At 48.9% G+C, this 124,937-nt stretch overlaps 7 non-coding genes across 7 annotated transcripts; 5 read left to right on the top strand and 2 right to left on the bottom strand.

Moving 5' to 3' along the window:
• Window positions 1-5,263: 5,263 nt before the first annotated feature.
• LOC144116581 (U1 spliceosomal RNA) lies at window positions 5,264-5,424 on the bottom strand. The gene has a single exon (XR_013311909.1). It is a non-coding gene; the product is annotated as a U1 spliceosomal RNA (small nuclear RNA).
• A 17,269-nt stretch (window positions 5,425-22,693) lies between these two features.
• TRNAL-UAA (transfer RNA leucine (anticodon UAA)) lies at window positions 22,694-22,776 on the top strand. Its single transcript has one exon. It is a non-coding gene; the product is annotated as a tRNA-Leu (tRNA).
• Window positions 22,777-28,170: 5,394 nt separating this feature from the next.
• TRNAL-UAA (transfer RNA leucine (anticodon UAA)) lies at window positions 28,171-28,254 on the top strand. Its single transcript has one exon. It is a non-coding gene; the product is annotated as a tRNA-Leu (tRNA).
• A 7,916-nt stretch (window positions 28,255-36,170) lies between these two features.
• On the top strand, window positions 36,171-36,254 carry TRNAL-UAG (transfer RNA leucine (anticodon UAG)). The gene has a single exon. It is a non-coding gene; the product is annotated as a tRNA-Leu (tRNA).
• Window positions 36,255-37,364: 1,110 nt separating this feature from the next.
• On the top strand, window positions 37,365-37,448 carry TRNAL-UAA (transfer RNA leucine (anticodon UAA)). The gene has a single exon. It is a non-coding gene; the product is annotated as a tRNA-Leu (tRNA).
• Window positions 37,449-66,308: 28,860 nt separating this feature from the next.
• On the bottom strand, window positions 66,309-66,469 carry LOC144116568 (U1 spliceosomal RNA). The gene has a single exon (XR_013311899.1). It is a non-coding gene; the product is annotated as a U1 spliceosomal RNA (small nuclear RNA).
• Window positions 66,470-86,516: 20,047 nt separating this feature from the next.
• TRNAL-UAA (transfer RNA leucine (anticodon UAA)) lies at window positions 86,517-86,600 on the top strand. The gene has a single exon. It is a non-coding gene; the product is annotated as a tRNA-Leu (tRNA).
• The last annotated feature ends 38,337 nt before the right edge of the window (window positions 86,601-124,937 follow it).

The raw sequence follows: 124,937 nt of genomic DNA, 5'->3' as shown, positions 1-124,937 counted from the left end.
GCGAAGCGTCTGCCACTACGTGTCAAGCACAAATTTCGGACTCCGAAGTCTTGAAAAGTGGACGAAAATGGTGCACAACACCTTCACGAACCGTTTGCAGCACTTTCAGTTCCTTAACCGTCGAAAAACCGCACAAATCAGTAGAAAACTATGGATCCGTGTGCTCCGGCAGCCACCTGGCAGTCCTCTTCGATTCGCCTAACGAATCAAATAAGCATGTTGAATACTATTAAGAACGAATCTAATTCGTTCTCAAGTTTTCGAACTATTTTCAAATGATTGGTGAGTCTAAAGATAGTTTTTTTTTCGAAGGTTGATTTTTAAAAATGATGGTCGATTTGCGTAGTTTGGCCAAAAGCGAATTAGGTATGTGGGACAGTTCCTGCGCCACATCCTTTCCTGAAAAACCAAATATCCACATTTCAGTTATGTGCGCTAGCAGTTCGGTTTTCTCTCTGCTTCCGGTGTTCAGATCCAGTGTTCACGGATGCCAGTTGTTCGGATATAGATAATGGGTTGATGTTCAAGTATGCGGAATTGGTGATTCACTACATTCAGAGATCCCCTGGCGGTCTTCCTACCACTCCTGGCGCAGTGGTGCAGCGGCCAAGCGATCGGATCGAATCGGAAAAACATTTATTGAGCTCTAGAAAAGAGATCTTCGCGGCTTCAGACGGCGTCTTCCGTCTTCATGCACAGGGTTGGTGCCCTAGTCCAAGGCTGCACTGAGTGTGGCCACCTCGCTAGCTCGGTCTACTAGGCACCTTTGGACTTTCAAGCATACGCTGGAAAGCATACTCTCCCACTACTCTGCACTCGGGTTTTTCATTCTATGGATAGTTGGAGGCTCAATCTTTTGACAGGCCCATGATATATGGTATAAATCTGGTTTGTGACCGCACCATGGGCACCTAGCCTCATACTGCGTAGGGAGCATTTTATTAAGAAGGTTTAGATTCGGGAAAGTACCCGTCTGCAGCTGTCGCCATGCAATAGCATCCTCTCTGCTTAGATCTTTATGTGGGGGTGGATACTTCAGTCTGACCCCTTTATAATAATTTAGGATATATGAGTAGCCCATGGGTACTGACTCGGGCCCCTAAAGGCTGGGTGTGTTGGACGCCCGGTTGGTATGCCCTCGAGCTATCCTATCGGCCTCTAGGATCCCTGTTATGCCAGTGTGCCCTGGTACCCCGATTATGGTATGTTGAACTTTGTTTCCCGGGTCGCTTGAGCAGAGTATGTGGCGTGCTCTGCGCCCAATCCTGCCGTTTGTATAATTACGTACGCTGCTTGAGAGTCCGTTATTATTGTTAGGGACCTGCCAGATCACTAGCCCTACAGTGCTGCCAGAGATACAGCTGTGCGCCACTGCCCTTCTATGACAGGTGCTGCCATCGGTGGTAATTAGTTTGGCTCCTTAATTGGGCTGGGTTGCGATCCAGGTTGCTCTTCACGAAAAGCCTCTCACGATTAATTGGGCTGACGCCTGACATGGTGAGCAGTTGAGCAGCGCTGCAATTTCCCCTGACTTTGGCAGGTGAACGCACACCGAGGCCGCGTTTCTGCCACAACGTTGTCAACGCCAACGCATTCAGTACACGACTCTCTGTCACTACTGCCACGTAGCTCAAAGCGCGATTGAGCTACGTGACCCAGAGAGCCAGTTATGCTCCTTTCCTTTCCAGACTACCTAAGAGGATTCACGTAAGAACTGGTTTTGGAGGAAAGGAGATGGCGCAGTAAATGTCTCACATCTCGGCGGACACCTGAACTGCGCCGTAAGGAAAGAGATGAAGGAGGGAGTGAAAGAAGAAAGGAAGAAATAGGTGCCGTAGTGGAGGGCTCCGGAATAATTTCCACCACCTGGGGATCTCGAACATGCACTGACATCGCACAACATTACGGGCGCCTTTTGCCTTTCGCCTCCACTGAAACGCGGCCGCCGCGGCTGGGTTCCACTTTTGATTTTGCGGGGTAGGAGGCTAATAGTGCTTTCGCACCAATAAAAATCATAATAGCCGTACCTGCTCCTTTCCCTCCCTTATCCTTCACGGCGTGGTTTAGATGTCCACCCGGCGACCTACCGCACGCCTTCGTAATATAACGCAACCTATGTGGACTTAACATGAGTTTGATGCCAAATCCGGAGGATAACTCCAACAACGAGAACGAATCATTACAAGTTCCTGTATAAGCGTCTTAAGATTAGTACAGGAACTCGTCGTTCATGAAATTTTTTTTCGGATGCGGATCTTGAAATAGGTGAGGGCTGTGGTCGCGAAACTATAGGCTGTAAGCCTGTCTAAGCGCTCTTGTGTCTGCATCTCGTCATTGTGCTTGTCTGCTTTAAGCTGCGCTCTCACTCTCTCTTTATATATATATATATATATATATATATATATATATATATATATATATATATATATATATATATATATATATATATATATATATATATATATATATATATATATATATATATAATCATGGATAACCAACCAGCCCGCACCCTTACCCTACTCTATTAACCTATTCGTTCATTAATCATCGATTACGTTCCCCCATTGGCCACACTCAATATCCCCCGATACACAGCGTTGACTGCCTGTTCTGCGATTAATGATGGATCTGAGGATTTTGCAAAGCGCCGCGCTTATGTTCCCTGAAACTCATGTCAAGCGACTGTACAAAATAAATTGGCACCAAGCGCCCACTGGCGAGTCATAGCCAGAAAACAAAACCATCATTAGCCGTTAGCCTGCACGAAGTCCGAGTGTGCAATAAAAAAATTAAACACGATCAAATTCACTTAGCAGCACTCCATGCACTGCATTCGGCGTCGCTCAATTGGTGGACAGGGGAATGTTATGGAGAAAGAACCCAACTCATGGTGCATTCACACAGTGCAGTCTATATGATAGCAAAGCAAGAATTACATTCATGCTCAGTGCAGTCCTGTAACACAAAAATTTCGGGTGCACTTATGCAACTGTTGACAATTTGCATCGAACTTAGTACAACTGGTCACTAGTTGAACGTGGCACATATTGCTCAGTACAGCACACTAAAATCAGCTGTAGGTGAGCTGTTTCACCCAAGGAACTTAAATGCTGCAAAGGAAAAAGTCGGATGCAATTTTCTTAAAATAAAAACAGCAAGAAAAATTTCGCACCGCATAACTGAATAGACACACGGGTGAGTGATAACTTGCGAGCAATCTACTTTCAGCACTGCAGTGACGGCAAAATCAAGTGCTTTGCAGGAACGCGTGCCCAGGCAAACTGTTCCTTTTAGTCATCGCCGTGGACTAGCTTAACGAAGGAATGGCTATTCCCTTTAGAAGATCCCAGAGAAGCCGGGGTGTATCATTTCAACTAAGTACAATTTCTCTACAAAGGGATATAACAAATCGCAAGCGAATCTCTTTGGCCATTTGGCGCTGAGTGTACCATTTATAATCACGCTCAATACTTCAGTACCCATTCGACGCGAGGCACGCATGGCGTGTTTTGCCGGACGAATCGACGGCTTTGGCGCGACAGAATTCTGACACCGGCGCACCTATCTTCACCGAAACTTGGGTGCGCGACCCGCTGAACATTGGAACAATGGAGACGTTTATGGATTTTTATGGCGCAAGGGCAACCACAGCCAAAGAGCGCCATGCCACAAGGTATTTCTGGATTACTGAAGGTGGGGACAAAGACCAATTTCCCAAGCATTTCACCCCAAATAAGCCCAGCGCCAGACCAGGGCAATGCTTGCACCCATTGTCTCACCTGTGAGTACCCGGCGGCACTGCGGATCGTACCCCGGACCTCCCGCATGCGAGGCGAATGCTGAAACCACTAGGCCGCCGCTGCGGTCGTAACAATGGAGACATTTAGAATAGGTGGACGCTATCGGTTAGGGCAATAAAGGGACACCAGTGCGCATGCGCAAGACAATAACGCCAAAAATGGAGGAGATATTTGATATCCGACATGAGGGTATATGCGGAATTGGTTACACTCCACTTTAAATCCATAGATCCCTCAGAGTCCTTACATCACTGCTGCCGCCGTGTAGCGGCCGTTAATTGCGATGCGCCACTGCTCTGCCGCCCCGCCGCGGTGGCTCAGTGGTTAGGGCGCTCGACTACTGATCCGGAGTTCCCGGGTTCGAACCCAACCGCGGTGGCTGCGTTTTTATGGAGGAAAAACGCTAAGGCGCCCGTGTGCTGTGCGATGTCAGTGCACGTTGAAGATCCCCAGGTGGTCGAAATTATTCCGGAGCCCTCCACTACGGCACCTCTCTCTTCCTTTCTTCTTTCACTCCCTCCTTTACCCTTTCCTTACGGCGCGGCTCAGGTGTCCAACGATATATGAGACAGATATTGCGCCATTTCCTTTCCCCCCCAAAACCAATTATTATTATTATTATCACTGCTCTGCCATGGCAGGCGCTGCCACCGGTGGGGCTTGTGCGACCGTGAAGACATAACCTCTCGTGACCAATCATTAACTGCACACCTGGTTGACTACCAAACCCCGGCCCATTTTTCGCTCAAAGCGGCGGCGCCGCCGACATGATGTCAGGTAAATGGGGCCCTGGAGGAAGGGCTCCACCCTCTGGAAGCCTCCCGATTCCTACCATTGCTCACGAGTTTGTTTTTTTTCTTTCTCACCCTCGGTGGTTGCTTCGGCGCCCCAGTTCTACCTCCTCGCTACACACTCCCCGCTGCGAGCAAGCTGCAAACATCGGCAACGAAGACGCAATCACTAACGCCGTCGCCCGCGGTTTGAAAGGAACCAGACAAAAGCTGAGATCATATGTACTCGAAGCATGCGAGTCATTCTCGAATCGTTTCGTCTTGCTAGCCGTCGGTCTGGCGTTCTCATTCTTTACAAGACAATGCTGTCATGCAATAAAGTGTTATGGGTAGCGTGCTTGTGTGTCTTGCGGGGAAGGTACTCGCGACGAAATCACCGTTGCACGGCTCCATTCCCAGTAGCCCTTATGCTTATCGGCTTCACCGTCTAAAATACGGTGCTAAATATTGCGAGTTCGTCCTTCCATGTCACCTGCGACGTTCCTCCAAGGCTCCTCTAGGCACTGAATGCCAGGCGCCGAAAAAAAAGACAGTGCCAGCCGCTATGCGCAATGCCTCCTGACGGCGCCTTAATATGACCGAAAGTAAACTAAATAACTGCAAAAAATGAAAAGTTCAATAAATGTCAACATGGTATTCTTGAAATCTAATTTTTGCATTGTAATTGGGCAGGGGCCGGCGCGTACGCCAGCCCCCACTACCAAAAATTATGTGCTCCAGCCTCCCCACTTTGGGGAAGTGGCGCGCGTCAGCCCACCGCAGTGCAATGATAGGCCTCAGCACGGAGCCCGGCCTTCTTGATAACCGGAGGCTCAACACCAGGTAAGTATGGCAATGCAACCGCAGTCAAGACAGGCAGTGCAAACGATCCCGTCATGCTGCGCAGGTGCCTACGGTTTACTGTGAAATGTTAAAGCTGTAACAAAATTTTTAGACTCTTTTATTTGCACGTAGTTCACAAATTAACACCCCTAAGCGTGCACCTATAAATTTTGCCGGAAAGAACACGCGGTTGTAGGCTCATAACTGACTTTTTTTGCGTATTGAATAGATGATTTATAAAATGCGCAGCGCCATCTCTTGGTGCTCCAAGAACAAGGCCCGCCGTCTTGGTTCGGTAGAGAATAGTTTGTACATATTACTTCTCCCTCTATCCTGTCTTCTGGTCCTATCACCTCTTTCATTTCATTTTTCTATTCTACCTGCTATCCTTTATTTCCGCTGCCCCAGCTCAGGTGCTTCAGTATCGATGGCAAATGCCGGGGCTAGCAAAAATATTTTCCTTCCTTTTTACTATTATTTTAATAAAAAAAACCACTACCACCACCAGAGAAAACTACAGTGCCTAGAATATAAAGGCTAGTGTGCCGAGCGCCAGCGGTCCGCAATGGGAGATGGTGGCGCCATGTGCAATGAAAGCCCACTGATGGCGACAGAGGGCGCTGCTGGTCGGGAGGGTGCTACCGCAGCAGACGACGCGGTTTTCTCGGTTCGGAAGGCAGCAACCTTTCTTGTGCGTGCGTGATTAACTTGCTTGTGCACGTATTTTTTGTTTACCTAGGTGTAGTGTTTGTTGTCCTGTGTGGCTGATTGCACATGCAAGTCATCGCGTCCGCTCCTGCCAGTAGTTCTGTGTGAATTCGTCGGTTTTGTGCGCGCGTTCTGTGCGCGTGTGTACCATTCTGCGCATTTTAGTCGTGTAGAAATATCATCGACTGAGCTCCCGATTGCTCTTTTCACGTGCCCATCACTAAACGAGCTAGATATCACGGCACAAAAAGATGTCAAAACCAAAGCAACCACGAAAATAGACTTGCTTTCGAGTGCCGCTGTGTAAAGGCGGTTACCGCTCGAACAAGGAGCGCGTTTCCATATGTTCACTGCACCACCTTACGGTACACGGCTTGCAGAATGGGAACGAAACTTCAAAAGAGAAAAGAGGAGGCATAGGTCGGCGAAATCACTCATGAGTCGACCCACTCGGGCTCACTCACGTTCATATCAGATCATGATCTGAGCCGTGGAGTGATTCCGGACTCGCATTCAGATCATGTTCTGAGCCGTGGGTGAGCCCGGACTCATGTCCATTTCATGATCTGAGTTGTGAGTTCGGGCTCGCGGTTAGATCATGATGTCAATCATGATGTCAATCATGATGTCAGTCGTGAGTCCGGGCTCACATTCAGATCATGATGCGAATCGCGAATACGTGCCCACATTGAGATCATGATCTGCGCCGCTGTGAGAGTGGGTCCTGTTCAGTCCGCTCCTGAGTGGGCCTGTCAAATTAAACAAGTCCATGGTGTAAGGTTGAGCAATCTTATGATCTCAAGTAAATCCATGATGCCGATTGGGCAGGGGTTTGTAACGTTCATAAATGCGTTTCCTGCGCACTGCTCGCAACATTGAATAGCTTTTGGTCGAGATGATGATGTAGAGCAATTTTATTGTTTCGTGATGCTGCACTCGAGAACATTGCTAAAATGCCAAAAGTTGATTAGTCGCTGCGCTTGGTCTCGGTGGATATTAGCTATATAGCTTGATGTATCGCGGTTGTCCTAGCAGTTTGTTTGCCGTTATTTTTTAATTGGTTGCAGAACACATTCAGCGGCTTGAGATTTTTACGACCCGCGAGCGGCAGCTAAAGGCCTCTGAGCCTGGCGAGGCTGTATATATATTTGTGTATATAGGCTACCTGCAGTTAAGAGCTCATCGCATCACCGTGTCTTTGGCATTTTAGGCACGTAACTGGGGCTGTTGGGAGTAAAAACTATTCATCTGTCCTTTGTGCGAGTTTAAAGGAGTCCTGAGTCATGGGAAGCCTAGGTTAGCTATGAGTTGAAATGTGGAAGTGTGGCCAAAATTGTGATGCGCAGGGGAGTCACCAGCGAGCTTCCCCACGATAAACCGCGTCTGAAACCCGACACGATATTCAGGCACCATCTAAAACGCATTGTGCTTAAAATATCAGCAAACAGCAAAACTAGAAATCTGAGCGAGCAAGAGCCTCCATCAAAGCGTCACTACTAGGTGTGCTGTGTCGGAAGCCTACGAGTTGTGCTACCATTGAGAGTGCCAAATCGGTGGGCGTGGAAGGACCTGGTACCGAAAACGGAGCTATACTAGTTGAAAAATGCACCACGCGCTGTGGTTCTAAAGGAGCAAGCGCTGGTGAATTGTGAACGTCTGCCGACCACCAGCGAGGGTGCACCGGTCCTACTCTACGTCTCTATTCCAGTTACATGGTTGGAAGTGCCATCTGTGTCAGTGGATTAATTAGCTTACGCCTATTGAGAAGCTGAATAAACAAGTTAATTTGATGGGCAAACAGCGGCAGCCGCGTTATACCTGAGGGGAAGAGAGGAGTTAGAACATACACAATCACAATTAACTTGCAAAGAGGCCGAATCCTTGATCAAGGAGATCTTCACAAATCTTAGTGGTGGATGCGGCGTATATAAAGCCGGCCTCAGGGAAGCACACTTCCAACAAAGGCAAGTTTTTTGCTGAGAAGTGTTTATTATCTACGAGGTCTGAAGGAGAGCCCTGAGCTTTCTGTAAGTACCAAAGAATTGTGGCTCAAAAGCAAGCACGCACAACACCTAAATAAAAGCCCATAAACTTAACTGACGCGTTTCACCTGCTTTGTTAGAGAAAATGTTACCGAAAGAGTACTTTTCTAATCGCGTCTAGGAAACAAATTCCCTGTTGCCTTCGTAAGCACCGGATGTTCGAAGCTCGAAGATCTGCTGAACTTCATAGAAGCTTTCTCGCAAGCGACAAGCAATAAATCTGAAGCTTCTAGTCGGAGACTCAAAAGAGACACTGGAACCTGCAATCAGCTGCCTCCATGGAAGCTGTGGTCGCTTACGGCTTAACAAAAGCTAATACACAGCGCTCCTTTGCCTGATGTCACGAGAGCGAGGCGCGCGGCCCGCACCCTCCTAGGCTGACTCGATGCCCGCTCGCCTCCGCTTTCAGGGTGAGGACACTGCCCGCGACGGCAAAATGTTGGGTCACACTCTCCCGTTCGGCTGCATAGAGCGCAATGCGGCGGCGGGCCGTTCAGAAGACAAAACTGCCACTGCCGCTTAAAAATCCGCAAACCTGGTGTTCTAACAAGAAAGGGTGGTACCAGAGATGTTTCAAACAGTGAATCGGAGTTAGTTAAGCTAAAATATGTCATGTTTCGCAGCTCATCTGCTGAGAAATTCCGCGCCTTGCGAACATTCGTTACATTCTCACAGCGGTTGTAAGATTTCCAGCGCTGTCTGTACACCCGGATACTCTACATCTCGATTGCTTTTCATACAGAATTGCTTGTTTAGAGCTGGAGTTTCATAATCGCCAAACACTGCCACTCGGGCAGTTCTAATGAGATTATCGAGCTTTCCTGTCAACGACAGTTTCGAGGATGTTTGGGCATTAACTTGCTCCTGTGTTGCTACTGCGACAAAGCAGTGGCAGTATATAAGAGACAAATATATGAAAGCATAACAACTGTCAGAAGACTTTGACGTACACTGATCAATTCGTGTTGGGGGTGTTGTTGAAACAGACCAGAGAAGTGTGTAGGAGTCTCACTGTTTAATGGTAGCACAAAATTGGGTCACATTATTTTATAATTTGTCTTGCTTTCAAGAAATGTGTGAAACAGTCACCTTTGTTGAATCTGCTAGCGCATGGTTTTCTTTCTTCGTCTACAATTAACTTGTGCGTGTGTATGATTCACTTAGCACAAGAGCGTGATAGCTATAACCACTGCTTATTCGCCGTGAAATTTATATGTCAGTTTTGGGAAGGTTCAAGGCAATGCCAGCTCGTAATGACCAGCCTGTCCACTTCAAGAAAACCAAATTAAAATATATATTTTGTGTGTCGCTACTCCAAGCCTCCGCACTTTTCGCCATCTGAATACGGCGGACATCAAATGCACTGACCATAGGACTCGGTGTTACTGAGTGAAACACAGCTCGTAAATATCAGAATAGCAAAGAAAAATCCATTCATTTACAATATACATGATATTGAATGTACACATTCCGCTCTGCGTTCTAAAACCGAAGGCAACTTGTATTCACTGAACGCCTGCGCCTGCTACTGTTTTGCTTCCATAGGATCGCTCAGGAAGTTCAGGTGTGTTAAGCCATCGTGCGAAAATACGAAGCCTAAGGGACACAAAACGGTCAACAAGTTTCTGGAAAATTTTTGAGTGCTGTGTGCACGAAACTTGTGGGAGGGCCGCGCTACTGATAACCATTTGTCTTTGTGTCTTTATTGGCTTTTTGGCACCACTAATATCTCTTGTTTCGGAAAAAAATTTAAATGTCCTTTCGCACTGCTCAACAATTTTAGAACTTCTTGGCTTGTGTAAATTAAATTTTTCCAACCTTGTACAAACTCTTTCAGCTGAACGAGTTTGTGCTGTGCTCCAGGCTCTTCGTGGCCAGCATGCGCATGCAGAACAAGCAATGTTCCACAGTAGACAAAACTGGCCTAACTAAGAATCCTGCTAAATAAGAAAGTATGTCGCCCTCGATAGAAGACACTGGGTGCAGATCGACATCAATGACTTCCTCATTTTCGTCAGATTCGCTCTGCCTCACATGCTGTATTTCTGGAGAGAGAAAATCAACTATATAATCACTGTCGTCAATTTCGTAGCCAGATGTTTTTGAAACATTTAGAGACTGGCTCACTGACACAATTTTAAGGGCATTTTCAGATCATATGAGCTGGGCACAGGCGCCAGCATTCGGATTAAAGAAAATAATTTCTCCAAGCAGTCTTGGACAAGCTTGCCAGTCAGGACAAATTTGTACCCGCAGTCTTTCAGGAGGTAAAGGTTTAGCTTCAGCACAACATCTGACGACATGACTACGCCTGACTGGCTGGGCTTCCAGATTTTTCGCACGCCAATGCTGAGTTCCGGGACAACTTCTGACGCAAGGTTAAAAACTGAAACTGCTCGCTCATACTTTTCTTTGTCAATCATGCATAAAGCGACCAACGGATGGCGAGCTGTCATTATCGTGTACCACTTGAATAAAAGTTCAAAAAACTAAGCAGTGGTTTCAGCTTCCGATGGTAACTCTCCTTTATCTACAAGGTACCTAATTCCTGCAGGGGCTTCTCTGAATAGCTGCACATCAATTCGGACCTTCATTTTTGGGAAGTGACCATCTGAAAAATGAAACCATGAGCTTTTCGTCGTGCTGATGCTCAATCAAATTCTCAACATGCCCTATCAAAATTTCAGTGCTCTGCAAATTAAATCTTGACACAATCTTTTCACTAAGATGCATGACATCCTTCCTCACAAGATGTCCTCTAATATTCTTAAGTACATGAGCAGGGTCGCATATAAAGTAAAGCTCTCTTGCATCACAAGGGTGGGAACAGTGCACACAGTCACCCAGTTACGTGAGCTCGACAGACTTAAAGACCTCTACATGGCTCGTTTGGAGGCACCCATGTCACAGGTCACACAGAGTACGCGGAGAGAGATCTCCGAGCAGAGTCGTATGAGATGAAACAAAATCTCTCAACGTATCGCAAGAAACATAATCACCTGTAAAATGATAAGCCATCACTTGCTTGCAACGGCTGTTCATGCCCCCAACTGTGAACACAAGAGCATGATTAGCTGGTTGATCAGACTCCGGCAGAGTCGTCGTTCCAAGAAAAACATCAGAACTTATATCTAGCTCTAGCCCTTTTCTGATCTTCATTTCGTCCAGGAACAATATGCGGTGTTTTTCAATATCGGCCTGTAAAGCGACAAGCAAACTTCAGCTGCAAAGCCTTCTTTACTGTCACTGGGCTCCATGAACAGCCCTTTCTGTTGTGCTTCTGCAGGGCGACTTTTTGATATTCTTTCAGGAAGCTGAGATTTGAGGTCAAAGTAGACATCTCTTCCTGAATGCGTTTTGTGGTTCTAATTTTTCTTTCCAGCTTTTTTTTTAGTCAGGGAACATCGTTCCTTCAAAATCGAGCTCTTATTCTGAAGGTCCTGTACTTGTTTCACGAGCTCAGTTGCGGACATAGAAAGCACGTCTGCTGTTCGTGCTCCACTCTCCCCTGCATCTTGACGCTCTTCGCTCACATCACTGTCAGCGCTCTCAGAACAATATTCTTCTGCGACTGAGTAGCTCTGGTCACTATCACTGACAATGGTAGCTGGGGACGTTCGTTGACGAGGCGGCTTTCTGTATTCAGGTCGAGCTGAAAATGTTAGAAAAACAGAAACAAATTACATTGAGGACATGAAGCACTGAAGTTGTCTTGAATTTCGTGTATGCTTTTAAATGGCTCCCTTCATCAGATTTCGAACGACATGCATAAGCTAGCAAACACAGACCCGAGATCAGGACCCGACATGCTTAATTCCCCCATCTGAATTGGAGGAACTTATGGGGCAGATCAGTGAGAAAATGTCACTGTTATTTCTTCCGACATTTTTATGTCAACATTTCGTAATAGAATCCTCTCGCAGTAGATAAAGACAATGCTTGAAGAGTATTTAAATAGTATCAACATAAGTAGAGGTTAGTGACCCGACGTTTCTGAGTTGAAATGTTTACATTCGAGAGAGTATATATTTCCTTACTCCTGAATTCAAAAATCGCAGCACAGCAGGCGCCATCCATCCTGCCGATTGGCTTCATATTTGTCTTGGTCAAAATGAAGCTGAAATAAAGAAATGCATGGTAGTACGAGGAAGTGGAGCCTTTCATCAGTCAGATGTAAGGCTCGTGGCGTCATCAGCTCGACAAAAAGCAGTGATACCCAGCAGCAGTTGTGATAAATATAAATCAACTTAGGGTATCGTGCCAAAACGCATGCAATAGTAAATTCATAAACAGTACGATATATATATATATATATATATATATATATATATATATATATATATATATATATATATATATATATATATATATATATATATATATATATATATATATATATATATATTAAGGAAGCCAACAGTCACCGAAACCAAGGTGCATAGGGGAATGTCTTCTTTTTTTTAATTTCTAATGCCAATCAATTGTTTTAAAGAAAATTACTTATATATACTGCTGGTTTATAAGTAATTTTCTTTAAAACAATTGATTGGCATTAGAAATTAAAAAAAAATAGAAAACCTTCCACTATGCACCTTGGTTTCGGTGACTGTTGGCTTCCTTAATATGTTTGTCAAACGAGCCCCTCATTTCATTTGCCTTGTCTGCTAATGGCTTAACGGGGGTGTCGGTTCTGGCAGTCTTGATGCCATAAGTAGCATAAGAGGGCTCTCGAACATTTTCCGCCCTCGCCGTTAGAAGACGTTCTACGTCACACTTGCGGTATTACAGGACGTGCTACGTCCACCGCTATGGACGAGGGTGGCGCTGGTGAACACTCTCAAAGTTCGCTTACACGCAAAACATAAATACCCACGAAAGCAGCAGATTGGACAGCCGTCGCCGTAGCTCTGTTGGTAAGAGCACCGGACGCGATATTCGGAGGTCGTGGGTTCGGATCCCACCGGCGGCATGGTTGTTTTTTCTGCTGGTTTATAAGTAATTTCCTTTAAAGCAATTGATTGGCATTAGAAATTAATAAAAAAATAGCAAACATTCCCCTATGCACCTTGGTTTCGGTGACTGTTGGCTTCCTTAATATGTTTGTCAAACGAGCCCCTCATTTCATTTGCCTTGTGTGCTGGTAGCTTAACGGGGGTCTCGGTTCTGGCAGTCTTGATGCCATAGGTAGCATAAGAGGGCTCTCGCACAGTTTCCGCCCTCGCCGTTAGATGACGTTCTACGTCGCACTTGCGGTGTTGCAGGACGTGCTACGTCCACCGCTATGGACGAGGGTGGCGCTGGTGAACACTCTCAAGGTTCGCTTACACGCAAAACATAAATACACACGAAAGCAGCAGATTGCACAGCCGTCGCCGTAGCTCAATTGGTAAGAGCACCGGACGCGATATTCGGAGGTCGTGGGTTCGGATCCCACCGGCGGCATGGTTGTTTTTCTGCTGCTTTATAAGTAATTTTCTTTAAAAAACTAATTGATTGGCACTAGATATTAAAAAAAATAGAAACATTGCCCTATGCACCTTGATTTCGGTGGCTGTTGGCTTCCTTAACATATATATAAATATATATATATATATATATATATATATATATATATATATATATATATATATATATATATATATATATATATATATATATATATATATATATATATGTGTGTGTGTGTGTGTGTGTGTGTGTGTGTGTGTGTGTGTGTGTGTGTGTGTGTGTGTGTGTGTGTGTGTGTGTGTGTGTGTGTGTGTGTGTGTGTGTGTGTGTGTGTGTGTGTGTGTGTGTGTGTGTGTGTGTGTGTGTGTGTGTGTGTGTGTGTGTGTGTGTGTGTGTGTGTGTGTGTGTGTGTGTGTGTGTGTATTTATATGAGGACTCCATCTCCTGTTCTTTTGCTTCGTTCGCCAAGGAATGACGACCTACAAGTCGCATTTGACGACTGCTAATTTCAGTGATTATGAAGGTGGAACTTTTCAGTTGTGCATTATGCTTCCGGCCCAGCAATCATTGTTCTGAAATGGAAGCGTTTCGCATGCCTTACGTCGCATACTTTGGAGTTGTCTGTTGGCTTCCAGCCGTCTTGTTTGACCTGCGTTTCCCACTTTTTTCTGCGCGCACTGTCTCGAGGAAAACGAAATAGCCGCTGTCCTTTTCTAGTGCTGGCAGAACTCCCGGGAACACAACAGCCCGTCATAGCTTGATATGCGACTGCTTCATCACACACACAACACGAGCTCACTTCAAGCAGCCGGATCGGTAGTGCCACGAACAGAGCAAGACCCCATCCGCTGACTCTTAAATAGACGTCTCCCGATGTAAATAACGTGGCGCAAAAGGGGCGCGACATGACGCGCAAAATTTTTCACTACCGCCTTGGCTTAGCATGTTTCCAGCATTCCCCGCCGCCTTTATCTTCCCGATTAGAGACGCCTCGGTTCAAAATGCACCCTCTACCCAACTTTTTCGGAACCCCCTCCCAACCTCTTGCCTCATCTGCTTGTTGGCGCCAGTTCACCCCGAATATCCGGGCGCCGTACCTACCTTAAGCGCCTCAGTAAGCAAGAGAGCATGCGTGATGAATTACACTGTCGTCAAGAAGAGGCGCCTTATTTTTGGTATTGCTTTTCAGTAAATCCCTACTGGGGAAAATATTCTACTTTGGTTGCCGTCACGTATAGCCACGAGATAAGTAAAATTCGTCACGCGTGCTTCTGGGCAGGCATGTTCTGGAGCTTACTTTTTTTTCTCTTTCTTGATGAGAGCAGCGGGGATGGGAGCTTGCCTGCCGCACGTCTTTCTGCTCAACATGAGTCAGATCCTCTCCTCGTGTCCCTTCACCTCTTTCATTTCATTTCTACATTCTGTCTGCTATCCTTTATTTCCGCTGCCCCAGCTCAGGTGTTTCAGTATCTATGGCAGATGAATAATAATAATAATTGGTTTTTGGTGGAAAGGAAATGGCGCAGTATTTGTCTCATATATCGTTGGACACCTGAACCGCGCCGTAAGGGAAGGGATAAAGGAGGGAGTGAAAGAAGAGAGGAACAAATAGGTCCGTAGTGGAGGGCTCCGGAATAATTTCGACCACCTGGGGATCTTTAACGTGCACTGACATCGCACAGCACACGGGCGCCTTAGCGTTTTTCCTCCATAAAAACGCAGCCGCCGCGGTCGGGTTCGAACCCGGGAACTCCGGATCAGTAGTCGAGCGCCCTAACCACTGAGCCACCGCGGCGGGGCATGGCAGATGCTGGGATTAGCAGAAATCTTTTCCTTCCTTTTTATTATTTTAATAAAACCACTTACTACAACTAACCCGGACCAGTACCCAATGAGAGGTCTACTGCCTTGGCCAGCGACTATGGAGTAAGGCGGAAAGCCAGCGTCTTTTGGCAACTAGAGCAGACAATTCCCCTGAAGCGAGAAAGGCGGCTTGTGTTGCTCCGACTCCCCTTAGTTGAGTTTGGCGTGAGTAGTGGAATTGAAATGAAGCCGTAATCTAGAGTTGAATTTTTCAAGTTTCTTTATGAGTCGGTCGCTTTTATTGTTTTTACTTCATGCTTTGAGCAGAAGGAAAAACTGACGTTTTTGTACAGTTAGCAACGGAAATTTGTTTTTGCTATGTTGCCTTATTCAATTACAAATTTCACTGAACGGTTTATTTTTAATTCTTTCCAAGAAAAACCAATAAAAACGACAGATGTCTTCCTGAATAATCAGCAAGGTGTCGCCTTGTACTATCAATAAACATCTTTTCAACACTACTCAGAGGGAAATTCTGACCATGTGCATAATTTTTTTGCGGATCAAGCCTTTAGCAAACGATAAAATATGAACGTATTGTTTCTGGCATGTCCTCAGTTGTCCGCCCCAGAAGAGTGTGGCGACGGATCGTATGGAAAAGATATTTCCTAATACTGATTGGAATCCTTTACATATGGCGGAGTAATAAGACAAAGTCATCCGAGTTAATGTTGCACAAGCGGGTGTTAACTACGCAAAATATAGTTATGTTCGGCAGATCATCCTCCGCGCTGCTGGCATACCTGAGAAACTTGGGATCTAGTAAACAGTTTTTATGTTAGAACAGCAAATGTAGCATAATCCAACAGCATTCGGCGACCCTGATACTGTAAATTATGACTACGAAGGAGGCGCCAATAACCGCAGGCTCTTTTTCAGTGTAGCCAGTGAGTGGGGAACGCAGCGGCCAGTCATAACTTTTCGATCGGCGTGCATTCGCAGGGACTGCATCATGTAAAAAACATTCAAAACAGGCAGAACATTGCTGCCACGAGCGAAACAACCATGTAGCGTCAATTTCCAGTTTATTCGCATCATTGCAGTCGCCACGCAATCGCACAAAAACGACGCCCCATGCATAGCGCGCAGTATACGCGACCGGCGCGTGTGACCCAGCATGCCGCTGCGATGGGGAAACGGCGGCGCGGGGTGCTACAAAGCTGCTACAAAGGGTGTCCTCTCCCTGAAAGCGGAGAAGAGGCGAGCGGGCATCGAGGCACCCTACACAACGCCCTCTAGAGAATTTTACGGTGTTGCCTTACACCCTCCCGACTCTCAGCGCTCCACGCGGCGGCCGTCGGCATTCATCGCACGCGGTGCCATCAGGGAAGCCCCTGTTGGCTCACTAGCCAGTATATTCTAGGCACTATAAGAAAACGAAACCACTGCCCAGCGCTGGGTTGTCACGGCTGCGCTCCGTTTGAAATGTAAAATGCCGATGCATTGTTGCGCTACGTTGTGCGCTCTGCAAGAACAGAACGATGCGTGCGGGAACCAGGCACGTTTCAGCATCTTGCTTTTTAATTTTTTTAACTCTGTGCCAACGTTTTAATAACACCAAAAGTCACGCGAGGTATCATGTGTCAGCACGCTCACCAGTGCACACCTTTCGCTTTCTGTGCGCATTTTTCACAAAGCTTTACAGGTGATTTCCGGTCAAGGTTGGTTACAGATCAGAGTCTTCAGATCAGTTTCATTCTTTATTTCTTATTTATTTTTGTTTTTCTTTTCTCTTATCTTTTCCCATTTAGTTTGATTAACAAGTGGAGTGGACACTTGTACTCGTTTCGTGCGGACAGGTCTTGCATACACCTATCAGCCAAGAAAGGCTTCCGCCTCAAAAAAGCGGCTGTCACCTAGTTCCAGTAAGCTGGATATACCGACGTATGCTTTCATAGTGAGAGCTGAGATGACGTCAATCAATATTGTAGTCTTGGTGCTCCTGATGTTAACACCTGGCGTTGCTGCGAGGTTGGCCGTGTACTGCCTTGCTGGAGTTATGGGCTTGGCGCCGTTTTGGTCACCCGCGGATTTGAAGACCATTGCTAGCCGTCTGCGGCAACCTGGCCAACATCTCGACAAGATCAACGGTCACATTCCGTGGTGCCCTTTCGTGGTATAGTGGTCAGTTGCTAGACTGCGACCACTTCGTCGCGTCTTCTCGGCGGCAGACGGGGGCTGCTATGATCAGGCTTATTTGAAAGCAGGAGTTGCATCGGATCCAGTCAACAAGCTTTTCACAGCAAGAAAGGGATGCGAACAGAATATCTGCTTCTTCCCGGATTGTGGATCATCGAACAAAGACGGGAGAAGACTCAGCTACTTTCCAGGAATCATCGTAGTGGGAAGGAAGCCGTGGCCCCAGCTGTCGAGAGACACGACCTTCAGTAAGCTGATGACGATAGCATTAGAACGAAGGATTTTCCCGAGGCTGATAGACAATGAATACGTAGCTTAGTTTCTCCGCTATCCGGCTGGACCATATGCCGGGAGTTTCCGGGAACAGCGAACTCGTCCCTCTCAGCAGCCTTAGCTATTGTGAACGGGACTAGTGCTCGTGCTTTCTGCGAGGACAGGTGTACCGGTCGGTGCTGGTGGAAGGCTTCGGGGCCGTGCACCTGGTTGTTGGACATCTTTTCCTCAGCTAGGGTTCCAGTGATGCCCTGACCAGGTTCGCTGGCGGGGCGTGATTGGTCAAGCCAGGGAACCACCCTCATAGGGCTGTGCTTAATGAGTGGCATTGTATTTACTCACAGCTCTTTTTCTCGTTCGACAATTTACAGTAATCTCAACATGTGGATACTTGTACTGTTGGCGACAGAAGTGCCAAGGAGTGCTGTCGCCAGGTGAAATGGATCGCATGCGCCACTCCAGGACTCTGCGATCGCGACTGACACTGCTGTCAGTGACGCGTCCATATCGTGCTCCTATGGGTGTTCGTCTTGAAACTTCGGCTCTGGTTTTCTGGAGCCTGATTCGATAAGGGGCTATCACAATGAGTCGACAAGTGGCGCGCCTCCCGGCTTGAGTCGCCATTCTGATAAGGCGTCGCCAGCCTACACTGCTGAGGGCTGCCGGAGCGTTCTTTAACTCCGTTGTTCCGGTGGCATCCTGTGACAGCCACCCCGTCTAGCACGAACGGACACGCCATGCGCAGTCTCGATGCGAAGTGCCGACTCGCCAGGTGACGCAGCGATTCATTTTATCGTGCACTCTCGAGTCTTAGACGTTTTTGCCAACCAGACAGCATATACTCAACCTTTCTCCTCTGCCCTGAATGCTACGCCGTCTGCTAGCCTCCCGCCGCAGCTCGCTCGCCGTTGACTCACTCAGTGAAATAAATACTCGGCGCGCGACAGCGTTTCCTGTTGCATCAACTCATCGCGATGTAGTTTTCGAGGCTCACGGGATGAACCCTGTTACCTGCGACCAATTCTGTACAATTTCGACTATACGGTATTCGTTTTTTTGCCAGTGCAGAAAAACTGTGTTGTACCACACGATATCTTTCTGTTGCTAGGATTATTTAGTCTCTGGAAAAGCCGCATGCCCGTCTGCCGCGCCGAACCACCACTGTCGTAGAAATATTTGTTTCGAGAAGAATGCGCTTTGGTACGGGGAGTATATGCTGCCCCGGAAGAGCCGCCTATAGCTGGCTCCCCTATCAGGATTCATGTGTGTGCCTTCTACACTCTTTGATGTTTTGGAAGGTGGGATCGTGCAGGGGTATGGTGGCCTAGTATTTTGTGGCGTAAGCATGCTTATATTTTTTTCCGACGCTATTTCAATGCAATAAAGAAAAGAATGTCAGAATGGCCGAGCGGTCTAAGGCGCCAGATTTAAGCTCTGGTCCTCAGAAGAGGGCGTGGGTTTGAAGAATCAAATCAAATCAAATCATATTTTTATTCTCCAGCAAGTATCTGAATGGTCACCTGGGCTAAAAGCTGTACGAACTGAAGGCCCAGGAAACCATACATGGCAGCAGCAGACAGAACGAAATAACAATTAATGAACAATACAGTAGTGGTCGTCAATAAATAAATAGAAAAGAAATTATACAGCGTATGCATGAGAGCAACACAGCAGAAATAAGATAACAATGTTTATCAATAATGAATGAAAGCAAAAAAACGAGTACAGTGATGACAGACATTTTCTCATACGACATAAGAATACATACAGATTACATTTTCACAAAGTATATTCGGAGTTGTTTTGGACTAAATTCAGCATTATCTTTATATTTATTAAGAAAAAATGGCAGATTGTGAGCCAAGGATTGCAGCTTGTAATCAGTTCGAAACTGTGGTAAGGACCAAGTGTCAGTACAACGATTATTAACTGTTGGTGTACGATATTCAAGGGAAGCAAGTTGTGTCAAGAAATTACTCATACCTGTGGAATAAAAGTATGTTAGTTGTAACAAAGGAAATTTATATATATTATCTGCACGGATAATATTGAATGATGCTATTGTGGAATTAACACTTGATGTTGGTTGGGTGTTTGCGATAAGACGAACAATTTTCCTCTGCAAAACGAGAAGCTTTTTAATATTTCTTTTAGTTGTTGTTGCCCACACCAGTGTACAGTAGTTAATATGAGAAAGAAATAGAGCGTAATATATTTGTAGTTTAGCGCTTGTGGGAAAAAAATGTGCGGCAAGGTGAGATTACGCCAGAAACTGCAGACAGTTTTCTAGAGATATAAACAATATGAGCGTCCCATTTAAGATGGGCAGAAAAATACACACCGAGAACCTTATGCTCGCTGACTATTTCTATATGCTGGTCTTGAAAAACGAATGAATTCACCGGAGGAACTGTTTTATTCTGAGCCCGAAAAATAACCACTTTGGATTTAGTTGGGTTTACTTTGATTTTATTTACTCTAGTCCATGCCGATAGTTTAGTGAGGATATAATTGCATTTTAACTCAAGTGCGCTAATATTAGTCCCAGAAAGAAGTAAAGGGCTATCATCAGCATAGATTACGAATTTTACTGTGGTGTCGATATTTACGATATCATTGATAAAAGTATTAAATACAAGACTTCTGATAGCGTTGCTTTTTTAGTGCTTGCTTCTTTTGGACCTACAGTGAACATTGTATGTACGCAGCAATAACAAACATTTTTACTAAACAGCACTGCCCTGTTTCTTTTTTTTTCTTCTGTAGTCGAATACAAGTGAAAAATTACGGCTGACGTAAGCCTGAGCCCTCGCGCAGTACCACAGCACCCCGAAGATGCGAAATTCCCCGCCACACATACTATGTGCTTCTTATCATCCCAGCCAGGAGGGCGAGAGCGCGTGCTTACGTCACACAATTTACACTCGCAGTGACTGATTGATTGAAAACATCTTTATTTATCGAATATTCGTGGAATATGTGGGTGGGGCGCCTATAGTCTGGTAGTGCAGTGGTTATTGCTGCTGGGCTGGCCCTGCCCACCAGCCAATGCCGACGGTCAGGATCATTGCTTAGCAGAATAGCCTCCCTTCTCCTCTGCGGGGTTTGGAATGGGGTCAACTATGGGATTAAATTTGCATGCCCACACCATGTGGTAGAGGTTAGCTACCTATCCACAGTGTGGGCACTGCGGAGAGTATAGTGTAGGGTACCACTGGTGTCACTTAGCTGGCGTTGACTGTGGGCTGGTTTGTAGTCTCCTAAGGGTGTTCTCTTTTAACTTATCGAGGGATCTATGTGCTGTTGGGTACTCCTTCCTGGCTGTTCTGTATGGCGCGAGATTGTCAGCATACACTGCTAAAGCTATTAGATCGCAGCACCCTTCATGGTCATCAGTGGAAGGCATCCGGTATAGAACAGCTCGGACATGCCTGTGAGCGGCTTCGTTTCCTGCTGGTAGTTCCAGGTGAACGGGAAACCAGATGACTGAGGCTTCGCTGGGTGGATGCTTAATCAGCAATGACAACCCTGACCTGTGAATTATTCCGTTATTGAAGTTTCGACAGGCGTTCTGGGAATCAGTGAACACAACGGCGTTGGGGTTAGATGCTACAGCTAATGCAATAGCTGCTTCCTCTCCGTGCGTGGGGTTGCATGTCTTCGTCGAGGCGCAATTCATCATCGATCCTGAAGGCGTGAGACCACGATAGTGATCACTCAATTCTTTGGTCCTGCGGCGTCCACATAAAGGGTATTAGGTTGCTCGTCCCATTTCTTCTGCGGGACTTCCCCTCTTGCTTTTCTCATTTCGATTTTATATGCGGGCTGCGTGTTCCGCGGAATGGGGCACACGTTGATGCGTCTCCTCACATCCAGTGGTACCTCTTCGTTTTGGTCTATCGAATGGGGCAGATTAATATGGATCTTTTCGAGCAGATCTCTGACTGGTTTTGTGAGTGCTAGCTTACTGAGTTGTGAGAGCCATTGTGCTTCCCACATCTCTTTGAGGGTATTGTGTACTCCTAGAGCCATGAGCTCTGCCGTTGGCGTGAGGTTTGGTAGCCCCAGGGCCGTCTTGTAGGCTTTCCTGATCAATCCTCCAACTTTTCAATTTCCGATTTGGGGAGGTTAAGGAATGCCGTCCCGTAGATTATCCGTGAGATCACGAAAGCTTCCACAAAGCGGATGGAGTCGCTTTCCTTTATGAAATGCTGCTGATTTCTGATACGATGTATCATCCGGAGGGTTTGCTCGGTGGAAGTTGCAAGCTTGTTATAGTGGTGGCGTTCTGTCGCCCCTGCGAGATATACTGCCCTAGGACCTTGATCTCCGTGGGTTTCTGTACTAGGTGCTTGTCTATATACACCGTGATATTCTGCGCTAGGGGTGTCCTCGGGTTCATCAGGATGAGCAACTCGGACTTTTCCGGCGCACACTGGAGACCTCTCTCCCTGGCGTAGCGGTCCACCATGTCCGCTGCTGCTTGAAGACGCTCCTCGATCTCGGTGTCACTCCCCGAGTAACCAGACAGTGATATCATCCGCATACAATGTGTGTTTGATGTCCGAGATTTCGGAGATAAGGCCTGGCTGATCTTTCATAGCCAAATTGAACGAGAGGTGACAGTACATTCGCAGCCGGGGAGTAGTGGCTAGCCACCACAGCGCCCGGGACCGCAGCGCCGCCGCTCGGCTGAGAGCCCGCTGCCGTCCCGGATGCTTGGCTACTTTTGGCAAAGACGCTACATGTATGAACACACATTTGCACAGAGTCAATGTATGTTCGTAAAAGCAGCCGCACCGTGGTCAGAATGGCCGAGCGGTCTAAGGCGCCAGATTTAAGCTCTGGTCCTCGAAGAGGGCGTGGGTTCGAACCCCATTTCTAACAACGTTTCTTCTTTAAGCTTTTTTTGCTTATCTTCGACTTACAGTGAGCGTTGTAGGTACGGAGCGTTAACACACATCTTTATTAAGCAGCACTGCACTGTTTCTTTTGAAGCGAAAAGCTTCACTACTCCAGCTTTTCGAGCCGTCGGCGGGCCCGCAAGTTTACCCTTGAATGCGGCTAGAGGGCAGTGTGGCCGCAAGTTTGACCTTGAGTGTAGCTAGAGGTCAAACCATGAGCATAACTTGGGATAGTCAGATGATGTTGATGATAACAACTTTAATATTCCACCAGATAAGGAGGCCCCCTACTCCCCTACCCCAGCACGCAGGCGTAGAGGACGGGGGCGGTGACCTCCGCGATCACAAGCAGGCAAAGAGGTCTTGACTCTTCGCGGCTTCTGTCGCCAGGCGGATGGCTTGTTGCTGTTGAGCAGAGACCTCGCTCCGCAGCAGGGCTTCCCAGGCTTCTCTACAATTTATGTTTGCTTTAGCCCCTGGGGAGCTAGCGCATTCCCAGATTATGTGGTCGAGGGTCCCTCTCTCCCCACAGTGCTTGCACTTATCGTTTTTTCTATCACCAGTCTGAATATGATAAGCCCAGACCGGGTTTACGAAGTTCCCAGCTTGAAGGCGCCGCCATGCGACTGGTTCCCTATTGTTTAGATTTTTGTCCGGTGGTGGCACCAGTCTCCTCCACAACCTATAATTTTTAACAATCTCCGTGTAATTTTGCAGACGCTCGTCCATATTCCGGCAGTCGGGCGGCTCCACAGCCACCCGGAAGTAGAGAGCTCCGGCTAACTCGTGGGCCGCCTCGTTGCCAGGAACGGAGGCGCGTGCGGGGGCCCAAATTAGACTGATTTTTCTGTTGAGGCGTCTACCGGCCATAATCCTTGCCGCTTCCGGCGTGATCCTACCCTTTCCAAAATTCCAGATGGCTGTTTTGCTATCGCTCATTATGAAATTGGCTTCCGTTCCAACGCAAGCGAGCACTATCGCAACTTCTTCCGCCGTTTCCGTGTTTCGGCTTCTAATGGTGGCAGCCGATACGGGGCAACCTCGGCCGTCGACCACCGAGGCGACCGCCGCACCCGACTTGCCACTTGCCGCGTCCACGTACGCAACCGACTTGCTGTCCATCGAATCGAAGCGTCTGATTAGTGCTTCTGCTCTCTTCTCCCTCCTCTCCGTGTTGAATATGGGGTGCATATTACGAGGCAGGGGGGAAATGATTAGATTTGCTCGGCCGTCCTGCGGGATGCTCGATTTGCCTCGTAGTCCCCTATCTGCTTGCAGGCCTAACATTTCGAGGATAGCTCTGCCCGTGGTCGTTCGGCTTAATCTTTCGAGCTGCGAAATTCTGACAGCCTCCGCTATTTCGTCCCAGGTATTGTGCACTCCCATAGAGAGAAACTTCTCTGTGGAGGTGCTAATTGGTAAGCCCAGGGCCCTCTTTATGCACCGCCGAATGAGTGAGTCTAATTTCCTCCTCTCCTCTGACCTGATGTTTAAGTAAGGCGTAGCATAGCTCACGCGGCTTATTACGTATGCTTGGGTTAGTTTAAGCAAGCTTCTTTCCTTCAGACCTCCTCCTTTCAGCGGGACCCTTCTAAAAATTCCTAGGATTCTGATTTTATCTACCTCGGGAACTGGTTTCCCCTCTACTTTAAAATTCCCAGCTGCGCTTGCATCGGAGCGATGTTGGGTTATAGACGAGTAATTCCGATTTTTGCGGAGAGCATGAGAGGCCCCTACTGGCAGCATAGTCCACGACAGTGTCCGCCGCCGCCTGCAGGCGTTCCTCGATGCTCGCATCGCTCCCCTGGTTAATCCAGAGGTTTAATGTCATCCGCACACATACTGAAATTTAGCCCCTCTATGCTCCTCAGGGTTTCGATGATGTTCCGCATCACCACGTTGAAGAGGAACGGGGAGAGAACCGAGCCCTGCGGCGTGCCCCTGCTCCCTAAGTTTTAGTGGGGGAGACTCAATGTCTTGGAACCTCACGCAGGCAGTTCTGTCTGACAGAAAGTCTTTTATGTAGTCGTATGTTCGCGCGCCTACTCCGATATCCTGGAGACCGCGGAGGATCGCTTCGTGTGTAACATTATCAAAAGCCTTTGTCAAATCCAAGCCAAGAATTACTTTGGCGTCTCTAGAACGCGAGTCGATTATGTCATGTTGGAGTCGGAGCATCACGTCCTGCGTGCACAAGCCCGGTCGCAAGCCGACCATCTCGTGCGGCCACAGGCCGTTTTGCTCTATAAAGCGCGTCAGTCGTGTCTGGACTACGCGCTTCAACAATTTCCCCATGCATGAGGTTAGGGAAATTGGTCTTAGATTTTCTAGTTTAGGGGATTTGCCTGGCTTTGGGATTAGAATTACGTTTGCCTCCTTCCACTGCGGAGGCAGGAGGCCAATGGCCCAAATTTCTTGCATATACTCCGTCAGAGCGCTGATGGAGTCAGCGTCCACGTTTCTTAAAATTTTGTTAGTTATCCTGTCAGGGCCCGGGGCCGATTTCGTTTTTAGTCCCAATATTTCAGCCCTGACCTCCGCCTCCGTGATGGGTGCGTCGAGCTCCTCGTCGGGAGTTCCGTCGTTTGCTGGGAGGGGGGTACTATGGGTATCGCCAATGTACATGTTGATGAGTTTGTCCATAAATTCTGCGACTGTACCGTCAAACGCGTGCCTGGCTTTTGATAATCTAAGTCCCGATTGGGTTTTCGAGTTCGTCGGGTCTAATAGGTGTCTCAGCAGACCCCACGTTTTGGAAAGGCTCCTGCCCCCCTCCATCTCGTCGCATCTGCTGTACCAATGCTCTTCGCCTAATTTGATCGCATAATTTTCAAATTCTTTGTTGTGTCTAGCGATCCTCCGTCTAAGATTTCGGTTCCATTTTTGCTTCTTCAGTCTGCGCTCCATACCATGCTTTGCCTCCCACATGTGAAGCAGTCTGCTATCGACTATCTCCGGGGCGTCGTCCCCTTCAAGCGTCTTTGTTGCCTCTCCAACGTGACGCCTGAGGGCCTCCGTCCATTTCTCTATGTTTGTTATCCTCCCTGTAGCAGCTTTCTCTCGCTTCTCCCTGAATAATTCCCATTCCGTAACCCTCGATTGACGCACACGACGCGTCGTCACTCCTTTTTTAAGGATCTAGGCCAGAATGAAATGATCGCTGCCCAAATTTTGTTCCGAATTTTGCCAGCTCAGATCTGTCACATTCTTGGAGAAGGTCAGATCAGGAGAGGTGTCTGTGCAGACGCTGTTACCCACCCTGGATGGACTACTAGGGTCCGTGTGTACGGTGAGTCCCAGCTCGTGCGCGTCCTCCCATAGCTTCCTGCCTTTAGGGTCTTGTTTAGCGTAACCCCATTCTGGGTGCGCTGCATTAAAGTCACCGACTATTAGCAGGGGGTTAGTTCCGGCTGCCTTAATCGCTTTGCGAAAGAGGGCCCTGAACCTCACCTTTCTCTGCTTCGAGGTACTGTACAAATTTAATAGGAACCTCTTTTCGTCCCGTAAGAATTTCCAATAGCATTGCCTCAATTTCTCTCGAGTTGATTTCGTGCTCGATTGCCGCAATGTTCCTCTTAATCAACGTTGTGACGCGAGATTTCTCACCTCTGTCACTTGGAAAAGCTTGGTATCCCGATAGTTTTGCTGCTTTGCCCGTATCCTGCAAGGCTATAGCTAATGGTTTCTCATCTAATAGCGTCAAGTATTGTGGCACTAACGCCCGCTTGCGCTGGAAGCCGCGACAGTTCCACTGCCAGATTACAGACTCACTTGGTGCGCCTCTGGTCATTTTGGAGCTGGTTGATATTTTCCTCAGCTTTTTGTTGAAATTCTCCTATGGCAACTATTTCTACCCTTTGTCTTTGTACATTGCCCGTGAGGACTTGGATCTGGCTCTGAGTCTGATTTATTGCGCCCATAATTTGGGCCATGAAAGAATCAAATTTAGGTTCGATTTTGGCTTCTAATCTTTTCCCTAGTGCCACCAACGAATCAGCGTCTTCTCCTTTGCGTTTCATTGGGGGCGGTCTAGCCAATTCAACAATCATCTCCTCCGGTGGTCTTCTCCAGCCTCGGGAAGCAGTCGTTTCTGGCGCGAAAGTCCTCGTTTCCGCCCCTGACCTTGGAACGGCTCCGGGGATTCCCCTCGGCGGTCGCTCCGGCTTGCTGCTCCTGAAGTTCCTGCTGCTGTTGCATGTTTATCTTGCGTTCCCATAGCCTCTTCTTCACCTCGTAAGGAACACGGCAGTTGGCACTTGGGCTCACATAAAAGGTCTTGTGGCGGTTGTTCCATGCCACAGCCACGGAATTTCACATTCTCTGGGTCCGGGCAGACGTCTGCGCGGTGTCCGAGCCGGCCGCAAGCGTTGCAAACTTCGTATTTTTTGCGGTATTTTTTGCGTTGCGCCACGGGCGCGAGTCTCACCCACCGCAGCACCTCTTTGTCTTCGAACAGTATTAAAACTGTGCTCGATTAGGTTAGACACAAGACGTCAGCTACAGCAGCGACACCAGCGGCTGTTACACCAATTATCTCAACTTTGACCTATGACCTTCGACCTTGACCTTCGGTTAAGCGCGGGAAAGCGTCTGCCGGCGTCGCATGCGCAGGTCATGAAAGTGGGTTCTGCGTAAAACACCGGTGCACTTTAATTAGTTAAGCGCAATGCTAGGTGTGATCGATGCGACTCCTGGCGTAGAGAGCGGCAGATGTGCGCTACGTCAACGCGTTGCGCAGGGGAGGGAAGGAGGCATCACAAGATTGCTGCCTAGTTTCTCTGTGACGTCACAAACCTTGACGGAGCAGAGTGATAAAACGTATGCTCGAATCGCATGCGCACTGCGCAGGGCATCGAAGCGGGCTCTGCGTAAAACGCCGCTGCACTTTGATCCGTTCAGGCTAACGCTGTGTGTGTTCGATGCGAGGCCTGCCCTGGAGACCGCCAGCCGCTGGACGAAAACCGTAGACAGGGAGCCGAAGCTTTTCGTTTTCGACTAGGGTTAACCAGAGCTAAACGAACGCCAATTTTTTTTCTTTCCTCGGTAGTCGAATACAACTAAAAAATTACGGCTGACGTAAGCCCGAGCCCTCGCGCAGTAGTACCACAGCAACCCGAAGGTACGAAATTCCTCGCCACACATGCTATGTGCTTCTTATCATCCGAGGAAGGAGGGCGAGAGCGCGGAGTTACGCTACCCAGTTTACACTCGCAGCCGGAGAGCCGTGGTCAGCGCCCGCGACCGCAGCGCAGCCTTTCGGCTGAGCCCCCGCTCCCGCTGCCGTCGCGGCTGCTCGTTACTTTTGGCAAAGACGCTACATGTATGCACATACACTTGCTCAGAGTGAATATATGTTCGTAAAAGCAGCCGCACCGTGGTCTGAATGGCCGAGCGGTCTAAGGCGCCAGATTTAAGCTCTGGTCCTCGCAAGAGGGCGTGGGTTCGAACCCCACCTCTGACAACGTACACGGGCATCTAGAATCTTTTTAGCTTTTGCTTATTTGACCTACAGTGAACGTTGTACGTACAGAGCATTGACACACATTTTTTATTAAGCAGCACTGCCCTGTTTTTTTTTTGTGCACATGATTAGGAGCGTGCGTGACAGGCTCATAATCGCGCGCCACTATCCACAAACATCCATCTGTCTACAACAAGGATCGCAGAGAGAAACGGGCTGAAGCCCTGGGCAGGCGTTTCACAAACTATCCGATAGAAGACGAGACCAACGTGGACGCAGCTAATTGCGGGAAGAGTAGAATGGTGATAGCGGTAGCTAGCTCCCAAACACGTCTCCGAGCCGGGGCCTTGATCACGTCGGGCATTCCAGAAATTGCGGAAGAAGCCGCCATCACGCACGCAATACCGGGCTCGGGGGCGTCAACGATAGTCAGTGACCTCAAAGTTGCAGTGATGAACTTTGCAAAAGGGAGGGTCTCCCCCCTGACGCATGAAATCCTGCGGACCGCAACGGACGACGGAAAATTCACGTAGTCTGGCCTGCACGCGCATCCCTGGCTGGAAATGAAGCAGCTCACGAACTGGCTTTCCGAGCCAGTGCGCATACCGAGGGTTTTACAGACAGGGATCGTCGTGTGTGTTCCAAAGAGATCACACTTTACAGGCTCTACAGAGCGAAGTACCCCTCTCCCCCCTGCTGATAAATATTGACAAGAGTCTGGCCACATCTTTGCGCCGTTTGCAGACTCATCCATTCTAGAACCCAGTTATCTGTAGTCTTTATTATCCGGAACAATATTCGGATGAGTGCAAGCTATGTCACGATAAAGCGGATCTCAATCATATTCTTTGGAAATGCGCTCTTGCCCCCTGGAGGGAAAAAGAGATAAAATAAAGTCGATTGACGAATTGGAGGCTCTTCTACTCAGCTCCGATTCGGAGATTCTAAGGTCGTCCAACTGGCTGAAGACCCCGGCAGAAGCCACAACCTTCTGGCCATCGCTTAGGTGGGGGACCTACAGCTACACAAACTGTTGGAAATAAAAGTTTTAGAATCCAGTTCTTTGTAGTCGGACACAACTAAAAAAATTAGAAGATTCCACTTAAGCTTGCTGAAGACGAAAATGCGAAAGCCTTTCCCTGCCGTCTGTTTCTCTCTCCATTTTTCTTTTTCATTTCGCCGCCGCGGTGGCTTGGTGGTTATGGCGCTCGGTGGCTGGCCCGAAAGACGCGGGTTCGATCCCGCCCGCGGCGGTCAAAGTTCGATGGAGGCGAAATTCTAGAGGCCCGTGTACTCTGCTATGTCAATGCACATTAGAGCACCCCGGGTGGTCGAAATTTCCGGAGCCCTTCACTACGGAGTCTCTTATAGCCTGCGTCGCTTTGGGACGTTAAACCATTTTCATTTTTTATTATTTTATTGTTCTCATCTTTATTTTCACACTTAATTTTTGTTTTTGTAATTTTATTTCTATTTCTTTTTATTTTACTTTTACTTTAGTTTATTTGGCATACAACTTATGAGTGACAGTTCGCGCGGACAACTTCCCTCCACAAACTTCCGTCTACAACCCTCCACGCCGCTAATCGGCCAAGAAAGGCTTACGACTTAAAAATGGAGCGGCAAATGCCCCTTAAATGAGGCCTTCCACACCAGAGAACAGCACGGGATCAGGACGGAAAATTATCAGATCCGTCGGGGCTATAAGCATGGCCCGGGCTTGAAGAGTCGGGCCCGGAAGACGGGCAGTTGTGTTTTCCAAGATCGTTGTGTGTGTGTTCCAAAAATCACGCCTGTAGGCTTTGAGCAACGCCACTGAGGAAAAGCATATTGATTTATCGCTCTTCATGTCTTTTATCACATACTTTGCACAAAACAGGCGTTATTGCTTTTCGCCTCCACTGAAAACAACTAAAAAGGTATTTTTTGAGCGTTCCTTTCTTCCGCCTTGTCTTCTTTTTATTTTATTTTTTTTGTACTTCAGCGCACCTTTTCCAGTGTTGTCTTTTTCTTTTTCTAGCGGTGCTGTTATTTATGCTCAAATTTTGCTGTTATGTGCATTGTTGCGACCCTTTCTGTGAATGCCTATTTATGATTATTATTTTGTGATTTCTATTTTATTTTAGTGCAATATCTTTAACCTTATAACAATGCTTTGTACTTACTCCCCCCCCCCCCCCATGTAATACCCTCAAATGAGGGCCTTTGGTGGTATTTTGAATAAATAAATAAATAAATAAAAGCGGCCATGGATTCGTCCGCGAAGCAGTGTTCATTAAAGAAAATTAAAGAAAAAGAAATGGTTTTGCAGTGCCTGCAAGAGCGTTTTAATATTTAAACATCGCGCGCCGTAAAATACCACTGTTTGATTAAAAAATTATAAGTAACTCGTAGTTTTTACGCCTGTGTGCGGCCCTATTCATTTACATCTCGGAACACCTGAGATCCTTACACACGACATCACTGTTCAAAAAGCCATGCGGGCGGACGCGCCTCCTCTTCCCTTCTGTTTATATTTAGCACACCAATTTCGTCAAGTGTTTTAGCGATTTTAGCGCATTTTCTGCCACTTCATAATTTGTGTATAATATGAATAGTTTACCTCTTGCGGCAAACGGCCCGAGCCTACTCTGAGCTTGGTGGACCCGGCCAAGTTCAATAAAGTGATAACATAGCGGCGCTCACTTCAAATTGCGGGCCTGGGCCGGGCTCGGGCCTCAAGATTAAGCCTCTCTAGTGCTATACTCCAGCCAATGGCGTTGACCGATTTTCATGAAGTCGCTGCAAATCCTATGGCGTGACCACGGATTAACCACGATGTCATGAAATTCAGTCGATGCCATTGGCTCGAGGGCCTCCTTTGAAGGGCATTTGCCTCATCGTTCGAGTGTTGTATCCTACTATATAATTTGTTTTTTCGCGCGTTGCTAATACCGGCATATGTCAGAACACATTCCCAACTGAAGCAAATACATTAATTCGCAAGCACAAAGAGGAATCTTAACATTTCTTTTAATGGCGACAGCTGCCAGTGATGCCGCCGTAGGATTCCACCTAGCATAGCGTCTGGTGAAATGACGTCACGGCTCACATACATTATTCCCGTAGCAGTGGCTATGGCGTTGGGCTACTGATGCCAAGGTCGCGGGCTCGATCCCGGCCTTGCCGGCCGTTTTTCGATGCGGTCGAAAGATGAACACATCTGTGTGCTGCGCGATGTAAGCGCACGTTAAAGAACCACAGGTGGCCTAAATTAATCCGGGTCCCTCCACTGTATGCTGTTCCACTGTACGATGTTTGTCGCTTTAAGACGTTAAACCACAAATGCTCCTTCACGTCCCCACTCTCTCAATGGCGCCGGAAGGCGATCGCTTCCGTATCATTAGGAATCTCTCTCGTGGCGTCAGCACAAGCGACCATAGACATTTTAGCTGAGGTGAAGGGAACGACAAAAATGGAAGGCACTTAAGACTGCTTACATGCGTTGAATGCGAAAGCATTGTCTCATATCGTGAGCCCTGTTGCGAGGTTCATTAAATACTCCTTCCTGCCTAATGACACACCTACTCATTAACATACTGTCGTAAGGAGAGGCATACACTACGTTAACCTTTATGCGCCAAGGAACGTGGTGTTGTGGGCCAACCAGGTCAGGTGGGGCAAGAAATTATATTTTTTTATCTTTCCTGTAGACGTCACTATCTTATGGTCTATACTGCTGACTTCATGTGAGAGCATGGTGACGTCACTGGAGAATTGTGTGCCATGGACGCCGGCTTTCGTGCTGATGGGTGTTTCAAATTTATCTGTCCAGGTTGTGAAAAATTCTCCTGCTCAAACCACTGGTCTTTATCTGCTCAAGCACAACCCACAGGGTAGTTTATGATAGTGTGCGTATTTGGGTAAATAATTCACCATCATAATTGGCCTAGACTGCAAGGAATCGGTGAAAAACTGCAGTCGTCTGCGCGCAGAATTTTCATCGAGGCGAGCGGGATGGCCGATTTAAAAGGCTGCCCCATCTGGCGAACAGCGAGGCAACCAATTGCCGTGCTCGGATCTGACGTAGGTGCCGTATTATCCCAGATGGCGCAGCCTGTGAATGATAATAATAATAATAATTTTTATTATTATTATTATTATTATTATTATTATTATTATTATTATTATTATTATTATTATTATTATTATTATTATTATTATTATTATTATTATTATTATTATTATTATTATTATTATTATTATTATTATTATTATTATTATTATTATTGAAATCTTTTTCCTGCTCAGCAATCAATGTGGCATGGCTTACATTCAATAACTTTTGTCTGCATTCTGCCTCACGAGACATTTCAGGCTCCGCTGCTTTCCTGACCCCTCATTACCTGGTGTGCTTTCTGCATTATCCCCTATAGGGCTGTCTTGTTTGGATCTGTGTGACGAATCCTCCATCAAACCTGTTTCCTCCACCACTGGGCACTCATACACTGCCTTGGCCGCGAGCTCCCTTGCCTTGGAACCAGTTAAGGCTTGCACTATCCCTTCACTAAACCCGATTCCCCTGTGTCGCAGCAAATCCTCAGATTTGTTAGAAAACAAATATGGATATTAAGGCGGGAGATGTGCCGAGACGGCAGCTTCAGTGTTCAGTACACCAAAAGGGTCTTCGGTACGAATCTTGGCCACAGGGAGACAAGCACTGGAGGTTTCCACGGCTTGCCTTATCCAAGCACATTCTCCCGTGAACTGGCCTTCCTTTACGTACGACGGATGCACCACGTCCATTGTGGCTGCCGAGTTGCGAAGCACTCTACACGGTTTGCCCTTTACCACGAGGTCTCGAATGTACGGTTCTAGCAATTTCAGATTTTCCTCGTTACTAGTTAGAGACATCAACACAAGTTTGGGGTTTTTGCATCCCACAAAGATATGCCCTGTTTGCTGGCAGTTGTAGCAAACTATTGGTTTCTTGGCCTCGAAAGATTTTTTTCTTTTGCCTTTCTGCCCTCTGTTCGGTTGACTCCTCCGTTTCCTTGCTGTTCTCGTCACTACTTTTCACCGAATCTGATCTTTCTTTAATTTATACTGATTCGACTTTGACCATCGCTCTGAGTTGTCGGGTCTGTATTTAGTCCCCTCCTTCTTGGGAGCTTCGTTGCCTTCGAACGCACGGCGGGTTACGTACTCCTCAGCGAGATTGGCCGCTTTCGTGATAGTGTCTACGCCTGGCCTATCCTGAACCCAATACTTGATGTTTACTGGCAGCCGGCGGTAGAACTGTTCTAAGGCAACGCACTGCATTGTCTTTTCGGCGTCGCCGAGTGCACCCTCTTCTCTGAGCCATTCCTTCAGGTTAACCTCCAAGGTGTATGCAAAATCTGAGTATGATTCGCTTTTGGTCTATCGACTTCTCTGAATTTTCGCCTAAATGCTTCTGCTGATAATCTGTACTTTTTAAGCAGATTTGCTTTGACTTTACTGAAGTCCTCTGCTTTTTCTTTCCACATGCGGGAGATGATATCAGCTACCTCACTTGGCAGTAACGTAAGCAAGCGTTGCGGCCACGTGTTTCTCGCGAATTGTGCCTTCTCACACGTGCGCTCAAACTGTACCAGAAAAAGACCTATGTTCCCTCCTACTGCGTAGGGTGCCATCAAGTCTGTCATTCTGCACTCGCTTTCACGGGCCTATGTGCTAGGTCTTTCAGTATTTTGAGCTTTCAGAAGCTCAATCTCTGGGCGCTTCATTTCGAGGTCGCGCTCTTCTTTGACCTCTAGGTGCATACGCTCTTCTTTTTCCTCTAGGCGCTTACGCTCCTCCTCTTTTTCTGCGATGCTCTCTCGGCATTCCTCCAGTTCATCGTCGTCTGCCCCGATCGCTTCGATCGCCTCTATGATCTCCGGCTTTCTCTTTGATTCGGCAATTTGGAGGCCAGACTCTTTGTCCAAGCTCAACAATTCCGGCTTCTTTAGTGCCTTCAAGTTCATGGCTGCCCTTAGTGCTGCTCACTATTCACTCTATAACAACCTTGAAGTACTAAAAACTTCCGTCAACGGTTAAACTAAAATCACTGCACTGCACTTTCTTCAAGATACGTAAAGCCAAGTGATATCTTAGTGAAGAAAAGCTGTGCACTCACCATATGCAGTCATGAATCCAGACACCTTCCTTCCGAACGTTGTCACCAGGACGAAGAGGCTACGGTCTCGTAGTTGTCGTCCAAGTTGGGGTCTCCAGGGTTGCGTATCCCCATCGCTGCCAACCAGTTGTTGCGACGCTTGCCTATCGAAGCTCGACCGACGTTACTATTGGGTAGCGTGGCTTCGTCGGCGGGCTGCAGGCATCCGGTAGACCATGGCGACCGAGCAAGGACGAGACGATTTCTAGTGCGAAACTTGCAGTGTATTCCAAGGTTGGTGAAAGATGAAGAAAAGAGAATGAATGAATATATCAAAAGTATATTTAAGAGCCCCTTAAATAGCCTCTCTACAATCGTCGGCGGGATCTTGCTTCCGTCGACGTCACGTGACCGGAACAGAGTCTGATTGGCGGAAAGAAGTCACGCCTCATTGCGACGAGGCATGGTGAGAGAAGGTCGGGTGAAATTTCTTTCTGCACGTGGTGTCAGACGCCAACCCTAGCAGGAGAAGTCACGCCTCATTCCGACGAAGCATGGTGAGAGAAGGTCGGGTGAAATTCCTTTCTGCACGTGGTGCCAAACGCCAACCCTGTCAGAAGTCACGCCTCATTTCGACGAAACATGGTGAGACACGGTCGGGTGATATTCCTTTCTGCACGTGCTGCCAGACGCCAACCCTGTCAGGAGAAGTCACGCCTCATTTCGAAGAAGCATGGTGAGAGACGGTCGGGTGAAATTCCTTTCTGCACCTGGTGCCAGACGCCAACCGTAACACTGCATGTTCCGCGGAGTGGGGAACACGTTGATGCGTCTCCTCACATCGAGTGGTACCTCTTCGTTTTGGTCTATCTTATAGGGCAGATTAATATGGATCTTTCAGAGCAGATCTCGGACTGGTTTTGTGAGTGCGAATCTACTGAGTTGTGAGAGCCATTGTGCTTCCCACATCTCTTTGAGGGTATTGTGTACTCCTAGAGCCATGAGCTTTGCCGTTGGCGTGGGGTTTGGTAACCCCAGTGCCGTCTTGTAGGCTTTCCTGATCAATGTCTCCAACTTTTTAATTTCCGATTTCGGGAGGTTAAGGAATGCCGTCCCGTAAATTATCCGCGAGATCACGAAAGCTTCCACAAAGCGCGGATGGTGTCCCTTTCCTTCATGCCATGGTGCTGATTTCTGATACGATGTATCATCCGGAGGGTTTGCTCGGTGCATGTTGTTAGCTTCTTCATAGTGGTGGCGTTCTGTCGCCCCTGCGGGATATACTGCCCTAGGATCTTGATCTCAGTGGGTTTCTGTACTGGGTGCTGGGTGGTTGTCTATATATCCCGTGATGTTCTCCGCTAGGGGTGTCCTCGGGTTCCTCAGGATGAGCAACTCCGACTATTCCGGCGCACACTGGAGGCCTCTATCCCTGGCGTACCTGTCCACCGTGTCCGCTGCTGCTTGAATTCAGACGCCCCTCGATCTCGGCGTCACTCCCCGAGTCACCAGACAGTGATATCATCCGCATACAATGTGTGTTTGATGCCCGGGATTTCGGAGAGCAGGCCTGGCAGATCTTTCAAAGCCAAATTGGACGAGAGGTGACAGTACATTCGCAGCCGGGGGGGGGGGGGGGTAGTGGCCAGCCACCACAGCGCCCGGGACCGCAGCAACGCCGCTCGGCTGAGAGCCCGCTCCCGTCCCGGCTGCTTGGCTACTTTTAGCAAAGACGCTACATACACGCACACACATTTGTACAGATGGAATATACGTTTGTAAAAGCTGCCGTACAGTAGTCAGAATGGCCGAGAGGTCTAAGGCGCCAGATTTAGGCTCTGGTCCTCACAAGAGGGCGTGGGTTCAAACCCCACTTATGACAACTTTTATTTTTTAGCTTATTTCTTGCTTACGGAGTGTTAACACACATCTTTATTAAGCAGCACTGCACTGTTTCTTTTGAAGCGAAAAGCTTCACTGCTCCAGCTTTTCGAGCCGTTGTTGGGCCCGCAAGTTTGCCGTTGAATGCGGCTAGAGGGCAGTGTGGCCGCAAGTTTGACCTTGAGTGTAGCTAGAGGTCAAACCATGAGCATAACTTGTGGTAGTCAGGTTAGACACAGGACGTCAGCTACAGCAGCGATACCAGCGGCTGTTACACCAACTATCTGGTCTTTGACCTATGACCTTTGACCTTGACCTTCGGTTAAGCGCGGGAAAGTGTCTGCCGGCGTCGCATGCGCAGGTCATGAAATTGGGTTCTGCGTAAAACGCCGGTGCACTTTAATGAGTTAAGCGCAATGCTAGGTGTGATCGATGCGACCCCTGGCGTAGAGAGCGGCAGATGTACGCTACGTCATCGCGTTGCGGAGGCATCACAAGATTGCTGCCTAGTTTCTCTGTGACGTCACACACCTTGACCGAGCAGAGTGATAAAACGTATGCTCGAATCGCATGCGCACTGCAGAGGGCATCGAAGCGGGTTCTGCGTAAAACGCCGGTGTACTTAGGTCCGTTCAGGCTAACGCTATGTGTGTTCGATGCGACACCTGCCCTGGAGACCGCCAGTCGCTGGACGAAAACCGTAGACAAGGAGCTGAATCTTTTCGCTTTCGACTAGAGTTAACCAGAACTAAACCAACACCAATTTTTATTCTTTCCTCTGTAGTCGCATACAACTAAAAATTACGGCTGATGTAAGCCCGGGCCCTCGTGCAGTACCACGTGCACCCCAAAGGTGCGAAATTCTTTGCCACACATACTGTGTGCTTCTTATCACCCGAGGATGGAGGGCTAGAGCGCGGACTTACGCCGCCCGGTTTATACTAGCAGCCGGAGAGCAGTGGCCAGCGCCCGCGACCGCAGCGCCGCCTTTCGGCTGAGCCCCCGCTCCCGCTGCCGTCGCGGCTGCTCGTTACTTTAGGCAAACATGCTACATGTATGCACATACACTTGCACAAAGTGAATATATGTTCGTAAAAGCAGCCGCGCCGTGGTCAGAATGGCCGGGCGGTCTAAGGCGCCAGATTTAAGCTCTGGTCGTCGGAAGACGGCGTGGGTTAGAGCCCCACTTCTGACAACGTTCCTTTTATAGCTTTTGCTTATTTTTGACCTACAGTGAACGTTGTACGTACAGAGCATTAACACACATGTTTTATTAAGCAGCACTGCCCTGTTTTTTTTTTGCACATGATTAAGAGCGCGCGTGCAAGGCTCATGATCCCGCCACTATCCACAAACATCCATCTGTCTACAACAATACAACAAGGATCGCAGAGAGAAACGGGCTGAAGCCCTGGGCAGGCGTTTCACAAACTATCCGATAGAAGACGAGACCAACGTAGACGCAGCTAATTGCGGGAAGAGTAGAATGGTGATAGCACCCAAACACGTCTCCGGGCCGGCGCCTTGATCACGTCGGGCATTCCAGAAATTGCGGAAGAAGCCGCCATCACGCACGCAATACCGGGCTCGGGGGCGTCAACGATAGTCAGTGACCTCAAAGTTGCAGTGATGAACTTTGCAAAAGGGAGGGTCTCCCCCCTGACGCATGAAATCCTGCGGACCGCAACGGACGACGGAAAATTCACGTAGTCTGGCCTGCACGCGCATCCCTGGCTGGAAATGAAGCAGCTCACGAACTGGCTTTCCGAGCCAGTGCGCATACCGAGGGTTTTACAGACAGGGATCGTCGTGTGTGTTCCAAAGAGATCACACTTTACAGGCTCTACAGAGCGAAGTACCCCTCTCCCCCTGCTGATAAATATTGACAAGAGTCTGGCCACATCTTTGCGCCGTTTGCAGACTCATCCATTCTAGAACCCAGTTATCTGTAGTCTTTATTATCCGGAACAATATTCGGATGAGTGCAAGCTATGTCACGATAAAGCGGATCTCAATCATATTCTTTGGAAATGCGCTCTTGCCCCCTGGAGGGAAAAAGAGATAAAATAAAGTCGATTGACGAATTGGAGGCTCTTCTACTCAGCTCCGATTCGGAGATTCTAAGGTCGTCCAACTGGCTGAAGACCCCGGCAGAAGCCACAACCTTCTGGCCATCGCTTAGGTGGGGGACCTACAGCTACACAAACTGTTGGAAATAAAAGTTTTAGAATCCAGTTCTTTGTAGTCGGACACAACTAAAAAAATTAGAAGATTCCACTTAAGCTTGCTGAAGACGAAAATGCGAAAGCCTTTCCCTGCCGTCTGTTTCTCTCTCCATTTTTCTTTTTCATTTCGCCGCCGCGGTGGCTTGGTGGTTATGGCGCTCGGTGGCTGGCCCGAAAGACGCGGGTTCGATCCCGCCCGCAGCGGTCAAAGTTCGATGGAGGCGAAATTCTAGAGGCCCGTGTACTCTGCTATGTCAATGCACATTAGAGCACCCCTGGTGGTCGAAATTTCCGGAGCCCTTCACTACGGAGTCTCTTATAGCCTGCGTCGCTTTGGGACGTTAAACCATTTTCATTTTTTATTATTTTATTGTTCTCATCTTTATTTTCACACTTAATTTTTGTTTTGTAATTTTATTTCTATTTCTTTTTATTTTACTTTTACTTTAGTTTATTTGGCATACAACTTATGAGTGACAGTTCGCGCGGACAACATCCCTCCACAAACTTCCGTCTACAACCCTCCACGCCGCTAATCAGCCAAGAAAGGCTTACGACTTAAAAATGGAGCGGCAAATGCCCCTTCAATGAGGCCCTCCACCCCAGAGAACAGCACGGGATCGAGCGGGCGACACCATGTGTACATGTCCATATATGCAGACGACATAGCTCTGTGGTGCCGGGGACCTCCGGGCGAGGCGTTCCGCGTGCGGGGGTGCCTTCAGGGAGCCCTGACCGCAATCGATGCCAGCTTGCGCGGCCTTGGTCTGTCGCTGAGCGCGGACAAATCGGTGGCCATGGCCTGCGTTTCGCGCTCGCGCGCGCTCCTTGCGCCACTGTCACTGGACGGGACTCCGATTCCTTGGCGTAAATCGGTGCGGTACCTTGGCCTGGACATCGACTGGCGCCTTTCCATCCGCCCCGCGGCGACCAAGGCCTGTCTGCAGATGAAGAGGATCACCGCCGCCGTGCACAAGCTCACCGCTCGAGGCCAGGGCATCTCCCAGCAAGCCGCGCTGCGTCTATACAATGCCGGAGCTTTGGGGGCGGTGCTCTATGCGCTGCCGCTCGTCACTGTGCGCAAGCCGTTCTGGAAGAAGCTCGAGCTTCAGCACCGCAAGTCCCTGCGCGTGTGCCTAGGCCTGCCCAAAAACTCGCAGTGCGCCGCAACGTTGGCCGAGGCAGGAGCGTGGCCCCTTGAGCTCCAAGCAGCGCGCAGGGCACTGAATCACATCGGCCGGCTTCACCGCGCACCGGACGGCGGCTCGCTGCTGCAGCGTATGCGCTCGCACCCGCGCTCACGAATGGGCACGGCGCTGCTCGAGTATGAGCAATTGACCCAAGGCCCACCCCCCTACGGCTCCTGCGCGCCTTGGCCTGCTGCCTCGGAGGTACAGCGAGAGATCGTCGGCATCGCGGGAAAGCGGAGCACACCCCTCTGCGCTGTGCAGCAGCTGGCCAGAGCCGTCATACACGAGGAGCTCCAGGACCATCTCCTCGTGTACACCGACGGCTCAGTGGCCCGCGACAGCTGCTCCCTTGCTGCGGCGGCCACCATCCCCGCCCTGCGACTGCACAGCCAGCAACACGCAACATTCCTGGGCTCCTCCACCACGGCGGAGTTGATGGGGATCCGGCTCGGGCTGGACCTGCTGCTCACCCTCGGCCCTCCGCCGCCCAGGAGTGCTCTGCTGTGCGACTCCCGCGCCGCCCTCAGCCGCCTGCAATCTAACGGCCGCGGTACCCCACTAGTGCGGGAAATTCGCTCGCGCATCGAGCGCCTCCGCACAGTGGGTGCCCGGTCACTGCGGCATCGCCGGCAACGAAGAAGCTGACGACCTCGCGACCGCTGCACACCAACTACCTGCCAGCGATCTGCCCCTTGCGCTGGAGGACGTGCGTGCGGCCATTCACGACCATCTCCGAAAGCAGCACCCCGACCCACGCATCGCGGGAGGTGAGCGCATCGACAGTGTCACCGGCTGGCGCGCACTTACACGGTCGCAACGTGCAATGATCCTCCGCGCGCGCATTGGCTGCGTGTGGCCCGGGGAACGACGGTTGCGTCACGGAATCGCGACGAGTGATGTGTGTGACGGATGCGGTGCAGTGGAAACACTAGAACATCTGCTCCTTCGCTGCTCCACGTTCGCCGATGCTCGTCGCGATATGCTCGCGGCCTATAGGGCGCAGGGCATACTACCAGACTCCATCAAGACGCTATTGTGGCCGCAGGGCAGTGCGCGCACTCGTGAGCGAACTTTGGTGAGCCTCTGTGCATTCCTCGAACACACGGGCTTGACGTCCCGTCTGTTCTCCGTCAGGTAGTTACACGCAGTGACCGAACGCTCCGCGAGTTCTACCTTGAACGATTAATAACTGGACGCCCCACTCCAGTTGTAACCTACACAGTGCTGTGCGCGTGTGTGATTTAATTCCTCTTAAATGAACTAATCACGCGCACAACCTGGACACATTACTTATTGTGTAAATAGTTTGTACATATTACTTTTCCCCCTGTCCTCTATTCCTGTCCCCTCACCTCTTTCATTTCATTTCTCCATTCTGCCTGCTGTCCTTTATTTCCGCTGCCCCAGCTCAGGTTCTTCAGTATCGATGGCAGATGCCGGGGCTAGCAAAAATCTTTTCCTTCCTTTTTACAATTATTTTTAATAAAACCACTACCACCACCACCACCAGGACGGAAAATTCTCTGATCCGTCGGGGCTATAAGCATGGCCCGGGCTTGAAGAGTCGGGCCCGGAAGATGGGCAGTTGTGTTTTCCAAGATCGTTGTGTGTGTGTTCCAAAAATCACGCCTGTAGGCTTTGAGCAACGCCACTGAGGAAAAGCATATTGATTTATCGCTCTTCATGTCTTTTATCACTTACTATGCCCTAAACAGGCGCTATTGCTTTTCGCCTCCACTGAAAAGCGGTCATAGATTTGTCCGCGAAGCCGTGTTCATTAAAGAAAATTAAAGAGAAAGAAATGGTTTTGCAGTGCCTGCAAGAGCGTTTTATTATTTATACATCGCGCGCCGTAAAATACCACTGTTTGATTAAAAAATTATAAGTAACTCGTAGTTTTTACGCCTGTGTGCGGCCCTATTCATTTACATCTCGGAACACCTGAGATCCTTACACACGACATCACTGTTCAAAAAGCCATGCGGGCGGACGCGCCTCCTCTTCCCTTCTGTTTATATTTAGCACACCAATTTCTTCAAGTGTTTTAGCGATTTGAGCGCATTTTCTGCCACTTCATAATTTGTGTATAATATGAATAGTTTACCTCTTGCGGCAAACGGCCCGAGCCTACTCTGAGCTTGGTGGACCCGGCCAAGTTCAATAAAGTGATAACATAGCGGCGCTCACTTCAAATTACGGGCCTGGGCCGGGCTCGGGCCTCAAGATTAGGCCTCTCTAGTGCTATACTCCAGCCAATGGCGTTGACCGATTTTCATGAAGTCGCTGCAAATCCTATGGCGTGACCACGGATTAACCACGATGTCATGAAATTCAGTCGATGCCATTGGCTGGAGGGCCTCCTTTGAAGGGCATTTGCTTCATCGTTCGAGAGTTGTATCCTACAATATATTTATTTTTTCGCGCGTTGTTAATACCGGCATATGTCAAAACACACTCCCAACTGACGCCAATACATTAAATCGCAAGCACGGCGAGGAATCTTAACATTTCTTTTAATGGCGACAGCTGCCAGTGATGCCGCCGTAGGATTCCACCTAGCATAGCTTCTGGTGAAATGACGTCACGGCTCACATACATTATGCCCGTAGCAGTGGCTATGGCGTTGGGCTACTGATGCCAAGGTCGCGGGTTCGATCCCGGCCTTGCAGGCCGTTTTTCGATGCGGTCGAAAGATGAACACATCTGTGTGCTGCGCGATGTAAGCGCACGTTAAAGAACCACAGGTGGCCTAAATTAATCCGGGTCCCTCCACTGTACGCTATTCCACTGTACGATGTTTGTCGCTTTGGGACGTTAAACCACAAATGCTCCTTCACGTTCCCACTCTCTCAATGGCGCCGGAAGGCGATCGCTTTCGTACCATTAGGAATCTCTCTCGTGGCGTCAGCACAAGCGACCATAGACATTTTAGCTGAGGTGAAGGGAACGACAAAAATGGAAGGCACTTAAGACTGCTTACATGCTTTGAATGCGAAAGCATTGTCTCATATCGTGAGCCCTGTTGCGAGGTTAATTAAAGACCCCTTCCTGCCTAATGACACCCCTACTCATTAACATACTGTCGTAAGAAGAGGCATACAATACGTTAACCTTTATGCGCCAAGTAACGTGGTGTTGTGGGCCAACCAGGTCAGGTGCGGCAAGGAATTATATTTTTTTCTTATCTTTGCTGTAGACGTCATTATCTTATGGTCTATACTGCTGACTTCATGTGAGAGCATGGTGACGTCACTGGAGAATTTTGTGCCATGGACGCGCGAACGACGCCGGCTTTCGTGCTGATGGTTGTTTCGCATTTATCTGTCCAGGTTGTGAAAAATTCTCCTGCTCAAACCACTGGTCTATTTCTGCTCAAGCACAAACCACAGGGTAGTTTATGATAGTGTGCGTTTTAGGGTAAATAATTCACCATCAGAATTGGCCTAGACTGCAAGGAATCGCTGAAAAACTGCAGTCCTCTGCGCGCAGAATTTTCATCGAGGCGAGCGGGATGGCCGATTTGAAAGGCTGCCCCATCTGGCGAACTGCGAGGCAACCAATTGCCGTGCTCAGATATGATGTAGGTGTCGTATTATCCCAGATGGCGCAGCCTGTGAATAATAATAATAATAATAATAATAATAATAATAATAAGTTTTGGGGGAAAGGCAACGGCGCAGTATCTGTCTCATATATCGTCGAACACCTGAACCACACCGTAAAGGAAAGGATAAAGGAGGGAGTGAAAGAAGAAAGGAAGACAGAGGTGCCGTAGTGGAGGACTCGGGAATAATTTCGACCATCTGGGGATCTTTAACGTGCACTGACATGGCACAGCACACGGGCGCCTTAGCGTTTTGTCTCCATAAAAATGCAGCCGCCGCGGTCGGGTTCGAACACGGGAAATAGAAATAAAAATTGGTTTGGGGAAGGGAAATGGCGCAGTATCTGTCTCATATATCGGCGGACACCTGAATCCCGCCGTAAGAGAAGGGATAAAGGAGGGGCTGATAGAAGGAAGCAAGAAAGAGGTGCCCTGGTTGAGGGCTCCGGATAATTTCAACCACCTGGGGATCATTACCGTGCGCTGACATCGTACACAGAACACGGGCGCCTTTGCGTTTCGCCGGCATCGAATCCCATTAACATTTTTCTAGCTAATTTCAATTTAGATAATGTAATGGCAAGCTTGAACACATTGATTAGTTACTAAGTCTGCACCAATAAAACAAGGACAAGTGTCAAAGAAACGATTACAACGTCACGTATCCGCTGGCGTATAGTGTTCGTTTCATTGCTTCTTCTTCGTCTTTACTCGCCAGCTCCTATATTTCCCTGAGGGAGCTAGTCCTGTTAATTGCTCAAAGATTCTTATGGTACCTCTTTAAGGCTCGCCTTACATGCTTAGCGTCATGTTTACTTGTGAATTTCAATGTATCCGGTAACCTAGGCATCTGTACAAATGTAAATAATTTTTTTTTCTAATCGATTTAATATATACTGTCTTATGTGAGCGCCTTTAATGTCGTTTCGAAGAAAGCAAGATGGTTAACAAATAAACAATATTTGTGCTACAGTGTGTGTGTGTGTGTGTGTGTGTCAATATTGCTATCTATGGAAACCGTCAGTCGCTCGACCAAAAACATAGCCAGGGAGATGCCGCGGTGGCTCAGTGGTTTGCGTGCTCGGCTACTGGTCCGGAGTATACAGGTTTCTAACCCTATCGCGGCAGCCGCGTTTCGCCTCCTTCGAAACGCTAAGACGCCCGTGTGCTATGCGATGTCAGTGCACATTAAAGATCCCCAGGTGGTCGAAACCATTCCGGAGCCCTTAACTACGGCACCTCTTGCGCTCTTCTTTCCATCACTCCTACCTTCGTCCCTTCCCTTAGGGCGCGGATCGAGTGTCCACTGAGATAAGTGAGACAATTACTGTGCCATTTACTTTCCTCAAAAACCAATGTTCAATTTTGATAATAGTAATTCTTTTTTGGCGAGAAAGGAAATGGCGCAGTGGTCAGTCTCGTATATCGTTGGGCAGCTGAGCCGCGCCGTAAGGGAAGGGATAAAGGAGGGAGTGAAAGAAGAAAAGAAAGTGGTGCCGTAGTGGAGGGCTCCGGAATAATGTCGACCACGTGGGGATCTTTAACGTGCAATGACATTGCACAGCACGCGGGCGCCCTAGCGTTTTTCCTCCATAAAAACGCAGCCGCCTTGGTCGGGTTCGAGCCCGGGAACTCCGGATCAGTAGTCGAGCGCCCTAACAACTAAGCCACCGCAGCTTTTCGGTTCCAACGAGGGTTAACCAGTACCAGGCCTGCGTGACAGCATCGGGGATTTGGGAGCTCCGTCTGGTGGTAGCGAAAACATTTATTAATGATAGAGAGAGGCGTTGGGGGTCGTGACTTGAAGGGTCAAGTCCTTACAACCACTAGGTGGGATGCCTAGTCAGGCACCCCATTGGCGGTTGCCGCAGCCCGGGCGCGCTACGTTAAGGCCCTTTGGGCCTCGAGGGTGCAGCAGCCGGACAGCGTCGACTCCCAGTCCTCTCGGGTGGGGTTTGAGATAGGGGGTAAGGATGGGTTCTGCCGGCAGGCCCACACCATGTGGTAGGTGTCAGACACCTCCCCACAGTGTGAGCACCGCCCGTCAAATTGAGGATCGAAATGCTTTAGAGTTGCCGGTCGGTGCTCGTTTTCCTTCATTGATTCTAAATCACTAGCAATTTTTTTTTAGGAAAGAAAATGGCGCAGTAATTTTGTCACATATGTTGGTGGAGACCCGAACCGCGTCGTAAGGAAAGGGATAAAGAAACGAGTGAAAGAAGAAAGGAAGAAAGAGGTGCCATAGTGGAGGTCTTTGGAATAAAAATTGAAAATGGTCTTTCTTTAGGAAAGGAAATGGCGCAGTAACTTCCTCATAAATCCCGGTGCAGACCTGAATCACGTCGCAAGGGAAGGGATAAAGGTGCGAGTGAAAGAAGAAAGGAAGAAAGAGATGCCGTAGTAGCGGTCTCCGGAAAAATTCGAGGTCACTGCGGTAACCCGTATTGGAGTAAGGAGAAAACATTGACACCCCCTCGGCACTCGTCGCCTCTATTTGCTCCTCTTTGCCTCTGTGGTCCCTACTCGTCTCAGAACTTGTCCAATTCGTCTAATTCCCAGCACGCTTCGTTCCAAACTTTGTTACGCGCGTTGGCTCCATCCACATTTCTGGTCACGTGGCACTACACTTCCGGCGTTTCATATTTGGCGCCACTTTTGCCCTGGTTACGGCCACTTTTTGCACATTTTTGGCTCTTATTAATTAACGATGCATCCTATTGTCACCAAATTGTTTGTGCCGCATCCTCACATCATCCTCCTTCCATTAGACTCACATTTTACACGTCTTCTTTTAACAGTTCCAAACAATGGCTTCGGACATGTTTTGATGACACGAAACTGCCGACATAGCCTAGTACAGCTTTCGCTTTAAAATTTCGACCGCATGGTGATCTTTAACATGCACTGACATCGCACAGCATGCGGACGCCTTTTGCGTTTCGCCCCCACCGAAACGCGGCCGCCGCAGTTGGGTTCAAACCCGGGTACTCTGGCTCAGTAGCCAAGCGCTCTAACCACTGAGACACCGTGGCGTGTATGAATTTTTTTAATGCTCTGGAGAAGATAGGAAGAATTGACTCTGCCCCATAATTTTTTAAGTCACTGCATTCTCCCTTCTTATACGGGACTGTCACTATAGCTGTTTGGATTTTTATTCAGGAAAGAGCACTACATAAGCAAACGTTAAATATATTTGCAATAATAGGTGCAATAGTTCCCGCAACATATTTCACAGGTCTTACATGCATGCTATCAATGTCACAGCTGTAGCTGTTATTAAGGTTGTGGATGAGAGATACTACTGCTGTTGAAACCGGTTTAAATATATTGTATCATCGTTGAGGTTTTAATGCATTCATTAGGATCATTTAAGGGGTTTTTAGGGCGTAGGGTCCCAAAAAGCACGACTTTGCAATCCCTACTTGATACTTTCAAAGAAGTGCGGAATTCTTGCGTCATGCCGGGAGACTGGAAGCATTCTACTGTGGTTCCAATACCGAAGTCGGGTCAGCCTCCAGTATCTCTCTCGGCCGTTAGTCCAATTTCCCTCACGCCTACTAACTGCAATCTATATGAAAACATTCTCGCCGCACGTTTGTCGTGGTGGCGAGAATCCCATGACTGTTCCCCAGATTCCCAAATTGGTTTCCGCCCACAAATTGGAACGGAGGACGGGCTTGCTACTTTGGCTGCTGACGTGCTTTACCACTCTCAGCAGAGTCACCTTGTACGAACCGTAATAGCTACAGACATAACAAAGGCATATGATAGCATCCTTCAGTCTGCCATTCTTGCCCCTCTTCAAAATCTTGGTCTCCCTCACCGGTTTTTTCTTTCCATTCACGCCTTTTTAGCAAATCGAACCTTCAGTGTACGTGTCCACGGAAAGACCTTTGTTAACTTCCCTTCCAATTGAGGAGTACCCCAAGGCACCGTTCTCGGCCCCACATTATTTAATGTGGCTTTTATTCCTCTTCTTCGAGCCCAAGAGAACGTCCCTTCTATCCGTGTGTTTGCGTACGCCGATGATATAACCTTGTGATGCTATCATCCAGACGCTTCTATCCATCAATCGGTCCTTCAGCACGCGCTGGATGTATTGACACCTCGCCTCCCACCTCTGGGTCAAACACTCTCTCCTACTAAATAATGTTTCATTCGCACTGGAAATAAGGCCGGCTTAAGTAAAGCTCCCCTTTTAAATTTTACGATAGATAATTCTCCCATTCTTCAGGTAGAAACTGTTCGTAATCTCGGCCTTCTCCTTCATACATCTGTGACAGGCACCCCGTGGGTGAAAGCCAGCCGTAAATTGGCTCACGCTACTCTAGGTCTGATTCGTCGCATAGCTATGCGCTCTGGTGGCGCACGTGCTCATACGGCCCGCCAGCTTGTGCACTCTATCCTTTAGCCACGGATAGTATATCAGACACAATTGCAACGTCTCATCCGCTGACAGTGGGACTCCCTTGAAGCTATCAATCCTGAGGATAGGCGCGCCATAACATACCTGCCTCGTTTAACACCCATACCTGTGCTACAGGAGTTCGCCCAGCTTAATACACTAAGTGAACTCACCGACCAACTGGTGGCAAATAGAGCTCGAAAACAGTCTCTCCATCTTCAGCGTTTGAATACACCTCCTCCTTGGCCATATTGCCAGCCCACAGAAAACGACCCCACTGTTTCCCCGTCGGTATCAGCCGCGTACCTGCCTGAAAGGTGCATATTGTACACGGATGCATCATATACTACAGAGAGGGGATTTACTGCTCTGTATAGTCCATCTCATCCGCATCTCAACTCTCGCGCTACGTATACCGCGGATACGTGCACTCCCCTGGCGTTGGAACTTCAAGCCATTTATAATGTCATTGCTTCCCTTCCGCTCGTTCCAAGATTCAATACAGTTCATATTTACACCGACTCCCTCGCCGCCCTTAAACACCTTAAGGCTGTTCGGCGCACATTCCAGATTTCAAAATCAATTCATGTGCTCTGCGCAAAGTACCCATTTCCTGTGCGCATACACTGCATTCGCGGCCATGCTCAGGATCCACATAACATTCGAGCGGATGCTATGACTCGTCTTCACACATATATTCTGATGCTATGACTGCGTTTTCACACCCGCCGCCTTCCCCCCTTCCCCCAGATCCGTTCCTGTCCCATGTTTTCGATTCCGATGTTCTGCGCCAGCGAACACGCGCTCTAATTCCTCCGTGTTCGCACCCTCTTCCCCGTAGTTTTACTCGGCAGGAGGAGGTATCCGAGTGCCGGATTCGGGCAGGGCCGGCTCTGACACCATCTGTCCGTCATCGGCGGCGTGAAAAAAACTGCCAGGCACTGACAGGTGCCCTGACTGTGGCGCTGCACTGGGCATTTGTGATGTGCGGCACTAGTTGTGGACGTTCCCAGCGACGGCTGCTATTAGAAAACGGCCCCTCGGGGAGGTTGTCATGCGGTGGAACAGCTAAATTGACTATGTGAAGTGGACTATGCACAATCAATGCATCGGCAACGTCGGCGACTAGCTCAGCGCAACGGGTCGACACTCCTGCCTTTAACTTTCTATCTGCCGCATTACTTCCCCCTTTTTTCAACTCATGTCTCATGGCACACTTTTCGAATTAAAAACAAAGCATCTGCCATCTCTTCCTGATGTTCCTCACGGAGCACCATGCGGCCTCTCATGTGTCAGTATTGGATTTTATTTTGCCCTCAGCAAATCGTACCGCCTGTTTTTAACTTCAGTCAAGGCAGAGCAGTATACCAGGCGAGCGAGTCGTCGCTTCCTTTTTAATATCGGTATTTTTTAACTTAAGTACTGAGATCCTCTATTGAACTCGCGTTTAAAACACTTTGTACAGCTTGTCTTTCATTTTTATTTCTTGGCATGACTCAGGTGTTTTCCAAGGTTTAGGCTACGAACCGGCGAAAAAAACAAGTGCCCGTATTTCTTTTTGCCGATACAACGGCCAACTGGAACTATTTCTGCCTTCCAACACCGAGCTCCATACCAGCACTGTTCACTTTAGGAACATCATCGAAAAATAAAAAAGAAAAGCATCCGGTAATGCTGTGTGACAGAGTATCACTCACGAAATCAAGTAATAAACTGTAACACGAAATTTCCGCGGTACGAAAAAAAAAGATATCTAAATAAACCAACAGAGTGAAAACATTGTGACAACACGCTCTTCGGCTTCAAGGCCGTCCTTTTTCTGGCCAAAAGCTGAGGACAAGGAGGGAGGCCTGTCCCCCACGCCCTCGACTTTCTCTCCGCACCGAACTATGACGATGAACGACGACAAAGCACTGCACTTCGTGAAACATCAGGAGTCACCACCATGGCACTGCGCAATCAAGGCACGAGTGTTACATAACGAGTGTTTAAGCTGACACTTTCGAAAAATGCCCGAGATACGATGGTCGAAATACAGATAGCGCATATTCCCAGGCACAAACTGTCAGCAGCGACAGGCGCCAATAATTTTGAAAAGCATGTTTGTGAGCTAATTAACTAAAGTTTCCAAAACAACTTTTTATTTAGCCCAGTCTGGTGGTTACGGCCAATAGCGAGTGCATTGCTATGCGCCAGAAGACGTCATACATTCTTCCTCAAAAGCCCAGCATCGCGACAAAATTTGGCGCTTTTTTCTTTCGGCCCAAAACCTAAACAGAGCGCAAATGAGGTGCGCCAGAAGTTCAGAGTAAACTCTGTTCCTTGATGACGTGTTTCAATGCCCAAATCGCCCAATTCGAACCGTCAGCGTTCTTCTTGTAACGTAACGTGCACTTCCTTTTGGTCCGCTGCCCCGGGTATACAATAGAGTAGGCTGTTCCTAAGCGGGCACTGCAACACGACGCCAGTAGACATTACGTCTGCTCTGAATTTCCTGCGCTGTTTCGGTTTTCTGCGGGGAAAAAGCGCCAGGTTTCCTCCCGCTGCAGGGCTTTAGAGAAAGACACTTTCTTCGTCCCGAAAACTGACACGGCACTGTCCTGTCCGTGGACACGAACTCGTCATTGGCGCTAGCCACCAAACCGTGGTTAATAAAAGCTTAAGTAAATTTTAGTTAAATAATTACCTAATTGATTTCCAAACTGCTAATGTCCGCCATAGTTGACAGGTTTCTCCTGAAAAGATTTACTTTCTATTTCCCGCCACACTATTTTTAGGAATATATTAAAGTGGTCGCTGAAACACCCGGCAGATCTAGGCCAAGTAGTCGCGGTAAAGCCAGGCCATAACATAGTACCAAGCAAAAACAATGAGTTCAAGAGCGTTTGACAGCTAGGAACCGCACCGATATAACTTGAAAAGAAAGTGCATAACCCTTAAGAAGATGGCTAAATCTTGGGCGCCAACAAAAGTGCTCGAAATGAGGCTCATCGCATAGCGAGCGCATGCAGGAAAAGAAAATAATTGCGAATTACAATCGCAGATTCGGCGCCACTCCGGATCAACTTTTTCTTTTTTCGGAGCGAAGCTATTCCAATGGCAGATGGGGATCAGGGATCCCTTGTTTCAATGGCAAGATTTGGAGGATGCGCCGAGATGCGGGCTGCGGCGCACCGGAGAGCGCAACGTACGCAAGGTACTTTTATTCCGTTAGGGGTGCGCGAGCGTCCCTGGCTTTCTAAGGCCGGAACATAGGTGTCCCAAGTGCAGATTTGGGGCGTGTGCTCTCTGCCGAATTCAGGCGCTCTCGGGCGCCGGCGGACTACTGTGAACCTGTGATTAAATTCACCATAAGAAAAAAATGTGGTAGTAGCGTGGATTTAAGAGCAAAAGGTATACCCGCTCCAACTGGCTCCGCGGCTGTATGGCGATCGACTGCTCAGCCAAATGTCGCGGCTTCTGCCTCGCAATTTGAGAGAGATGGAGAAAGAGAGAGAAGCTCATTAATTGAAAAACAGCGAATTTAGCCAGCTTTTAAATACGCTGCCTTGCTACTCTGCGTGGGGAAGGGATTCGGGGAGACAAAGATGTAATGAGAGAGGTGTAGAAAATGGGATGACGAATTTCACTCCATAGGGACTGCGCAGTGAGAGTACTGAACGGAGGGATATCATTGTACTGTATCAATGCTTTAGTTTTGAGCTCGGACAGAAAACCGTGGACGTTGTGTATGGCAGGCTAAGGGACCTAACACACAGTCGAGCGTTAAGAGGCACTTGAGAGAGTTCATAATGTACACGTCCCTCGGCATACGCTGGGTATTCTTACAAAATATGCTCCACTGTTTCTCCTCAGCCGCAGTTGTCGCAATACGGACTGCTCGCTTGACCTAAACAGAACTATATACACACCAGCGGTTAGACGAAGTCCATGATAAAGAGTTTCCAGATGGCGAGGAAGTCTGAGTGACGATCTTGATCTGAGGTATGGGTCGCTAGAGTGCAGCAATTTGTGCAGCAATCTCAAGGCGCAAAATTCAAAAGCGCCCGTATGCACAGATTTCTGTGCCTGTTAATGAACCTCACGTGGTCGAAATTAATTTCGGGCTCTCCGCCGCAGCGTGTAGTCCATAGCCCTCAGTGTTGCTGTGCCATTTAAAAGACAGTCAGTAAGCGACTGTTGACCTGGTGCTAAAATTAACACGAAAAATTTGCCTTGGCCAGGCGACGCAATACGCACAATAGATCCGGTGGTCTCTTATCGTGACAACGTAGCAACCAATGGAATCAAGATTGTACCGAGGGCAGCAAAAGTTTGAGAGAAGTAATCAGGTTTTAATTTTGATGCAGGGCACTCGCAGCTGGAGCAGCGCAGGGGTAAATAGAAACCACTGTCAGAATTACGCCTTTTCCCAGCCGTCAATGTAACCTGCACCATGATCACTGTAATAACGACGATTACCCTCTTTCAAGCAAAGCTAGATGACATTGTACTGTATCTACGCTTTAGTTTTCACTCGGAAAGGAAAGAGTGCATGCAACGGACACCGAGGTCCGAGAATAAAGACGCTGAATGCGCTCCTACATTAAAAGCATTACCTCGCTCCTTATTCTGCCGATGCAACTGGCTCTGTGGAATGGTGAGCGCTACCTCCTTGGATCTCGCGATCTTGAAGATGCAGGCACAAGCAATATAAAAGGAAACACGCAGTTTGCCATTTGCGTTGTGCAATCGCGAGCGCTCAGTTGTTGGCAGCATCGCCGTGCCCAACAACGGCTGTGTCGATCCACTGAGCGAAACGTTGACACCCTCCTCCAGGGCGCACAAGTGGCCGCGACAACTGCACTGCGCTTCTGACATGCACCTGCAAGAGTGTACGCACGAAGTACGAGCCGGGCCCGCCTGCATCATTTGACCTCATCGTCTCGAGAGCGCCCGCTTTCCGGACCGCCTAGACTACAGTCTTCTCGGCCGGCATGTTAGCGCGCATGTTTGGCTTAGAAGGTTCCCCGTAGAGATACAATTCAAGAAGGAAGCGGCGAATGCCCCTCAAACGTGGCATTCAAGCCGATGGTCACGACGTCGTGCTTAATTCCCTTGCAGCTGTTTCCGTGACAAACACAGGCGTGCGCAGGCAACGGCGGACGGCAGAAATAACTCATAACACCAAGGCACATAATATTGTGCACGTGTGGGTCTCTCTACCGCATAAAGCGTGCCGCAGTGAATGACTCTGAACGCAAAACATTTGCTAGATAACTTTACCAAAGCTATGAGCGCGTTGTGATATTAGACAGCGAAACTGACAATGTCGTACTGCGCATCACTGCGGAATCAACCGCAGCTAGCGTCAGCAAGCGAGAGTACAGTAGTCATATGAAAGACAGGAACGTTCTCCCTCCACATTATCCGTTATTGAGATTCTGATGAAAAATCGCTTTTCCAAATGATTGAGCATGCGCAGTGGCGCCGTGAACGCCACCGCAAGAGCCATAATCCGTGTACGCGGATGTTCCACTCAGTCGGCCCCGCTAGCCTTTAGCTGCTTGACGAACCGCGACTCCATGGTTAAGAAAGAGGTGGGTGCCTTCTCTGCATGGAAAAAATGACACCGGAACTTGAGCACACACAAGGAACGGAGGAACACTAAAACATTCACAGGGAACAGAAGAAAAATGAAGAGAAAAAGCGGCATAAACAAAAAATATACGCACGCTGGTAGATATTTGGACCACACAAGAGTGTGCCACCAGAGCTAAAATGTGGGGGCACCGTCTGGTTCTGGAACACGTATCCGCCGCTCTTCTCGATCCGGTTCGACTCTGCGGCGGCCTTCCTCTGGTCGGTCAGCACGTTGACCTCCTGTGGGGACTGTTCCGGATGCCTCGCATGACCTTGGAGACCGGGTATTCGTCGACAGGGCACTCCTCTTCGTGAAGGGCGTCGTGGTCGACTCCATGCCTTGCTCTGGCGCCTTGATGGAGGTGGAGGTTAACAGAAACTGCGCGCCACGCAATTCTCGCCGGACACTGGTGGCCCTGGTGGTCAGTGTCATTCAGGTCCGAATCCGACCCGACAGGAGCACGGCCTTCGTCGTCTTCTGTCGCGCGCCTTCTGCACCAGCCTCCGACGGTCATCGTCGTTTTCGTCTATCAGCCTGTCTCCGGACCCCCAGGCGCGGAAAAATAAAGGCGTGGCGATGAATAAAGCTGGGTTTCTGCTCTCAGCCTGAGCGCACACCTACGTTCCTCGGCCTTGATAACCGAATTTCTGCAGGGATCGCACTTTGTCCCTCGGTGGAGCGACGTGAGCTTTTTTTTATCACTCTTCAGAAATAAACTTGACCTCTGAGAACGACAGATACGCGTAAGATGTTTTATATGTTCCCAAGGCCACCCTCTGTCACAATTTTCCACGCTTGTCCCTCGGACAATTCCCCCGATAGATCTGCAGCTCTCCGAGCGGTACCCCGACCCCAAGGGATCGCCGTGCTCCAAAGGCTTGTGGCCACTTGGGGGCCATAACCCCACTGCCCCGCATCCATTGCACCAAAATAGATCACCAAAAATTGTTTCCTTCTGTCTCTCTCTCTCTCTTTTTCTATCTTGCTCAAAGACCTTGTTTTCCTTGGCCAATTACGCTCCTGCTTTGCTATCTCTTTCTCTACATGTCACCTTTTCGTCTGCTAACATTCAGCGCTTGCCCTCAGCACTCTCTTTTCAGTCCTGTCATGTCGTTCCCGAAGCTCGTTACGAGATCAGGGTGGACATCAAAATATATCTTCCCTTATATTGACAGGATCAAAACCGTGGAATTATCGGTATAAACTGATTTGAACTTAGTACTGAAACTCGCGTAAAACGGGATAAAACGATTCTATGCGTTGGAACTCGATCGGTACCTTCGTACCCGCCATGACCACATAGAGGTACCATAGTCTTGCTATTGTTAAATGCATCAAGGTTCCTAATGAAAAATATAGGGTCACTCTTGATTACATCAAGGTTCCTAGTCTGAAAAATCGAGCTGGAAATCCTGTCTACCTTCAGGTCAGCGAAAGAGAGAAAGCACTCAGCATGCCGGCGCGTTACGCATCCTTGCGTATAGAAGACTGCAGAAGCGCGTAAATATTAGCGCACAAGTGCTAATATAGCAGTCCTGAAGGCATATGTCAACAGTGCAAAATTACAAGTGTCTCCATTGATGAAGTTTTTCTTTCCTTCTTTTTGCGGTGTTTCTAACGCAACCGCACGAGATTTGGACACCAAGCTTTTTGCTGTGAACAAAAACCTAGATCTTTTAAAATCAGCTTTTGAGATTATAAAAACGGATACACGCCCCGTCGCAACTGAGGCGTGCCTCCAGATTCCGATTTCAAGAAGAGCGCCACTTGTTATAAAACCTGCACTGTTTGCCCCAGTATGAACAGAAAAATTCCGTAACCAAGCACAGTGATCGAGATCAAAACGTGCGGAGAAAATAAAAGGCCTTCGTAAAGTTGTCCAAGCGGCAAATCAACACTCCATCTATGCGTACAGTGGAAAAGATGCTAGGGCAGAACAGCTCGACGTCTTCGTAAGAGGATCTTCGTCATGTGGAAAGTGGTGAATGTTTGCAATGTCTCTATCTCTAACGTTAGGTAATCCAGAAACACCTCCTATGGAAGGTGCGATTCCTAAGTCATGTTTACTTTACTAGTTTGAGAAGCATACAACGCCGACTCCCTTTCCCAGGCGCCCCTCAAGCTACAGTCGTAGCTTTTCGTCTGAGGCCCATTTGCTAGGGTGTGTGAGTATTCGAGATTTTAGAAAAGCGAGTCAAATATCCTTTTATTCGATTGGTCTAACGAGTCAAATAAGCATGTTGAAAACTATTGAGAGTTTTAGAACGCCTTTCGAATAATCGGCAAGTCGAAAGATAGTTTTTTTTGATGACTGATTTCAAAAAACAATGATGGTCGATTTCCATACTTTGCCCAAAATCAAATTGGTAAGGGAGGAAGTTACTGTGTCATTTCCTTTCCTAATAATAATAATAATAATAATTGGTTTTGGGGGAAAGGAAAGGGCGCAGTATATTCGCATTTGGGCAAACACGGGCGTACCCGTCGCGGTGGCTCAGTGGTTAGAGCGCTCGGCTACTGATCCGCCGTTCCCGGGTTAGAAACCGACCGCGGCGGCTGCGTTTTTCTGGAGGCAAAACGCTAAGGCGCCCGTGTGCTCTGCGATGTCAGAGCACGTTAAATATCCCCAGGTGGTCTAAATTATTCCGGAGCCCTCCACTACGGCACCTCTCTCTTCCCTTCTTCTTTCACTCCCTCTTTTATCCCTTCCCTTACGGCGCGGTTCAGGTGTCCAACGATATATGAGACAGATACTGCGCATTTCCTTTCCCCAAAAACCAATTATTATTATTAATATTAACACGGGCGCCTTAGCGTGTTGCCTCCATAAAAACGCAGGAACCCTACCGCGGCGGCTCTGTTTTTATGGAGGAAAAACGCCAAGGCGCCCGTGTGCTGTGCGATGTCAGTGCACGCTAAATATCCGCAGGTGGTCGAAATTATTCCGGGGCCCTCCACTAAGGCCACCTGTTTCTTCATTCTTTCACTCCCCCCTTTATCTCTTTCCTTACGGCTGTTCAGGTGCCCAAGGATATATCAGACAGATACTGCGCCATTTCCTTCCTCCCTAAACCAAATATTGTTATTATTATTATTATTATTATTATTATTATTATTATTATTATTATTATTATTATTATTATTATTATTATTATTATTATTATTATTATTATTATTATTATTATTATTATTATTATTATTATTATTATTATTATTATTATTATAACCGCCAAATCAGCCATCATTCCCTTTTAAATCAGTCTTCGAAAAAAACTATCTTTCGACTCGCCGATCATTCGAAAAGCGTTAGAAATCTTGAGAATGAATTAGATTCGTTCTCAATAGCTTTCAACATGCTTATTTGATTTGTTAGACGAATCGAATAGAAGGATATTTGATTCGCTTTTCGAAAATCTCAAGTACTCATAGGCCCTATAAAATGGGCCTCAGACGAAAAGCTAAGGGGCGCCTTTTCTTTCCTCAAAAACCAAATTTCCAAATTTTAGTTATGTGCGCTAGGAGTTCGGTTTATATATATATATTGTAAGGCTAAAGAAGAAGATGCGTCTGATGATTTGAAAAGACGAAGACGAGGTGACAGTGTTCTCGAGAGTTTTTGCCAGCGCTACGCTTGTGTGTCTTTTGCCGATCTGATCCCAGACTGCTGCCGTTGCCGTTCCCGTCGCCCCAGTACCTCGTAACAAACCCTCCGTTACATTTGGTGGAGGTGCGGGGTAAAAACATCGGCCCTGGAGCTCCGTAGTCGTGTTCTCCCGGCGCGCACGATGCCTGAGGACGTCCAACACCAGGCCGTACAAGTGGGCCAGGCTGTCATCTGTGCCGGCTCTCTTCGTCAACGGGACCCGACCATTTTCAGCGGGACTGACGAGAACGATGTGGAAGATTGGCTCACATCGTACGAGCGGGTGAGCGTATACAACAAATGGGACGATGTGACGAAGCTAAACAACGTCATCTTTTATCTCGCCGGTGTGGCTAACCTCTGCTCTCGCAACCATGAGGCAGATATTCAAACCTGGTCCATTTTTAAGACTGAATTTGCAGACGTATTTGGTCGACCGGCTGTCAGGCAACTCCGAGCCGAACAGCGATTGCGTGAACGATCTCAGCAGGCTAGTGAAAGCTTCACTAGCTACATTGAAGATGTCGTCGACTTGTGCAAGCGGGTCAACGCTCGTATGTCGGAAGCCGACAAGATCCAACACATCTTGAAAGGCATCGATGACGACGCTTTTCAGATGCTTCTAGCGCGCGACTTGCGTACCGTTGCTGAAGTCGTCACGCTGTGTCAAAGCTTTGAGCAGTTGCGCAAGCAGCGGATTCTGACACGCCAGCGGCCACAGCAGGTTGAGTCGCTCGCTGGGCTCACGCCTGCTCCTGACCCCTCGCTGCTACAGCAGATTAAAGACTTCGTGCGGGAAGAAGTGGCACGTCAACTTTCCTTTCTGCCGAGCGCTCACGACCGACCATCATATCTGACTCCAGCGCTCCGACATACAATTCAAGAGCAAGTTGCTGAGGCTCTTCCACCGGCTCATCCGTCACCACCTGTCACGGTTCCGCTGACATACGCTGACGTTGTCGCCAGACCACAACCTGTGGCGGCTCCGCTCACATATGCCGAAGCCGTCGCGAGACCGCCTCCTGTCGCGGCTCCAGTGACATATGCCGATGTCGTAGCAAGACCGCAGCCGCCAATCTATAGTGCGCCTCCGGCGCATTTGCGAGGGCCAGTGGCTTACCGACGACCTACTCCAAGGGTCAGCGATTCCTGGCGCACAACGGACAATCGGCCGATTTGCTTCTTTTGTGGTCTCCCAGGTCATGTAGCTCGGCATTGCCGCCGTCGTCTCCCGGACGCGGAAATTCCTCCCCAAGCTCCTGGGTACTGGCCCCCACCGAGTCAGTACTCTGTACCAGCTGCGCCGCCGCAAAGTCGTACTTCCTCGCCGGACCGTTCTACCCTCTCCAGCCGCCGGCCCTCTTCTCCACGACGCCGGTCTATTTCGCCTATGCGACGTCGCCCCACCGCTAACCAGGAGGAAAACTAGGCGCCGCAGTTCCTGAGGCGAGAACTGCGTCCACAACGAACTTCGAAAGGCCTCATCCGTCAGCCGCTAACCTCATTGAAATTTCCGTCGACGGCGTTTCTGTCATGGCGCTTGTCGACACTGGTGCTGCCGTTTCCGTCATGGACGCAAAGCTGTGTAGTTCTTTAAGAAAAGTAAGGACGCCAATTGCTGGACTCTCACTGCGCACCGCCAGCGCTCAGAACATCCAGCCGTCAGCACCGTGTACCGCTCGCGTTGTAATCCAGGGGACCATTTATGCCGTCGAATTCGTCGTACTGCCCTGCGGTTCTCATGCTGTTATCCTGGGCTGGGATTTCCTATCGCGCCATGCTGCTATCATCGATTGTGCTCGAGCTGAAGTCGAGTTCTCTCACCTGCCCGCAGCTGTCTTGGACACTGCCCCTCCTGGTGCCTGTGTTAAGGCCCTAGTTGCCGAAGACATTGACCTGCCTCCCTGCTCTTCAGTCCTCGTACCCCTCTCTTGCGGCCCTCTTCGCGACGACACTGTCCTCTTCACTCCGTCCCCTATCTTTCTGCACCGCAAGTGTCTGCCTCTGCCATACGCTGTACTGACTATATCCGCTGGCCTCTCCGTACTGTTCGTGTCTAACCCATTCTCGTTCCCCAACGCCTTGCGCCTAGGTGAATGTCTCGGCACGGTACAACCATTCGCGTCTCTGCTCATCCGCGAAGAGACGGACGACGCGCCGCACCTCTCCATAGCCGCACTCAGCCCACCTACTGCTGCGCCCGATCCCTCCTCAACCGAAGCATTCCTTCGCTCCATCTACGACAACCTTCCAGCGCCGCAAAGGGCACAGCTTCTCACTTTACTTAATCAGTTTCGCTCATCATTTGACTCACATCAAAGTTCCTTGGGCCAAACTTCCACTGTCACCCATGCCATCGACACAGGTGACCACGCACCGCTGCGACAACGTCCCTATCGTGTGTCTGTCGCCGAGCGCCAAGTTATTGAAGACCAAGTCGACAAGATGCTCCAGAGCGGCGTCATTCAGCCCTCAAGCAGCCCATGGGCGTCGCCTGTGGTGCTCGTCAAAAAGAAGGATGGCTCCATACGCTTCTGTGTAGATTACCGCCGCCTTAATAAGATTACGCGCAAAGATGTCTATCCCCTCCCGCGCATAGACGACGCTCTGGACTCTTTGCAAGGGGCCGAACTCTTTTCATCTCTTGATTTGCGTTCCGGGTACTGGCAAGTTCCTATGAAAGAAGCCGATCGCCCCAAAACCGCCTTTGTGACACCGGATGGCTTGTATGAATTTACGGTGATGCCCTTCGGGCTTTGTAACGCCCCCGCGACTTTTGAGAGGATGATGGACACCATTTTGCGCGGACTTAAGTGGAAGACATGCCTTTGCTACCTCGACGACATTGTGGTCTTTTCCCCGGACTTTGACACCCACCTCTCCCGTTTGAAGCACGTCTTGACCTGCCTCTCTGACGCCGGCCTGCAGCTGAACTTAAAAAAATGCCGTTTTGCCGCTCATCAATTAACCATCTTAGGTCATGTTGTCTCTAAGCAGGGCGTCAGTCCCGACCCAGCGAAACTTCGTGCTGTGGTTGACTTTCCCAAACCTACCTCCATCAAAGACCTGCGCAGCTTCCTGGGTTTGTGCTCATATTTCCGCCGGTTTATTCGCAACTTTGCGTCCATTGCTGCGCCTTTGACTCAACTGCTGTCTGGAAGTGCGGATTTATCACTGTGGTCTCCAGCGTGCGACGACGCATACACCACCTTGCGCCGTCTCCTCACGGCGCCGCCCATTCTGCGCCATTTCGACTCGGCCGCTCCTACCGAAGTTCACACGGACGCCAGCGGTGTTGGCCTCGGCGCTGTCCTCGCCCAACGAAAACCTGGCTTTGACGAATACGTCGTTGCTTATGCTAGCCGCACACTCACACCAGCAGAACGCAACTACTCCGTAACTGAAAAGAGTGTTTGGCGATTGTATGGGCCCTCGCGAAGTTTCGACCGTACATTTATGGGCGCCCTTTTGACGTTGTGACCGACCACCATGCGCTCTGTTGGCTTTGCAACCTGAAAGACCCCTCCGGCCGCCTCGCTAGGTGGGCCCTTCGCTTGCAAGAATATGATATCCGCGTCGTGTATCGCACCGGCCACAAGCATCAAGACGCCGATGCACTGTCACGCTGCCCCCTTCCAGCCGAGATCGCCAGCCTTTCCACCTCCGACGCTTCTCTGCCCTTGCTTCGCCTCAGCGACATGCCTTCAGCGCAACGCATGGATCCCTGGATCGCTTCCCTTCTCGACTTTCTCGCCAACCCGACGGCTGCTTCACCGTCACGTGCGCTCCGCCGCCAAGCTGCCCATTTTGCGATCCGTGACACCCTACTTTATCGCCGTAACTACAACTCCGAAGGTCGCAAGTGGCTGCTCGTTATTCCACGTCACTTACGCTCGGAGATATGCGCATACTTCCATGCTGCCCCCCACAGCGGTCACGCGGGCGTTTTCAAGACCTACACCCGCATACGGCTGCGCTACTACTGGCGCGGAATGTACACCTTTATCATGAAGTGCGTGCGCGCATGCATTCCCTGCCAACGTCGCAAGACACCTCCCCATCGTTCTGCTGCTGAGCTGCAGCCGTTACCATGCCCTCCACGCCCGTTCGACCGCGTTGGCATTGATTTATACGGTCCGCTTCCATACACTGCAGACGGCAACCGTTGGGCTATAGTAGCGGTGGATCACCTTACACGATATGCCGAAACTGCTGCCCTTCCGCCTGCCACAGCGACGGACGTCGCCTCCTTCATTTTGCACCGATTCATCCTTCGCCACGGTGCACCTCGTGAACTGCTCAGTGACCGAGGCCGCGTGTTCTTATCTGAGGTGGTGAAGGCGCTTCTCAAAGAGTGCAACACGATTCACCGAACTACCACCGCCTATCATCCGCAGACCAATGGCCTCACTGAGCGATTTAACCGCACACTCGGAGACATGCTCTCCAAGTACGTCGCTTCTGACCACACGAATTGGGATCTCGTCCTTCCGTACGTTACTTATGCGTACAATACCGCTACGCAGTCTACCACCGGATTCTCTCCTTTCTTCCTACTTTACGGCCGCCAACCCTCTGCTACTATCGACACTATCCTCCCTTACCGCCCTGATGAATCCGAATATCGGCCTGTTTCCGACGCCGCGCAACACGCCGAAGCCTGCCGCCAAATTGCCCGGTCACTCACCACTGACACCCAGCATCGCCAGCGCTCCCGCCTCGACCAAGACCAAACCCCACCGAACTACACTTCTGGTGCACTTGTGTGGCTCTGGATCCCTTCAGGAACTCCCGGTCTCTCCTCAAAATTTCTTGCGAAGTACCATGGTCCCTACCGTGTGCTGGAGCGCACCTCTCCGGTTAATTATATCGTGGAACCCCTCACGCCGTCTCCTGATCTCTGCCGCCGAGGACGGGAGACCGTTCATGTCCAGCGCCTCAAGCCCTACTACGACCCCGCCGTCTTGCCATCATCCTAAGTCGCCAGGATGGCTCCTCTTGTCCCCGGGGTGATTGTAAGGCTAAAGAAGAAGATGCGTCTGATGATTTGAAAAGACGAAGACGAGGTGACAGTGTTCTCGAGAGTTTTTGCCAGCGCTACGCTTGTGTGTCTTTTGCCGATCTGATCCCAGACTGCTGCCGTTGCCGTTCCCGTCGCACCAGTACCTCGTAACAAACCCTCCGTTACAATATATATTTATATATATATATATATATATATATATATATATATATATATATATATATATATATATATATGAGACAGATACTGCGCCATTTACTTTCCGCAAAAACCATTTAGTGCTGTTTTCCCTCCGGTTCCGGTGTTCAGATCCAGTGTCCACGGATGTCAGTTGTTCGTATAAAGTGATTCACTGATTACCGGGGGTATTCCTACTACTCCTGGCGCAGTGGTGCAGCGGTCAAGCGATGCGCCACTGCCCTTCTATGGCAGGAGCTGCCATCGGTGGGACTTAATTGGGGTGGGTTGCGATCCAGGTTGCACTTGTACGAGGTGCCTCTCAGGATTAATTGGGCTGCCGCCTGACACGGTGGGCAGGTGAGCAGCACAGGAATTTCCCCTTACTTTGGCAGGTGAACCCATACCAATGCCGTCTTCCTGCCGCAACGTTGTCAATGCCAACGCATGAAGCCCACAACTCTCTGTCACTACCGCCACGTAGCTCAAAGCGTGATTGAGGTGTCCACTGGCCCGGGGAGCCAGCTATGCTCCTTTCGTTTCGCGACTCTCTCAGAGGATTCACGTAAGAACTGGTTTTTGAGGAAAGGAAATGGCGCCGTAACTGTCTCACATCTCGGCGGACACCTGAACTGCGCCGTAAGGGTAGAAAGGAGGAACTGAAAGAAGGAAGAAATAGGTGCCGTAATGGAGGGCTCCGCAATAATTTCGACCACCTGGGGACCTTGAACGTGCACTGATATCGCACAGCATTACGGGCACCTTTTGCGTTTCTCCTCCACAGGGCTCTGGAATAATTTCGACCACCTGGGGATCTTGAACGTGCACTGACATCGCACAGAATTACGCGCACCTTTTGCGTTTCGCCTCCACCGAAACGCGGCCGCCGCGGCTGGGTTAATAATAATTGGTTTTAGGGGAAAGGAAATGGCGCAGTATCTGATATATCGGCGGGCACCTGAACCGCGCTGTAAGGAAAGGGATAAAGGTGGGAGTAAAAGGAGTTCCACTTTTGATTTCGCGTGGTAATAATAATAATTGTTTTTTTGGGGGAGAAAGGAAATGGCGCAGTATCTGTCTCATATATCGTTGGACATATGAACCGCGCCGTAAGGGAAGGGATGAAGGAGGGAGTGAAAGATAAAGAGAAATAGGTGCCGTAGTGGAGGGCTCCGGCATAATTTCGACCACCTGGGGATCTTTAACGTGCACTGACATCGCACAGCACCCTGGCACCTTAGCGTTTTTCCTCCATAAAAACGCAGCCGCCGCGGTCGGGTTCGAACCCGGGAACTCCGGATCAGTAGTCGAGCGCCCTAACCACTGAGCCACCGCGGCGGGTACGCGTGGTAGGAGGCTAATTGTGTTTCGCACCAATAAAAACCATAATAGCCGCACCTGCTCCTTTCCCTCCTCTATCCTTCACGTCGTGGTTTAGATGTCCACCCGGCAAGCTGCAGCACGGCTTTCTTCGTAATTTAACCCGACCTACGTAGACTTAACACGAGTTTGATGCCAAATCCGGAGGATAGCACCAACGACGAGAACGAGTTATTACAAGTTCCTGTATAAGCGTCTTAAGATTAGTACAGGAATTCGTCGTTCATGAATTTTTTTTTTTGGGGGGGGGGGGGGGGGGGAGGGGGCCTGAAATAGATGAGGGCTGTGGTCGCGAAACTAACCTGTAAGCCTGTCTGAGCGCTCATGTGTCTGCTCTCGTCTTTGTGCTTGTCTGCTTTAAGCTGCGGTCTACATATTAATTCATGGATAACCAACTAGCCCGCACCCTTACCGTACTCTATTAACGTATTCGTTCAATAATCATCGATTACTTTCCCCCATTGACCACACTCAAAAACCCCTGTTACACAGCGTTGACGGCCTGTTCTTCGATTAATGACGGATCCGAGAATTTTACAAAACGCCACGCTTACGTTCCCTGAAACTTATGTCAAGCGATTGTGCGAAATAATTTTACACCAAGCGTCCACAGGCGAGTCATAGCCAGAAAAGAAAACTATCTTTTAGCCTTTCGCCTATATGAAGTCCGAGTGCGCAACAAAAAGTAAAACAAAATCAAATTCACTTAGCACCACACCGTGCACTGCCGTCTGCGTGGCTCAATTGGTGGACAGGGGAATGTTAAGGAGAAATAACCCAAAAGTGTGCATTCACACAGTGCAGTGTATATGCTAACAAAGCATTACATTCACGGTCAGTGCTGTTCTGCAACACAAAAATTTCGGATACACTGATGCAACTTTTGCCCATTTGCATCTAACTTAGTACAATTGCTCACTAGTTCAACGTGGCACATATTGCTCAGCTGTTTGATCCAAGGAACTTAAAATGCTGCAAAGAAAAAAGTCGGATGCAATTTTCTCAAAACAAAAACGGCAAGAAAAATTTTGTACTGCATCACTGCTAGACACACGGGTGAGTGATAACTTGCGTGCCCACTACATTCAGCACCGCAGTGACGGAAAAAAGGTGTTTTTCAGGAACTCGTGCTCAGGCGAAGTGCTCCTTTTAGTCATCGCTGTGGACTACCTTAAAGAAGGAATGGCTATTATCCTTAAAAGGTCCCAGAGAAGCCGGGGTGTATCATTTCAACTAAGTAAAATTTCCCTACAAAGGCATATAAAGAATCGCAAGCGAACCACTTTGGGCATTTGGCGTTGAGTGTAGCGATTTATAGTCACGCTCAATACTTCAGTACCCATTCGACGCGAGGCACGCATGGTGTGTTTCGCCGGACGATTCGTCGGCTTTGGCGGGACAGAATTCTGACACCGGCACACCTATCTTCACCGAAACTTTGGTACGTGACCCGCCGAACATTGGAACAATGGAGACGTTTATGGATTTTTATGGCGCAAAGGCACACGCGGCCAAAGAGCGCCATGGCACAAGATATTTTTCGATTACTCAAGGTGGGGCCAAAGATTCATTTCCCAAACATGTCCAACTAAATAAGCCGAGCACCAGACCAGGGGAAAGCTTGTACCCATTGTATCACCAGTGGGTACCCAGCGGCACTGCGGATCGAACCCCGCACCTCCTGCATGCGAGGCGAATGCTGAAACCACTAGGCCACCGCTGCGGTCGTAACAATGGAGGTATTTAGAATAGGAGGACGCTATCGGTTAGGGCAATAGCGGGACACCTGTGCGCATCAGCAAGACAGGATACTTGAGCTCCGCCTTAAGGGTATATGCGGAGTTGTTTACACTACACTTTAAATCCATAGATCCCTCGGAGTCCTCACATCACTGCTGCTGCCGTGTAGCGGCGGATAATTGCGATGCGCTGCTGCTCTGCCACGGCAGGCGCTGCCACCGGTGAGGCTTGTGCGACCGTGAAGACATAACCTCTCGTGACCAATCATTAACTGCACACCTGGTTGACTACCAAACCCCGGCCCATTTTTCGCTCACAGCGGCGACGCCGCCGACGATGTCAGGCAAATGGGGCCCTGGACGGAGGGCTCCACCCTCTAGAAGCCTCCCCGATTCCTACCATTGCTCACAATTTTTTTTTCTCTCTTTCTCACCCTCGGTGGTTGCTTCGCCGCCCCCGTTCTACCTCCTTGCTACACACTGCCCGCTGCGAGCAAGCTGCAACCCTCAGCACCGAAGACGCAATGAACCAGACGAACCAGACCAGACAGGCAAGGAACCAGACAAAAGCCGACATCATATGTACTCGAAGTATGCGAGTAATTTTCGAATTGTTTCGTCTTTCTTGCCGTCGGTCTGGCGTGCTCATTCTTTACAACACACTGCTGTCATGCAATAAACTGTTATGGGTAGCGTGCTTGTGTGTCTTGCAGGGAAGGTACTCGCGACGAAATCACCGTTGCACGGCTCCTTTCCCAGTAGCCCTTATGCTTATCGGCTTCACCGTCTAGAATACGGTGCTAAATATTGCGAGCTGTTCCTTCCATGTCATCTGCGACGTTCCTCCAAGGCTCCTCTAGGCACTGAATGCCAGACGCCGAAAAAAAGGCAGTGCGCTGCGGTGCGACGCTGCCAACCGCTATGCGCAATGCCTCCTGACGGCGCCTTAACATGACCGAAAGTAAACTAAATATCTGCAAAAAAGGAAAAGTTCATTAAATGTCAACATGGTGTTCTTGAAATCTAATTTTAGCATTGTAATTGGGCAGGGGCCGGCGCGGACGCCAGCCCCCACTACCAAAAATTATGTGCTCCAGCCTCCCCACTTTGGGGAAGTGGCGCGCGTCAGCCCACCGCAGTGCAATGATAGGCCTCAGCACGGAGCCTGGCCTTCTTGATCACCGGAGGCTCAGCACCAGGTAAGTATGACAATGCAACCGCGGTCAAGACGGGCAGTGGAAAGGATCCCGTCATGCTGCGCAGGTGCCTACAGGTTTAAGGTGAAATGTTAAAGCTGTAATAAAATTTTTAAACTGTTTTATTTGCAAGTAGTTCACAAATTAACACCCCTAAGCGTGCACCTGTAAATTTTGCCCGAAAGAACACGTGGTTGTAGGCTCATAACTGACTTTTTTTTGCGTATTGAATAGATTATTTGCAAAACGCGCAGCGCCATCTCTTGGCACTCCAAGAACTAGGCCCACCGTCTTGGTTCGGTAGAGAATAGTTTGTACATATTACTTCTCCCTCTATCCTCTCTTCCGGTCCTATCACCTCTTTTATTTCATTTTTTCTATTCTGCCTGCTATCCTTTATTTCCGCTGCCCAAGCTCAGGTGCTTCAGTATCGATGGCAGATGCCGGGGCTAGCAATAACCTTTTCCTTCCTTTTTACTATTATTTTAATAAAAAACCACTACCACCACCAGAGAAAACTATAGTGCCTACAATATAATGGCTAGTGTGCATAAAATACCACTACCACCACCAGAGAAAACTATAGTGCCTACAATATAATGGCTAGTGTGCCGAGCACCAGCGGTCCGCAATGGGAGATGGTGGCGCCGTGTGCAATGGTAGTGGTGGTAGAGCTTTTATTAAAAATAACAGTAAAAAGGAAGGAAAAGATTTTTGCTAGCCCCGGCATCTGCCATCGATACTGAAGCACCTGAGCTGGGGCAGCGGAAATAAAGGATAGCAGGCAGAATGGAGAAATGAAATGAAAGAGGTGAGGGGACAGGAAGAGAGGATAGGGGGAGAAGTAATATATACAAACTATTTACACAATAAGGAATGTGTCCAGGTTGTGCGCGTGATTTGTTCCTTTTAGAGGAAATAAATCACACACGCGCACAGCACTGTGTTGGTTACAACTGGAGTGGGGCGTCCAGTTATAAATCGTTCAAGGTAGAACTCGCGGAGCGTTCGGTCACTGCGTGTAACTACCTGACGGAGGACAGACGGGACGTCAAGCCCGTGTGTTCGAGGAATGCACAGAGACTCACCAAAGTTCGCTCACGAGTGCGCGCACTGCCCTGCGGCCACAATAGCGTCTTGATGGAGTCTGGTAGTATGCCCTGCGCCCTATTGGCCGCGAGTGAAGGAGGAGATGTTCTAGAGTTTCCACTGCACCGCATCCGTCACACACATCACTCGTCGCAATTCCGTGACGCACCCGTTGTTCCCCGGGCCACAGGCAGCCAATGCGCGCGGAGGATCATTGCACGTTGTGACCGTGTAAGTGCGCGACAGCCGGTGACACTGTCGATGCGCTCACCTCCCGCGATGCGTGGGTCGGGGTGCTGCTTTCGGAGATGGTCGTGGATGGCCGCACGCACGTCCTCCAGCGCAAGGGGCAGATCGCTGGCAAGTAGTTGGTGTGCAGCGGTCGCGAGGCCGTCAGCTTCTTCGTTGCCGGCGATGCCGCAGTGACCGGGCACCCACTGTGCACGCACGGCACAACCTCTCTGCGCGAGGCGCTCGATGCGCGAGCGAATTTCCCGCACTAGTGGGGTAACGCGGCCGTTAGATTGCAGGCGGCTGAGGGCGGCGCGGGAGTCACACAGCAGAGCACTCCTGGGCGGCGGAGGGCCGAGGGTGAGCAGCAGGTCCAGCCCGAGCCGGATCCCCATCAACTCCGCCGTGGTGGAGGAGCCCAGGAAGGTTGCGTGTTGCTGGCTGTGCAGTCGCAGGGCGGGGATGGAGGCCTCCGCAGCAAGGCAGCAGCTGTCGCGGGCCACTGAGCCGTCGGTGTACACAAGGAGATGGTCCTGGAGCTCCTCGTCGTGTGCAATGAAAGCCCACCGATGGCGACAGAGGGCGCTTCTGGTCGGGAGGGTGCTGCCGCAGCAGACGACGCGGTTTTCTTGGTTCGGAAGGCAGCAACCTGGTCTTGTGCGTGCGTGATTAACTTGCTTGTGCCCTTTTTATTTGTTGAGCGAGGTGTAGTGTTTGTTGTCCTGTGTGGCTGCTTGCACATGCAAGTCATCGCGTCCGCTCCTGCGAGTAGTTCTGTGTGAGTTCGTCGGTTTTGTGCGCGCTTTCTGTGCGCGTGTGTATCCATTCTGCGCATTTTAGTCGTGTAGAAAAATCATCGACTGAGCTCCTGATTGCTCTTTTCACGTGCCCATCACTAAACGAGCTAGATGTCACAGCACAAAAAGATGTCAAAACCAAAGCGACCACGAAAATAGACTTGCTTTCGAGTGCCGCGGTGTAAAGGCGGTTACCACTCGAACAAGGAGCGCGTTTCCATATGTTTAGTGCACCACCTTACGGTACACGGCTTCCAAGATGGGAACGAAATTTCAAAAGAGAAGAGAGAAGGCATAGGCCAGCGAAATCGCTCTTGAGTCGACTCACTAGGGCTCACTCACGTTCATATCAGATCATGATCTGAGCCGTGGAGTGATTCCGGACTCATATTTAGATCATGTTCTGAGCCGTGAGTGAGCCCGGACTCATGTGCATTTCATGATCTAAGTTGTGAGTGAGTTCGGGCTCACGTTCAGATCATGATGTCAGTCGTGAGTCTGGGCTCACATTCAAATCATGATGCGAATACGAGCCCACATTGAGATCATGATCTGCGCCGCTGTGAGAGTGGGTCCTGTTCAGTCCGCTCCTGAGTGGGCCTGTCAAATCAAACAAGTCCATGATGTAAGGTTGAGCAATCCCATGATCTCAAGTAAACCCATGATGGCGATTGCGCACGGGGTTGTAACGTTCATAAATGCGTTTCCTGCTCACTGCTCGCAACATTGAATAGCTTTTGGTCAAAATGATGATGTAGAGCAATTTTATTGTTTCGTGGTGCTGCACTCGAGAACATTGCTAAAATGCGAAAAAGTTGATTAGTCGCTGCGCTTGGTCTCGTTGGATATTAGCTATATAGCTTGCTGTATCGCGGTTGTCCTATCAATTTTTTTGCCGTTTTTTTTAATTGGTTGCAGAACACATTCAGCGGCTTGAGATTTTTACGACCCGCGAACGGCAGCTAAAGGCCTCTGAGCCTGGCGAGGCTGTATATATATTTGTGTATATAGGCTAGCTGCAGTCAAGAGCTCATCGCATAACCGTGCCTTTGGCATTTTAGGCACGTAACTGGGGCCGTTGGGAGTAAAAACTATTCATCTGTCCTTTGTGCGAGTTTATAGGAGTCCTGAGTCAAGGGGAGCCTGGGTTAGCTATGAGTGGGAATGTGCAAGTGTTCCCGAAATAGTGATGCGCAGGGGAGTCACCAGCGAGCTTCCCCACGATAAACCGCGTCTGAAACCCGACACGATATTCAGGCACCATCTAAAACACATTGTGCTTAAAATATCAGCAAACAGCAAAATTAGAAATCTGTGGGAGCATGAACCTCCAGCAAACCGTCATTGCTAGGTGTGCTGTGTCGGAAACCTACGAGTTGTGCTACCATTGATAGTGCCAAATCTGTGAGCGTGGAAGGACCTGGTGCCGAAAACAGAGCTATACTAGTTGAAAAATGCACCACGCGCTGTGGTTGTGAAGAATAAAGCGCTGGTGAATTATGAACGTCCTACCACCAGCGAGAGTGCACTGGTCCTACTCTACAACGTCTCTATTCCAGTTACATGGTTGGAAGTGCCATCTGTGTCAGTGGATTAATTAGCTTACGCCTATTGTGAAGCTGAAGAAAGCAAGTTTTTTTGATGGGCAATCAGCGGCAGCCGCGGTGTGCCTGAAGGGAAGAGAGGAGTTAGAACAAATACCATAACAATTAACTTGCAAAGAGGCCGAATCCTTGATCAAGGAGGTCTCCTTCACAAATCTTAGTGGTGGATGCGGCGTATATAAAGCCGGCCTCGGGGAAGCACACTTCCAACAAAGGCAACTTTTTTGCTGAGAAGTGTTTATTTTCTAGCAGGTCCGAAGGAGAGCCCTGAGCTTTCTGCAAGCACCAAAGAGTTGTGGCTCAAAAGCAAGCACGCACAACACCTAAATAAAAGCCTATAAAATTAACTGACGCGTTTCACCTGCTTCGTTAGAGAAAATGTTACCGAAAGAGTACTTTTGTAACCGCGTCTAGGAAACAAATTCCCTGTTGCCTTCGTAAGCACCGGATGTTCGAAGCTCGAAGATCTGCTGAACTTCATAGAAGCTTTCTCGCAAGCGACAAGCAATAAATGTGAAGCTTCTAGTCGGAGACTCAAAAGAGACACTGGAACCTGCAATCAGCTGCCTCCATGGCAGCTATGGTCACTTACGGCTTAACGAAAGCAAATACACAGCGCTCCTTTGCCTGATGTCACGAGAGCGAGGCGCGCGCCCCGCACCATCCTAGGATGCCTCGAAGCCCGCTCGCCTCCTCTTTCAGGGTGAGGACACTGCTCGCGACAGCAACATGTTGGGTCAAACTCTCCCGTTCGGCTGCATAGAGCGCAATGCGGCGGCGGGCCGTTCGGAAGGATGTTTGGGCATTAACTTGCTCCTCTGTTGCTTCTGCGACAAAGCAGTGGTAGTTTATAAGAGATAAATATATGAAAGCATAACAACTGTCAGAAGATTTTGACATACACTGTTCACGTCGTGTTTCGGGTGTTGTGGAAACAGACCAGTGAACTGTGTAGGAGTCTCACTGTTTAATGGTAGCGAAAAATTGACTCACATTATTTTATAATTTGTCTTGCTTTCAAGAAATGTGTGAAACGGTCACCTTTGTTGAATCTGCTCCTGCGCATGGTTTTCTTTCGTAGGCTACAATTAACTTGTGCGTGTGTATGATTCACTTTGCCCAAGAGCGTGATAGCCATAACCACTGCTTATTTCTGTGAAATTTTGACTTCAGTTTTGGGAAGGTTCAAGGCAATGCCGGCTCGTAATGGCCAGCCTGTCCACTTCAACATAACCAAATTAAAAGATATAATTTGTGTATTGCTACTACAAGCCTCCGCACATTTCGCCATCCGAATACGGCGAACATCAAATGCACTGACTATAGGAGTCGGTGTTGCTGAGTGAAACACAGCACGTAAATATCAGAACAGCAAAGAATAATCCATTTATTTGGAATATACATGATATTGAATGTACACATTCCGCTCTGCGTTCTTAAACAAAAGGCAACTTGTATTCACTGAAGGCCTGTGCCTGCTACTGTTTTGCTTCCATAGGATCGATCAGAAGGTTCAGGTGGGTTCAGCCATCGTGCGAAAATACGAAGCCTAAGGGACACAAAACGGTCAACAAGTTTCTAGAAAATTTCTGAGTGCTGTGTGCACGAAACTTGTGGGAGGGCCGCACTACTGATAATCATTTGTCTTAGTGTCTTCATTGGCTTTTTGACACGACTAATATCTCTTGTTTTAGAAAAAGTTTAAATGTCCTTTCGCACTGCTCAACAATTTTCAGAACTTCTTGGCTTGCGTAAATTAAATTTTTCCAACCTTGTACAAACTCTTTCAGCTGAACGAGTTTGTGCTGTGCTCCGGGCACTTCGTGGCCAGCATGCGCATGCAGACCAAGCAATGTTTCATAGTAGACAAAATTGGCGTAACTAAGAATCCTGCTAAATGAGAAAGTATGTCGCCCTCGATAGAAGACACTGGGTGCAGATCGACATCAATGACTTCCCAATTTTCGTCAGATTCGCACTGCTTCACATGCTGTATTTCTGCAGAGAGAAAATCAATTAGATAATCATTGTCGTCAATTTCGTAGCCAGATGTTTTTGAACTTTTAGAAACTAGCTCACTGACACAATTTTAAGGGCATTTTTTAGATCATATGAGCTGGGCACAGGCGCAAGCATTCGGATTACGCAAATGAATTTCTCCATGCAGTCTTGGACAAGCCTGCCAGTCAGGACAAATTTTTACCCACAGTCTTTTAGGAGGTAAAGGTGTAGTTTCAGCACAACATCTGTCGATATGACTACGCCTGACTGACAGGGCTTCTGTATTTTTTGCTCGCCAATGCTGAGTTCCGAGACAACTTCTGACGCAAGGTTCAAAACAGAAACTGCTCGCTCATACTTTTCTTTGTCAATCATGCTTGAGGCGACCAACGAATGGCGAGTTGCTATTATCGTGTACCACTTGAATAAAAGTTCAAAAAACCAAGCAGTGGTTTCAGCTTCTGATGGTAACGCTCCTTGATCTACAAGGTACCCAATTCCTGCAGAGGCTTCTCTGAATATCTGCACATCGATTCCGACCTTCATTTTTGGGAAGTGACCATCTGAAAAATGAATTTCACCGAGGTTTGAAGCAACCATGATCTTTTCGTCGAGCAGATGCTCAATCAAATTCTCAACATGCCCTATCAAAATTTCAGTGCTCGGCAAATTAAATCTTGACACAGATGCTCAATCAAATTCTCAATATGCCCTATCAAAATTTCAGTGCTCGGCAAATTAAATCTTGACACAATGTTTTCACTAAGCTGCATGACATTCTTCCTCATAAGATGTCCTCTAATATTCTTAAGTACATGAGCACGGTCGGGCATAAAGTAAAGCTCTCCTGCATCACAAGGGTGGGGAACACTGCACACAGTCACCCAGTTACGTGAGCTCGACAGACTTAAAGACCTCCTCATGGCTCGGTTGGAGGCACCCATGTCACAGGTCACGCAGAGTACGCGAAGAGAGATCTCCTATCAGAGCCGTATGAGATGAAACGCAAAATCTCTCAACGTGTCACCAGAAACGTAAGCACCTGTAACATGATAAGCCATCACTTGCTTGCAACGGCTGTTCATGCCTCCAACCGTGAACACACGAGCATGATTAGCTGGTTGATCAGACTCCTGCAGAGTCGTCGTTCCAAGAAAAACATCAGAACTGCGATCTAGCTCTAGCCCTTTTCTGATGTCCATTTCGTCCAGGCACAATATGCAGTCTTTTGCAATATCGGCCTTCATGGATACCTTCGTCTTCATTATTTCAAATATTTCAGCGAGCACGCCTGGTTGAAATGGAAGATGCTGTAGCCTTCCGCAGAGTGTTCTCCTTGACGGCAGCGGATAGCCTTGCTCAAGCAGAACATCGTATCCTGTAGAGCCACAAGCAAACTTCAGCTGCAAAGCCTTCTTTATGTCGCTGGGCTTCATGAACAGCCCTTTCTGTTGTGCTTCTGCAGGGCGGCTTTTTGATCTTCGTTCAGGAAGCTGAGATTTGAGGTCAAAGTAGACATCTCTTCCTGAATGCGTTTTGTGGTTCTAATTTTTCTTTCCAGCTTTTTTTTTAGTCAGGGAGCATCGTTCCTTCAAAATCGAGGTCTTATTCTGAAGGTCCTGTACTTGTTTGACGAACTCAGTTGCGGACATAGAAAGCACGTCTGCTGTTCGTGCTCCACTCTCCCTTGCATCTTGACGCTCTTCGCTCACATCACTGTCAGCGCTCTCAGAACAGCATTCTTCTGCGGCTTATGAGCTCTGGTCACTATCACTAACAATGGTAGCTGGGAACGTTCGTTGACGAGGCGGCTTTCTGTATTTAGGTCGAGCTGAAAATGTTAAAAAAACAGAAACAAATTACATTGAGGACACGAAGCACTGAAGTTGCCTTGAATTTCGCATATGCTTTTAAATGGCTCCCTTCATCGGATTTAGAACGACATGCATAAGCTAGCAAGCACAGACCCGTGATCAGGACCCGACATGCTTAATTCCGCCATCTCAACTGGAGGAACTTATGAGGCAGATCAGCGAGAAAATGACACTATTATTTCTTCCGACTTTTTATGCCATAAACATTTCGTAATAGAATCCTCTCGCAGTACATAAAGACACTGCTTGGAGAGTATTTAAATAGCATCAGCATAAGTAGAGGTTAGTGACCCGACGTTTCTGAGTCGAAATGTTTACTTTCGAGAAAGTACATATGTCCTTACGCCTGAATTCAAGAATAATCAGCACAGCTGTGGATTTAAGCAGGCGCTGTCCATCCTGCCGATTGGCTTCATATTGGTCTTGGTCAAAATGAAGCTGAAATAAAGTAATGCATGGTAGTACGAGGAAGTGGAGCCTTTCAGCAGTCAGAAGTAAACCTAGTGGCGTCATCAACTCGACAAGAACAGTGATACCCAGCAGCAGTTGTGATAAATATAAATAATCTTATGGTGTCATGCCAAAACATATGCAATAGTAAATTCATAAACAGTCCGTTCACTATTAACAAAGATAAATACACCACCTTGACATGCTCGTAATATATATATATATATATATAGCAGACAAGGCAACTGAAGTGAGGGGCTCGTTTGACAAACGCATTAAGGAAGCGAACAGTCACCGAAACTAAGGTGCACAAGGGAATGTTTCTACTTTTTTAAATATCTAGTACCAATCTATTAGTTTTTTGTCTTTTTTTAAAGAAAATTGCTTATAAAGCAGCAGAAAAAAACAACCATGCCGCCGGTGGGATCCGAACCCACGACCTCCGAATATCGCGTCCGGTGCTCTTACCAACTCAGCTACGGCGACGGCTGTCCAATGTGCTGCCTTCGTGGGTATTTATGTTTTGCGTGTAAGCGAACCTTGAGAGTTTTCACCAGCACCACCCTCGTCCATAGCGGTGGACGTAGCACGTCCTGTAATACCGCTAGTATGACGTAGAACGTCATCTAACGGCGAGGGCGGAAACTGTGCGAGAACCCTCTTACGCTACCTATGGCATCAAGACTGCCAGAACCGAGACCCCCGTTAAGCTATTAGCAGACAAGGCAAATGAAGTGAGGGGCTCGTTTGACAAACGCATTAAGGAAGCCAACAGTCACCGAAACTAAGGTGCACAGGGGAATGTTTCTACTTTTTTAAATATCTAGTACCAATCTCGCCAAGAGTATTGGCGAGATTACGGAGCCCTGTGGAGTGCCCTTGCTTGGCGTGGAGAAGGTGTCACTCCGTAGGTCTCCTAGGCCTACTGTTGCCGTTCTGTTTGTGAGGAAGCTTCTGACGTAGTCATGAATCTTCTTCCCGCAGTTGGTGGTGTTTAGGCCTTCCATTATAGCGGCGTGGGACACGTTGTCAAAGGCCCCCTTGATATGGACGGCCATGACAACGTTTTCCCCTTGTTTTGGCATTGTTTCCAGTACCTCCTCTTTTAGCTGTAGTAATGCGTCTTGGGTTGACAGGTTGGCCCTGAATCCGAACATGGTGTTGGGGTACCATCCTTCGTCTTCTAGGTGCGTTTGTATTCGTCGGTTAACAATTCTCTCGTACAGCTTGCCTAGGCACGATGTTAGCGAGATTGGTCTAAGATTTTCGATCTGGAGTTTTTTGCCGGGCTTGGGGATCATGACGACGACGGCGTGTTTCCACTCCGCTGGCACCGTCCCTTCTTCCCATTGTTTGTTGAGGTATAGGGTGAGTTGATTGATTGCTTCGTCGCTAAAATTTCGAATCAGCGAGTTGTTCATTTTGTCCGCTCCCGCTGCCGTGTTTTTTGTTGTCGCCCTTATGGCCTCGGCGACCTCTTCTCTCGTAATGGGTCTGTCCGTGGTTGGGTTTTCCGCGCCCTGGTAATCGCCTTGGTAGCCGTCCACCTGGTCCTTCCCATAGCATTTCTCCCGTACCGCTTAGAGCAGTTGTTCTTCTGTGCCTTCGTACTGGTGGATCAGTCTTTGGATGGATTTGCTGCTTTCCGCCTTGCTTTTTCTTGGCTCCATTAGCGTTTTTAGAATGTGCCACGTTCTAGATGTGCTGAGAGTCAGTTAGGCTCGCCCTGCCAATCTTCCTCTTGACGCTTTCTGCTTCCGTGCTGACCCTGATGATATAGTGGTCGCTACCGATATTTTCTTGCAAGTTCTCCCATTCGACTTGCTTAGCGCCCCTGACAAAGGCTAGGTCGGGACATGTGTCCGCGCTTACACTATTGCCCTGTCTGGTGGGTTGGCTTTCGTCTGTGAGTAGCTCGCAACCTATGTTTTCTGCTGCCGTGCAGATGCCGCGTCCCTTTTTGTCTTCGATCCTGCTGCCCCATTGCGGGCTTTTCGCATTAAAATCTCCTGCAATTATCAGGGTGTTCTGCCCTGCAAGCTTCTTTGCTTCCGCAAACAGCCTGATGAAGTCACCTTTGTTTTTAGGTGGACTATATAGGTTTACTATGTAATTACTTTTGGCTTTCCTTTTCCTTTTTGGAATCCCTTCAGTTATGATGTGTTCTAGTTGTGTGTCTTCAATTCCTTTATGAGCTATGGCTTTAATTTTGTTGCTAATGAGAGTGGCTGTTCTGCCATTCTCCTGGCATGAGTATCCTTTTAGAATTGGGTTGCAATTTGTTGCTTGTAGTAGTATTAAATCTGGTGGGGTTATTTGAGTGTTAATGAATTGCTGTAGGAGCCCCTGCTTGAGCCTGTAGCTCCTGCAATTCCACTGCCATATCTCTAGTTTTTGTTGTCCTACCATGTTGTGTTTTTAGTAGCTCCCTGGGGTTCTGTTCCAAACCTGCGCTCGTTATAGAGGCGGTCCCTAGCGTCCTTTACTCTTTGTGTGTTTTGATTCTTTACGTAGTTGCGGAAGCCCTGATCTTGCAGGGCTATCTTTTGATTTAATTGTTGCATCTGCTGCTGCATTTGTTGCTGCGCTTGCTGCATGTATGTCTTGTGATCGTCTATTGTGGAGTTTCCTCCTTCGCTAGCTTGTGGAGTTTCTACGTCCTGTTGCGGGGGTGAGGGTGCTCTAACAGGCGAGAAGCCCGCCTTTCGCATCTCCTGCATCTCCGCTATCAAGTCCTTTATTTGTTTTCTAAGCTGTCGGTTTTCCTCTCGTGTTTGCTCCTGCTCCTTTCTAAGATTTCTGAGTTCGGCAAGAAGCCTCGCATTTTCTGCTTGTATGTTTGTGTTGTAGTTGTCGTTGTTGTGCGGAGCAAAAAGGGTTTTGGGAGGGCCGGCTCCCCAGCTCACCTTGACTCCGCCGCTTTTCTTCTGTTGCTGTCTCTGTTCGCTCCGGGCTGCTGGCCGCCCAGGGGTGGGTAGGACTCGTCCCGGCTCCGGCCCTGGCTCTGGCTGCGCCCTCGGTTGCGACTCCTGGACTCGCTCCGGTAGTCGCTCCGCTCTTGTTCCTCGTTTCGGAACTAGCGCGGCCTCCGTGCCCCGCCTCGGCTCCGGCTGCGGCCCCGTCGCTGCTGGCTCTGAGGTCCCCACTGTAGTTCGTTGGTCGGCTTCAGCCGCTGCGTACAGTCCTTCGCGCCCGCCACGTGGGAGCCCCCGCATAGCAGGCACTTGGGTGTGCACTGGTGTGGTTCGCCCGGGTCCTTCTGGCCGCATTGTCTGCACGCCTTGGCTCCCGGGTTCGGGCAAACATCCGATCGATGGCCTTGTTGGCAGCAGACGTTGCAGACTTGCCGCGTCGGCCGGTAGGGGTAGCACCACATCTCTCCCCCGTAGTATAAAACTTGCATAAACCCAACATTTCTCGTCTATCCTGAATGCTACGCCGTGTGCTAGCCTCCCGCCGCAGCTCGCTCGACGTTGACTCACTCAGCGAAACAAATACTCGGCGTGCGACAGCGTTTCCTGTCGCATCAACTCATCGCGATGTAGTTTTCGACGCTCACAGGGTGAACACAGTTAATTGCGTGCAATTATGTACAAGTTCGACTATACGGTATTCGTTTTTTTCCAGTGCAGGAAAACTCTGTTGTGCCACACGATCTCTTTCTGTTGCTGGGATTATTCAGTCTCTAGAAAAGCCGCATGACCGACTGCCACGCCGAATCGCCTCGGTCGTCGAAATATTTCTTTCGAGAACAATGCGCTTTGGTACGGGGAGTATATGCGGCCCCGGAAAAGCCTCCTATAGCTGGCTCCCCTATCTGGATTCATGTGTGTGCCTCCAAGACTTTTTGATGTTTTGGAAGGTGGGATCGTGTATGGGTATAGTGGCCTGGTATTTTGGGGCGTAAGCATGCTTAGATGTTTGTTTCGGACACTATTTGAATGCAATAAACAAAAGAATGTCAGAATGGCCGAGCGGTCTAAGGCGCCAGATTTACGCTCTGGTCCTCGCAAGAGGGCGTGGGCTTGAAGAAGACTTCTGATAGCGTTATTTTTTAGTGTTTGCTTCTTTTGGACCTACAGTGAACTTTGTACGTACCGAGCACTAACAGGCATTTTTATTCAGCACTGCCCCGTTTTTTTTCTTTCCTCTGTAGTCGGATACAACTAAAAAGTTACGGCTTCCGTTAGCCTGAGCCCTCGTGCAGTACCACGTGCACCCCAAAGGTGCGAAATTCTTCGCCCCACATACTGTGTGCTTCTTATCACCCGAGGAAGCACGGCTAGAGCGCGGACTTTCGCCACCCAGTTTACGCTCGCAGCCGGGGAGCGGTGGCCAGCGCCCAGGACCACAGTTCCGCCGCCCTGCTGATAGCCCGCTTACGCTGCCGTCGTGGCTGCTCGGTTACTTTTGGTAAAGACGCTAAATGTATGCACATGTACTTGCAAAGAGTGAGTATATCTTCGTAAAAGCCGACGCGCAGTGGTCAGAATTGCCGAGCACATTCTACTTCCGGCCACCGAGAGTGACAGATGCTTGTAGGATGGGCTCCGTTGGAGCAGCGATAGCGGCCCAGGCCGGCCGCGGAAACATGAATGCTGCCGCTGGAGATAACGAGTACCAAGTTCTTTTGCCAACTTTGCCTACCGGACGCGTGGAGTTAAATACTGTTTTTCTTCATGGCGATGTGCGACATCGGCCCTTCAAAGTTTAGGACTTCCGAGATGCCCTCGCCAAGACCGGAATCCTGCCTGACGTGGTTGCTGTGGGGGCGTACCAGGTTAACCACTTATGGACGGTGACCTTGAGCACTGCTGAGGCAACCAAGCAGCTGCTCGCCGTGAAGGAAATGCAAGTAAAAGCAGGTGGTGCATGATCATCGACCCTGAGGACCAGGATGTGAAACTGCCTGTGCATTGGATGCTCCCCGACGTTGATGACTAGGACATAAGAACGGCATTTGCAGCGTTCGGTATGACGGAAAGGTATGACGGAAAAAGCCTCTACTACAAGGACTGTTTTACTGAAGTTGAAGCCAGGTGTTACAGTTGAAGACATCCCTCATCAGCTAAGAGTTGGGGGAGAGCTGGCACTTGTAATTGTTCCTGGTAGGCCTATGCAATATCTTCGTTGCCGCGGCAGTGGACACGTGCGACGAGAATGCAAGATCCTTCGCTCTAAGAAATGCAAAAGTTTCGGTCACGGCGACGCTGATTGCATTGGCACCTACGCATCGGCAACGGGAGCTGCGGTCGACGACGAAAATGCGGAGTTGCAAATGGATGCCGCTGAATCTGAGTAGGCGGCTAAGGGTGCAGGGGAAGCGGACAAGGCAGCAGTAGCCACGGTTTTCTCACCGTCTTCGGCGGAGGACACCGGGACGTCCAGTGACCAAGGGGAGGAGCCTGAACCGCCAGTATCTATGGCAACCAAAACGGAAGAGGACGGCGGATCTGCAGGCGCTTCAAAAACCGAAGTTCCCCGACCTGTGTGTGAGGAGGGCATGGATGACAGCGACGGCCGCTTGGCGACCATAAGTGCTCCCGTCAAGCGTCCTCATGATCTGACTCGCAAAGAAGAGGCCAACGAAACTACAGCCAGTGGAGAGGAGCCACCTGCGAAAGCTACTCAGTCCCGTAGGCCTGCAAGCCGCGCCCGAACTTTTCAGCTGAGAGGCGAGTCGCTGCAAGTTCACCTTTGCGGCAAGGCTACGGCGATCGACCCGATGACCCGGGCATTAAACAAAGCGTATATCCATACGCTTGATAGGAAAGGTAAGCGCAATGCTCTCTGTCTCTTCTCCTGTTTTTCGAAATGGCTCCTCTACTTTGCCTGAAAATAGCCACTCTTAATGTAAGGGGATTGACGGGGAAAAGAAAACGGCCAAGTTTATCGACTTATAACTGACTACGACATTGATGTGTTGACGGTGCAAGAATCTAAAGTAGACGGGGAGGAAGATACCGGGAGCAGGTTGCAGCGTTTCACTTCTAGGTATTACGCGATAGTTGCCCATGCAGTTGGAACGTCGGCTGGGTGTGAGCTCTTCTGTAAAAAGCTACCGGGACTGGTTGTTCAGGCTTACGCGACATATTCTCATGGACGATTTGTTGTGCTTGATTATGCCTACTTGGATGTGGAGTGCAGAATAACCTGCATTTACGCACCTAACAAGGTCGATGAGAGGGCAGCCTTTTTTGAAAGCATCGAGCAGTACTGTACTGTCGAAAGGCAATTGATCGTCATGGGTGATTTCAACTGTGTCTTAGCGGCGCGTGACAAAACACGCGATAGCATATTCAAAGACAGAAGCGCTGAAATATATTCCGCGTTGGTAGATAAATGGAATATTGAAGATATGGGTGACTGTTTAGAAGGCGAGCAAGATGTGCAATTTACGCACTTTCAGCGCTCAAGTCAGGCACGTCTGGACGGTATTCTAATGGCGGTAGACCTGCTTCCAAGATGTAACAATTACAAGGTTGTACCTGTGCCGTATTCAAACCACTCTTTGGTACAATGCAGGATAGACACAGGAAAACGGGACAATGCATTTAATTAGAACTTGTGAACTTTAATAGTAAGTTGTTAAAGTGCGAAATTTTTTATGACAACATTGAAGAAGAAATTTGCAAAGTAGTGCCTCATTCAAGAGAAAAGTTATGGGAGCAGTAGGAACAATGTAAGCAGCAAATTAAATTGAAAGCAATTGAAAAGGCTTCCTGCATAAAAAACAGGAAAAAAGTTAAGGAACTGCTGTGGAAACTAATCGAGCAAGAGAGTAAAGCTCCTGGTCTGTGGATTGATGACGTAAAGAAAATTAAAGAAAAGATAGAAGTTATGGAAGAAGAGCGTTATCGCGGTGCGCTGGTGCGAGCTAGAGCCGAAGAGACGGTTTTCAGTGAAGCACCAAAAAACGAGCATTGGGCATAGAAAAAGCCCGGGCTGAGCTTAATCGGGTCGATAAGATTGAATGGCGAGGTGTCATAGCAGATGGCGAAACGCATGTAAAGCAAGCCTCTGGTGAATACTATCAGTCGCTTTTCGCAAAACATGACGTAGACATTGACACATTCATAGACAAGTTTCTAGGAGCAATGCCAAATATAAGTGATGAACAGGTTTGGTGTATGGTTTATGGGGGATTTAACGTCTCAAAGCGACTCAGGCTATGAGGGACGCTGTAGTGAAGGGCTCCGGAAATTTCGACCGCCTGGGGTTGTTTTACGTGCACTGACATCGCACAGCACAACGGGTCTCTAGAATTTCGCCTCCATCGAAATTCGACCGCCACGGCCGGGATCGAACCCGCGTCTTTCGGGCCGGCACCCGAGCGCCATAACCACTCAGCCACCGCGGCGGCTGGTGAAGAACAGATATTATAGGAATCAATTACCAAGTGTGAAGTGCAAAAATAGCAATAGACAATTTAAACTCGATTTTGGTTTATGGTTTAATTATGGGGGTTTAACGTCCAAAAGCGACTCAAGCTATAAGGGACGCCGTAGTGAAGGGCTCCGGTAATTTCGACCACCTGGGGTTCTTTTACGTTCACTGACATCGCACAGCACGCGGGCCTCTAGAACTTCGCCTCCACTGAAATTCCACCGCCGCGGCAGGGATCGAACCCGCAACTTTCGCGCCGGCAGCCGAGCGCCATAACCACTCAGCCACCGCGGCGGCCTAATTTAAAGTCGGTTAAGTCGCCTGGACCAGACGGTTTAAGTGCGGCTTTCTATAAAGCCTTTAAGCAAGACATTTCTCATTTGCTAACTGCACTCTTTAATGATGCATATGAATTAAAAGCACTACCTCCTTCTTTTGGCTGATCTTACATTGTCCTAATTCTGAAAACGCAAGACAGCGAAAAGTTAAAGCAGGTTACAGCCTACAGTCCTATTTCACTCAAAAACGTGGACTACAAATATTTATGAAGGTGCTAGCAAGGCAGTTACAAAGGGTAATGAATGCGACAGTAGGTGGTCATCAGACGTGTGGTATAAAAGGCCGGCCTATTATGTCTAATATTCATAAAACAAGATCTGTTCTTGAGTGTGGCAATGTTACAGACAGTCGTGTTGCTATTCTTCAGTTAAACCTGGAAAAGGCTTTCGATTTCGTGGCACATGAACTTTTGCTTTTAATTTTGGGTCAAGTGAATGTTTGGTCAGTCATCACGGAGGAAGTGGCCATGGCGTACCGCAATTGCACAACTAGACTAATAATAAATAAGAGTTTGGGGGCACCCAAAAGCGTGAAGCGGTTGGTGGTGCGCCAGGGCTCCCCCTCAGCCCCCTTTTGTTTAGTATATACATAGAATCCGTCTGTTTGAGCATAATTCAGAATTACGGTATTCAAGGTTTTAGGCTACAAGCGACAGAAATTAAGTTTCTAGCTTATGCGGACGACGTAGCCGTTTTCGCGGTTGATTATGAGAGCATATGAAAAGCCATCTATTGTGTTCGGCCATTTAGTCAATCGATAGGAAGTCGAGTAAATTGGGCAAAATGTTTTCCCATACCATAAAGGCTTCTGGTATGGTGAATGGCCGACGACTCCAGTTAACACTGCGAGTGTGTCCTGGGTGATGACCTCAATGGAGTACTTAGGGGTCCCACTAGAGTGTTATTGAGACAGCGAACCGTATTGGAAAGGCCAGTTGGAAGACACACGTGCAAAAGCTGACAGATGGAAAGGGGCTCAGTTATGGACTTTCGCGAGGGCTACGTGTGCAACTTATTCTTCATCAGCAAGCTGTGGAACGTGATGCAGGTACTGCACTGTTCACGAACTAACAAGCAGAAACTGCACCGCATTTTTGCAGTGTTTGTCTGGGCCTCGAGCTGGGAACGATGCAGCCGCACAAATTTGTTTAGAAGTTTAAAAGATGGAGGCCTAGGCCTGGGCCATCTGTTTTTTCGCCAAATTGTCAGCAGGTTTTTATTCTTTCGTGACGCGAGTGACCCCTTCTTGCGTACAATATATCACGTAAGGCTGGGCCGTGCGTTACCAGAAAGGATTGTGGGAACAGAAAACATACAAGGTCGGATATTTAGATACAGCAGAGAAGTCGTAATGGGTGTTAGATTTTTAGCTGCTCCTTTTTCACAGCAGTACCTGCCTACTGTAAAAAGGAAAACAGTCTATCAGGATTTACGTGATGTTGTTCTTTCTGAACCATTGTACAGGGCCTTGTACAGTGGAGGCCAGGGCGGTAATGTGTTGAAGCGGGTGAAGAAAATGCAGGCACAACAGGCCGCTAAATCATTCTTTTTAAGTTACTCACAGAAACACAGGCCGTAAAAACATTTATAGAGAAAAAAGGGAATGTTTCCTTCTTGGAGCTCAGATTGTTTGATTTCCAAGAAACCAGAGACAATTGATCATGTATTCTTGCACTGTTGGGAAGGAGTCTACTTCTGGGATGCCCTGCAAAGAACGTTCAAGAAAGACTTAAGTCTAGACACGTATGGAATACGGTATCTGCCTCTACAAAACGATGATGGCGTACCTTATGACACAATATTGCTTTTGGGTCTCCACGCTATTTGGCGGTCGCGTATGGCTGTACACTACTGCGAACCGGATGAGAGGCCTGCCCCAATTTACTTTCGTGAGAGTGTGCACTGGTTCATTGAAATACAAAAAACGGCCGATCAAGTTCCTGAATGGCTCTCGAGAGTTAGCCCTTGTCTCCTGAGGGACATTTAACATGACGAAGCCAGCAGCAGCGGCTGTTGAGTGTCAAATTCCCTCCTTAAATTGGTATCATTTAAATTTGTTTGTGTTTGTGTATGTTGTCGAAGCCCGGCAATGAAGAAAAAAAAGTCAGCATGGCCGAGCGGTCTACGCCACCAGATTTAAGTTCTGGTCCTCGCAAGAGGGCCTGGGTTCGAACCACACTTCTGGAAACGTTTCTTTTTATTTTGGACCTACAGTTAACATTGTATGTACGCAGCAATAACAAACATTTTTTATTAAACAGCACTGCCCTGTTTCTTTTTTCTTTCCTCTGTAGTTGAATACAAGTAAAAAATTACGGCTGACGTAAGCCTGAGCCCTAGCGCAGTACCACGTGCACCCCGAAGGTGCGAAAGGCGAGAGCGCGGGCTTACGTCACACAATTTACACTCGCGGTGACTGATTGATTTAAAACATCTTTATTTATCGAATATTCGTGGAACATGTGGGTGGGGCGCCTATAGTCTGGTAGTGCAGTGGTTATTGCTGCTGGGCTGGCCCTGCCCACCAGCCAGTGCCGACGGTCAGAATCATTGCTGAGCAGAATAGCCTCCCACTGCTCCTCTGAGGGGTTTGGAATGGGGTCAACTATGGGATTAAATCTGAATACCCACACCATGTGGTAGAGGTTAGCTACCTCTCCATAGTGTGGGCGCTGCGGAGAGTAAAGTGTAGGGTACCACTGGTGTCACTTAGCTGGCGTTGGGTGTGTGCTGGTTTGTAGTCTCCTAAGGTTGTTCTCTTATTGAGGGATTTATGTGGTGTTGGGTACTCCTTCCTGGCTGTTCTGTATGGCGCGAGATTGTCAGCATACACTGCTCAAGCGATTTGATCGCAGCACCCTTCATGGTGATCAGTGGGAGCCGTCCGGTATAGAAGAGCTCGGACATGCCTGTGAGCGGCTTCGTTTCCTGCTGGTAGTTCCAGGTGAACGGGAAGCCAGATTACTGAGGCTTGGCTGGGTGGATGCTTAATCAGCAATGACAACCCTGACCTGTGAATTAATCCGTTATTGAAGTTGCGACAGGCGTTCTGGGAATCAGTGAGCACAGCGGCGTTGGGGTTAGATGCTACTGCTAATGCAATAGCTGCTTCCTCTCCGTGAGTGGTGTTGGATGTCTTCGTCGAGGCGCAGTTCACCATCGATCCTGAAGACGTGAGACCACGATAGTGATCACTCAATTCTTTGGTCCTGCGGCGTCCACATAAAGGGTATCAGGTTACTCGTCCCATTTCTTCTGCGGGGCTTCCCCTCTTGCTTTTCTCTTTTCGATTTTATATGCGGGCTGCGTGTTCCGCGGAATGGGGAACACGTTGATGCGTCTCCTCACTTCGAGTGGTACCTCTTCGTTTTGGTCTATCTTATAGGGCAGATTAATATGGATCTTTCCGAGCAGATCTCGGACTGGTTTTGTGAGTGCGAACCTACTGAGTTGTGAGAGCCATTGTGCTTCCCACATCTCTTTGAGGGTATTGTGTACTTATAGAGTCATGAGCTTTGCCGTTGGCGTGGGGTTTGGTAGCCCCAGTGCCGTCTTGTAGGCTTTCCTGTTCAATATCTCCAGCTTTTCAATTTCCGATTTGGGGAGGTTAAAGAATGCCATCCCGTACCTTATCCGTGAGATCACGAAAGCTTCCACAGAGCGGATGGTGTTCCTTTCCTTCATGCCATGGTGCTGATTTCTGATACGATGTATCATCCGGAGGGTTTGCTCGGTGGAAGTTGTAAGCTTCTTCATAGTGGTGGCGTTCTGTCGCCCCCTCGGGATATACTGCCCTAGGATCTTGATCTCCGTGGGTTTCTGTACTGGGTGGTTGTCTATATACACTGTGATGTTCTGCGCTAGGGGTGTCCTCGGGTTCTTCAGGATGAGCAACTCGGACTATTCCGGCGCACACTGAAGGCCTCTCTCCCTGGCGTACCGCTCCACCGTGTCCGCTGCTGCTTGTATTCAGACGCTCCTCGATCTCGGCGTCACTCCCCGAGTCACCAGACAGTGATATCATCCGCATACAATGTGTGTTTGATGCCCGGGATTTCGGAGAGCAGGCCTGGCAGATCTTTCATAGCCAAACTGAACGAGAGGTGACAGTACATTCGCAGCCGGGGTGTAGTGGCCAGCCACCACAGCGCCCGGGACCGCAGCGCCGCCGCTCGGCTGAGAGCCCGCTCCCTTCCCGGCTGCTTGGCTACTTTTGGCAAAGACGCTACGTGTATGCACACACATTTGCACAGATGGAATATACGTTCGTAAAAGCAGCCGCACCGTGGTCAGAATGGCCGAGTGGTCTAAGGCGCCAGATTTAAGCTCTGGTCCTCGCAAGAGGGCGTGGGTTCGAACCCCACTTCTGACATTGCTTTTTAGCTCTTTTTGCTTATCTTGGACCTACAGTGAGCGTTGTAGGTACGGAGTGTTAACACACATCTTTATTAAGCAGCACTGCATTGTTTCTTTTGAAGCGAAAAGCTTCACTATCCAGCTTTTCGAGCCGTCGGCGGGCCCGCAAGTTTGCCCTTGAATGCGGCTAGAGGGCAATGTGGCTGCAAGTTTGACCATGAGTGTAGCTAGAGGTCAAACCATGAGCATAACTTGTGGTAGTCAGGTTAGACACATGACGTCAGCTACAGCAGCGACACCAGCGGCTGATACACCAACTATCTAGACTTTGACCTATGACCTTTGACCCTGGCCTTCGGCTAAGCGCGGGAAAGTGTCTGCCGGCGTCGCATGCGCAGGTCATGAAAGTGGGTTCTGCGTAAAACGCCGGTGCACTTCAATGAGTTAAGCGCAATGCTATGTGTGATCGATGCGACCCCTGGCGTAGAGAGCGGCAGATGTGCGCTACGTCATCGCGTTGCGGAGAGGAGGGAAGGAGGCATCACAAGATTGCTGCCTACTTTCTCTGTGACGTCACACACCTTGACCGAGCAGAGTGATAAAGCGTATGCTCGAATCGCATGCGCACAGCGCAGGGCATCGAAGCGGGCTCTGCATAAAACGCTGGTGCACTTTGATCTGTTCAGGCTAACGCTAGGTGTGTTCGATGCGACGCCTGCCGTGGAGACCGCCAGACGCTGGACGAAAACCGTAGACAGGGAGCTGAAGCTTTTCGCTTTCGACTAGGGTTAACCAGAGCTAAACCAACGCCAATTTTTTTTGCTTTCCTCTGTAGTCGCATACAACTAAATATTTACGGCTGACGTAAGCCCGGCCCCTCGTGCAGTAACACGTGCACCCCAAAGGTGCGAAATTCTTCGCCACACATACTGTGTGCTTCTTATCACCCGAGGAAGGAGGGCTAGAGCGCGGACTTACGCCACAAAGTTTACACTCGCAGCCGGGGAGCAGTCGCCAGCGCCCGGGACCGCAGCGCCGCCTTTCGGCTGAGCCCCCGCTCCCGCTGCCGTCGCGGCTGCTCGTTACTTTTGGCAAACATGCTACATGTATGCACATACACTTGCACAGAGTGAATATATGTTCGTAAAAGCAGCCGCGCCGTGATCAGAATGGCCGAGCGGTCTAAGGCGCCAGGTTTAAGCTCTGGTCGTCGGAAGACGGCGTGGGTTTGAGCCCCACTTCTCACAATATTGCTTTTTTAGCTTTTGCTTATTTTGGACCTGCAGTGAACGTTGCACGTACAGAGCATTAACACACATTTTGTCCTATTTTTATTAAGCAGCACTGGCCTTTTTTTGTGTGGACATGATTAGGAGCGTGCGTGACAGGCTCATGATCCTGCCACTACCCAAAAACACCCATCTGTCTACGACAAATGTCGCAGAGAGAAACGGGCTGAAGCCCTGAGCATGCGTTTCAAAAACTATCTGATAGAAGACGAGACCAACGTGGACGCAGCTAATTGCGGGAAGGGTAGAATGGTGATAGCGGTAGCTAGCACCAAAACACGTCTCCGGGGCGGCGCCTTGATCACGTCGGGCATTCCAGAAATTGCGGAAGAAGCCGCCATTGCGCTCGCAATACCGGGCTCGGGGGCGTCAACGATAGTCAGTGACCTCAAAGTTGCATTGATGAACTTTGCCAAAGGGAGGGTCTCACCCCTGACGCATGAAATCCTGCGGACCGCAACGGACGACGGAAAATTCACGTAGTCTGGCCTGCGCGCGCATCCCTGACTGGAAATGAAGCAGCTCACGAACTGGCTTTCCGAACCAGTGCGCATACCGAGGGCCTCACAGACAGGTATCGTCGTGTGTGTTCCAAAGAGATCACACTTTACAGGCTCTACAGAGCGAAGTACCCCTCTCCTCCCTGCTGATAAATCATTGACAAGAGTCAGGCCACCTCTTTGCGCCGTCTCCAGACACATACATTCCCGAACCCGGTTATGTGTATATAGTCTTTATTATCCAGAACAATATTCGGATGAGTGCAAGCTATGTCACGATAAAGCGGATCTCAACCATATTCTTTGGAAATGCGCTCTTGCCCCCTGGGGGGAAAAAGAGAAAAAATAAAGTCGATTGACCAATTGGAGGCTCTCCTACTCAGCTTCGATCCGGAGATTCAAAGGTCGTCCAACTGGCTGAAGACCCCGGCAGAAGCCACAACCTTCTGGCCATCGCTTAGGTGAGGGACCTACAGCCCCACAAACTGTTGGAAATAAAGGTTTTAAAATCCAGTTCTTTGTAGTCGGATACAACTAAAAAATTAGAGGATTGCACTTAAGTCTGCTGAAGACGGAAATGTGAAAGCCTTTCCCTGCCCTCTGCTTCCCCTCCAATTTTCTTTTTCATTTCGCCGCCGCGGTGGCTCGGTGGTTATGGCGCTCGGCTGCTGACCCGAATGACGCGGGTTCGATCCCGGCCGCGGCGGTCAAAGTTTGATGGAGGCGAAATTCTAGAGGCCCGTGTACTCTGCTATGTCAATGCACGTTAGAGAACCCCGGGTGGTCGAAATTTCCGGAGCCCTTCACTACGGCGTCTCTTATAGCCTGCGTCACTTTGGGAAGTTAAATCATTTTCATTTTTTATTTTTATTTTCTTATTGTTCTCATTTCCCTCCTTACACCTAAATTTTGTTTTTGTATTTTGATTTCTATTTCTTTTTATTTTACATTTACTTTAGTTTATTTACCATACAACTTATGATTGACAGTTCGCGCAGACAACTTCCGTCCACAAACTTCCGTCTGCAAGCGTACACGCCACTAATCAGCCAAGAAAAGCTTACGACTTAAAAATGGAGCGGCAAATTTCCCTTCAATGATGCCCTCCACCCCAGAGAACAGCACGGGATCAGGACGGAAAATGCGCTGATCCGTCGGGGCTACAGGCATTGCCCGGGATTGAAGTGTCGGGCCCAGAAGACGGGCAGTTGTCTTTTCCAAGATCGTGATGTGTGTTCCCAAATTCACACCTGTAGTCTTTGAGCAACGTCACTGAGGAAAAACATATTGATTTATCCCTCGTCGTGTCTTTTATCACCTACTATGAACTAAACAGGCGTTTTTGCGTTTCGCCTCCACTGAAAAGCGGCCATGAATTTGTCCGTGAAGCCGTGCTCATTAAACAAAATTAAAAAAACAATTGGTATTGCAGTGCCTGCAAGAGCGTTTTAATATTTATACATCGCGCGCCGTAAAATACCACTGTTTGATTAAAAAATTATAAGTAACTCGTAGTTTTTACGCCTGTGTGCGGCCCTATTCATTTACATCTCGGAACACCTGAGATCCTTACACACGACATCACTGTTCAAAAAGCCGTGCGGGCGGACTCGCCTCATCTCCCCTTCTGTTTATATTTAGCAAACCAAGTTCTTCAAGTGTTTTAGCGATTTGAGCGCATTTGCTGGCTACTTCATAACTTGTCTATAATACGAATCTTCTTCCATGCAGTTTGCAGTTTACCTCTTGCGGCAACGGGCCCGAGCCCACTATGAGCTTGGTGGACCCGGCCAAGTTCAGTAAAGTGATAACATAGCTGGCCCTGACTTCAAGTCGGGGGCCTGGGCCGGGCTCGGGCCTCAGTATTAGGCCGCTGTAGTGCTCTACTCCAGCCAATGGCGCTGACCGATTTTCATAAAGTCGCGGTTAATCCATGGTCAATCCCCTGTCGTCCTATAGCGTGACCACGGATTAACCACGAAGTCATGAAAATCATTCGATGCCATTTGCTGGAGGGCCTCATTTGAAGGGCATTTGCCTCTTTGTTCTTGAGTTGTATCTATATACTTTATAATTGGTTTTTTCGCGCGTAGTTAATACCGGCATATGTCAAAGCACACTCCCAACTGACGCAAATACATTAATTCGCTAGCACTGCAAGATATCTCCACATTTATTTCAACCGCGACAGCTGCCAGTGATGCCGCCGTAGAAGTCCACCTAGCATGGCGTCTGCTGAAATGACGTCACGGCTCGCACACTTTATGCCCGTAGCAGTGGCTCAGTGGCTCTGGCGTTGGGCTACTGATGCCAAGGTCGCGGGTTCGATCCCGGCCGCGCCGGCCGTTTTTCAATAGGGCCGAAAGATTAAAACACACATGTGTTCTGCGCGATGTAAGCGCACGTTAAAGAACCCCAGGTGGCCTAAATTAATCTGGGTCCCTCCGCTGTACGCTGTCCCTCACAGTCCACATTCGTCGCTTTTGGACGTTAAACCACAAATTCTCCTTCACGTTCCCACCCTCTCAATGGCGCCGGTAGACGATCGTTGTCGTACCATTAGGAATCTCTCTCGTGGCGTCAGCACAAGCGACCGAAGGCATTTGAGCTGAGGTGAAGGGAACGACAAAAATGAAAGGCACTTAGGACTGCTTACGTGCTTTGAATGCGAAACCATTTTCTCATATCGTGAGCCCTGTTGCGAGGTTCATTTAAGATTCGTTCCTGCCTAATGACACACCTAATCATTAGCATACAGTCGTAAGGAAACACATACACTAGGTTCACCTTTATGCGCCAAGTAACGTGGTGTTGTGGGCCAACCAGGTCAGGTTGGGCAAGAAATTATCTTTTTTTTTATCTTTGCTGTAGACGTCACTATCTTATGGTCTATACTGCTTACTTCGTGTGAGAGCATGGTGACGTCACTGGAGAATTTTGTGCCATCATTTAACCACTTTTGTTCTTCACACCTGTAGTGACGGAACGATTGCGGCGAGCGCGAATCCTGCACGGATCTGCTGACTACCGACCGTTCCTGGTAGCTATCTGCCGCCACGCGTTCACTGAATCACAGCCAGATCATCGGTTAACCACCCATCATAAACAGCCTACAGCGCAAGCGCCATTACTGCCCGTGGCAGCGCCCCTCCTGGATCTGCAATTAAAAGGCAGACGATCAGCTTCCGAGTGGTATTTGCGGCCGAATCTTTGCATCTAACCACTTCTGTTGTTCAAACCTGTAGGGCAGTGTGACGCAAATGCATAGGCTACTACCTTTCTTTTGGCTGCAAATCCCAACTGTGTTTTTCTGAGCTGTAAATCCTGTGGTGATGGGTGTCGATCTTTGCACATACTATGTTAGATTTGGTTGTTTTGTGCCCTTTGGCAAGGAAGCATTATCATTCTCACCATTATGATTTTGCCCGGGATCAGCTTCTGCAAAATTATGCGTACGTGGTCGTCTGACCTTAGCCATTTCTTGTATTTGGCTCCTGCTGATCTGTGCTGGTGACATTGAAACTGATTACGGCCCTGACAAATGTGATCAAATTCTCGCTGCTATCAAATAAATGACATTATCCAGTGAAAAGTTTCAAAAAGGTCAAAGACGTGCAGTTGAGCGTCACAGAGATAAAACGGGGTCTATCTAAACTAAAAGAAAACTCGGATGTAGTTAGCGACGTCTCCTAGGAAGTCAACAACTTGGGCTCGATGATAAAAGAATCCCAAGACAGGCTTCAAAGCATAGAAACAACACAAACGCGTCAGTCTACCATAGCCGATGACGACCTCAATAACAGAATCCGTAGAAATAACTTGATCTTCAAACCTATTACAGAGGAAATAGCGGAAACATGGAAAGATACTGAAGAACTTGTGACAAAGTTTGTGTCCAAAAACTTGGGAATTTCAGCTGGCGAAATCGAACGTGCCCACAGAATAGGAGAGCGAAGGCGTGACAGCATCCGCCCAATAACTGTGTTGCTCTTAAATTTCAAAGACAAAACCAACATTCTCAAAAATGCATCCAAACTACAAGATCTGGACTCCGGATAGCATCGGATCTGGATCCGATTGGATAGAGGAAGATATTTGCCCAGGATGCAGTTTATTAGGAAACAGCTCAGAGACTTCGTCCGAAATACTCGAAATCTTGGTGAAAGTTATATGCTTTTATTTGATAAGCTCCTTCTCAATAATACACTGCATTCATTTAACTTTGTCACAAAAGCAGTGATTGCTCTCCCTAAGCGCGACTCTAAAGTGGCTGCTTTTCCCAAAAGCGGCACTAGTGAAATGACTACTCCTCCTGAACGTGACGCGACCACTCAGGACTACTGAATAAAAAATAAACCCATAAAATCAGCATTGGCAATTTTAGTGTCAAACTTCCGCAGCCTCTTTCCATAACAATGTAATGTGTGTTCATATGTCGAAGCATGCTCAGCAGTCCTTGTCTTCGGCAAAGAGACCTGGTTATCTCCCGATATTTCTGCTTCCTTCTCCAGCCATTTTTTTATTATTTGCAAAAGATCGCATTACCTCGCGCGGAGGTTGGGTGTTGATCGCCGTAAGGAAAAGCCTGCAAGCCTATGTTGTTGATACAGGATCGTGTTTGGAAATTTTATGGGTAGCATTGCGTCTATCACCGTCTGTAATTTGTGCCGTTGGTGTCTGCTATTGCCCACCTTATTCGCGCGAGGAATTCCCTGAAAACCTGAATGAATCTCTAACTCACGTGCAGAACAAATTACCACGCTCGCCAATATTCCTGGCCGGTGACTTCAATTATCCGCATATTGATTGGCAGACATGCAGCCCGCTTCCCGGCATAAGAAAGCGTGAATGCCAAAATTTTCAGGATGTACTTTCAATTTTCGATCTGCATCAAATAGTTTCCACACCTACACGTGGCGATTCACTCTTAGACCTTGTGTTGACAACGCAACCGGACAAGACTTCAGTAAACGTGCTCGATGGTGTCAGTTACCACAGGATTTAGCAGTGCAATTTCGCAGTAGCCACGGATAAACCAGAAAGAGCAAAGAATGTTATTTTTGATTATGCCAGGGCAAATGTTGATATGCTGCTCAATGAACTATCATTATTTTCTGCTAATGTTTTTCATTATTTTATTTTACGGGATTCCAATGAAAATTGATCTCTGATTCGCGACGAACTAACATTGCTAAAAGATAAGTACGTGCCCAAAGTCACCATCACTACATCTACAGAAAGCACATGGTTCACAAGGAACGTCAAAAGATATATAAAGTGTCAGAATCTGAACACGATTAGAATCAATACCGCACACATGCGCAACTGTGCAAAACTGAAATTGAAGACGCGAAGGACAAGTTTTATAACAATGACCTTTCACATCTGTTAAAGAACAATCCTAAAGAGATTTGGCGTGTTGTTAGTCCAAATTACAGTTCCAACTCCTCAGTGTCAATAGCTAAAGAAGGCAGGGTCCTTACCTTCCCTGAAGTAGTTGAGGAGTTTAACCAATTTTTTTTTGCTCAGTGTTCACGGGTGAAAGCCCTTTGCCTACTGACCTACGATTTCCAAAGCTGCATTCAACTATGCCCGACATAACTGTCACGCCAGAGGGTGTGTCCTCTGCCATAGACCGTCTACCCGCTAACTCCGCCCCCGGTCTCGATGTGATATGTCCTAAACTACTCAAAATAGCTGAACCTGCAGTATGCCCCATCTTAGCTGCTATTTTTCAGCAATCCAGTGATACGGGCTGTGTTCCAAACGACTGGAAAATTGCGCGTGTCATTCCCGTTTTTAAATCTGGCGATGCTTCTAAACCATCAAATTCCAGACCCATTTCGTTAACCAACATCATATGCAAATTGCTCGAGCACATACTCTCATCTGCCATCATGCGTTATGTGGTGAAGCATAACTCCTGTTTTGCCAATCAGCACAGCTTCTTACACGGTCGATCTTGCGAAACACAACTGTTTGAACTGATCACTCACCTTCATCACGCGTTTCACGCTCACTCTAAAATAGACGCCGTATTTGTAGATTTCGCCAAAGTATTCGATAAAGTCCTAAACATTCGTCTAATAAAAAACTTGAGAATCTTAACTTAAAATCTAAGGTTATTTCTTGGATCAGGAGTTTTTTGGCCAGTCGATAACAAACAGTCTTTGTTAATGGGCATTCATCATCCATCTCCCCTGTTAAATCTAGAATACCGCAATGGTCTGTACTCGGACCTATCGTTCTTAGTTTACATTAATGACATAAGTAATAACCTAAATTCCACGAGCCGCCGCGGTGGCTGAGTGGTTACGGCGCTCGGCTGCTGGCCCGAAAGACGCGGGGTCGATCCCGGCCGTGATGGTCGAATTTCGATGGAGGCGAAATTCTAGAGGCCTGTGTACTGTGCGATGTCAGTGCACGTTAAAGAAGCCCAGGTGGTCGAAATTTCCGGAGCCCTTCACTACGGCGTCTCTCATAGCCAGAGTCGCTTTGGGACTTTAAACCCCCATAAACCAAACCAAACATAAATTCCACGGTCAGAGTATTTTCGTGATATACAGACAGATTACTGATCCTTCCGACTCTACTTTTCTACAATCAGACTTTAACAAGAATAATGATTGGTGCACAAAATGGCAAATAGAAATTCAAAAACAAAAGTTGTGAGATTTACCACATTATCTAGCGCCGAACCTTGTCATTACACTTTGAACAGTGTGCGCGTAGAATCGGCACCCGTCATAAAATATCTAGGGTTGCATTTAGCAGCAGACCTCTCATAGAACAGTCATATCGATACGGTTATTAACAAAGTTTCCAAAACACTCGGCTTCCTCAGACGTAACATACGTTTAGCTAATCCAGACACAAAGCTATTAGCATACACTACATTAGTACGCTCGAAATTGGATTACGCCTGTTTGATCTGGAACCCCCATCAAGCATACCTGGTAACAAAATTCGAGTCTCTGCAAAATAAAGCCGCCCTGTTCATATCGAAGAACTACTCGCGATCAGCGAGTGCAACTGAAATGGAAAGAGCTCTCAATTTACCTCTTCTCGAAAAAAGGAGAATGCTTTGCATACTGCCATTTTTGTGCAAATTATATCACAGTCATTCTTCCTTTGCTTTGTACCACATGAAGCCGGCTCATCGGATATTCCCACGCAATGATCAACAAGTCAAAGTCGAACCCATATCTGCGAGAACTAATCTCTTCTTTCATTCGCTTCTCCTCCTCGCCATTCGTCAATGCAATCTACTCCCTGGCACCATTGCAGCTGCCAACGATTACGAAGCGTTTGTAGCTGCCCTAAAACGCCACTTCCGAGCTGTAACCTTCATCCTTCCATTCCTTTTTTTTGCATTTCTGTTGAAGCACGGCTTTCCAAAAAAAACTTGAATGTTAGTTGTCAAATGCCTTTATATTTTGAGTGTTTGATGCCTTTCAGCGTGGTGTTCCCGGCCAAAGAATTTTGTACTTATCGCAAATTTTTGTTCCTTTGTTTTTACTGTTGTTCCCTCTATGTAATTCCCGCTGGGGCCTTTAGGGTATTTGAATAAATAAATGGACGCGCGACGGACGCCGGCTTTCGTGCTGATGGTTGTTTTGTATTTATCTGTCCAGGTTGTGAAAAATTCTCCTGCTCAAGCACAGACCCCAGGGTAGCTTATGATATTCTGCATTTTTCGATAAATAATTTAAGATCAGAATTTGCCTGGACGGCCTGGAATCGGTGAAAAACTGCAGTCGTCGGCGTGCAGAATTTTCATCCAGACCAGCGGGATAGCCGATTTGCGAGGCTGCCCCATCTGGCGAACTGCAAGGCAAGCGAAACAAGGAGCGAAACAAGGAGAAGCGGGTGTGGAAAAAAGCACACTACGCCCTATGTGCAATGCGCTTCTGAGGGGGTATACGAGCTGCCACTTTCATGTGGAAAAGTGTACATCGGTCAAACGGGGCGATGTATTAACGACCGGCTAGGGGAGCACCAAAGGAATTTAAAGAACAAAGAGAATGTGCACTTGGTTAGGCACTGCCAGTCATGCGTGACATGTTCGCCACGTTTCGATAGTGTTCGAATCCTAGGCAGAAGCAAGTATAAAACGGCACGTGAACTCCTGGAGGCCTTTCACATAAAGGAAAAAGCAGATTGCTGCATTAGTGATGCATCCGTTTTTTTGTACGCTTCGAAATTCAACCTTTTCGCGGCAATACGATAAGATGTTATTCCGTGGCACGTGTTTGTTTTGGTTTTCTTTCTGTAGTGCGCAGATGCGTGAGCTATTTTAAGCTTGAATTCTTTTCGCAGTAAACCAGTTGTGAGTGCAGCGTTCGTCCGTGTTTTTTGCGTGTTCCTTCTCTGTGTGTGTGTGCTTCTTCGCTGCAATATGAATCAAGAATGTTACCAACTTGCCCAAAAACGTGTTTTACTCAAGGCAACCAATATCCCTGCTCGAAGCTGAGGTAGGTCTCGTAGTATCCCAGATGGCGCAGCCTGTAAATAAAAATGAAAATTGGTTTTGGGGGAAAGGAAATGGTTCAGGTGTCCAACGATATGTGAGACAGATACTGCGCCATTTCCTTTCCCCAAAAAACCAATTATTATTTATTTAAAGGAAATGGCGCTGTAATTATAATAATAATAATTGGTTTTTTGGGGAAAGGAAATTGCGCAGTATCTGTCTCATATATCGTTGGATACCTGAACGGCACCGTAAGGGAAGGGATAAAGGAGGGAGCGAAAGAAGAAAGGAAGGAAAAGGTGCCGTAGTGGAGGGCTCCGGAATAATTTCGACCACCTGGGGATCTTTAACGTGCACTGACATCGCACAGCACACGGGCGCCTTAGCGTTTTTCCTCCATAAAAACGCAGCCGCCGCGGTCGGGTTCGAACGCGGGAACTCCGGATCAGTAGCCGAGCTCCCTAACCACTGCGCCACCACGGCGGGTAAATGGCGCAGTATCTGCCTCATATATCGGCGGAAACCTGAACCGCGGCGGCCTAAGAGAAGGGATAAAGGAGGGACTGATAGCAAAAGTAAGAGGTGCCGTGGTGGAGGGCTCCGGAATAATTTCGACCACCTGGGGATCTTTACCGTGCGCTGACATCGCACACAGGACACGGGCGCCTTTGCATTTCACCTCCATCGAAACCCATTAATATTTTTCTAGCTAATTGTAATTCAGATAATGTAATGGCAAGCCTAAATACTTTCGTCAAGCTAAGTCTGCGCGAATAAGAAAAGGACAGAGTCAAATAAACGATTACAACATCACGCGTGCGCTGGCGTTTAGTGTTCGTTTCCTTGCCTCTTTCCGTGTTCTACTCGCCCACTGTTACATTTCCTCGAAAAGTACTTGCGAGCTACGTTTAACTGTATCTTTAATTCTGTTTCGGCGTTTCTTTTGTAGATGACGATGATGAGAAAAAAATGGCTTTGGTTTAGCTCTGGTTAAGCATAGTTGAATAGCGAAAGGTTTGTTTCCTCGGCACTTCGTCAACACAACGTCTCATTCCGACCCTCTCGAGAACTCAAAAGGGTCTCTTCCGCAGTTGAAGAGTCAGTCTGGGACGTGGCACGACTTCTTCTAGCCGCATATTCATTACGACGCTTCTCGAGTCGTGCGGCGCATTCTTCTGGCGTCTCTTGAGCACGTTCTCTCTTCCTCGCTTCATTCTGTCATAGTTGCGTCTCCTCCGCGCTCTCCATGACGACTACAATACACTGAGGCGAAGCGCATATATATATATATATATATATATATATATATATATATATATATATATATATATATATATATATATATATATATATATATATATATATATATATATATATATATATATATATAGTGGAAGCAGTCAGGCATGCTCAACGGGCCAGTGAGAATTTGCACAGTGAAAAGGTCACAACTGGTTCGATTATCTAGGTTTATTCACCAACGGTTTCAGACGGTGGGCCGTCCTTCATCCGGGTTAAGTCGAATATATATATATATATATATATATATATATATATATTGTAACGACGAACATGTGCCAATGCGGTAGCGGCAGTGCTATCGCTGAGCGCGCGCTGCTGGCTAGCTCTACAACAACCGCCGACGCCTAGAACCCGACCACCAACGCCCGTGCAGTGCCTGGTTCTTTCACGGCCATTAAACCCCTTTTCAAATGGTGGAGGTTCCTCCTGATCCCGTCCTGGAGCTGCGCAGCGGCACTGTAACATCAGAAATGCCGAATAACGCCCCCCTGGCTCCCCAGCCGCCTCCTGCACCGCTTGTCAGCTCCGGCACGCCTCGACAACGGGACCCGGCTGTCTTCAGTGGGCTCGGTGACTCAGACGTAGAGGAGTGGCTGGCTTCCTACGAGCAGGTCAGCACGAACAACCGCTGGGATGACGTCATGAAGCTTAACAACGTCATTTTTTACCTGGCTGATGTCGCCAATCTCTGGTTCCGCAACCACGAAGCGGATATCGCCACATGGTCCACGTTCAAGACCAGCTTTACTGAGGTATTTGGCCGCCCTGGCGTGCGCAAACTCCGTGCCGAACAGCACTTTCGAGAGCGGGCTCAGCAACCAGGTGAGAATTTCACTAGCTGTATTGAGGACGGGGTGGATCTCTGCAAGCGCGTGAACAGTCATATGTCCGAGGCTGATAAGATAAACCATATTATGAAGGGTATCGATGAAGATGCCTTCCAAATGCTTTTTGCCAAGCAGCCGAACACAGTGGCCTCCGTCATCAGCTTGTGCCAGAGCTACGAGGAGCTCCGTAAGCAGCGTGTCCTCACTTGTCCCACCGTACAGCATGCCGAGGTCCTGACCGCTGATGCCGTGACCGCAGGAGGGCAGCAGCTCAGGAACGATATTCAGCATTTCATCAGAGAAGAGATCGCACGTCAACTAGCGCTCATCTCTGGAGTTCGGGACCCCCCCCCACCCCCATCGCTGCCTCCCACCCTTCAGCAGACGATTCGAGCCCAGGTCGCGGAGGCTCTGTCACCCCTACCTCAGCAATCTGTGGCTGCCCCTGTTACGTAAGCCGCCGTCCTGGCCAGACCACCATCCCATCCCTTGTGCCCTTTCCAAGCCGCCACTCAAGCGCCGCTACCTTCGACGCCCCCGCCTGTTTTCTCGTATCGGCCTCCGGTAGCACAACCGTTGCCTCGCTTCGCGCCGGCCGTCCCTCCCTACGGTCGTCCGTGGCGTACTCGCGACAACAGGCCCATTTGCTTTGCCTGCGGCTTCGCCGGCCATGTCACCCGCCACTGCCGCAGTCTTCCTTCTTCGCCTGCTGACGTCCTGCCGCCATCTGCGTATGGGGGTTACACACAGCCACCCCACGTGCCAGCGTACCCACCGCCTCCTGCCTTCTCCAGCGACCGCAGGGCTGCCACCTCTCGCCGCTCCTCTTCTCCGCGTCGCCGTTCCATCTCTGCTATGCGCCGTCGCGCCAGCTCTTCCGCTGCGAAAACTAATGAGCGCAGTTCCCGAGGCAAGAGCTGCGTCCACTGGGAACTCTACGAGGCCTCTGATCTCACCAACAATCGTTATTGATATTTTTGTCGAAGGTGTTGCAACCTGTGCTCTCGTGGACACCGGAGCTGCTGTCTCAATTATGGACGCGCAATTTTGTCGAAAACTGAAGAAAGTTATGACGCTATTTTTGGGAGTTTCTCTTCGCACTGCTACCGTCGAACAGGTCGAGCCGCTCGAAACATGCACAGCGCGCGTCGTTATTCAAGACGTCTTGTACATCATTCAATTCCTGGTCCTCTCCTCTTGTTCCCATGACGTGATTCTAGGATGGGACTTTTTTCTGAGCACTCCGCCGTCGTCGATTGCGCCCGCGCCGAAGTTTCCTTCTCTGCCCTGCCCAACGCCTCTCCTGCCGCACCGTCTCCTCAATATCCGGCCAAAGTACACCTTTTGCACGATGTGGAGCTCTCTGCAAACTCCTCCGCCCTTGTCTCCCCCTCGTGCACCTCACCACGCGACCAACCTGCCGTCCATGTACTCTTTACTCCCTCTGAGTTTCCCTTCGCTGTCCTCACGGTGACCTCCGGAACGACAGCCATGCTCTTCAGCAACCCTCTATCATCTCCAGTGACCCTGATTGATGGTGAATGCCTTGGGTGCGTCGAACTGGCTGAACTCTTGCAACTCGTCGATGAACGAGAAACTGTTCTTGCTCCATCGCTGGACTCTCTTACTGCTGTTCCCCTGTCACCCCAACCGTCGTCTGACATCCTGTATAGCGCCATCAATCAAGATCTCACTTCTCCCTACCGTGACCAGCTGTTCCACCTGTTGCACCAATTTCGGTCATCGTTTGACTCGTTCCAGTCTCCCCTAGGGCGTTCTTCCCATGTCCACCATGCCATCGATACTGGCTCTCATCCAACTCTGCGACAGCGCCCATATCGCGTGTCAGCGACAGAGCGTCGAGTCCTCACCGAACAAGTGAATGACATGCTCGAGAGCGGGATTATATAGCCGTCTTACAGCCCTTAATCATCCCCGGTCATGCTGGTTCGAAAGAAAGATGGCTCCATAAGATTCTGTGTGGATTATCGCCGCCTGAACACAATAACTAGGAAAGACGTTTATCCTCTGCCCCACATCGATGACGCCCTCGATTGCCTGCAAGGTGCGGAATTCTTTTCGTCCCTTGATCTGCGTTCTGGATAGTGGAAAATCCTCATGGCCGAATGCGATCGTGAAAAAACTGCTTTCGTCACGCCTGACGGATTATACGAATTTAACGTCATGCCATTTGGTCTTTGCAATGCCCCCGCTACATTCGAACGGATGATAGATAACGTCTTGCGTGGCTTGCGCTGGAAGGCGTGTCTTTGCTACCTCGACGACATCGTCGTTTTCTCGGCCGACTTCTCCACACATCTCACTCGTCTGAGCCAAGTGTTGACCTGCCTCACCACCGCCGGCCTACAATTAAATTTGAAGAAATGCCACTTCGGAGCTCGCCAACTGACCATACTCGGCCATGTCGTATCCAAAGCGGGAATCCTTCCGGATCCTGCAAAGCTTCGCGCGGTTGCCGACTTTCCAAAGCCGACTACTCTTAAAGAACTGCAGAGTTTAAATGGCCTCTGTTCCTACTTTCGGCGCTTCATACGAAATTTCGCTACCATCATTTCCCCCTTGACACGGTTTCAAGGCCAGAGCTCTTTGTCGTCATGGTCCTCTGAGTGCGATGAAGCTTTCGTTACCTTACGTCGACTCCTTACTTCACCCCCCATCCTTCGCCATTACGACCCTAACGCCCCGACAGATACACACGAATGCTTGCGGCGTGGGCATTGGTGCTGTGCTAGCCCAGCGCATACCTGGATTTCAAGAATATGTTGTCGCCTATGCGAGCCGCACGCTGTCCAAGGCCGAGATCAATTACTCCGTCACAGAAAAAGAATGCTTGGCTTTTCTGTGGGTGGTAACCAAATTTCGACCATACCTCTACGGTCATCCTTTCGACGTAGCCACCGATCATCACGCTTTGTGCTGGCTGTCATCGTTGAAGGATCCATCGGGTCGCCTTGGCCGCTGGGCTTTGCGCCTTCAGGAGTACGACATTCGAGTCGTCTACCGCTCTGGCCGCAAGCACTCTGACGCTGACGCCCTCTCCCGGTCTCCGCTTCTTTCCGACACTGCGACCATCTCCAGCATTGACTCCGTGCTGTCCTCGTTGCGCCCTCCAAACATGCTTGTGGAACAGCGTAAGGACCCCTGGATTACATCTCTCGTGCTCCATCTGTCTGGGCGCCCTACGGCGGCCGCCTCTCGCTCCCTTCGCCGACAAGCCCGCCACTTCATTCTGCATGATGGACTCCTCTGTCGTCGTAATTACATGCCAGATGGTTTAAAATGGCTCCTCGTCATTCCTCGCCAACTACGAGCTGAACTGTGCGCCTCTTTTCATGCCGACCCCCAGACTGCTCATGCAGGTGTTTTGAAAACCTACACTCGACTTCGGCACTGGAACTACTGCCGTGGAATGTACAGCTTTTTACGAAAGTACATTCACTCATGCCTTGACTGCCAACGCCGCAAGTCCCCGCCACAGCGTCTTTCTGGACCGTCGCAGCCTTTGCCTTGCCCGGCCCGTCCCTTCGATCGCGTCGGCATCGACCTTTATGGGCCTCTGCCGTCTTCCCCTTCAGGTAACCGTTCGGTTATAGTCGCCATAGACCACGTCACGCGCTATGCTGAAACGGCTGCTCTTCCCGCGGCTACAGCGCGAGACGTTGCTTTCTTCATACTCCGCCAGCTCATTCTCCGCCACGGCGCCCCTCGTGAGCATCTGAGTGACCGCGGCCGTGTTTCTATCAGAGGTTGTCCAGGCGCTCCTCGCAGAATGCCGCATCGTTCACAGAACGTGCACAGCGTACCATCCTCAGACCAACGGCCTCACCGAACGGTTTAACCTGACACTCGGTGACATGCTCACCATGTATATCAGTCCCGACCATTCCAACAGAGACCTCGTCCTTCTGTTCGTCACCTACGCATATAATACCGCCTCCCAGTCCACCACCGGCTATTCTCCGTTTTTTCTTATTTACGGCCGCGAACCTACAAGTATGCTTGACACCATTATTCCATACCTTCCTGATGCATCCGACTGTGCCACTGCTGAAATTGCCAAGTATGCCGAGGAATGCCGCCAGCTCGCCCGTTCTCTCACGTCCGATGAACAGAATCGACAAAAAGAGCGCCGAGATTCTGGTGGTCAAACCCACGCACCCATTCCCACCGGCTCACCTGTTTGGCTCTGGATCCCTGCTGGCTCTCCTGGTTTGTCGTCCAAATTCCAAGCCAAATATCACGGACCTTACCGTGTTTTGTCTCACCCTTCCCCTGTGAACTATGTCGTCGAACCTCTGACACCCTCCTCTGACCTTCGCCGTCGTGGCCGTGAAACACTGCACACCAGTCGTCTGAAGCCTTACCACGACCCCTTGATCTGCACTACGCCCTGAGTCGCCAGGATGGCTCCTTTCATCCTCGTGGGCAATTGTAACGACGATGTGCCAACGCGGTAGCGGCAGTGCTATCGCTGAGCACGCGCTGCTGGCTGGCTCTACAACAACCGCCGACGCCTTGAACCCGACCACCGACGCCCGTTCAGTGCCTGGTTCCTTCACGGCTATTAAACCCCCTTTCAATATATATACATATAAAAATCACCAAAAATTGAAGAAACATAACAGGATTTAATTCACGACATTTCGGCTGGAGGACCAGCCTATATATATATATATATATATATATATATATATATATATATATATATAGAAAGATAAACGTATTTGGTTGCTAGAGGCAAAAATTCAAAGTTGAAAACGCTTCATTTAGCCATAGATTTATTTTGAGTCGTCGTTTCGGACAGAGCCTGTCCTTTCTCAAGACAGGACAGGCTCTGTCCGAAACGTCGACTCAAAATAAATCTATGGCTAAATGAAGCGTTTTCAACTTTGAATTTTATATATATATATATATATATATATATATATATATATATATATATATATATATATATATATATATAGGTGAGGACTCCATCCCCTGTTCTCTTTTGCTTTGTTCGCCAAGAAATGAAGACCGACAAGTCGCCTTTGACGAGAAAAACTATTTACAAAAAACAAGTAGTTTAGTTCAGAAGAGGCGGAGGTGGTTGTCTAGACCGGCAGACCACTAGCTGCACGTCGAGCCCGGCTGACCAGGCCATGTTGGGTCGTAAGGTCAGTGTAGTTGAAGAGGGCAGCTTTCCACGCCTCGTTTATTATGTTCGTGGTTGAGGTAGCGTTGGGACTGAAGGGAGAAGCCCATACCATGTGATAGGTATCAGCTTGCTCTGCATCGCAGAGCGGGCAGGTACCGTCTATGCTGGGAACATGAAATTTTAGGATCGCAAGATTTAGATAACTATCAGTGAAAATGCGGATTAGAATTCGTTCTTCTGATTTTCTGAGACCCTTGCACAGGGGCGGGAAGCGTAGATGTTCTAGACGGCATTTGGTAACTGTTTCTTTAAAGGTCATAGGGGTGGGCTCCTCAACAGGTGGTTGACCACTGTGGGATCTGGGAACGCCCCGGTTCGTAAGCACCCCGGCCGCTGCGTCTGCAGCTTCGTTCCCTGTGACCCCCTGGTGAGCCGGTGCCCACACCACATGTTTATTTGGAGGGCCAGTTTCCCCGATGCATATTTGATAGATGTCTGTGGCCAGATAGGGTGCATAACCTGTATTATGTTTCGAGCGGCGATGGCAGCGGCGTCGACGGCGGCGCCATCTGTTGGAGCGCGGCTACAGCGTTGCTAGGCAACGGCTGCTCAAGCTGGCCACGGCATAGTGCATATGGCATATGGCGCGACGAGCTGAAATGGCTCGCTGACTGGCGTAGCAAAGCTTTAGCTTTAGAACAGTCTTCTATGGTCGCCAGGGAAATCAAGCAGATCACGCATGCTCTACCTGCACGATTTCGCTTAGAAATAACATCTTCTGCATTACCATAGCAAGTGACCAAAGCCAACAGGACTAACTTTGACATGTGTCGTGTAAACAGACTTTATCACATTATGCTTATCAAGTAAGCATTCTGCACCTGTTAAGACTCTAGTAAACCAATCAAAACTCTTCTTGCCCAGAAAAAAAGTTCCAGTGGTGCAGTATTCTTTTTCAGACACATTCTTAGGTGGATTTGTACGTGCGCTCATAAAAAGGGCGCTTAATTAGTGCCTTATTTTTGTTGTTTATAGATGAATCAAGGTCTTCAACTAACCGAACGTCGCATGTGAAGTTTACTGCATCTACTACACATAAGATAATAAAAAGTAGCACTAATTACTCATATAACTTTGCTCGTTGGCAGGCCACTACCTGCTCAGATGCGGACACGCCTGTGTAGGAGAATATAAGGGTGAAGCTCAGATGGCGTCTCATGTGAGGAGCGATGGGTTCGAAGCCCCGTGGGCCGTTTTCGGTTATGGAATATCTGATACGGGTCCCATTTGAGCCCAACATATTTTTGGAACTGTGGCGGAGTACTTCAAGGTTGCTTCACTTCCGCCACCGGTTGGCCCGGTGTTGCACTGCTTTCGGGATCGGCCTGGGACATAATAGCGCGCGTCTTTTCTATCCTATCTTTCTATCCTGTCTTTAAACTCTCCTACTTTCTGCACGATGTAGCGATTGTGGCTCAGCTTGAGCCAGTGGGCAGGCCTGTGCACTTTCCTTTTCATTTTTCCTGCCAACAACAGAGGAAGAAGAAGCTTGCACTGCCTCCGGGATCGGCCCAGAGCATAATAATAATAATTGGTTCTTGGGGAAAGGAAATGGCGCAATATCTGCCTCAAATCAGCGGACACCTGAACCGCGCCGTAAGGGAAGGGGTAAAGGAGGGAGTGAAAGAAGAAAGTGCCGTAGTGGAGGGCTCCGGAATAATTTCGACCACCGTGGAGATCTTCAACGTGCACTGACATCGCACAGCACACGAGCGCGTTAGCATTTTTCCTTCATAAAAACGCAGCTGCCGCGGTCGGGTTCCAACCCGGCTACTCCGGATCAGTAGCCAAGCGCCCTAACCCCTGAGCCACCACGGCGGGTGGATTGGCTTTTAAAATTGGTTTTGAAGAAAGGTAATGGCGCAGTAACTGTCTCACATATATCGGTGAACACCCGAACCGGTTTTGAGGAATAGAAATGCCGTAGTAACTGTGTCACATATATCGGTGGACACCTGAACCACGTCGTAAGGGGGGTTTGACCTCTGGCTCACTTGAAAATCAAAACCGCAAGCACGCTAACCATCCTAACCACTGAGCCACCGCGGGTGGGAGGAGGAGGAGGAGAAGGAGGAAGAAAAAAATTATTGTGCTCTATAGTCGGGTACAACTTAAGAAGGCAGCGGCATTTGCCCCTCAAAGGCGGATGCACACGAGCCTCCGCCAATAGGCGCGCACTTCAGGTGACGTCATGAGCCGGACGGCCGGTGACCCCGCCGACGGAGAACATGCCTAACATGGCCGCCCTCGCTTCGAACTGGGCCGAGTCGCGTCAGCTGTGTGCGTCTCCCTTCGTCATAGTGAATTCGAATTGTTTGTGGGCGTCTCTCATGTCGGAAATATTATTGCAAGCTTACGATGCACAACTTGTCCCGCGTGCGTTTGTTCTGAGCCGTGAGGCGACGAAAAAAGGTTACAGCGAACATCGGTGACTGCGCTGCGCTTCGTCTGGAAACAGGATCCCGCAGCGGCACACCGCTGCAAACAAAGGTATAGATCGTGACACATGACGCACCTGACAAGCATCCCTCTTGCTCTTGAAATCTCTTGCAGTCCCTGTTGCTCTTGCAACAGGTCAATCAGAGGCACTACGGCAAGAGCAAGAGGGATGCTTGTCAGGTGCGTCATGTGTCGCCATCTATACCTTGCGAGTTAAGGGTGGTATACCAGGTCCCCTTCTCCTGCGGTGCCATGTACATTGGCCAGACTGGCAGGTGTGTTAAAAAACGCTTGATGGAGCATGAAAACACCAGGAAAAATGACCCCCTGTCTCACACAGGGTCCCACAGCAGGGAATGCCAATGCAGGCATGAAAAGGATCATGCAGAAAGGAGAACTAAAGGGGACCCCCTTTCCCAGGCGTCGTTCCAGTGCAAAAAGTGCCAATGTGTTCACGATTACGAGAACACGTGCATCCTGTTCCGACATAACAATAAATTAACACGCGAGGTAATGGAAGCTTTTTATATTCACCACAACGGCACAAAATGTATCAGCAGCCCTTCCATAACGTTATCCGAAAGGAAATTAAGCTATCTGACCTCCCACGTGCCTTCCCGATAACTTTTGTTGATTGATAAGTAGTTCACTGTTTGTATTTATACGCTTTTCGTTCTTCAATAAAAACCAGTTGATAGTCAGCGCCTGTTTGTGCTAGTCCTTCGTATTGTGTCGCGTTCGTGTTGCGCTGAGAGCGAAAATGAGCAGATTAATACATCCTCGAGGTCATGATCAAACGGACTGAAAATAAATCCGTCTAAAACTAAAGATTTCGAGAGCAAAAAATAAAGCATTTCAACCGAACCATGCCATAACCTAAGAGACACAATACATTTAAATAGTAGAATCGCAAAATATGCTTGCGGTCTCTAAGCCGGGATTTGCATCCTGTTATAATTTGCTAAAAATCTCTGCAATAGCTGAGGCGGGCACACATAGTCGCACTTTCCTTCTAACTCGCGTTAAGCTTCAAATACATCATGTATTATTATGTCGCATGTCTACTACTGCAATCTAGTATGGGGCACCAAAACCGATACTGAGAGGCCAACAATAATGTTTAGAATCCAAGAAAGAACTATCCGGTAGCCGTCGGGAATCTCTTGCGCCACGTCAGGCTGCCAGGAGCAGTTTTTGCGCAATGTTTCCAACCATAAATGGTTACATAAATTGATTTGTATTGAATTGAACATGTAGTGACTAACGGAGGGGGATCTGGGTATAGGCTCCGGCAGCGAGCACAGAGGTCCGCCGCCGATAAGCTCACAACTGAGCCCCTCCTTGGGCGAATGCACACTGGAAACATTTGTTAATGACATTACAGCCCTAGACATGTGACAACGACACAAACACTGTCATTCGCCTGAAATGACATTGTTTTCATCGCTTGACAGGGGACTGTTGTGGTTTCTGGGAACTCAATGAGTTCTGCAGCCCAATTCGGTGCATTATCAGCCGTCTATCTTCTTGTCCTCCCGATTTTTAAAATTTCTAGGCTTTGCTCATAACCCGTTCGCTAACGTCTCCCGCGACGCACCATATTACACATTATTTGCTGTTACGGTGCACCATTTAACATAAAATGTTAGACATTACTGTTTTTATACAAAGTGCTAACGGGAGGAGGACGATTCCGCACATGCTAATTAAAACTCCGAGGCAAAATGACATTGGCAATTGGCGGCACAGCTGCCCATAGTCATGTAAGTTCCGATACGAAGTTCATTGAGACAGACTGCGGGGAAGAGGGGAGAGACGATCGCCGCAGGGGCAGCGCATTAATCAAGTCGTCGCTGCGAAATACCAAGCACAAAGTTTCTGGAAGCGTGTGGATGCGCTGAGAAAGAAAGGAAGCAGGCGCCGCAGCTAGCGTCAAGCTGCGTCTCCCTGCCCTTTTTGTTCAGAGGGATCGAAGCGTCTTCCACAGACTGCGCGCGCGCCGCTTCACCAAGGTCGTGGGGAGAGGATAAAAAAGGCTGTCAGCAGAGACGCGCTAGCGGGCGCCCGAACCTTCGAGCGTCGCCCAGAGCAATTTTTTCTCGTTTTTGTAGGAAAACCCAACCACGGACAGACCCATTACGAGAGAAGAGGTCGTCGAGGCCTTAAGGGCGACAACAAAAAACACGGCAGCGGGAGCGGACAAAATCAACAACTCGACGAAGCAATTAATCAACTCACCCTATACCTCAACAAACAATGGGAAGAAGGGACGGTACCAGCGGAGTGGAAACACGCCGTCGTCGTCATGATCCCCAAGCCCGGAAAAATACTCCAGATCGAAAATCTTAGACCCATCTCGCTAACATCGTGCCTAGGCAAGCTGTACGAGAGAATTGTTAACCGACGAATACAAACGCACCTAGAAGACGAAGGATGGTACCCCAACACAATGTTCGGATTCAGGGCCAACCTGTCAACCCAAGACGTATTACAATAGCTAAAAGAGGAGTAACTGGAAACAATGCCAAAACAAGGGGAAAACGTTGTCATGACCGTCGATATCAAGGGGGCCTTTGACAACGTGTCCTACGCCGCAATAATGGAAGGCCTAAACACCACCAACTGCGGGAAGAAGATTCATGACTACGTCAGAAGCTTCCTCACAAACAGAACGGCAACAGTAGGCCTAGGAGACCTACGGAGTGACACCTTCTCCACGCCAAGCAAGGGCACTCCACAGGGCTCCGTAATCTCGCCAATACTCTTCAACATAGCGATGATCAATCTTGCCAAGAAACTCAGCCGAATCCAGGGGATCAATCACGCAAAGTACGCGGACGACATCACCATCTGAACCACCCAAGGCTCACTGGGAAAGAAGCAAGAGGCACTACAAGAGGCTGCCACCTGCATCGAAGAATATACAAGACAAAGGGGACTCAGATGCTCAACGGAGAAGTCCGAGCTCCTCAGAGTAGACAGACACCCTACGGATGCCCCACTCGAAGTAAAACTAGAGGGCCAGAATATCCCGGAGCAAAAGATGATTAGAATCCTCGGCATGTGGCTGCAAGGAAGCCGGAAATGCAGCCACACCCTCAGCCTGCTAAGCAAAGCAGCGGAGCAGGTGGGCCGAATGATTAGCAGAGTAGCCCACAAGCGATACGTCAGGAAGGAGGAGGACACACTCAGGCTGGTCAACAGCCTAGTGGTCAGCCGGTTAACATACTCACTGCCGTACCACGTAACCATCAAGGCAGAAAAGGAGCAAGCGGAGACGATACTCCGGAAGGCGTACAAGACAGCCCTTCATCTCCCAAGAAACACCTCGAACGACAAGCTCATGCAACTTGGAGTTAGCAACACCTTTGAAGAACTGAGGGAATGCCAGCTCAAGGCACAAGTACGAACAGTTAGCAACACAACAACCGGAAGGGCGCTCCTGACGAAGTTGGATCGGGATATCAAAAAGCCGCAAAATAGTTGGGCCGCAATACCAGACCCACTAAGAAATAAAATAAGCATACAACCTATCCCCCGAAACATGGACCCAAACCTCCATGTTAACAGGAGACAGGCCAGAGCAGAATTTTACGAGAGGCACATAGGGCACAGAGAGAATACAGTCTATACGTCTATACAGACGCCTCCCTCTACCCCCAAGCACACAAAAACTACGCCATAGCGTTAGTCGTAAACAACCGAGGAGAACACATCACGAGCCTCACAGCCGAAGTGTCCGATATAACGGAGGCAGAGGAGATAGCTGTCGCCCTGGCAGCTAGAGAAGGATATAGAACAGGGAAATCCCTTAACGTTTTAACAGATTCGCAAGAAGCACGCCGGCACTATATTCGAGGCAGAATTAGCAGTACGGCGCTCAAAATCCTCAGTGGAGCCCCGCTCCCCGAGGAACGACAAACACAAAGTTTAATCTCGATACCAAGTCACGGGGGGATCAGAATGAAGGGGCAGACATCGTAGCTTGAGGAATGGCCAGCCGAGCAGGAACGTCGTTAACCCCGGAGGAGTCTCAGGTCGCTTGTGGGGACCGCTATTCCGAATTACTAAACCTATACAAGGGGCTAAGAATCCAATATGCCCCACCGCATAAAGCACATGGGGCACAGAGAGAATACAGTCTATACAGACGCCTCCCTCTACCCCCAAGCACACAAAAACTACGCCGTAGCGGTAGTCGTAAACAACCGAGGAGAACACATCACGAGCCTCACAGCCGAAGTGTCCGATATAACAGAGGCAGAGGAGATAGCTGTCGCCCTGGCAGCTAGAGAAGGATATAGAACAGGGAAATCCCTTAACATTTTAACAGATTCGCAAGAAGCGTGCCGGCACTATATCCGAGGCAGAATTAGCAGTACGGCACTCAAAATCCTCAGTGGAGCCCCGCTGCCCGAGGAACGACAAACACAAAGTTTAATCTCGATACCAAGTCACGCGGGGATCAGGGGCAATGAAGGGGCAGACATCCTAGCTCGAGGAATGACCAGCCGAGCAGGAACGTCGTTAACCCCGGAGGAGTCTCAGGTCGCTTGTGGGGACAGCTATTCGGAATTACTAAACCTATACAAGGGGCTAAGAATCCAATACCCCACCGCATAAAGCGTTAACCAAGGAGGAGGCCACAGTATGGCGTAGACTGCAAACCGGCTCCTTTCCTAACTTATACATACTAAACAAGATGTTCCCCACACAGTATAGCGCCAACTGCCCGTGGTGCGGAGCACGACCGACATTATACCATATCACGTGGGAGTGCGAAAGAAATCATGCATTCCACAAACACAAAACACCATGTGCGGAGCAATGGGAGAGCCGGCTCACCAGCTGCGAGCTCGGGGTCCAAAGGGCCCTATTAGCGCACGCAAGCGAGGTGGCCTGACTCAGTGAAGCCCTGGAATAGGGGCCCACCAACGGCCAAGGAGGACCCAAGCTTCAAGATGAAGACTTCGTCCTCCACCGCTACCACCCCCCTAAGAGAATCAATAAATTTTTTTTCATTCATTCTCGTTTTTGTAGCCAGAGCTGCACAGGGCTACCAGTCGAGCAGTTCGCGGTGCATGTTAGAGGCCAGTTGTCTGCATGCGCCGCTGCCATGGCAGCCGGAGAGGAGCAACGTGCGGCTTACGCTTCGCCGTCACCGCAGTCGCGCTCCCGCTCCACCGTCGGAGCCGAGCGTGACGTCACAGGGATGAGCAGTTTCGCACATGGGCCAACACCATGGTAACCAGCGAGACCCCACAGCTTCGCCGCGTTCTTCGTCGCCGCCTCGTCGCACGCCGCTCTGTCACTTGAACGGCCCGTCGCATGCTCAGCATTGCGTATAAAAGGCGGAGACGTAATGAGCGGCGGTATCGCAATGTTTGGCATGCATGCAGGGAAGGAGAGTCCAGCCACTGCTAAACGGCGGTGTAGACAAGATAAGATTAACTTTTCCGATCCTGAAGTTTTCGCCAGGCACTTGGCTACTCAACAAAGAGAGAATGAGCGTCAGAAGACAAAGAGAGCAAGGGAGACGCGCGAGCAGAGAGAGGAACGGCTTGCTAAGCAGAGATGCCAGACTGCCGAGCGTAATAGACGGCGCATAGCCACCGAGATGAAGCCTGTGGAAAACGTCAGTCCACGGGAACCAATACAAGAGGATGTCAAGGCCCGTTGTGTGACTGGTCACACCATTCGAGTTTTCGAAAAACGAGATCAGCCAGGGAAACGTACGTCTCGCTACGTATATCCTGGCATAGCCGAGCTAAGAATTTGCCAATTTTATTTTGCCGCCGCCTGCCGCGCTATCTGCCCTCTCCTACCGCTTTTCTACACGCATCGCAATGTCTTCGCTATCGCCGTGCTTATTCCTTTGCCTCGCTCTGCGTCCGCTCTCTTCCATCCTCCGGTGCTCTAATTCGTTCAGTTATGCCGAGGCCGACGGGCGGCACGCCCCTCAACGCAGGAACGGGTGCCTAAGAGCTCTGCTCTATAAAGGCCAAGCAAGCAGTATTAAATCGGCCATGGTGAAGAAAAGCGATAGCGACAACCCCCATGAACTGCAGATTTGAGGAGCCAATGTAAGAAGGGCAGCAAGAAAACCATACGCTAGGAAAACCCAATGATTTAAAACACAGTTTTTCCTTCTCAAGTGGCCTATTTCGGAACACGAAGCCTCTAAAATGACATCTTAGCTGGGGCTGATATCTGTGTTAAAATACATTTCACTGTTCATAACGGTAGGCTGTTGGGTTGTTCATCATAGAGACTTTTAGAATAGCGCTCACCCTCTGCTTCTGCTTAACGCGTTCCGCTCACTGACAGTGTTCACGAGCTGATTGGTAGCGACGCGGCAGGCGTGAGCACAGCCGGCCGGCACCTGGTGCCGTCTAGCGGACTTAGAGCGATCTGTGCGTGCTCAGTGGCCGCGATACACGCTTTGATAAAAGTCGCGTATGGCTGGCAAATCGCGCAACACGGCAATGATGAAGAGAGCAGTGGTCGTCCCGTTCTACCTTCGTCCTTGATATGTTACGCTGCACAGGAACATTTTCCTGCAGCTATTGATAGCCCTTTCGTGGCAGACATGCACACTCTCTCTTGTAGGCGCTCTGTATTCAGTCGAAAAGAACGCGAAGGGGAACGCTCAAGCGGCGGAAGACGGCACCTCCGGTCAAGACTAAGTGCAAAGTGCGCGTTACGGAATGAGCAACAACCCACCCTATTTCCTGCGCCAAACCTGGCGCCTGGGGTTCGCGAAGCTGTTCAGGTGATGATAAGGTGTGGAGCTTTGGCGATAATGATCCTTATGACTCAATTCACCGTCGTTATGAGGTGCACTATTCAAGCGCAACTCAGATGCCACTCACGCATTTGCGCGGCTCAATGCAGAAGCAGCCGCACAGGCGTGAACCCCGCGCTTCCTTCCTCCGCCACTTCGTCCGAGCCGTAATCCTTTTTGGCGCACTCTTATCCTTTCGGCAGTGGTGGTGGTGGATGAGGCGACTGGCGGAGCCGATGGCGCTTTCCGCGGATTCACCGCGGCGCATGTGCATTTCGGCGGAACACCAGACACAGATCTGCCTCTTCTTAGGCCGGTGAGCCGAGTTGGGGCAGTTGGCAGCGTCAGACATGTTAGAAAATGACGTGCAATGAAGCAGTTTCGAATACAACCAGGTATGGCAATGTTCAAAACCTAACATTCATGTCCTAAAGTCGGATCAGTAGTTGCTGGGCGAGAAAAAATGTGCAAAACGGTGCAATACGAACGACCAATTGGATTAGAGACCTTGCCATTTAAAAATTAAGGGCTTTCTATATATTTTTGGTTCATATCTGATAGTTTCTTTGTTATCACTGATTGGTTATCGGTTGACCTCTGATTGATAAAACCTAAACCCCATCAAAGTCACCAGAGATAGACTTCTCAGGGTCATCCGGCTTTGCTAAGTGAGTCCATTACCTTAGTTCAGCTTTATCCACAAGCTGTCAAGACAGTTCCTGCGGAAGTGAACAATGCATAAGCTGCCCCCTATACTTAGGCTCGAAACATGGAAGAGGCTCTCGGGTGCCCAAGAGTCGATTATGTTTTTGCTGTCTCCTCTATCGCACCTGCTCATTTGGTTCTTTGATAGCACGCGAAGGGCTGGCTGATTCACTTCTCTTATCGGGCCAGAAATACGTTTCTGACTTTCCTGGGTTGCCCACATGACCTACTGCTGCTATGCCACCAGACCCTCAAAAACATAACTGACGGTTCCACGGGTTAATCCTCCGAACGCAGGTCGGCGGCATCCAGCTTGAAATTACACAAGGCTTAGAAAGAGATGCTTTTGCAGAAGTGTGGAACATACTCCTACTGCGTCGCAATAAAGACCAGAGGGCTCGTTGACAGGTGCTGACAGCCGCGCGTACCTATAACTCCCGCCCACGAAAGCATACTAAATGCTGAACCCACAGTAAAAATTCACAGCTCCAAATTGTTCTCTGCAAACTTCTGCGCAAGTCGGGTTGGTTCTGCGGAATCTTTGGAGCCGCAGCCTAAGATTTCCCTCAGACAACACAACAGAATCTGGTGGAGCTCGGTGTTCTGCACTCCTGAATGAAATTGATTCACGATATATAAGCGAGTGCTAATGGTTCCCAGGACTGGCTTAGTATTGATAAGCACGGACTAGCAAGGTACGTGTCATCACTAAATGTATGGGACACTGCAGCTACAGCTACTTGTTTAAACTCAACATATGTAAGGCGTATTCGGAGAATTACAGTAGATAGATACTTTACCAAGTATATGCGCGAGATCTTCGGAACCTGACCTCATTTTGACCGGCATTTAATTTTAGATGCCTAGCTGTACTGGCTTAATTCTTCATTTTCTCACTGATCCGGAGTTCCCGGGTTCGAACCCGACCGCGGCGGCTGCGTTTTTATGGAGGAAAAACGCTAAGGCGCCCGTGTGCTGTGCGATGTCAGCGCACGTTAAAGATCCCCAGGTGGTCGAAATTATTCCGGAGCCCTCCACTACGGCACCTCTTTCTTTCTTCTTTCACTCCCTCTTTATCCCTTTCCTTACGGCGCGGTTCAGGTGTCCGCCGATATATGAGACAGATACTGCGCCATTTCCTTTCCACACAAAAACCAACCAACCCTCGTCGATGTCGTCGTTTGTCTGCGCGCCTCATTCTGCAGCCTCATGCGCACGAACTTTACAAAGCTGCTGTTTGGGACATGGCCCCCTACGGCTACGCTACCGCTCCTGGGAAGATCGACTATGGCAACCGAATTCAAACCGGTTGCGCTAACCCAGGCCGTGATGCAGAGTACACTTGCCCACAGGCATGAAGCCGCGCAATCATTCATAGGCTAATGAGCATATTTCTTCTTCAGTGATACCAGCAATCATGTGCGTCGTCTTCCGTTTAGCTCTGAATACACGTCGAACCCTGACGGTGAGAGGCTATATTTTGACAGTGTTAGCTGCTCTTTCGGCAAAAAAATGATTATGTGTGCGCTCAATGAGGATGCTGATGACGATAGAAGGAAAGGTTGGACGCGGCGCTTTCATGTCTCTGTAATCGATGTCACTGCCGCTGAACCGCCCTAGTGCGAGTGCCTGCGTGTGCCTGTGTGTGCATGCGTGTGCAGTCCCGATCCTCCTCCCATTTCCCGTCGGATAGGAGTTGAGGGCAGCAGCGGAGCCAAAAAGCGAAGACATCAATTTCAAAGACGAAATGGAAAGCGATCACTGTAAAAGCGGCATCTACAATCAATGCTGGTAGCGCATATTTGTTGCATCACATCGTGTTAACGCCTGTCATTTTTTTGCCAAGAGCCTGTAGCGAACTTTCCGCCGCGGTGGCTCATTGGTAATGGCCCGCGGCTGGTGAACCGAAAGAAGTGGGTTCGATCTCGGCCGCGGCGGTCGCATCTCGATAAAGGTGAAATGATAGAGGCTCATGCGCTGTGCGATGTCAGTGCACGTTAAAGAACATTCGGTGGTCGATATTTCCGGAGCCCTCACTACGATGTCCTTTATAGAAGAGCCCCTTTGGGACATTAAACCCCCATAAAGCATAAACCAATCTTTGGGTACGCTCGAAACGAGGAATAGGCAGTTCTTGATGAGGCATGATGATTGCCTATATGGCCTCAAATGCGTGCCCAGCAGTGGCTGTAATGGCTGATCTGCTCGTTCCTCAGCCGCGGAACTTTCGGCGGTACAAAATTTGAATTCGTGTGATGGCGCCTGGTACTAACTTTCCTGAGTAAAGAGCGCATAGACTTGAAACCGTGCTGAGAAGGATGCTTAGAGGTGAGAAGACAAGCGACAGTAGACGAGTGCAACGTTTCAATTGCGCATCAAGATGATTTGTAATCTCATGCGGAAATGTCTAGAAACAATGAAAATAATAATAATTGGTTTTAGGTGGAAAGGAAATGGCACAGTATCTGTCTCATATTTATCTTTGGGCACCTGAACCGCGCCGTAAGGCAAGGAATAAAGGAGGGAGTGAAAGAAGAAAGGAATAAAGAGGTGCCGTAGTGGAGGGCTCCGGAATAATTTCGACCACCTGGGGATCCTGGGGATCTTTAACGTGCACTGACATCGCACAGTACGCGGGCGCCTTAGCGTTTTTCCTCTATAAAAACGCAGCCGCCGCGGTCGGGTTTGAAACCGGGAACTCCGGATCAAACAATGACAACCGTTTGCAGAAAAATGCGTTCTACGTATTAATAGTTCCTCGCAGCCCGCATTCACAAATATGACTGTACTGTCAAATAATGAAGAGGCTTGAAATTATGGTACAGAATCAGAAGGAATATTGAATATTGAAGATTGCATTTTGGGGAAAGGAAATGGCGCAGTATTTGTCTCACATTAGATGGACACCTGAAACGCGCCGTAGGTGAAGGGATAAAGGAGGTAGTTACAGAGGAAAGGAAGAAAGAGGTGCTGTAGTGGAGGGGTCCGGAATAATTTCGACCACCTGGGGATCTTCAACGTGCACTGACATCGCACAGCACACGGGTGCCTTAGCGCATCGACTCCATCGACATGCAGCCGCCGCGTGGGGTTCGAAGCCGGGAACTCCGGATCAGTAGCCGAGCGCCCTAACCACTGAGCCACAATTTCTCGATCCTGCCCTATGTAAAAAAATAAAAATAAACTCACCAGAGAAGCCTTCGTCTTTAAAGAAGCGTGGTGGCCGATGGGCGCAGGGCTGACGGCTCTGCCAGGCTTGCTGCCCTCCGGTGCATGCAGGCTCGTCGGCCAACTACTCGGAGTCCAGTAGCGGCGGCCGCTACATCCTCTCGGTTCTCCATGTTTGCTGCCGCAGCGTCGGACCGAGACGACGAGGCCCTGGTGTAGATCGGAGAACAGTGGCTGCCCAGGTGACCAGATCGCAGAGCCCGCACTGTGGCCGGAGTTCCTGAGGCAGCAGGAGAACTCTTTCTCGACTGCGCCGCGCGAACACCGAAGAGTCGGGAGCCACGGTGATGAAGCCGACGGTGAGAGAGCATGGCCGGGGGGAGTGGTTTCCAAAGAGGCACTGTTCATGGCTGCTCGTCGGGAAAGAGAGAATGCTCGGCGTGGTGCCTTCGTTCGAATCACCGAATGTTGAACGAGGAGGGCTGAAGGCGTGCTCACGAGCGATTCTACTTCTTATTCTGCGTCCTCTTCGTCGTGGCGCTTGCGCAAGGAACAGTACTGGAAGGACTTTGCTGCTCTATTACGAGGGAGGAATTCCAAAGCCAACAAGCCTCGCAAGAGAAGTGGGAGTGGAAGAGAAGAATAAAAATTCACAGAAATTCCCGGAACCAAACAGGATTATTCATTAAAATGCAAGCCTGTAGGAAATAATTCGACCAAATAATGCCGGTTCCTATACGATCTTACTGGCAATTTTCACTACCTAGAAGGGCACCTGAAGTATACTCCATTGTGGCAGCGTTAGGAAGGACTCCTTCAATGGGCGGCCGAGTAGACTTGTTCTAATTTTTTCGGATAAACACGCGCTTGTTCGTCTATGACTGCAACCTCGTGAATTCCAGTTTACCGTTTCACGAGGGTGTAAAGGAATAAAGAACAGACAAGTAAGAAATCGCTGCCCAGCGTTTGATAACGGTGCGCGCGAAAGAAGAGCAGAAGGTCGACGCACTCGTTGGAGACAATTTAAGATCGTCGACGGACGATGAAGATTCCTGCACAACTATGGATGACAAAACGGCGAGCGCAATTTTTCCCATCAGCGGTGCAGGTAATCATGACGCAGCGATTGAAATGCCACTTACGCAGAAAAAAAGCGAGAAAAGTTTGGTAATCTTTGTCGCTTGACTTATACAGAATCAAGCTCCCCCCATCATACTCGCCAATTTTATCAACCGCATCCTATTTTTATTATCAATATAAACATGTGTACAGGTGGAAAGTGAGAAAAAGTAGGTCGCCTTTTACGCGCACTATTTCCTCGCGGCGATTACGTGCGCCTTCTGCTCGCAGTTTGTCTGTATAAGGCGTAGATAAAAGACACGTAATGAACGTAAAGCAGTTGTGTGATGCAATACTTTTTGTTCAATTCTATTCGATTCTTGACATCCGTATGGCTGACCGATCATAGTGACAGTGGTTTTATGGCACAGTAAGGCAGCAGAAAAAAATCAGAATAAAATGAAATTCGAATGAAACCATGGTATCACATCCCCCTTTCCGTGAACCACAATACACCATATAACCGGAGACACACGCCGTACTAAGCCTGTCGTTACATAGACAGTTTCGCAACAAACTTGCCGCGCTTGAAACGTTGCCGTCAGTCATGCGGTTACGTAAGCCTTGTTTGTCCAAAGGAAGCAGCTATTTAGAAATGTAGGCTTGGTGTGTGATAACAACTGCGCTGGCATGGCCATGCAAGCGTTCCGCTGCAGCGGGAAAGCTTGCTGCTAGCATGATCTATTTGTATTGCGTGACCAAAAAGCTCCGAAATGACACTTAGCCACTCTTCTGTGTCATCAGCTCGCAAACGTGTACGTAAAAGCGGTTTAAAATATGTTGTTCAGTAAAGCTCTGAAAGCAACTTCTGAATACGCGTGCCAAGGACTCGCAACGGAGTGGATGACATGGCTTGCGAGAGCCGATTTTTTTGGACTAATTCGCGGCACTGCAGCACTACGCGTTGAAATCTCGTATTTTGTTTCTATCTTTTTAAAATCGTGCTAATGTGGTTGTTGGGCCCTCAATAAATGGCTCACACCCATCCGAAGATTCTCCGCATAGAAACATTTAAAGCCGAACATTAGGAAGGAAATAACAGGAGAAAAAAAGCGCGAAAGGAATCACTTTCCAAAATGTTAACATTATTCCCAGAATACACTACCCAATACAGACCATGCACTTAGGGGGAGAATCCTGTCAAGAGAAATATCGAGATGAAACGGCAGGGAGCTTGAACAGACTTACATCCGTTTAGCTACGCTGCAAGCTCTCCTCTAGCGCACACCCGTTTATAAAAGGGAGTGCGTTAGAGGACTTCTTACTCCCTTTGTAATCCTTTCTGTGTAGAGTGTGCACCGCCAAAGGAAATAAGGGAGAAAGGCTGCATGCACTAATGGAGCCACAAAACAAGCGCATGTACAGGGGCGCTGGAAACAAATTCGGACAGAGCGGAGCCTAAGCGCTCCGGTATTCGCATTTATTTTGATCACGCCTTTATTTCGGTGGTTAAAAAAAGACGTCCTTTACGAAGTTGGTGGTTTTGGAGAGAGCGAGTGGCATCCATGGACTTCGTGCTCACTATGCACCTCGACGAAGAGAGTAGTTGAAAACCTTAGATAAGAGAATGGACACAATGAGGGAATTTCATCTCCCCCTTCCTGTTTTCGAATGTTCCATTCACAGAATGGGCCGTGCAAAAACTGGCCAAGTTTTCTTTTCTTGAGAATGCATGACCGGCAGAAATCAACTTCGGCGTTGTAGAGCAATGATGATACTATTTTAAAAGAGAATTGAAAATACCGGCTCGGAAAGAGCTTTACTGATGGAATCATCACAAAGCGACCGATGCCATTTCAAGTTCTGACTTAAACTTGTGGCTTGGAAATTAATGAGGCTATTTTTGTATATTATTTAAATTCTAACGTTTAGTTCGTTTCATTAGCCATTTTCATTCATTACGTACAGCGACCACAGGTTTTGTTGAGAGAATAATTCCACGAGATGATGCATGCGTCCTGCACGGTTCCCCACCGAAATTGTGAAAACCGGTGAGTGCACTGCAAGCGCTGCGGTCGAGGGCACGACTGATCCGGAGAGGCGATTTAAATATGCTTGCCAACATGAGGCATCCAACTGCAAGCGGTTGAAAAACTGGCGATAATTAGGCCTACAGGAAGAAGTACTTGTGATAGTAAATTTCAGCTGTAGCTTTGTCTTAACAAATTACACATTTGGAGCTCTTACAGCCCTCGAAAGGTTATTGCACCGGTACTTTAAAACTCCAAGTGGAGAATTACAAAGACAAAATCTCACGTCCATTATAGAAATGCTGGCTGCAACTGCTACAATATAATGACTCCCCGTTGTAACCCTCATGGCCTACAATGGCTATCTTCTCTTCTTCGTCCAATGCTCCCGCTTCTTTTTCTCCTATCTATCCGTCAAAGGTGATAATGGTTAGCCTATACTCGAACCACGGAGAAAGAACCTATTCTTTCACCGTGACTCCGAACTGATATAGCCATGTACACCCCACGACTTTTTTAATAGTAACACATACTATAAAAGCATACCATAAAAGGACCACACCCACAGAGAAGTAATGCACTGCCAACATCGAACCAATGGCATCAAGACAACGCGAGGGCATAAACGCAGAATTATTAGCTCCTCGAGGGGAAAATCAAACCTGCTATAATACAACAAAAAAGAGCTGTTATTGCGCCTTAGATGTAAAAGTCAGCTGTGCGATTTTTCAGTTTCCTTGAACTAAGGACTCGCTATTCTTGGCGCGAATCAATTGTCTGCTCTCGTTTCATTTCAAGCTGATATTATAGTCAATCTAAGCAAAAGAGCTAAAACTTTAAATGCACTGTTCAAGAGCGAAATCATAAATGTCTACAATTTGTACTAAAGCCCACCATGTCCTTATGCGTATTCGTGTTTTGACACCAAGACTGCAGAGTCGGTGGCGGCGAGCGCCGAAGAATAACTGATACACCCCTTGATATAACTACAAATTATACTAAAGCCCACCATGTCCTCATGCGTATGCGTGCTTTGACACCACGACTGCAGCATCGGTGACGGCGAGCAACGAAGAATAACTGCCACACCACTTAATATAACTCCCTCTCGAGTAAGCTCTTTTGAAAGACCCCATAAAAAGCTGGAAGTTAAGACACACTGTAGCTTTTAATATCTACATGTAAAACTACTGTAAAGAGGTCGACCTCAATTTTCCAGTAGCCGCTATTGAGGTCCATGCATGAAAAATACTTGGCGTTGCAGAGCCTGTCCAGCGTGTCGTATATGCGGGGGAGGGGGTAGACGTCCTTTGTTATGTTGTTCAAGCGGCAGTAATCAAAGCAGAATCGAAGTGCGCTGTCTTTCATTCTCACTAGAACAACCGATGCCGCCCATAGGCTGTTTGTAGGCTTGATGACGTCGTCGCGAAGCATTTCTTCCACTTGGTCCCGGATGGCTTGTCGTTTTCGCGGCGACACACGGAAGGGGCTTTGACGGAGAGGTCGGGCATGCCGGTCGGTTATAATGCGATGGTTGGCAATTGGCGGTTGTCGGACCTTAGGCGATGACGAAAAACACTCGCTGCAGCTTCGAAGAAGATTGCGGATCTGGTCCTGTCGGTTCCGGGGCAAGGCTGGGTTGATGTCGAAAGTGGGCAAGTTCTCTTTTTCAGGCGAATCTTCTGCGGATTGGTCGGAGAGGGCGGAGACTCGTACGTCGAATAATTCGTCGAAGAAAGCAATTGTTGTTCCTCTGTTAATGCGCTGGTATTCTTCGCTGAAGTTAGGAGTACTTCAGTCTGGCCACTGCGGAAATGTACGATGCCTCTTGCGATACTGATTCCTCGGTCTAGAAGCGACTGCATTTTTCCCTCGATGATGGCTTCAGCGTTAATGGCTTTCGGGGCGTCTACGGTCAAGACAATGCTTGAACGGAGTGGGACGCTCACTTCTTCCTCCAGGACACTCAGGGCACCGTGATTCTCCAAGTTCTCATCGAAGGGATAGCCGCGTCCGTCGAAAGCGTTATCAGCTTGGATTCCAGCTCGATGATCGCCTGATGCTTACTAAGAAAATCCATTCCCAAAATAACTTCGCGGGAGCATTGCCGGAGTACAACGAATGTCGCAGGTTCGGTATGTCAGTTGACTGTCACTCGAGCTGTGCATCGTCCTGATGGCGTAATGAGGTAGCCCCCTGCGGTGCGAATTTGTGGGCCGTCCCAAGCCGCCGTGACTTTGCGCAGCTGCGCTGTGAATGTTCCATTCATCACCGAGTAATCGGCTCCTGTGTCGAATAGAGTAACTTACCGGCGGTGGATAATCACTTCTAATTCGGGTGTCCTGGCTCTTGCATTGCGCGTCGCCCTCGGTGTCGTGTCACGGATTGGTCACCTATGCGAATCGCGGGTGGGGCGTTTGGTCAAAGCTTTTCAGGGTGGCGGCGTCATTTTGAAGGTAGTTCGCGTCGTGGTCGAGGTTGTCATAATGTGCGGCGTCGGTGTAGCGAGTTTAGCGTCTTCATGCGTCATAGCGGGTGCAGTGTCTTCATGAGGCGTGGTCGGTGGTGGATCTTCGGCGTTTCGCTCGTGAGCAACCTAACCTCCAGAGGTTGTTGTCTTTAGTTTCTCCTACAGGGGCTGGCTGACCGTCCTCGTACCACGGCTGCGTAGCTGCGGCGTGGCGAAGCAAAGCGCGAGGTTGACGGCGATGGTGAGCGCGAAAGGCGGTTCGGCGTGTACTCCTCTCGACGCAGGTACTCGTCGATTTCCTGCGAACGTTCGCCGAAGCGTGGTCGTGGAGCGTCAATGGGAAATCCTCCAAGACCGATAGGTTGGTACGGGCAGTGACGAAGAATATGGCCGGCCTCACCGCAATGAAAGCACAACGGCCGGTTATCGGAAGTCCTCCAGGAGTTTCATTTACAGAGGCTTGAGCGTCGCTGATAGGCTGGGTGGGCGGGGACAGGGAGGCGGCGTTCGGGAACAAGTTGTTCATGCCAGAGAGGACGTAGGGGTGGTCGTTGGGGCTGAGGAGTGCGTACTGCAGCGGCCTAGGTCATGACCTGGTGTTCTGTGGCCGTGGGGGTGCCAAGTGCTTGCTGCACTTCTTCCTGTACCACATCCATGAGAGTCGCTGCTTGCGGCTGTGGAGAGGATGGCACTAATCGGCGTAGCTCCTCGCGGACGATTTCGTGGATCACTTCCCACAAGTTGTCGCTGGTGGTGTTCGTCGTGCTCGGACGCATTGCGCTGACTGAGGAAGGGCGGTTGTACTGCCGAGCCCGGATCTGGAGGGTCTTCTCGATCGCGCAGGCTTCTTGCAGGAATTCGTCGACTGTTTTTGGTAGCTGGCGGACGAGGCTGCCAAACAGTTGTTATTTTACGCCGTGCATTAAAAACTGAACTTTCTTTTCCTCTGTCATCTCGGGGTTGGCGCAGCGAAAGAGGCGCTTGATCTCTTAAACGTAACCGCGGACGGGCTCGTTCGGAAGCTGGATTCTGGACTTGAGGAGTCGTTCGGCTCTTTCTTTCCTGATGACACTGTGAATACCTTCAAAAGTTCCTTCTTGAATAGTTCCCATGTCGTTAGGTATGACTCGTGATTCTCGTACCTCGTACGTGCTGAGCCCTCCAGTGAGAAAAATACGTGTCCCATCTTTGCCGCGTCATCCCACTTGTTGAATGATGCCACGCACTCAAATTGGTCCAATAATTCTTCGGGGTCTTCGCCTAGAGATCCACTGAATGTTAGCGGCACCCGCGGTTGTTGCAGAATGATTGATGTCGACATCTTTGGCGAGGTTGTGGTGCTCGTAGCAGCGTCTTTTCGTTGTTGGGGGCGCTCCGACAGGGTCCGGAACTCAGGTTTTTCTCCTTGAAGACGTCTGCTGTCTTGGTTAGCTGGTGGCTTGTTCTCTGGTGCGGAGCGCCGAGGGCTGGTGTCACGACTTGAAGGGGGCGTCCAGAACTTGCAGGGCAACCCAGCACCTCCACGGGATGTCACGAAATGGTGACTGCAGTCCGGAGAGTAGAAAGGCTGCGAAAGTGGTGTCTAAATAAAACTCTTTATTTGGGCTCACTTGCGCCCACTCGGCGGCGGCGTAGCAACAAGCGTGCTTGGCGATCGTCGAACAGAATGCCTGCCGCTCTCGGTCGTGCTCATTTTAAAACTGATAGCGAACTTTCGATATAAAGCGTTCAAAGTTACTAGAACACTCTGGAACAACGTAGAATCTTCTCTGCCTGGATGCGATCAATCGAGATAAATCTGGTCGCGTCTTGCATTGCAAACAAAGCGATAATGCGGCTTGGCGGCAGGTTTGAAGAATGAACAAACAAACACTCCAAAGATTCGCGAAAATATGATGGTAATCGTCCGGCTGTCCATCAAGTGCGAAAAACCGCACCCCGAAAAACTGCGCTAGTCCTTGATTTTTTTAGAGCAGACGATGTAGGAATACTGAATTGTCTAGAACAAGGCTTCTACGGTTTTAGTAATTTTGTAACTCTTGGATCAACATCTGTAAATAAAGCTTGGGAACGGTTTAAAAAATAATTC

Source organism: Amblyomma americanum, chromosome 1 (genome assembly GCF_052857255.1).
Source record: "Amblyomma americanum isolate KBUSLIRL-KWMA chromosome 1, ASM5285725v1, whole genome shotgun sequence".
NCBI classification, from domain to species: domain Eukaryota; kingdom Metazoa; phylum Arthropoda; class Arachnida; order Ixodida; family Ixodidae; genus Amblyomma; species Amblyomma americanum.
This window is presented reverse-complemented; position numbering and strand designations above follow the sequence as displayed.